At 43.7% G+C, this 120522-nt stretch overlaps 5 protein-coding genes and 2 long non-coding RNA genes across 25 annotated transcripts; 6 read left to right on the forward strand and 1 right to left on the reverse strand.

The window, feature by feature from the left end:
• Positions 1 to 25472: 25472 nt before the first annotated feature.
• Positions 25473 to 28276, forward strand: LOC138925191 (uncharacterized). Its single transcript, XR_011441081.1, has 3 exons — positions 25473 to 25575; positions 27016 to 27075; positions 28112 to 28276. It is a non-coding gene; the product is annotated as an uncharacterized lncRNA (long non-coding RNA).
• Positions 28277 to 28909: 633 nt separating this feature from the next.
• Positions 28910 to 29883, forward strand: OR52W1 (olfactory receptor family 52 subfamily W member 1). Its single transcript, XM_014741775.3, is given in 2 exon segments — positions 28910 to 29768; positions 29771 to 29883. Coding segments are annotated over 2 exon segments (957 nt in total). The 5' UTR covers positions 28910 to 28924.
• Positions 29884 to 34985: 5102 nt separating this feature from the next.
• On the forward strand, positions 34986 to 40326 carry C7H11orf42 (chromosome 7 C11orf42 homolog). Of its 2 annotated transcripts, none has more exons than XM_005612113.4 (3): positions 34986 to 35199; positions 38916 to 39711; positions 40070 to 40326. In XM_005612113.4, exons 1-3 carry the CDS (start codon positions 35128 to 35130, stop codon positions 40285 to 40287), a joined length of 1086 nt encoding a protein of 361 aa, XP_005612170.1. In that variant the 5' UTR covers positions 34986 to 35127; the 3' UTR covers positions 40288 to 40326. The 2 variants fall into 2 exon arrangements, with proteins under 2 accessions (XP_005612170.1, XP_001504632.1); XM_001504582.6 differs by having other exon boundaries at positions 39972 to 40192.
• A 93-nt stretch (positions 40327 to 40419) lies between these two features.
• FHIP1B (FHF complex subunit HOOK interacting protein 1B) lies at positions 40420 to 64357 on the reverse strand. 11 transcript variants are annotated; one of them, XR_011441079.1, is made up of 13 exons: positions 64115 to 64213; positions 59056 to 59111; positions 53535 to 53862; positions 52779 to 53417; positions 52264 to 52422; positions 51984 to 52070; positions 51610 to 51777; positions 47971 to 48050; positions 47590 to 47753; positions 46371 to 47150; positions 43697 to 43898; positions 43397 to 43559; positions 40420 to 40942 (listed from the first exon to the last, which is right to left on the reverse strand). XR_011441079.1 is itself a non-coding variant. In XM_070274576.1 (13 exons), the coding sequence occupies exons 3-13, from the start codon at positions 53670 to 53672 to the stop codon at positions 40581 to 40583; spliced, it is 2337 nt and encodes a 778-aa protein (XP_070130677.1). In that variant the 5' UTR covers positions 53673 to 53816; positions 59056 to 59111; positions 64115 to 64264; the 3' UTR covers positions 40420 to 40580. The 11 variants fall into 11 exon arrangements, 8 of the variants coding, with proteins under 8 accessions (XP_070130677.1, XP_070130674.1, XP_070130675.1 ...); XM_070274576.1 differs by having other exon boundaries at positions 43720 to 43898; positions 46953 to 47150; positions 53535 to 53816; positions 64115 to 64264; XM_070274573.1 differs by having other exon boundaries at positions 43720 to 43898; positions 53535 to 53816; positions 64115 to 64234.
• CNGA4 (cyclic nucleotide gated channel subunit alpha 4) lies at positions 64287 to 73595 on the forward strand. 7 transcript variants are annotated; one of them, XM_070274581.1, is made up of 8 exons: positions 64364 to 64462; positions 65328 to 65504; positions 66009 to 66150; positions 68456 to 68557; positions 68760 to 68866; positions 69170 to 69815; positions 70600 to 70949; positions 72673 to 73595. In XM_070274581.1, the coding sequence occupies exons 4-8, from the start codon at positions 68514 to 68516 to the stop codon at positions 73131 to 73133; spliced, it is 1608 nt and encodes a 535-aa protein (XP_070130682.1). In that variant the 5' UTR covers positions 64364 to 64462; positions 65328 to 65504; positions 66009 to 66150; positions 68456 to 68513; the 3' UTR covers positions 73134 to 73595. The 7 variants fall into 7 exon arrangements, with proteins under 7 accessions (XP_070130678.1, XP_070130680.1, XP_070130682.1 ...); XM_070274578.1 differs by having other exon boundaries at positions 64370 to 64462; positions 64823 to 65504; XM_070274580.1 differs by lacking the exon at positions 64364 to 64462 and adding an exon at positions 64486 to 64672 and having other exon boundaries at positions 65303 to 65504.
• Positions 73596 to 85929: 12334 nt separating this feature from the next.
• On the forward strand, positions 85930 to 98287 carry CCKBR (cholecystokinin B receptor). 2 transcript variants are annotated; one of them, XM_070274583.1, is made up of 6 exons: positions 86211 to 87256; positions 88790 to 88833; positions 95483 to 95734; positions 95916 to 96165; positions 96466 to 96638; positions 96807 to 98287. In XM_070274583.1, the coding sequence occupies exons 2-6, from the start codon at positions 88821 to 88823 to the stop codon at positions 97343 to 97345; spliced, it is 1227 nt and encodes a 408-aa protein (XP_070130684.1). In that variant the 5' UTR covers positions 86211 to 87256; positions 88790 to 88820; the 3' UTR covers positions 97346 to 98287. The 2 variants fall into 2 exon arrangements, with proteins under 2 accessions (XP_005612171.1, XP_070130684.1); XM_005612114.4 differs by lacking the exon at positions 88790 to 88833 and having other exon boundaries at positions 85930 to 87256.
• Positions 98288 to 107557: 9270 nt separating this feature from the next.
• Positions 107558 to 111311, forward strand: LOC138925193 (uncharacterized). The gene is made up of 2 exons (XR_011441083.1): positions 107558 to 108024; positions 108726 to 111311. It is a non-coding gene; the product is annotated as an uncharacterized lncRNA (long non-coding RNA).
• The last annotated feature ends 9211 nt before the right edge of the window (positions 111312 to 120522 follow it).

The raw sequence follows: 120522 nt of genomic DNA on the forward strand, positions 1-120522 counted from the left end.
AACAAAAATTATAACACCATCTGATACTTGACGTAACGCTATCTAAAACTGAGAAGAGTAAAAGGCACTGAACGGAACTAACTTTTCTACACTTTACTAAAAGTGGTAAAATGTTGATACCAGTGGACTATAGGTCATATTTATATATTTTAATAGAACAACCACAAAGAAAACTATACAAATCCATACACTCAAAAACTCTATAAACAAATCAAGAAAGTATCCTAAAAGTGTTCAAATAACCCACAGAAAGGCAAAAAAACAAAAACAGAAGAATGAGATCCAGAAGAAACAAACATAAAACAAATAATAAAATGGTAGACTTAAGCTCTAACATATTATTAATTACCTTAAGTGTAAAGGTCTAAATACACCAATTAAAAAACAGATTGAAATTTTTAAAAAATACAACCCAAATATATGCTGTTTACAAGAAATTCACTTCAAATTCAATGACATAGGTAGGTTGAAAATAAAAGCATGGAAAAAATACACAAATATTCATCAAAAAAAGCAGGAGTAGCTATATTAATATCAGATAAAGTAGATTTCAAAGCAAAAAAAAAATACTAGTAACAAAGAGACATATTACATAGTGACAAAGAGATCAATTCACTAGGAAGATATAATGATCCTGAGTATGTACACACCACACAACAAAGCCTCAAAACACAATGAAGCAAAAATTCAAAGAACTAAAAGGAAAAATAGACACATCACAATTATAATTTATGACCTCAACAGCCCCCTCAGTGTTGAAGTTTTATTTCAGCAACTGATAGAAGTACTAGACAGAATATCAAGGATATAGGAGAACTGAAAAACACAATCAACCAACAGGATCTGGTTGACATTTATAGAAGGGTCCGCCCAACAACAGCAGGATATACATTTTTTTCAAACACCCATGCACATTTGCCAAGATAGCCTTTATCCTGAGCCATAAGACAAACCTCAGCAAATTTTTTAAAGTCAGAGGTTTAATATATCTCATTTAAGATACACATACAATTATGCATATATAGTTAGGACAAATGCTTGAAAAAACAAAGGGTACAATTTGATCTTTTATATATATAGCTAACATATGGTAGAAACATGGAAATATGCATACCAAAATATTAACAATAAGTAGGTTCTCTAAGAAGTGCGATCAGGATTGTTGTTTATTTTTCCTTTTTATTTCTACATTCTAATTTTTCCACAAGAGTACTTTAGTTGTATTATAAAAATCTTGAAGTTTATGTTTTAGAATCACATATGTATTCAAGTGAACTTCATTGTTAATACAGGCTATTTTTTTCCCATCCTCTTTAATGTGTATGGTAAACCATTTGTTAAGTCAAAGGAAGTATGATAGAATAGTAATATTGGCTATTCATTTGTTCACATTATTTGAGTCACTTTCATTACTTTATAATACTATGTGATTGAAATGGGTACCTTTCCCACTTAATATTGTTATTTATTGTGGAAACTAGAAAGTGTTCCCTGGGTCACAAATACAAAAAAATATTAAGTATAAAAATTTAAAGGCATCTTGCATTTTGGAGGACTCAATTTTATTTATTTTTTTATTGAGTTCATAATACTTTACATCAATGTGAGATTTCAGTTGTACATTATTTCTTTTTTTTTAACAACTGTTGCCAATCTTTTTTTTTTCCTGCCTCCCAGCACATAGTTGTATATCTTAGTTGTGGGTCCTTCCAGTTGTGGCATGTGGGATGCCTTCTCAATGCGGCCTGACGAGCAGTGCCATGTCCACGCCGAGGATCCCAACTGGCGAAACCCTGGGCCACCGCAGTGGAGCACACAAACTTAACCACTTGGCCATGGGGCCGGCCCCTGTACATTATTTCTTGACTGTCACACATAGGTGCTCCCCTTCACCCCCTGTGCCCACCCCCACCCCCTTTCCCCTGGTAATCACTGAACTGTTTTCTTTGTCCATGTTCTTGTTTATATTCCACATATGAGTGAAATCATCTGGTATTTGTCTTTCTCAGACTGGCTTATTTTGCTTAGCATAATTCCCTCTAGGTCCTTCCATGTTATTGCAAATAGGATGAATTTGTCTTTTTCTCTGGCTGAGTAGTATTCCATTGTCCATATATACCACATCTTCTTTATCCAATCATCAGTCGATGGGCACTTGGGTTGTTTCCATGTCTTGGCTATTGTGAATAAGGCTGCAATGAACACAGGGGTGTATATGTTACTTTGGATTGTTGATTTCAAATTGTGTGGGTAGATACCCAGTAGTGGGATAGCTGGGTCATGTGGTATTTCTATTTTTATTTTTTGAGGAATCTCCATACTGTTTTCCATAGTGGCTGCACCAGTTTGCATTCCCACCCGCAGTGTATGAGCGTTCCCTTCTCTCCACACCCTCTCCAACATTTGTTATTTTTAGTCTTAGTGATTATAGCCATTTTAACAGGCATAAGGTGGTATCTTAGTGTAGTTTTGATTTGCATTTCCCTGATGATTGGTGATGTTGAACATCTTTTCATGTGTTTATTAGTCATCTGTATATCTTCTTTGGAAAAATGTCTGTTCATCTCTGCCCATTTTTTGATCGGGTTGTTTGTTTTTTTCTTGTTCAGTTGTGTGAGTTCCTTATGTATTACAGAGATTAACCCCTTGTCAGATATGTGATTTGCAAAAATTTTCTCCCAATTGGTGGGTTGTCTCTGTTTTGATTCTAGTTTCTTTTGCCTTGCAGAAGCTCTTTAGTCTGATGAAGTCCGCTTGTTTATTTTTTCTTTTGTTTCCTTTCGTCTGAGAGGACATGGTATTTGAAAAGATCCTTTTTAGTTCGATGTTAAAGAGTGTACTACTGATATTATCTTCCAGGAGTTTTATAGTTTCAGGATGTATCTTCAAGTCTTTGATCCATTTTGAGTTTATTTTTGTGTATGGCGTGAGATAGTGGTCTAACTTCATTCTTTTGCATGTGGCTGTCCAGTTTTCCCAACACCATTTATTGAAGAGACTATCTTTTCTCCACTGCATTTTCTTGGCACCTTTGTCAAAGATTAGCTGTCCATAGATGTGTGGTTTTATTTCTGGCCTTTCAGTTCTGTTCCATTGATCTGTGTGCCTGTTTTTGTACCAGTACAAAGCCGTTTTGATCACTATGGTTTTGTAGTACATTTTGAAGATAGGGATTGTGATACCTCCAGACTTGTTCTTTTTTCTCAGGATTTCCTTAGCAATTCGGGGTCTTTGATTGTCCCATATGAATTTTAGTGTTCTTTGCTCTGTTTCCATGAAGAATGTCATTGGGATTCTGACAGGGATTGCATTGAATCTGTAGATTGCTTTCGGTAGTATGGACATTTTAACTATGTTTATTCTTCCAATCCATGGGCAAGGAATCTCTTTCCATCTCTTTACATCATTATCAATTTCTCTCAGTAATGTCTTACAGTTTTCATTGTATAAGTCCTTCACCTCCTTGGTTAAATTTATTCCTAGTCACTTTATTCTTTTAGTTGCGATTGCAAGTGGAATTGTATTCTTGAGTTCTCTTTCTGTGAGTTTGTTATTGGAGTATAGAAAAGCAACTGATTTTTGTAAGTTGATTCTGTACCCTGCAACTTTACTATAGTTGTTAATTATTTCTATTAATTTTCTGATGGATGTTTTGGAGTTTTATGTATATAAGATCATGTCGTCTGCAAACAGTGAGAGTTTCACTTCTTCCCTCCCTATTTGGATTCCTTTTATTCCTTTCTCTTGCCTAATTGCTCTGGCCAAAACCTCCAGTACTATGTTGAACAAGAGTGGTGATAGTGGGCATCCTTGTCTAGTTCCTGTTCTCAGGGGGGTGGTGCTCAGTTTTTGCCCATTGAGTATGATGTTTGCTGTGGGTTTGTCATATATGGCCTTTATTATGTTGGGGTAATTTCCTTCTATCCCCATTTTGTTCAAAGTTTTTATCATAAATGGCTGTTGGATCTTGTCAAATGCTTTCTCTGCATCTACTGAGATGATCATGTGGTTTTTATTCCTCAATTTGTTGATGTAGTGTATCACGTTGATTGATTTGCAGATGTTGAACCATCCCTGTGTCCCTGGTGTGAATCCCACTTGATCATGATGTATGATCTTTTTGATGTATTGCTGAACTCAGGTTGCCAAAATTTTGGGGGGGGATTTTTGCATCTATATTCATCAGTGATATTGGCCTGTAGTTCTTTTTTGTGATGTCCTTTTCAGGCTTTGGTATCAGAGTGATGTTGGCCTCATAGAATGTGTTAGGAAGTGTTCCATCTTCCCTAATTTTTTGGAATAGCTTGAGAAGAATAGATACTAAATCCTCTCTGAAAGTTTAATAAAATTCCCCAGGAAAGCCATCTGGCCCTGGGGTTTTATTCTTTGGGATGCTTTTGATTGCTGTTTCAATCTCTTTCCTTGTGATTGGTCTATTGAGATTGTCTGTTTCTTCTTGACTTCTCTTTAGGAGGTTGTAAGAGTCTAAGAATTTATCCATTTCCTCTAGGTTATCCATTCTGTTGGCATATAGGTTTTCATAGTATTCTCTTATAATCCATTGTATTTCTGTGGAGTCTGTTGTTATCTCTCCTCTTTCATTTCTGATTTTGTTTATTTGAGCTTTCTCTCTTTTTTTCTTTGTAAGTCTGGCTAGGGGTTTGTCAATTTTATTTATCTTCTTGAAGAACCAGCTCTTTGTTTCATTGATCCTTTCTACTGCCTTTTTTGTTTCAATAGCATTTATTTCTGCTCTGATTTTTATTATTTCTCTCCTTCTGCTGACTTTGGGCTTTGTTTGCTCTTTTTCTAATTCATTTAGGTGTAATTTGAGATTATTTGAGATTTTTCTTGTTTGTTAAGGCATGCCTGTATTGCAATGAATTTCCCTCTTAATACAGCTTTTCCTGCATCCCATATGAGTTGGCATGGTACGTTATCATTTTCATTTGTCTCCAGATACTTTTTTATTTCTACTTTAACTTCTTCAATGATCCATTGCTTGTTCAGTACCATGTTGTTTAGTCTCCACACCTTTGTCCCTTTCTCAGCTTTTTTCTTGTAATTAATTTCTAGCTTTAGAGCATTATGATCAGAAAAAGATGCTTGTTATTATTTCAATTTTTTTTAATTTAGAGAGGCTTGCCTTGTGCTCTATCCTTGAAAATGTTCCATGTGCACTTGAGAAGACTGTGTATTCTGCTGGTTTTGGATGGAGTGTTCTATATATGTCTATTAAGTCCAGCTGGTTTAGCTTTTTGTTTAATTCCACTGTTTCCTTGTTGATTTTCTGTCTGGATGATCTATCCAGTGATGTGAGTGGGGGGTTGAGGTCCCCTACTATTGTTGTGTTATTTTTAATATCCTCTCTAAGGTTTGTTAATAGTTTCTTTATGAACTTTGGTGCTCTTGTGTTTGGGTGCATAGATATTTATAAGCATTATTTCTTCTTGATGAGTGTCCCTTTGATCACTATATACTTCCCCTCTTTGTCTCTCTTTACCTGCCTCATCTTGAAGTCACATTTGTCTGATATAAGTATTGTGACACCTGCTTTCTTTTGTTTGACATTAGCATGGAGTATTGTCTTCCACCCCTTCACGCTGAGCCTGTGTTTGTCATTGGATCTGAGGTGTGTTTCCTGGAGACAGCAAATTGTTGGATCTTGTTCTTTAATCCATCTTACCACTTCATGTATTTTTATTGCAGAATTCAATGCATTTATGTTTAGGGTGATTATTGATGTAAGAGGGCTTAATGCTGTCATTATATCCCTCATTTTCTGATTTTCCTGCATTTCTTGTGTTTCTCATCCTGTGTGTTTTGGTCTACCCATTAAATTATGTAGTTTTTTATGATGTGTTTCTTTGTTTTTTCCTTATGTATTGTGTCTCTGTTTTGCTTTTTAGTTTAGTGGCTACCCTTAAGTTTGTATTCAGAATCTCGTGTATAAGATAGTCCATTTTCTGATGGCCTCTAATTTCCTTAGTCTAAACCAATTCACTTCCTTTCCTCCTCCCCTCCTAAGTTGTTTTTCTCATATCTTATTTCAATTTGTGTTGTGAGTACGTGATTAAAGTGACAAGATTGTCTTTGCTTTTGGTGTTTTCCTTCCCTTTAGCCTAATGCTATAGTTGAATATTTGCTATCATATTCTGATTTTGTCTACCTATATATCTTCTTACTCTGTGTTTTGTGACCCCTTTCTCCCTTTTTTCCTTTTTTCAGATATGAGGGCCTTCTTGAGGATTTCTTGTAGGGGGGCGTCTTATGCCTATGAACTCACTTAGCTTTTGTTTGTCTGGGAAAAATTTAATTTCTCCCTCACATCCTTCACATTTTTGCTGGATAGAGTATTCTTGGCTGAAGATTCTTGTCTTTTAAAGTTTTGAATATGTCATTCTATTCTCTCCTATCTTGTAAGGTTTCTGCAGAGGAATCTGCTGAAAGCCTGATAGGGGATCCTTTGTAAGTTATTTTCTTCTGCGTTGCTGCCCTGAGTATTCTTTCTTTGGCGTTCATTTTTGCCAGTTTTACTACTATATGCCTTGCAGTAGGTCTTTTTACATTGACAAATCTAGGAGATCTGGAAGCTTCTTCCACACATATTTTCCTCTCTTTCCCTAGATTTGGGAAGTTCTCTGCTATTATTTCCTTAAACACACTTTCTGCTCCATTTTCCTTCTCTTCACCTTATGTAATATCTATAATTCTTATGTTGCATTTCCTCATTGAGTCAAATATTTCTCAGAGACTTTCTTCATTTCTTTTTAGTCTTAGTTCTCTCTCCTCCTGTGTCTGGAGCATTTCAACATGTCTATCTTCAATTATGCTGATTTGCTCCTCTATGATGTCCACTTGAGCATTCAGGGAATCCATATTTGAGTTTTGTCTCTTCCATTGTGTCTTTCATCTCTAATATTTCTGATTGGTTCTTCTTTATAGTTTCAATCTCTTTTGTGAAGTAGCTCCTGAACTCATTGAATTGTTTCTCTATATTCTCTTTTACCTTGTTCAGTTTTTTGATGATAGCTATTTTGAATTCATTGCCATTTAGCTTACATATTTCTGTGTCCTCAGGACTGAGTTCTGGGTGCTTGTCATTTTCTCTGTGGTCAAGAGGTTTGATGTAGTGTTTGATGTTAGAAAGTCGGCTCTTTCTCACTCTCATATTATTTGGTTGCAGTTACAGCCTATTGCCACTGGGTGGGGGTTGAGAGCCACATATTCTGAGGCCTCTGCCTTCAGCCAAGATAGCACAAGGCAGGTCGGGGAGAGGGGATTTCTCAATCAGCTCTGGCTATCTGGTCTCCTGGGGTCCTGGCTTGATTAGGTCACCCCACACAAAAGCATTTGCCCCATTCGAGGGCTTCCCTCTAGGCTCTAGGGAGTCCTGGGTAATCTTGTGAACAAGCGACCCCCCCCCCCCCACTTCTTCCCTCACAGATCCACCACAGCAATTGCAGTCTTTAGGAGAGGGAGCGAAGTTCTCTCTTACCCCATTCCAGCTCTTCCAAGGAGGGCTCCAGCCTCTCCACCCTCTGTCATGTGGCTGCGTGTCTCTCCAAGGTTTTTGTGTTGTTAGGATATCTTCTGTTGGAGTATGGTTGCCCCTTTTTGTTGTATGTCAGAGGGGAGAGAGTCCCAGGCAAGTTCACTCCGCCATGATACTGACACCACTCTCAATTTTATTTTTTAAGGAAAATGGACTTGCTGCAATGCCACTAATATATTTTTTTAACTAGCCACCACTTAATAGGAACATTATCATGCTTGAATGCCAAAAAGAACTATTCTGACATCATTGGAATTTATTGGTTTACACAGGAAATGTGAGGGAGATAAAACACTATAAGTTAATAATGATTGGTACTTCTTTTGTTGAGATTATGGTGGTTCTATTTTCATTGTATTCAATTTTTCCTTTATTTCTAAGCATTCCTTTTAAAAGTTAAAATACATGTTTCTAAGATAATTTGAAAAAATTCTTAAAAAGTGTGTTGTTGAACTTTATATGTCAATGTGACTGGGCTAAGAGATGTCCAGATAGCTGGTAAAACATTATTTCTGGGTGTGTCTGGGAGGGTGTCTCCAGAAGAGATAAAAATTTGAATTGGTAGGTGAGTAAAAAAGCTCACCCTCACCAATGTAGGTGGACATCATCCAATCCAGTTAAACGCCTGAATAGAACAAAAAGACAGAGGTAGGGTGAATTATCTTCCTCTGCTTGAACTGAGATATCCATCTTCCTCTGCACTCAGACATCAGCATTCCTGGTTCTCAGGCTTTCCAAAGCAACTCAGGACTTACTTACATCATCAGCCTCTCAATTCTCAGACCTTCAGACTCAGACTGAATTACACAACTGGCTTTCCTGGTTTCCCAGCTTGCAGATGACAGGTTGTGGGACTACTCAGCCTCCATAATCATGTGAGCCAATTCCTATAATAAATATCCTCTTAGATTGATAGATGGTAGATAGATGATAGAGAAAGAGAGAGAGAGATCCTATTAATTCTGTTTCTTAGAAGAATTCTAATATATGACATTTATTTACTCACTCAAACAAACAATTAAACACACACACAACTGCTACCATGAATTACATATGTGGTTGATTATAGAATTTGGATAATGTGTAGTCCTTGTTTTGGAATACCTTACAATACTGGAGCACTATAATTCACAAGCAAAATAGTAAAACTCTGGTAAATATTTAATAAATAAGTGTATAATATTCTATGGGAAAATAGGGTAGAGAACACCCATTACTTCCCAGGGAGTTAGGGAATTATATATCAGAATAAGAGACATCTGAACTGAGTAGTGAAGTGTTTGAAAGGAGAATAGGAGTTCAAGATAAATATCAGACAAAGGAAGAAAAATGTGCAAGGGAGGCATTAAAGAATATGACATACTCCCTGAATAAGGAGATATTCACCTTACACATCGTAAGCATGAGTAGAGGGAGAAAATGAAGTCATATTAAATTAAGACAAACTAGGGCCAAACCTCATCAAAATTAAAAGAATTCAAGTCACAAATATTATGTTCTCTGAGCTTAATGGAATCAAACTGGAAATCAGTAAGAGAGAGAACAGGAAAATCTCTAAACACATTAAAATTAAACACACTTCTAAATAAACCATGAGTCAAAGAGGAAGTCATCAAAAAAACTTTCAAAAAACATAGAATTGAATGGAAATGAAAGTATAAAATATTAAAAATTTGTGGGATGTGGCTAAAGCAGTGCTGAGCAGGACTTCTTATTGAGATATAATCGACATATAATATTATATTAGTTTTGTGTGTGCAATGATTTGATATATGTATATATTATGAAATGATCACCACAATGAGTCCAATTAACATCCATTGTCACACATAGTTACAATTTTTTCTTGTGATGAGAACTTTTAAGATCCCTTATCAACTTTCAAATATACGCACAGTTTTTATTAACTATAGTCATCATGCTGTACCTTACATCCCCAGGACTTAATTTATTTTATAACTGGAAGTTTGTACGTTTTGACCACCTTCACCCATTTTGCCCATCCCCCACCTCCCACCTTTGACAATCATCAGTTTTCTGGATCTATGAGTTCTTTGTTTTTTTAGATTCCACATATCAGTGATATCATATAGTATTTGTCTTTCTCTGTCTGACTTATTTCACTAGCATAATGCTCTAAAGGTTCAACCATATTGTTGAAAATGGCAGGATTTCCTTCTTTTTATGGCTGAATAATATTCCATTGTGTGTGCAATCAGATCTTTATCCATTCTTTCATCAATAAACAAGAGGAACTTTTAAAGCATTAAATGCCTACATTAGAAATAAAGATCTCAAATCAAGAATCTAAGTTTCTACCTTAAGAAACTAGAGGAGGAAAAAAAAATAAACCCAAATCAAGAAGAATGAAGGAAATAACAATGTTTAGAGCAGAAATTAATGAAATTGAAAATGAGAAAAATCAATGAAATAAAAAGCTAGTTCTTCAAAAACATCAATAATATTAATAAACCTCTAACAAGATTAACAAAGATAAAAAAAGAGAAGATGCAAATCACCAATATCAGGAATGAAATGAAGATATATCACTATAAATTCTATTACCACCACAGATAATAAGGAACAACTTTATGCTCATAAATTTGACTATTTCAAGGAAATTGACTAATTCCATTGATAACAATAAAGTACTAAAACTCAAGATGAAATGGATAATTTTAATTATCCTATAATCATTTTAAAATTTGAATATTTAATTAAAAATATTCTGAAAAAGAAATCTCCAAGCTCAGATGGTTTCACTGGAAAATTATACCAACTTTAAAGAAGAATTAACACCAATTTTTACAAATCCCTTCTAGAAAATAAAAATGGAGGGAACATATCCTAACTCACTTTATGAGGCCAGTATTACCCTGAATCAAGACTAGATGAATACAGTACAAAAAAGAAAACTATAGAGCAATATCTGTCAAAATTCCTCAATAAAATATTAGCAAGTCAAATCCAATAATATATTTTAAAAATTATATGCCACAACTAAGTGAGATTTCCTCCAGGTACACAAGGTTGGTTCAGCATTCAGCAGTCAATATGTGTAATTCATCATATCAACGGGCTAATATAATAATAGCAATTGAAGAGGAAAAATTTTTTGGTAAAATCCAATACCCATTTATAATAAAAACTCTTAGCAACTTATGAATAGAGAGAAAGAGCCTCAACTTGATAAGGGGCATCTACAAAAAAACTACAACTAACATCATATCAATGCTGAAAGACTAAATGCGTTTCCTGCAAGGTCAGGAACATAGCAAAGATATCCACTCTCACCAATTTTATTCAACATCATACAGATGTTCCAACCACTTTAATAAATAAGACAGGAGAAAGAAATAATGGGCACACCAATGGGAAAGGAAAAAATAAAACTGTGTCTATTTCAGATGGCATGACTACCTAGATATAAAATCCCAACGAAGCTGAAAAATAATAACAATAGTAATATAGTCCTAAAACTAATAAGTGAATTCAACAAAGTCATAAAATACAAGATCAACAAACAAAAATCAATCACATTTCTATATACTATCAACAAACTTGAAAAACAAAATAAAAAATACAATACTATTGAGTGACATCAACAAGATGGTGGAATAGTAAGTTTAAGCCCTTAAACCCCCACAGAAATACTAATTTTAACAATCATTCACAGACAAAAATTACCCTTATGGGAGCCCAGGAATCAAGCTGAGAGGTTCCAGCACACCATTGGAGCAAAATATGTAAGAATAGATTCATTAAAGATGGTAAGAAGAATAGTCTCAGTTTATCTTCATCATTCCTTCCTCAAAGCAGCACAGCTCAGTGCCAACAGAGACCTCCTCAGCTCACAATTTCTCCCACAGGGAAAATGAGAGTGAAGTGAGTGCTCAGCTTCCCCAGGCTTTTAGGAGACTGCCCAAGAGACCCAACTGTCTTGTCCCACCCAGAACACCCAGACCAGCATGGCCTAATGATCTAGGGACAGCTAGGAGCAAGGAACAGGGAGACGAGCTCTCAATAATCGGCATACAGCCACAAATTCTACTATCTGGCTCACAATCTCTACCAAGAGCCTTTCCATGAAGCCTATAGGACACCTCACCTGTAGACCACCCTAAGTAGCCACTGCATCCCCAGCACTTCATGAGTACTACCACCACCAATAACCAGCACCCTGCACTCCCCTGCAGATGGTGCATGTGAACCTCCACAGATGGTATGTATGAGCTCCTACAGACAGCACACAGATATCAGCAGTTGGCTTGATTCTACTGGTATGAGAGAAGGTGTACAACACTTCACAGTACTGCCCTAAGGAAAATAAATGGCAGACTCTCAGCACCCAGCCTGACTTTACAGTATCAAGAGAAAGCATACAATCCTAAGACTTTCCTCTCAAGAAGGACCAAGAAGAGTGGAGCAGGCATGTCCATAGAAAAGATTTCAGAGACCTCCAGAATCTATAGGTTGGTAAAGGTCTTTCTTTCCCAAAGCCAGTCAGCAAAAACTGGAAGAAGTGACCGCTTCTTCAAATGTGAAGACAGCAATGAAAGTCTTGAAGGAACATGAAAAATCAAGGAAACATGTCCTCACCAAAGTAACAAAATAAATCTCCAGAGTCTGACCCCAAAGAAATGGAGATCTACAAATTGCCTGATAAAGAATTCAAAATAATGGTCTTAAAGAAGCTCAGTGAGTTACATGAGAACACAGATATATGACTAAATGAAACCAGGAAAAAAATACCCGATCAAAATAAGAAGTTCAACAGAAGGAGAGAAATCATGAAAAGGACCAAACAGAAATCCTAGAGCTGAAGAATGCAATGACTGAACTGTAAAATTCAATAAGTAGCTTCAACAGCAGACAAAATCAAGCAGAAGAAAAAATCAAAGAACTCGAAGACAGATACAAGGATGTATGCCTTAAAGAGGAAATTATCTAGTCAGAGGAACAAAAAGAAAAAAGAATGAAAAGGAGGGAAGAAGCCCTACAAGACCTATGGGAGACCATCAAGTGAATCAATATATGTATTATGTGAATCCCAGAAAGAGCAGAGTACAAGAAAGAGGCAAAAAACTTGCTTAAAGAAATAATGACAGAACACTTACCAAATCTGGGGAGGGAAATGGACATCTAGATCCATGAAGCCCAAAAAACTCTAAATAGATAAAACATAAAGAGGTCTTCATTGAGGCACATTATAATCAAATTTTCAGAGGTCAAAGACAAAGGGAGAAATTCAGAAATAGCAAGAGAAAAATGACTCATCATGTACAAGGGAATCCACATAAGGCTATCAGCAGATTTCTCAGAAGATACCTTGCAGGTCAGAAGAGAGTGGGATGATATTCAAAGTGCTGAAGAAAAACACTTGCCAATCAACAATACTATACCAGGCAAAGTGGTCCTTAAGAAATGAAGGAGAGATAAAGACTTTTCCAGACAAATCAAAACTGAGGGAGTTCATCAGCACTAGACTCGCCTTACAAGAAATGCTGAAGTGTGCTCTTCAAGTTGAAACAAAAGGACACTAATTAGCAACATGAGAACATATGAAAGTATAAAACTCATTGGTAAAGGGAAGTAGATAGCCAAATTCATAATACTCTAATATAGTAATGGTGATATATAAATCACTTTTAAATCTGACATAAAAGTTTAAAGACAAATGTTTTAAAAATAACTATAGCTACAATAATTTGTTAATAGACACATAATGTAAAAAGATATAAACTGTAATATCAATTACACAAATAGTAGAGGAGAGAAGTAAAAGTACGGAGTTTTCATACATGATTGAACTTAAGTTGTTATAAGTTTAAAATAGATTGTAATAACGATAAGATATTTTCTGTAAGCCATATGTTAATCACAAAGAAAAACCATGTAGCAGACAAACAAAAGAGAAAGCAATCAAAGCATACTACTACAAAAGATCACCAAATCCCAAAGGAGGGTAGAAAGGAAGGAAGAAAGAAAAGGAACTACAAAATAGAAAACTTCTAATAAAATAACAACAGAAAGTCCTTACCTATCAATAATTACTTTAAATGTAAATGAATTAAATTTTCCAATCAAAAGACAAAGAGTGGCTGAATGGATTTAAAAAAAAAAGCCTACTGTACGCTGCCTACAAGAGACTCACTTTATCTTTAAAGTGCAGGGATGGAAAAAGATATTCCATGCAAATGTAACCAAAAAAGAGCAGTGGTGGCTATATTTATATCAGACGAAATAGACTTTAAGTCAAAAACTGTCAGAAGAGACAAAGAAGGTCATTATACAATGATAAAGGGATCAATTCATGAAAAGGATTTAACAATTGTAAATATATACAAACCCAATATCAGAGCACCTAAATATATAAAGCAAATATTAAGAGAATTGAAGGGAGAAACAGACGATAACACAATAATAGTAGGGGACTTCAATATCCCATTTCTACCAATGGATAGACATTCAGACATAAAATTAACAAGGAAACAGCAGACTTGAAGAACACTGTAGATCAAAAGCACCTAACGGATATAAACAGAACATTCTTCCCAACAGCAGCAGGATACACGTTCTTCTCAAGCACACATGGAACATTTTCCAGGATAGTCATATATTAGGTCACAATCAAGTCTTAACAAATTTAAGAAGATTGAATCATATCAAATACTTTTACTGACCACAATGCTATGAAACTAGAAATCAATAACAGAAGGAAAAAGGAAAAATTCAAAAATATGTAGAAATTAAACAACACACTCCTTAACAATCAATGAGTCAAAGAAGAAATCAAAAGGAAAATCAAAAAATATCTTGAGACAAATGAAAATGAAAACACAACATATCAAAACTTATGGGATGCACAAAAGCAGTTTTAAGAGGGAGGTTTATGGCAATAAACATCCACACTAAGAAAAAAAGAAAAAAGACCTCAAATAAATAACCTAAATTTACATCTAAAAGAACAAGAAAAAGAACTAAGCCCAAATTAATTGAAATAATAATGATTAGAGCAGAAATTAATGAAATAGAGACTAGAAAACTAGGGAAGATCAACAAAACTAAGAGATCATTTTTGAAAAGATAAATTGACAAACCTTTAGCTACACTAAGAAAAAAAGAGAGAATACTCAAATAAATAAAATCAGAAATGAAAGAGGATTCATTACAACTGATGTCAGAGAAATACAAAGAATTATAAGAGAGTACTATGAACAATTTTGACAACAAATTGGATAACCTAGAATGAATTGATAAATTCCTAGAAACACACAACCTACCAAGACTGAATCAGGAAGAAATAGAAAATTTGAACAGACCAATAATGAATAAGGAGATTGAATCAGTAATCAAAAACTTCCCAATGAAGAAAAGCTCAGGACCAGATGGCTTCACTGGTGAATTCTACCAAACATTTAAAAAAGCATTAACACCAAACCTCTCAAACTCTTCCAAAAAATTGAAGAGGAGAGAATACTTCCACACTCACTTTACAAGACTGGCATTACCCCGATACCAAAACCAAACAAGGACACTACAAGAAAAGAAAACTACAGACCAATATCCCTGATGAACATAGATGCAAAAAACCTCAACAAAATGCTAGCATACCGATTTCAAAAGCACATTAAAAGGATCATACATCATGATCAAGTAGGATTTATCTCTGGGATGCAAGGATGGTTCAATATATGCAAATCAATAAATGTGATACACCACATGGGCAAGATAAAGGATAAAAATCATATGACCATCTCAATAGACGCAGAAAAAGCATTTGACAAAATTCAATATCCATTTATGATAAAAAAAAAAAAAAGCAAATCTCTCAACAAATTAAGTATAGAAGGAATGTACCTCAACATAATAAAGGCCATAAATGATGAGGCCACAGCTAACATCATACCCAACAGGGAAAAGTTAAAAGCTTTTCCTTTAAGATCAGGAAAAAAAGTAAGGTGCCCACTCTGACCGCTTCTAATCAACATAGTACTAAAAGTCCTCACCAGAGTAATCAGGCAAGATAAAGAAATAAAAGTCATCCAAATCAGAAAATCAGAAGTAAAATTGCTTCTGTTTGCAGATAACATGATATTATATGTAGAAAATCCTGAAGACTCCACCAAAAAACTGTTACAACTAATATATGAATTCAATAAAGTCGCAGGATACAAAACTACATACAAAAATCAGTTGCATTTCTATACACTAAAAACAAACTATCTGAAAAAGAATTTTTTTTAAAAATCCCATTTACAGCTAAATGAATTAGCTACTTAGTAATAAATTTAACCAAGGAAGTGAAAAATCTATACACTGACAACTATCAAACATTGATGAAAAAAACTTAAGAAGACACAAATATATGGAAAGATATCCCATGGTTATGGATTGGAAGAATTAATATTATTAAAATGTCCATACTACTGAAAACAATCTACAGATACAATGCAATCCCTATCAAAATTTCAATGGCATTTTTCACAGAAATAGAAAAAACAATCCCAAAACTCACATGGAACCATAAGACTCTGAATAGCCAAAGAAATTTTGAGCAAGAAGAACAAAGCTAGAGGCATCACACTTCCTGATTTCAAATTATATTATATAGCTATAGTAATCAAACAGTACAGTATAGTAATCAAACACAAATAACAATGGAATGAATAGATCGTCCAGAAATAAACCCATGCATACAGTGTGATCCATGCAGTCAACTAATATTCAAAAAGGGTGCCGAGAATCCAAATTGAGAAAAAATAGCATCTTCGATAAATGATGTTGGGAAAACTGGATATCCACATGCAAAAGAATGAAGCTGGACAGAAAACAACAAACGTTGGAGAGGATGTGGACAAAAGGGAACACTCATACACTGCTGGTGGGAATGCAAACTGGTGCAGCCACTATGGAGAACAGTATGGAGATTCCTCAAAAAATTAAAAATATAAATGCCATATGATCCAGATATCCTACTACTGGGTATTTATCCAAAGAACCTGAAATCAATGATCCAAAGAGACTTATGCACCCCTATGTTCACTGCAGCACAATTCACAATAGACAGGATGTGGAAACAATCCAAGTGTCCTTCTACAGATGAATGGATAAAGAAGATGTGGTATATATATATAATGGAATACTACTCAGCCATAAAAAGGACAAAATTGTCCCATTTGCAAAAACATGGATGGACCTGGAGGGTGTGATGTTAAGCGAAATAAGCCAGAGAGAGAAAGACAAATACTGCATGATTTCACTCATATGTGGAAGACAACAAATACACGGATAAAGAGAAGAGGTTAGTGGTTACCAGAGGGGAAGGGGATTAGGGGGTTGGCGAAAGGACAAAGGGGTACATATGTACAGTGATGGATAAAAATTAGCCTACTGGGGGTGAGCACAATAAAGTGTATTCAGGAATTGATAAACAATAATGTACACTCAAAATTACACGTTATAAATCATTATAATCCCAATAAAATTACTTAAAAAAATGAAACTGGACCCTTATCTTACACAATACACAAAGTCAATTTAAAGTGGATTAAAAACTTAAATGTAAGGCCTGAAACCACAAACTCTCAGAAGACAACATAGGGGAAAATGTCCTTGACATTGGTCTTGGCAATGATTTTTTGGACATAACACCAAAAGCACAGGCACCAAATGCAAAATTAACAAGTTGAAATATGTCAAACTAAAAAGCTTCTGCACAGCAAAGGAAACATTCAACACAATGAAAAGGGAACCTATGGAATGGGAGAAAATATTTGCAAACCATATACCTGATAAGAGGTTAATATCCAAAATACTTAAGGAACTCATACAACTCAATAGCAAAAAAAAGAATCAAGTTGATTAAAAATGGACAAAGGATCTGAGTAGAGATTGCTCCAAAGAAGCCATACAAATGATACATAAAAGGTGCTCAACACTAATCATCAGGGAAATGCAAATCAAAACCACAATGAGATGGGGCTGGCCCCGTGGCCGAGTGGTTAAGTTCGCGCGCTCCGCTGCAGGCGGCCCAGTGTTTCGTCGGTTCGAATCCTGGGCGCGGACATGGCACTGCTCATCAGACCACGCTGAGGCAGCGTCCCACATGCCACAACTAGAAGAACCCACAACGAAGAATACACAACTATGTACTGGGGGGCTTTGGGGAGAAAAAGGAAAAAATAAAAATCTTTAAAAAAAAAAAAAAAAAAAAAAGAATAGTCAATGAAGCCTGACATTCAATATGGAAAAAAAAAAAAAAAAAAAAAAAAACCACAATGAGATATCACCTTATACTCGTTAAGATGGCTATTATTTTAAAAACGAGTGTTGACAACCATGTGAAAAAAAAGGAACCCTGGTACACTGTTGGTAGTAATGTAAATCGGCACAGCAATTATGAAAAGTGTACGGAGTTTCCTTATAACATTAAAAGTAGAACACCATATGATCCAGCAATCCCACTTCTGGGTATTTACCCAAAGAAATTGAAATCAGGATCTCAAAGAGATATCTGCACTCGTATGTTTATTGCAGCATTATTGATAATAGCCAAGATGTGTAAAAAACCTAAATGCCCATTGAATGGATGAAAAAAATGTGGCATATACACACAATGGAATATTATTGAGCCTTAAAAAAGAAGGAAATCCTACCATTTGCAACAAAATGAATAGACGTTATGCTAAGTGAAATAAGCCAGACACAGAAAGACAAACTGTATGACCTCACTTACAAGTGAAATCTAAAATAGTCAAACTCATAGAAGCAGAGTGTAGAATGGCGGTTGCCAATGGCTGGGAACTGGGGAAAGGGGAGGTGATGGTCAAAGGATACAAAGTTTCAGTTATGCAAGATCAATAATTTCTGGAGATCTACTATACAGTATAGTGCCTATAGCTAACAACACTATCTTGTATACTTGAAATTTGCTAAGAGAATGGATCATATGTTAACTGTCTTACCACACACAAAAATAATGACAACAATAATAATAAAGGGGGAAAGGAAAAATTTTGGTAAGAAATTGACATGTTTACGGCCTTGATAGTGGGGATGGTTTCACAGGCATCTATTTATACCCAAACTCACTGAGTTGTATACATTAAATAAATACAATAATGTATACTTTTTTTATATGTCAATAATACCTCAATAAATACAATACAATTTACAATCGCTACAAAGAAAATGAAATACTTAGGTAAACTTAAAACATGTATAGAATCTATATGCTGAATATTACAAAACACTGGTGAAAGAAATCAAAGTAGACCTAAATAAATGGAAAGACATACCATGGTCAGAGACTGGAAGATACAATACATTAAAGATGACAATTCTCTCAAATTGATCTATAAGTTTAATGCAATTTATACCAAAATTCCAGCAAGAATTTCTTTGTAGACATAAAAAGCTTATTCTAAAATTCACATGGAAAGACACAGAATCTAGAATAGCTAAAACAATCTTGAGAAAAAGGGAAGAAAAACCAGGAAGAATAACTAGCTGATATTAAGGCTTACTATACAGCTAAGTAATCAAAACATTATGCTATTAGCAAAGGGATAGACACAAAGATCAATAGACCAGAATAGAGAACCCAGAAAAAGACCCACACATATATGGCCAACAGATTTTGTGTATGTGTATGAGGAAGATTGGCTCTGAGCTAACATCTGTTGCCAAGCTTCCCCTTTTTGCTTGAGGAAGACTGCCGCGGAGCTAACACCTGTGTCAGTCTTCCTCTATTTCATGTGGGATGCCACCACAGCATGGCTTGACTAGTGGTGCTAGGTCCATGCCCTGGATCCAAACCTGCGAACCCCAGGATGCTGAAACAGAGCACACAAACTTAACCACTACACGGCAGGGTTGGCCCCCTAACTGATTTTTTACAAAGATGCAAAAGCAATTCAATGAAGGATAGCCTTTTCAACAAATGATGCTGGAGTAATTGGACATCCATATGCAAAACAGTGTACCTCAACTTAAACCTTATACTTTATACAAAATTTAAATCAAAATGGATCACAGACAAGGGAAAAACATAAAACTATAGAATTTTTAGGAAAAAAATGGGAGAAAATCTTTGAGATCTAGGTCTAGGCAAAGAGTTCTTAGACTTGACACCAAAAGGTCAGTCGACAAAAAGGGGAAAAAATGGTAAGTTGGACTTGTCAAAATTTAAAACACTCTGCAAAAGATCCTGTGAAAAGGATGAAAAGACAAGGTACAAACTGGGAGAAAATATTTGCAACGACATGTTTGACAAACACTAGTATCTAGAATATATAAAGAACTCTCAAAACTCAACAGTAGAAATAACAATCCAATTACAAATTTACAAAAGACATGAAAAAACATTTCACTGAAAAGGACATACAGATGGCAAATAAGCACCTGAAAGATGTTTAACATGACTAGCCATGAAAGATACAAATTAAGACTATGATGAGATATCAATACCCACCTCTTAGAACAGCCAAAAATAAAAAATAGTGACAACACCAAACACTGACAGGAATGTGAGAAACTGAATCACTTATAAATTGTTGTTAGGAATCTAAGTGGTATATTCTCTCTAGAAAACAGTTTGGCAGTTTCTTATAAAACTAAACATGCAACTACCATATGACCCAGCAATTGTACTCTTGAGCATTTATTGCGGAGAAGTGAAAACGTTCTCACAAAAACTCATACATGATTGTTAATAGAAACTTTATTAGTAATAGCCAAAAACTGGAAACACCCTTGATGTCCTTCAACAGATGAATGGCTCAACAAACTGTGGTACATCCACACCATGAAATATCACTCAACAATAAAAAGGAATGAACTATTAATACACACAACAACTTGGATGAATCTCAAAGGAGGTATGCTGAGTCAAAAAAAATCCCAAAAGGTTATATACTGTTTGATTCAATTTATATAACATTCTTGAGATGACAAAAGCTTAGAAATGGAGAAGTGATTGGTTTCTAGGATTTATGAGCAGGAGTTTCGGAGGGAGGGTAGGAGCAGTGTGTGTCTATAAAAGGACAAAAAGAGGAATCCTTGTGGTGATGGAATTGCTCTGTATCTTGACTGTATCAATGGTAATATCCTGGGTGTGATATTGCACTATCGCTCTGCAATTTGTTAGTACTGAGGGAAACTGCAGGAATGCTACACAGGATTTCTCAGTATAGTTTCTTACAACTGCTTATGAATATATAATTACCTCAAAATCAAAAATGTATGTGTGGTGTATGTGTGTGTGTAAGTGTATAGATAGCAATTTAAACAGAATACATTAGTACTCTATCTATTGACCTGAAGAATATACAATATATTAATGTTAAGCACCTAAGTGTAGTACCTGGTATAAAGTAGATGCTCCATTAAATGTTTGTCAAGTGAATAAAAGAAGATTGCATAAAATATATTTCTATTTGATCTCAAAATTATAAAAATAAAAAACAAAAAGTCTATGTGTTTGAATAAGTGCATATGAGCATGGAGAAAGGTGTAAAGAATGCAGGATGTTAAAAATTATCTGAGGAGTGGAGCAGGGGTTAGAAAGAGGACAAGACGAAGAGAAATTATTAAATTTTTTCTTTATACATCTTTTTAATTTTGGTTACAGTAAACACTTGTGAAATTTGTATTTTTAGAAGAGATAATAATAAAAGATTTTTTAAATATTTTTAGATTTGGGAAAAGGCAAACAACCTAATAAGATGAGAGTCAAAGAATTGAACAGTAGTAATATGACTGTAGGATTCTTTTAGCACAGCAATATTCAAATGGTACAAAGTTTGAAAAATGAGGCAAATGCAGTTTTTATCTGCAAAGAAATTGCTGAAACCCCAAGGAGAGAAGCTGAGAGGTTCAGTGACAACAGACTAAGTACAAAATCAAACATCAGAATGAGGAAAATAATGCTGTGACAACATGTTGTCCAGACTCAAGAGACAGTCCATGCCTAGTCTCTTTAGACTATCAGACAACTCTACGACATTGCTCCCTCCAAACAAAGAGGAAGAAAAATTGGCTAGGAACACATACACAGAAGTGATTGGCCAACACAGAAAGTGGCATTGGCACTGTTCACACTGCAGAGGAGGCAGATTTGAGTAATGTGAAAACTGAGACCAAACCAACATTTGCAGCACATCCTCAGCCTGGGTCAGTGACAAATTTTACAGTGTAGCAACTTCCACAGGGTATTTCAAATTGCTTTCAGTGCACAAGGGGAGGGAGAGGAGAAGAGATGATGGTCAGGGAATTACGGAACACTGTGTGTCTTTAGGGAAGCTGGAAGTCACAGTTGTCGGTGTATGGGAGTGGAGAGTCATGCGATATAAAATTCACAGTAGCAACTACAGAGGAGAGGCAGAAAAGTCCTAGATGCATCATCTACAGAAACTATAATGGAAAAGACAAAGAAGACATTGTTTTGGGCGGATGTAAGAATATTCAAGTAAATTTGGACGTCAGGAGAAAAGCCATCTTATTTGCCTACAGATTCTAGGCAAAGCAATGTGGCTGCTCTTTCAACCCTGAATTGGTGCATTGGCCTAGGGAAGGAAGGGGAAATGCAGGCTAAGAAGAAATGAAATTACTCAGGATAAGATGACGGAAACCATCCTGATTTAGTTGAATGAAGCCAACATAACCCTGATACTATATAGTCATTAAGAGAATCCATTTTGGACTCACACTGATCTAGATTCAAATCCAGACTCATTAGAAGTTTTGTGATCAGAAGTTAGCTATCATGCCCATGGTTTGTTATTTTATCTGTAAAATGGAAGTAATGATAGTACCTACCTCATAGGAATGTAATATTGAATGAGATGATATATGTAGAGTGCTTAGTCCAGCGCCCGACTCACAGTTAAGTGTTCAATAAATCACAACTTGGGACACAATTCTAAGTGTTGACAAGATTGTGGACTAACTAGAAATCTCATACAATGTTGTCGGGAATGCAAAGTGGTACAACTACTTTGGAAAAGCATTTGATAGCTTCTTATAAAGTTAAACATACATTTACCATGTGATACAGCAATCCCATCGCTAGGTATTTACCCAAGAGAAATTTAAAACGTATTTCTACACAAAGCTTTGTATGTGAATGTTCACTACAGCTTTATTCATAATAGTAAAAAAAAATTGAAAACAATCCAAATGTCTATGAAAAGGTTAATGGAGGAAGAGTTGTGAAATAGTCATACAATGGAATACTGTTCAACTGTAACAAGGAATGAACTACTGATACCTACAACAAAATGGATAAATCTCCAAAACATGTTGAAAGAAGCCACACACAAAATAGTACATACTACATGACTTCATTTATAAAAAATCCTAGAAAAAGTAAAACTAAACTATAGGGACAGAAAGTAGATCATTAGCTGCCTGAGGTTGGGGCTGGGCTCAGGAGTACAGGGAATTAACTGCAAAGACTAACAAGGGAACATTTTGGGATAATGAAAATGTTTTATTTCTTTATTGGGATGGTGCTTATACAAGTGTATACATTTGTCTAAACTTATCAGATTATACATTTAATATGGATGCATTTACCTCAATAAAATTGATTTTTAAAACTATAAGGAACCTTGAATTTATTTACAAAAGATGTGCATTATCTTCATGGAGAAATCTTTAAACTTTATTGATAAAAGCTATGAATGGAAAGATTCAATATTGGAAGGATATTAATGCTCCTCAATTAATCTATAAAACTAACTTAATTCCCAGTTAAGAGCCCATAGGATTTTTCATGGAACTTAAAAAAGTGATTCTAATGACCATGTGGAAGAAAAAAGGTACAAATAGAGCCAAGATGTCTCTGGGGAAAAAAAGATGTATATATACATGTAAATGTATATATATACAAAGACAAGAATAAGAAAGGGTTACTTGCCTGCCAGGTATAAAGACAATTACACTAATTAATATTGGTGAGAAATTAGCAAATATGTTAATGCAATAAAGAACAGAGACTAGATCAAATCTATTATATATGGGAACTTAGTGTATAACAATTGCGTATCAGTGGATAAAGGTACTGTGACAACTGAGTTTCCTTAAAAGAAAAATAAATAAATAAAATTAGATATTAGTCTCATGTCATGCACACAAAAATAAATTTCAAATGGATTAAAAGAATTAAAAGTAAAAATGTCTATACACTATAAAATGTATAATAATATCTTTACAATCTCAGGATAGGAAAAGATTTATTAAAAAATACACAAAACCACATGGCCTAGGTGTGTTTTTCAACTAAAATTCAAACTTTCTGGAGGACAAGTGACATCATAAACAAAATTAAAAGATAATTAACAGACTAGAAGATTATATTTCTAACATAAAACAAAGGGTTGGTATCTAGAATATATAGAAAAGGTCTACAAAAAAATACAGGAGGAAAAAAGACAGCTGAATAGAAAAATGGGCAAAGAAAATGATGAGGCAATTTATAAAAGAGGAAATCTAAGTGAACAACAAATATACGAAAAATGTAAATTAAAATGAGCTAATATTTCTTATTAATCAGATTCACAAAAATGTATGAGTCTGATAATATAAAGTGTTGTCAAAGATGTTAAAAAAAAAGGATCTCTCATATACTGCTAGTGGGAATACAAACAACTATTTTGAAGAGCAATTTGATGATATCTGCTCAAGATGTGCATATCCTATGACTCTGCAATTCCACTTCTAGATGCATACTCTATAGAAGCTTTCATACGTGCAAAAATGCAGGCGTGTATAAAGATGTTAATAGCAGTACAAATAGCAAAATAACCAGAAACAATTTTAAGTCCATGAATAAATAAATAAATGATATTTGGCATAATCACATGCTATAAAACTATGTAGCAATTTAAAATTAGGATGATAAAGATCTGTATACCTGCATAAATAAAACACAAAACATAATTTCCTGTAAACAGTAGGAAATAATTCATGTAAATATTTAAAAGTACCAACTAGCAAATGCATTAAAAACTGAATTAGAAAGATACACTAAATTCACAATAATTGTCATCTTCTATAGAATGGAACACTATAGGAGATAAAAGACTTTCCTATTATCTGTAATTTTTATTGCCTTTATTAAAAAGGAATTAAAAGCAAGTGGGACATAATGTTAGTAACTGTCAATTCTGCATGAGTTGATATATGTACATTTGTTCTTATTCTTTGTATTTTTATATATATTAGCCACTACTCAAAAAGTATAACAAAAAAGAAAATACAAAGAAGTATATAAGAGACAAGGGCATCAGTTATGAGGCTGCTGCAATATTCTAAGATAAGGTTGTGTGTTATAAAATAGGATATACTCCAGTGGGGACAGAAGGAGACAGATACATGAGCTCTTAAGAAGATGGGCTCCCACGGCTGCTTGAATGTAATGATAAGAGAAGCTGTTTCCTCATCCATAATACTGTGCTTGGCATGTAATGAGTTCTTAATGTTTGCTGAATCCTGTGGATGACATTAGCACTTTTCCCAGTTATAAGTCATCCATGAAGTGTGAGCTTAGAGGAAGGGAGGTAATGATGGGAAAAGATAAAAGGCACTACCTATTATCTCAGAAAAGAACTTCAAAGAATTAATTTCTTCAAAGGTGGCCCCAACAAAGTAGTTAATTCAGAAGTTTCTTCTAAATGCTAGAAAACCTTTAGAGGGAACTATTCATCTTCTGCAGGGAAAGTCTTTGGCAGACCATCTCAGCAATGCTCTCCTTAGCCAGAGATTCTTAGTCAAAAACTGCCTCTTCCATGTCTTACATTGAAGGAAAAGAATGATTGAATAAGTTAAGGGGGGGTTTCAAGATCCTAACTCAATCTTACTGTCTTACAGTGTTGCCTGGGAGACAAGGATGGGAACTATGACCTCAGCATGCAGAAGACTAGAGTCACTGCCATATGTGGTCAAAAACGAATCAACCCAAAGGACTGAACCAGTTGCAGAGGAAAGGAAAATGGCTAAGGAGAGCAGACATTATGGTAGAGTTCATTAAAAAACTAGATCTGACCAATTCCATATCCCTACTAGAACATGACTTCTATAATAGAGAGGAACAACAGTTCCTCTCCAAATCTACCACCTCAGTGCCAGAACATCCACTGTCCTATGGACTGGGGACTCCTAGTGCCCCAGAGTTTTACTGGGGTTCTACTAGTCACAGAGGGGTCTCATACTGACCTGGGGATTTAGAGTTGACAACGGAGTTTGCCTTAGGAGTGTTCTAGAAGAGGATTCACCCTTGAGTGGCAACACTAGGACCCAAGATTTTCTGATCTGTAATCTAATGTGTAAATGAATAATCTGCTCTTACGTGTTGTTGCTCACTGGTTATTGTAAGCAGAAAACTATAGAACAGGCCCACAAAGACACAAGCTGATCTCTGGGAACCCTATTCTATAGCAGGTATTGGTGGTAGCTGCATTAGTCAAAGAAGTGAGAATATCAGGGTCAATTTCCAGAGTCCTCCTATCCTATTTTCTATGCCAGTCCAGAGGCAACTGAGAGGTCCAATGAGCCTCTCTTCCTCCTCCCACTCTACCCCCACTCCCCACAGAGGGCTGGCATCCACCTCTGGAGAGCAGGTTCTGGCATATAGCCCCACAGGTCGCAGGTTTATTGTCAGATCCCCTCCTCTAATGACCAATGTGACAGGGAAACACCAGCCAGGTGACCCTCCATGTGTTCAGAGAGCTCCTATAATGTTGGACTGGGGCCTGGGAGACGAACAAAGGAACTTTTCTAGAGACAAAATCAATGATATTCCCCTTAGCTCTTTGTCTGTAAAATGGGGGAAATAATTGTGCCTACTGCAAATGCATGTTGTGAGACTGGGCTTAGCACAGTGCCAGCACATAGGAAACCCCATGGGACTGTTAGCCATCACTATCATTCAGAGACTTCCCTGACTCCCCCAGGAAGAGAGAGAGGCCCCTTCCTCTGTGATCCCACCATATCTGGTACTGACCTGAGTCAACGCAGTGACTTTAATAGCCTTCCAAAAAATGTTTGGATCACAGTGTCCACCAGACAGTGAGCTCCTTGATGGCAGCAAGGGTCTTATATTGTCTTTGTAGCCTCACCACAGGGTCAGGTGCAAAGGAGATTTAAATCAGTTCTGCTACAAAGTTGGTTTTCAAATGCAAATTTGTTCCAACCAACATATGTATGAGGGAATGAGCACAATGCGAATTTTGTTTTTGCTCATGTGTGATTCCATCTGCGAGAAACAAGGCGAATGCAGAAAACTGCACTCAGCTGAACTGAGCCTCGTAGGAAAACCCAGCATGAACACATGCACACATGCAAACATCTATCAGCTGCATCAGTTCACCACTTCTATTATGAGCCACACCATCCACATCTGGTGTTACAATATTCCACCCAATTTCAGAGTAATCTTTCCTTCTACTACTTCACAGTAATTCCCAAGCTGCTTCCAACACTCACTTCCACAAGGAAAATTCCAGATCTTTTTCAAGGTAAAGTGTCATTTTTATTGGTGCATCCATATACTTTCTATTTAACATGTGTAAAACTGTGCTACCATTTTTATTAAGTTCCTATCCTTTTTCAAATGTGTCATTGATGAAGTTCTTAATGTTGTGCCCCTACTCCCATTTTTCCCATAGGTCCTCTGGTTTTGTTGTATTATCTTGCATAGTATAGTGATTTTCAGGATATATCTTCTTGTAGCAGAATCATACTCAGTGGACTTGTGGTGGATGGTGACTCTTTCTGATTTCCATGGATACCTAACAGTCCTGAAGCTGTAGGAGACCCTGTTAGTCAGCAAATGCTATTTGGGCCAGCAGTGTCCCACAATTAAAAGCCACAAATATTCATTTATAGACAACTACCTGCCAGACATTGTGATGAGCAGTGGAGATACTGTGGCTAATAAGAAGCACTCCCTGTAACTCTTTCAGTCTAGTTGGGGAGAGAGGGACAAGTAATTACAACAGAGAAGGAATAAAGCTATTAAAGAATAAAGAAAGTGAGGTCTTTTCTCCAGACTTCAGAGTCAGTAAAGACCTCACAGAGGAAGTGTTGCTCTTTCCCAGGTCTCTCCACTCCCATAAGTCAGTCTCTTTCCTTGTTGCCTGCATCTCTGCCTTACTCTACTCCCTGAGTTAATGAGCCTATCATCGCTGAGTAAAGAGGCAGAACAGGGAAGAGTTAATGTGGCACAGGTGGGAGGGGGAAGGGCCCTGAGGGAAGGTAGAACAGCCACATAAAGGGCCCCACAGGCACTGGTCAAGGGAAGAGAAGCTGCATGTTCAACACACAGTGCTCAGGATCTTTCCCCAGCCAAGTCTTCTGCTGGTGCTTTCTTCCTCCTTCATTTATCCATTCAACATTTATTAAGCTTCTGTCATGGGCGAGATTCTGGGAGGCATCGGTCCCATTCTCCCTGCATCCTCCAACATCAGAGATGTTTCTTCCTCATATAGCTGCTACTCTGGGTTAAATGGCATTTCCTCCCCGTCTGTCACCTCCATTCTCTCTGGCACCCAGGAATGAGACTCTAGTGGGACCCCCTTCTGAGTCGTGAAGAAGGAAAAGAGACAGACAAGTTCCTTTTTCTGCTGCCATCTCTCTTTCTCCGATGGTTCCCAGGCCCAACTTTAATTCTTCAGCCAGCGTTCAAGTTCACTACTTCAGCATCAAGTTAAGAATAATGTAAGCATCCCACCCTCAAAGACCCACCAGGTTTTCTCCTGTCACATCAGACTTCCAGCTTCACACTAGGTCCCATGTGCCTCTCCCTCCTGTTTCTCCCTTTCTCTCTACTCTCTTCCTTTCTTCTTGGAGGGTTGGTGCCCCAAATGTTAAAGCTGGGCAACACTTAAGATCATTGTGCCCATCCCCATTGGAGAGCTGAAGCTGAGGCCTGAAGTTGTGCCTAAGGACATGTAGTCAGGAACAGGACCAGCCTGAGGCCTGATCCCACCCAGCACTGGCTTTCTCCCCATCTACTGAGACTGAGACTGGACTCTACTTGGACCTTGAGGAAGAAAAACATTCATCTCAGCACCACTCAGCTGACCTCCAACTGGAGGGCTTCTGGCTGTACCAGCCACTGCAGCATTAAGCCCCCACTTCCTCACTACCACTGTCTCCCCATTTCCCCCCTACAACGGGCTTTCAGGTACAAAGGATTCTGTCATCCTAGCTAGGGTTGTGACCTTAATTATCCATCCAAACCCCAACCAAATCTTATAACCCTGTGATCCTCCCAGCCCTGCACTACCCAAAATCTCTCCCTTTGTTCTTCCCCTATCAGGAGCCATGCCTCCACGAGCCCTAAAGCTTTGCCCCCACCACAGGATGGCAGAAGCTCCACAGCCCAACTCCACCTTCCCACGCCCAAGCTTCTTCATAATGGCTGGCATTCCAGGGCTAGGGGATGCCCAGGCCTGGATGACATTGGTCTTCGGGCCCATGTATCTGCTGGCCTTGCTGGGCAATGGAGCAGTGCTGGCAGTGGTGCAGATAGACTCCACACTACACCAGCCCATGTTTCTACTCCTGGCCACACTGGCAGCCACAGACCTGAGCTTAGCCACATCTATAGCCCCAGGGTTGCTGGCCGTGCTGTGGCTTGGGCCCCAGCCTGTGCCATATGCTGCCTGCCTTGTGCAGATGTTCTTTGTTCATGCGCTGACTGCCGTGGAATCTGGTGTACTGCTGGCCATGGCTTGTGATCGTGCTGTAGCAGTAGGGCGTCCACTGCATTACCCTATTCTAGTCACCAAAGCCCGTGTGGGCTATGCAGTCCTGGTACTGGCACTGAAAGCTGTGGCTATTGTTGTGCCTTTCCCTCTGCTGGTGGCACAATTTGAGCACTTCCGAGCCAAGACCATAGACCACGCCTACTGTGCACACATGGCAGTGGCGGAGCTTGTAGTAGGTAACACATGGGCCAACAACTTGTACGGGCTGGCACTTTCCCTGGCCGTGTCAGGTGTAGATATTCTGGGCATCAGTGGCTCCTATGGGCTCATTGCTCATGCTGTGCTGCGGCTGCCTACCCGAGAGGCCCGTGCCAAGGCATTTGGTACATGTAGTTCCCACATCTGTGTCATTCTGGCCTTCTATGTGCCTGGTCTTTTCTCCTACCTCACACACCGCTTTGGTCGTCACACTGTCCCAAAGCCCGTGCATATCCTTCTAACATCTATTTGCTGCTGCCACCTGCCCTCAACCTTCTCATCTATGGGGCCCGCACCAAGCAGATCAGGGACCGGCTACTGGAAACTTTCACATTCAGAAAAGGCCAGTTCTAACAGGCAGTGAAAACAATGGAGCCTGGGGGTGGAGGTGAGGGGACATTCAAAGGAGAGTCTGGGGTCTAGAGGTATGGATTATGTCATCTTTGTCCCATTATCTGCATATGACTGTGATAACCACTCAATAGATATTTGCTGTGAAGCTTCTACTACGTGTACCACTGGCAGTTGTAGACTTTGGTCTAGCCATGTATCCTGCTTGGGATGAGGCAGGAAGCAGGGGACTACATGCTACCATGCGGGGAAAATAAGAAGAGATCAGGGAATTATCAGGGAATCATGGTACACAAGATTTAACTTAAAGAAACCTGCTCCCTCCCACCATCATTTTAACCTAAGTCTTCCCATGTTCCCATACAAAAGCTCCTCTACAGATCCTGGACCTGGGGGTCTGGGAAGAGTGACACTGCCTCTGGAGGCAAATGCTTAGTTAGGTACTTGCCTGGGATCACAGCCCTCTCTATTCCTGGAGCCAGATTCTGTTTTCAGCCTGTCCTTATGGAAGGAGTTATACAGGCATATCCCCCACCTTCTGAGAATCTGGATAATGTGCCCTGGGTCCCAATTTGGCCAGGGTACTGAACTTTAAGACACTGCCACTTCAGAGAACCCTCTTGGTCTCATATGTAATTGCTATCCTCCAACCCCCACTTTCCTGCCAGTCTTAAGAATTAATGGCTAGAACTTCTTTCCCTGAGCCTGCAGCTTCAGGGGTCAGGCGTCCAACTGAAAGAAATTTTGATATCCCAGAAAATAACCACTTCACGTGCTTGCCTGAGGTCCCAAGTCACTGTGGTCTCTTACCCATCTGCCCTTTTGTGCATCCTCAGCCAAGAATGTAGAATTCCCAAAAATAAAATCCTCATCAGCACCCCTATTTGTCCTGGCCAAAATCACTAAAAGCATATGATGTTGGTGCAATATGATGAAATAGGAATATTTCACACTGCTGTGGCTTCCAGAGAACAAAGATATTAAACAGGAAGTGCCAGGATGTTGCCCAACATGGGATGCACTTTCAGCTAAGACTCCACACAGAAAGGGACATTGCACAAAAGATCTTTCACACCAGTATAGAGTCCAGAAGGAGTATAATCTCAGAGAAAAGGCAGAGAAACACTGTTACGAGGTCAGAGAAAGCTGCATGCTGCACAGGCAGACACAAGTTCTCTGGGAAAATTATCATAACTGCAGATATTAGAGTTAGCCATGAAGACCTGAAGCCAGGTGTAATGCTGACCACTTAGCAGAGATAGCTGGACCAAGCACCATGGGATACCACACAGAAGAGGCTGCAGATCTGAAAAAGCTGGTGATGCCTTCTCCAGAGCCACATGGTCTTCATTAATAAGGAACTGAAGAGATAGCCCAGAAGCTCTACGTGGTTTTCAGAGGTGTTGTCACACTAAAGCCAAGTGGACAAGGAGGAAATCTACAGTTTTCCTTGAGTATGAGCTCAGTCATTCTCAAGACTAATCTTTTTCATGACATTCTGAGTTAAAAAGCCCTCCAGGCAATGATTTTGTGGATAACTGTGACAAAATTCTAATCCTAACAGGTCACAAGTCTTTAAGATGTCCATACCCTTCTCTCAGGGATTCCTCTTCAATAAATCCATCCCAACAAAATAGAGATGTGAACAAAGATGTATGCAGTAAGATATTTATTATAACATTATTATAAAGAAATATATTATAAAGAATTTATATGTGTGACAGTCCTGTGTCCCACATACACGCGCCACCAGTTTTTGCCTTTCCACTGTGGTACATGAAATAAGAAATCATGTGCAGCCAATGTTCATAAGCAATGAATTCTGTCACCCTCCCACCACAGGAAGCCTCTCTTCTAAGGCACCTTCACTACCTGGCTGTGCACAACTCCCCAAGGCAGCTGATTCATACCTATACATTGTTCATTGTAAGAACTTTCTTCCTTCAAGCCAAAGATCCACCCGCTTGGACATTTGTATTTTGCTTTGGAATGAGATTGCATTCATACCTACCATGTGGTGTGTTTAGAAGGCTTTACTGGCACTCTTACTCCTCACAACCACCTGAGAACAATTATAAACCCATAATCCCTTATCTACAATTCCAAAATAAAAAATCTCAGATGAAACAATAGTTTTTTCATAACTATGGCCCAAAACCTGACCTGAACCATCACAATTGTATTTCTTGTATTTATTTATTTCACTTAGTGTGAATATTCATAGAGTTAGCTGCAGAAATATTGATGTTTGATTATAGGCACTGCCCTGAATCTCACTAGGGTATTCCTTTATATATGATAAAGGCACTATTTTCCCTTTCTAAAATCTGAAAAGTTCTGAATTCCAAAATACATCTGTCCCTAAAGGTGTCAAATAAGGGATTAGGGACTTGTACGATTGTCCCTGCAGCCTGAAATAAGTGAAGAGACTTGTTGGGGCTCTTCATTACTTTAAACTCTTTGTTATCAACACTATTCTATATTGCCCTAGAGGTTCTTGCAGAGAACCTCATGTTCTCTGGATAATCAGCCCCCACCTGTTTATTCCCCTCATGCTCTCCACTCTCTTCACCCCTCAGATATGCTGCAGGAAATCTGCACCTCCCTCCCCATGGAGATCCCAGAACATGCCACACTGGAGGCAAACTAACAAGCAGGACATGGCCCAAACAGCCCAGCCCTTGGGCTCATCAACTCCACCCAGAACTCAGTCGTCATCTGTTTTCCTTCAGCAACTTTTAGTCTGACTCTATGAGCCAAAAGGAGAGACAGACTTACTTAATGTCAGGGTAGGGTAGTGTGAAATTTAGGGAGCCCAGAGAATCGTGGTAATCAGACAGCAAAAGAGAGAAAAGAGAAGGTATGGGCTTCTGGCAGAGGAGTTCATCGGTATTCAACTTCCCCTGTGAGCCCCCTCTATGAAAAATCCAAAAGAGATCCTCATCAAGTTTCACCAAAGTCCCATCTCCACACCTACCTCAGCCACCCCTTTTTCATTCTGGAACCCCCTTAGGATATGAACATGCATCATTCTCTGCCTCTGTTTATCAATAACTCTCATTGTCTCTGTACCTCTGCATCTCTGTCTCCTTGCACCATCAGCTTTGCCCTATGTCTGTATCTCTTGTCCTTGTGTATGTCTCTCTCTCTCTACCTTTGCCCTATGTCTGTATCTCTTGTCCTTGTGTATGTCTCTCTCTCTCTACCTTTGCCTACCTCACCCAGAATTCCTTTCTGGAGGGAGAAGAGGTGCTAACTATACTATACCAGGTGACCTCTCCTTGTTAACCATAATAAAAAAATGTGCTAAATGGGCATTAGGAGGAAGAGACTTGGTTTCACTTGTCTTAACAAGCAACTTGGGGTTTCTGATTTGGTCGATTGCAGCTCTCCTCTCATCCTGCCCACTTCTTTCTCATTACAACACTTTGCACTTCCATCTAGCATGCACCCCCTGCACCACACACTCAGGCGAGCAGAAAGAACATATTGGTTTCTCCCTTCATCAGAAGGAACTGCTGTTTAATGTTTAAAGATGGATTCAGGCAGACGTGGATTTGAATCCCAGATCCTCCATTAACTAACTGTATAACTCACATTAATTCATTTAACCTCTCTGAGCTTGTTAATTCACTTGTAAAACGGGGAAATAATAGTACAATCATGTCTTAGTATCCGTGGGGTATTGGATCCAGGAACCCCAGCAGATAGGAAAATACAAGAATGCTTAAGTCCCCTATATAGAATGGTGTAGTACAATGATTACAGTTGGCCCTCCATTTAACTGTGGATACAGAGGGCCGACTATACCTACTTTAGATGTTACTAAAAGGATTAACTAAGATAATGCATTCAAGTGTTTGGCACAGCCCCTAACACATAAGAGTTCAATAAATATTTGATATTATTTCCTCTCCTAGAGCAGAGGTCCATGCCCACTGTCAAAACTTTGCTCAAAGACCTGGCACCCACACCCTTAGCTCTGTCTAAGGAGACCTGCCCTCCCCTGAGCCCAGTGATATCTCCTTTGGGAACTTTTCTTGGCAACACTCTCTCCCACCACTGCAGGACCACTCCCCGTGCCCCATATTCATGCCACCTCAGCCAGCTCAGGCGATGGCCAACTTTGTGGGATACCTCTACATCCTGGGATGGGATGGGGGAAGGTGCGCCCCATACACAAAGAGGTCATTAGGCACACAGGAGACTCTCCAGAGGGACTTGAGAGAGGACTATTTGGACAGATAAGGGTCACAGTGGGAGAGTAGAAAGGCTCTCTAGAGTGGTTCTTCTCCAGGGAAAAACCACTCTTCTTCTCCAGCAAAACATCAGGTTGCGATCCCTTACAGAGACACAAGAAGAAATCACACATAGATCAGGGTTGTAAAAGGAGAGGACCCACTAGACACAGATTTGCCTAGGATAGGGGGTAGAGGATGAAGAAAAATTTCCTCAAATTTACCTGGGTAATTCTAGCTTCCTGAAAGTTCTTTCCAGTTACTAAGGTAACATTATCCCAATTAGACTACTCTCCACATTGTCACTGCTCAGCATGATACCCTCCTACACACACATGTGGTTTTCATTGCAATTGTAACCCACTCATTAATAATGGGTTTCAACCTAGGATGCACATTAGAATTGCCTCAGGAGCTTTTAGAAATTCTGATGCCCAGGCATACTACAGACCAACTGAATCAGAATCTCTGGAAGTAGGATCCAGGCATCAGTAATTTTTGAAGATCCCAGGTAAACCCAAAGTACATCCAAGGTGGAGAACCACCACTTTTTCTTGGTTTAAGTCCTGATCTATACTTCTCCCATGTCCTTCAGGACTCTGATCCAACCTCACAAAGGACTTATCTACAGGTGACAAACAGCAGAGCAAATTGCTTCCAGGAGGCTGCTGAAGGGAGGAGAGGCCTGATCCTGTTTCCTTACAAGAACTCAGACCAAGAACTACACACACACACACATATATATACAAACATACCCTAACAGATACCTGCATTTTCCCCCCCTAAATCAGAATGGATAGGTCACTCAAGAGTATGAACTCAGGCTATGGGTATAGTGAGGCTAGGAAAGTGACTGCCCTCTCCCTGCCCAAGGCCCCATCACCCAGCAGGAGCTTTATGACCTCATGCTATAGTAGGTCAGCGCCTAAGGCCTGGGTCCTCCCCTTCCTGGGCAGCTTGGGGTTCCTCCAGCAGCCACTGCCCTGCCTAACGCCTCCCACACCCCACCATGTTGGTTGGTACCCCCCACCTGCTGACACTGGATGAAGCTGATGCCACCTGGACCCTCATCAAGGATAAGGTAGGTAAAGTAAGAAGGTTAAACAGGAAGTAACAAAGTGTAACCTAGATGGGTCTGAGCAGCTTATCAGTAGGATGGAGTGGAAAGCCTGAAGACAATAATAACTAACATTTACTCAGTGCTTGTTTATGTACCAGGCACTGCACTAAGTGCTTTGCACAAACTGTCCAATTTAATCACAAGTGCAAAAACAGAAAGGTTCCTTGAAAGGCAACATATAAGGACTTACGAGAGCAGAGAGAAGTGCTAAAGTCAGGGGTAGGACTTAGGTCAGGAAGGCTTCCTGGAGAGAGTGACATTCTAGCGAGGCAAGTAGGAGTTATTCACACAGAGGGAAGAGGAATACCTAGCACATAAACAGTGCTTAATAAACACCTAAATGAGTTAATGAGCAGGTGGGTGGGTGAGTGAACAGCATACTAATTAAAGGTAAAGAATATGCAAAAGTCAGGAGAGGAAAAAGAAAAATATGTATTTGTGAACTACAAATAGTCTTCTAGGGCAGGGTTCAAAGTAGTAGTGGTGAAAATGAGGTCAAAGAGGTATAGGGACTGATCATGAAAGGCCTTTTAAGCTTTCTAAAGCTTCAACTTCCACAGAATGAGAAATTTCCGTTTTTAGCCAAATATGTAGATTTCAAGGACCAGGCAGATGTCAGCTTTATCTGAGTTGCTGGTATCTGACAAATCCCACCAAATCTAGATGGCCAAAAATTTCTGAAGTTAGAGAATTCAGGGATCTGAAGGAGAGTGAATTTAAAGCACTTACAGAAGAAGGCAGCCCACCAAGTTTAAAAGAACCATCCTGAAGTAGCGCCTACCAAACTCAAAGCAGCCTTAACGGCACATAGCTCCCATTCAAAACGAAGCGGCTGCTCACCACAAGTCAGCTTCCCAGGGAAGCAAAGACAGAAGAGCTAAGGTTGTCCCAACAATTAGAATAACTAGTTTCAGCATGTAAAAGGCTGGTCCTGTACTAGACCAATCAGAATTAGAGTGAAAGTAAATGGGATCTTCAACTATTAGAAAGCTACACTATCTCTGAGGATCAGAAAAACACCCTATGCTATTTAAATGGAAAATTGTCAGGAAAATCAGCGGAGAGACACACACAAGCTAAATCACTGGCAGTATGTGGCAAATTCAAGGAGTAGGACACCTTTGAGTGACCTGTTTTCCTCTCTCCAGAACTGCTGACAGTTTATTGGGCACTTTGTAGAACATTTGGCTAAATAGAATGTAGCTCAAGAGCTCCCTATTCAGAATTCAAACCAGCCAAGGTAGATCCAAGAAGTTCCACCATCACCTTTCTGGGCTGCCCCTGGGATAGCTAAATTTGCAGGCCTCTAAATTTCACAGAACTTCCACCGGGAAGTAAAAGTGCAGTGGGAACAGGTAGTGGTCTCAAACAGCAACTCTACCAAAAACATAGTCACCCTAGCATAGAACTGAGTACCTTATTTTTCCTATTTTAGGATAATCACTAGGGCCCTCAAGGGTAAGGAAGAGGACGTAATAAACCTCCATGGTAAATTCATATCAATATTCTGGGAAAGACTCTCCAGCTAAATCAGGAATTCACCTTTTAGCAGAAACTTGGACGATAAGAACCAGCTATTTTAAATGTCACACTCCTGTTAGAGGGACCTCTCCTGGAGATACTCCCATTTGTCTTATTTGTATAGGATCCTAGGCACCAAAGGAACAGCTACAGTAGGATTCTGAAGTTATGCTTGGTGACTATGCTTTCATTGTCATGGGGCAGAGCATTCTTTAAAAATAAAAGCCAACCCACCGGTGCTCTGCTCTCACCCCTGGAAACCCAATTGGCCCTTCTTAGAACTCTGTTCCTCAGCCTGATGCCCCACTCAAATGTAAGTGTTCCAAGTCTGAAGGAAGCAAAGGAGAAAGAATGATGGGAAATTCTTCCACACAGATCAAGAAAGAGCACCAGTTATTTCCCTGGCTGAGTGACAAAAGAGAGTAATCTTCAAGCTACCTCCACTTATCCAAAGTGCAGACATAACTCCATCAGTTAGCTACCCTCCTCTTATGGCAGGGGGCAGCACTTCCAAAATAGCTTTACGTAGCAAAAAGCAGATCAGCCTTAAGGCACCACTGGTGAATTCTACCAGAAGGCCAGCAAAGTGAGCAATGCCATCAGTAGGTGCACAGACATGTGGGACTAGGGGGTTGGGGGAGAGCAGAGTACACAGCATTTTAAGAATAGGGCTCTTAACGTGAATGGGGCCCAAAGAGGGAATTTTGTGTGCTACTTAGCAGAATGCAGAGCCAGAAGTCTCAGCCAACAATATCTTGGATGAGTCAGGATCAGGTCTAAGTGGAATTACTAGAGAGGATCTTACAGGGTTTCCCAGCTGATCATGAAATTAAACTTTGCGGAACTAGGTTACCAAGCCCAAAAAGGCCAAGACACAAGAAGGACAAAACCAAGAGGAACTGGAATCCCTAAAAGCATATTGGAACTAGCTTTACAGAGATGCGGCCTCAAGTCCCTTAAGGAACTATCCCCTGAAATTAGGGCTGAAGGTGTATACTAAGGCGTTATAGACAGTGTAAGAAGGGACATTTCAAACCTATTTCTGTGTGCCCAATCTTGGTTAATGACATCACCCATCTAACCAATCACCTAAGAATAATCCTTGGAGATTCCTTTTCCCACACCCCTTAAGTGACCAAGTTCTACTAATTCTATAACCTAAATATCTTCCCCCATTATTTTAGTTCAGAGCCTCACCATGTCTTGCCTGGAGTATTACAATACTCTTAACTGATTTTTCTCTTTCTCCTTATCTTATGCCTTCCTACTCAAAATTAGCTTTCTAAAATGTCTATCAGATCCTGCCCCTCCTAACCAGAGTTGTTCAAATGGCTTCCTGTTGTCCTCAAGATAAAATTCCCATAACTTAACATATATACAAGGCCTTTCATAGTCAAGTTCCTATGTGCCTGTTCCTCTTCACACCCTACATTTGAGAAACACAAAATTACGTGTTCATGAATATGCCCCTCTTAGTTTGTAAAGTTCAGGTTTTTCAGTGGCTGTTCCCTCTGCCTGGACCGACCATTCTCCTACCTGGTTAATTCCTTGAAACCTCAAGTATTACCACCTAGAAACCTTCTTAGATCCTCTTCTATCAAAGACAAAGGCTGTTAAATCACTTCTCATCTCCTCCACAGCTTGCTTTCTATTATTTTACTTGGCTGACTACTGTTTACGTTTTTGTCTCCTCCATTAGACTGAGCTACATAAGGAAAAAGATAAAGGTTCACTCCTTCATGTATTCCCAGTATCTAGCAGACTCTGGGACATAGTAAACATTCAAGATTTTGCTACAGGAGAGAACTGGAAGATAAGTATTAAGTACAGTCATGCGCCACATAATGATATTTCAGTCAACGACAGACTGCATATGTGATGGTGGTCCCATAAGGACTAGTACCATATAGCCTAGATGTGCAGTAGGCTATACCATCTAGGTTTGCGTAAGTATACTCTATGATGTTCACACAACAAAGCTGCCTAATGATGCATTTTGCAGAGTGTATTTCTGTTGTTAAGCGACGCATGACTGTGTAACAGTCTGAGCACATTGTGGAGATGTAATCAAACAGTGGGAGGGTCAATCTAGAGCAGGCTACCAGGTAACTCCTGACCCTAACTCAGTCTCTGACCTATAAATTGGCTACCTGCAGGTTATCGAAGAACGCTTTGGGTCCAATGTAGTGGCAGTACCTTTCCTGTCGGATGCAGCCTGCTATGACCTATTGGGTGTGCTAGTGAAGCAGTCCCGCCCAGCCCACTCCCGCCTGGCTTTGCCAGGTCGGCAGGGACGGCGGGCACTACAACCAGTGGGGCCTCTACCAAATCTCCTGGAGCAGGCAGGGTCTGAGGGTGCCTTTGCCCACTGCACTCGGGAATACTCACCAAACGGTCGAGCAGAGATAGCCTATGAAGAAATGCGACTGTTGGATGGGCAGCCCTGCCGGATCCGCCTACATATGGGCGGCCTGCGCAAGAGGGTGGCCTTCCTGCTGCTGCCACCAGGGCAGGTGAGCCTACAGCAGACTCTTCCCTGGCTCCGAAGCACCCACAGCATCTATGTCATCTACCAGGTCTTCTGCTGTTCCTGGCTGCAGCTAGGGGTGTTGCCTACAGCCCATGAGACCCAGCTACTCCGGTTACAACGGTCACTGCCTGTTGCCTTCTCCTGCCTCAAGTTTTCACTGAAGCCCAAGGGGGTGCTAGGACCACAAAAGCCCCTGACCAAAGACCCACTGCCCCATGGGGCCAAATGGGTCAGACCCAACCTCAGCATCATGCCATCTCTGGCCCCATCAGCCCCTACCGATACCCTCGAAGCTGCTGATGTGCCTCTACCTGTCCCAGCCCCACCTACACCACCTCCCCAGGAAGGGCCAGAGGGCAGACCCACCAGATTCTCCTACAAGGGCCGAAACCCATTCCGAAGGGGACCCCAGATGCTGTCAGGTACTGCTAGGAGAAATGAAGATGACAGGGATGGAACAAGGTGGAGGGAAAGAGCATGGGGAGTATAGCCCAGGAATGCGGGCTATGTGGGGCACCCATAACTCCACACTGGACCCTGGTGAGGAGGATGGAGTTAGCCAGGGGAGGATGAGATGGTCCTGGTGAGGGGGTGGGCAGAGCGTAGAGCACCAGAGGGAGGGACTAGGGAGGCAGAAAGCCCAGGGCATGAGTCAAGCTGTGACTATCCCCAACCCTGGCAGAGAACTGGCTCTTCAGCCCCCGCAGCCCTCCACCAGGAGTCCAGGGTGGGGGCCCCGGGGACCCCGACCGGCACTCCATGTCCCTGCCCCTGCTGCAGGGTCTGTCCTCGGAGTTCGACAGCGACGACTGAAGCTGAAGCGAGAGATGCAGGGGGTGAGACCCCTAAGATCTGGCATAGGGATACTGGTCCCCAATAAACATGAGCTGCTGTTCCCCCAAACTATCCTGGGCCCATGCTGCTTCTTCCTTCTGGGGTCTGGAGTGTCCCTACTTTTTTCCCTAGGCTTCACGTCTCCTCACTCTCTAAGGGGATAAGAAGCACCTTGAAACCTTTGCATCAATGTCTTCACCAGAGAGAAAATACCCCGACCACCTCCCCATCTACATACAACCTTCTTGGGGCCCCAGTCCCATAAAAAAGGGTGGGAAAGAAGAATGAGCACAGAATAGAGATTTCCCTTTTATACATATTGCAACAAGTTCTCCACAAAACATTCATCGGAAATAAATTAAAAAGTCCTCTTGCCACTGCCTCCAAACATAAAAAGGAGCCTGCACCCTGGCCCCAGCCCAGGCCACTCAAGGCTCTGATTGTCCATGGAAGAAAGTTAAGGATTGAGGGGCCCAAAGCCTGAGACGGGAGGGACAGATCCCTCCTCTGCAGTATCCAATAAGAAAGGCGAAGTGACAGCATGGGCCTGGGAGATGGCAGCCAACTCTTTGAGAAACTCAGGGAAAATGACTGCACAGTAGACAGCATTCTTGACTCGTAGAGCCTCACCTTGGCGCTCAGGGGCCCCACCCCGGGGGGGTAGAACCGGAGTTGAAGCCCCAGGGGAGCCCCCACCTAGGCCAAGTCCTGCGCCGTCTCTCCCAGGCTGAAGAACCGACTGTGCCGCCTGCCGGACCCTGGTTGGACTGTGTGCGTGCCGCAGGAGCAACTCCCCCAAGGATGGCCTCCGGCTCTTCACTGGGAACAAACAGGGGTATTATGAAGGGGCTGGGGTCGAGCAAACTCCCTTGTCTGGGAGAGATTTCCCCACCTCCTAGGTTCATGGACTTCTCCACTAGGACTCTAACACCAAAATGCTGCCTGCCCAGCCTTCTTCCCTCTATCCAGTCTCCCCAGCCAGCCAACTATTATCCTCAGTCTTTTCAGTCAGTCAACACTTCAGCCACTTCATTCCCATACAAGATCCCTTCCTTCTCCATGCCCCTTCAGCCTAAGGAATTCTCTCACTACTCCTTCCTCTCCATTCTACCATCACCTAGCTAATTCTCCTCAGTCCAAAACACGCCCTTATTTCTTGCTTTCCATCACCCTCTTGAATTAAGAGTCAATCACTTCTACGTTCCCCCTACCTATCTATAACACCTCACCCACAATACCCATAGGGGCTATATATGCAATCACATTTCAGTGACTTTATCATTTCTCTCATACCCCACTATCCCTCCAAGCTCTGCTCTCCTGTGCTACCACTTCACTTTCCACCAGTCCCCTTTCTATACCCACCGAAGTTACACTCCAACTGGTTGTGGCCAGACAACTTCATGTCAGCTTAGACTCAAATGAACCAGTTAAAATATTGCCCTCTCTCTAATTTTCTTCAAGATTCCTGCCTATAGACCTCAGTCCAATATCTAGGGCCTAGACTCTAGGGATCTAGTCTCTAGATCATGATACGGTTGCCATTCTCTACCTCCAATATTTGCTTCAGAGAGATACTAGACATATCTATTAAATTTGACATTCAGAACGCTTCACAACCAGACTTACCTCCTCTAAACTCTTCTCAAAATTCCCACCACCCTACCCTGCTTTTGCATCCACACCTCTCTGCTCTTCCTGGAACCCTCCAGGCTCTTTCCACACCCATTCTGCCTTAATTTTGCTCTTCCCACTGTTTTCATCCTCGGCCTAATTTCACCATCCCTACCTCTCCGAGAAACTTCTGATTTGCCCTCCACTGACTTCCCATTTTACCACCCTATCACATTGTATTTTAATAACTTGTTTACATGTCTTCTACCTCATATACTAATCTGAGAGCTTAAGGGCTCAGACTCTGATTTTTTACCTTTGTATCCCTGGGCCCTCCATAGTGAACACAGTACTAGGACTGTGGAAGCAAGAAATATTCGCAGTACTGGATCATGAGGAAATCATGCTAAGAACTCCAGGTGGGTCTTCACAGCTGTATAATAACCCTTCCAGTCCTCTCTTCCCAAACCATACACTTTCTCCTTAAGTCCCCATCTCACCTCTGCTGTCTTGCTCTCAGCATATTATTTTGCCTCCTACTTTGATTAGCAAATAAAAGATGACTTCAATTCCCTAACCTTCCCCTCCACACCTCACAACCCCATTGATACATATCATTTCCTCCCTTGATATCTCACTTGCCTCAAAAGGGGAAGAAACAACTCTTCCTGTCCAAAGTTAATCCCTTCCTGGTGTTCTGGATCCCACTACTTCCACCACCTCTGGGACCTTGCACTTTGGTTATAACATTCCTCTAGTCACGCTCTAGACTGCCAGCTCTTTGAAATTTGAGATCCACACATCTGTACTTCCCTGAGTCCCCTATACCAAAGACAATGCCTAGCATATATGGCAAGTGCTCAGATACTGGTTGATGAAAGCTTAAATTTAAAACTTCATGGTCATATTTAACTCTTCCTTCTTCCTTATACTCCACAACCACTTGCCAAATTCTGCCAATACTTCCTTTCCATTTCCACCTTATCATATTCTTCCTATTTCCACTATTCTAATTCAAGCCTTACAGGTCACATCTGCATTAGGGCAGAAGCCTCCTGACTGCTCTTCGTGATTCCATGTTCTCCTAGTTCCAATTCACCTAGCACATGAATTAACACACTAATCTCTCCACTCCCAGATCTAAGAACCACCAATGGTTTCTCACTGCCGAAAAAAAGGCACAACTTCTACTTTGAGAACCTTCTGCTCTGGCCAGACCTTTCCAGCCTTCCTGCCAACTGTTCCACCACCTTCCAAATCCCCTGCTCCAACTAAATAATTAATGCTGGCCCCTAAAAAAAAGAATAAAGCCATCCCACTCCTTTGTCCTACCCAATTCCTACCTATTTCTCAAGGCCCATGCCAAACGCCATGTCCTTAACCAAGCTGTAATAATATCTCAACCTAGAGACTACTCTGTCCCCTTGCCTATCCCCAACTCCTAGAGCAATTTTTGTGGGTACTGCTAATTTGGCTCTTATACATGGACAGAACTATGTTTTATCCTCTGACCAGAAGCCGGAGGACAAACACCAAGACTCAATTTTCTGTACTCCTCAGTTCCCAGCACAAGGCTTCACCCTTAGTAAGAGCTCAATTAACTTGGGTTAACTAGCTGTCTAAGGAGGGTAGGGAGAGGAGTGGTGGGGTAGGCCTCACCTAGGGGATCAGAGCGGCGGGGGGCAGGTCCTGCTGCAGGGCCCTCAGCCCAGTCCAACTTGCCACGGGCAATGAGGTACTTCTTGGCTTTGGATAGCAGTGCTGGGAAGTCCTCCTGGGAGGCCGCAAAGCTCTCAATCTTATTCTTCACAGAGCCCAGCACCTATGAAGCACAACATCATGACATTTCTGGGTGGCTCTAGACTGCCAAAGTCCTTTCTAGTCCCACTGGGCCTGTTCCCAGCACCCTCAAGGGCCGCTCCAACTGCGGGCCTGGCCCACCATGGAGCCTGGACGCACCCATGCATGCATGCATCGCACACCTGCAGCAGGGACTTGACACTGGGCTGGAAGACCATGTTGGTGTTGAGCAGGAAAGAGCGGAGCAGGGGCTGGGGGTGACAGGCCAGCTGGGCCACCAGCCCCGTCAGCAGGAAGTTGACATAGACGGAGTTCTGCAGCATGTTCTCAAGTTTGGCAAAGAGCACAGCCATGAAGGGGCCTGGGGGTTGGGCACAAGGATACAAGGCCTGAACACAATGCACAACGCACGCATTCCTCCCCAAACAAGAGATGCCCTCCCCCACTAGATGACAATTATTTGTATGTCAGTCTCTGAGTATATTTAAATATCTTGTGATCACCTATTCTACAGGAGATAAAATGGCAGACACCACACGGACCCACAAGAGTTCAGATGCCAGTTTCACACATGCTCAAGCTGAAGAGTCAGATTGTAGGCTCTGGAGTCGGACAGACCTAGTTTCATATTTCAACTTTACCCTTTACTAGTTAAGTTACTAGGTAAATCAAAACTCTCAGGCATAATTTCCTACTTGATAAAATAAGAAATATACCTACCTCATGAGGTTATTAAGAGAATCAAAGAGATATTGATATAAAGCATTTAGCCGCAGATCTAGCAAATTATTCAATAACAACTATAAGCTACATAATATTTCTCAGTTTTTTAAAAAGTTTCACCCAAGAGGCACAACAGAAGAAAGAACAAATAAGAAAGTGATTAGGACCAAAAGAAGAATCAGGTTACACCCAAGACAGAGGATAATACTAGACCCAGGTCAGAAAGAAAGCATAGCAAAAGTAAAGAAGGTGACTATATGGGCCAATTTAAGTTAGGAGAGAAATCTTTGGAGAACCAAAGAAGAAATCAGCTCTATTTAGGAGATGGGAACCAGGAAGGAAGAACAGAATCTATTGGAAAAAAAGAGTTTTTAATTCAGGGCCAGAGAAAACTGATTCGGGGCAGATTCTTTGATGAGGGGAGAAGACAACAGAAGGGATTTGAATGGTCTACTGGGAGAATTGGCCTCAACTGAGCCAGATCACCAGCACTAAGACTCTAGAACCATTACAGTCTGTCTAATCAGGGAGATCAGGGATTTGTGGGGGAAAGGGAGTGTACCTAAGATGTGCACTATGAATTGAGACAGGAGAACAACGAAGGGCAAGGGGCAATGAATCCTGAAAAAAATCTTAGAACATTCTCCATTCTAGATGGACATGACTATCCTTAGCTCCAAAACAACTCTAGCTTAACAGGGTCCTAAGATACCCCACAACTTTGTCCTCTGTTCCCTTCATTTTCTGGGACTTTCTTGCAAGAGAAAATTCAAAAAGCTCAGATGAGTTTACAAAGAAGAAAAAGGACAGAGCTTTAATTAATGCTTTAAGCATGTGGTAAAACCTGTACACCACCTTCTAGTGGTACTGAGCAGGAAGGAACATTGCAAAGGCTAAATAAATGGGAAGATATTTTCTGTAGTCTGCAAGAGGGAGTTGTCATGACTCCAGGGCAGAAATCCTGATGCTGTGCAAAACAGGATGGCAGCATATCCCAGGCCCAGTTAGGACATGTACTGATCAAGGCATGATAACTTGACTACAAACAATTGGAAGACGGGTGGTTGCCTTAGTCAACTTATATCTGCCATGTACCCAAGAGATAATAATCCTAGTAAAAAGGTACCACATGCTGAGTTCTCACAAGGTACCAGCAGCATAGTAAGTAATTTACATGCGTCAATGACATAGATGGTAGGCTAACTCAAGGTACGTCTAACTCAAAACACTATACTGCTTCCCAGAAGTGTTTTGTTTTTTGTTTTTTGCCCCCTAGAGCAGGGTATGGAGCAAGAATAAGAGCGAGATGAGGGCTGGGATAGGTAGAGTTGGCTCTCAAACAAAAACAAAGAAGAGTTAAGCCCAGCAGTTCGGGTCAGGTCCAGCTCCAGGGTCTTTTGAAGAGACCAAAAGATCCCAACTGAGGAGCTCAGGACCATGCTTTGTCATTTGCCCTGAAAGAGGTACTTCACTCTGTCTCCAGTCCTTACCACTAACTATAAATCCTTAAGAAAGTCTTACTGGGCAGCCACAGCAACCAACAAGGACAAGGAACAGGAGAAACTCGAAACTGAGTCCTTCTCTGAAGAGGCTAGGAAAAAGGAGGCCAGGGCTGAGTAGGGGAAGAACACCAGAAGAGCTGATCCTGGGCCACAAAAGAGTCGACAGGAGACCCAATACCTAGACAGTTATACTGGTAGAAACAACATAGAACAGCATGGTTTACAGGTGCCTCACGTACAGGATAGCACATATGTCTTCCATGTTTCAGATATATTGCTGTGATTCACCATGGAACACCAAACACAAAATATCTTGATCACAAATCCCAGGAAATGGCCAGACTGGGGAAGAGGAGGAACATGCACATAGGATAAACACACAAGGCTCAGACATAAGTCAATACTCAAACCAGCACAAGCATGAAAGACATAGACGGACAGACACAAGTATGACATTATATGTACCTGGAAGGGACCCAAGCAAAACGGATGAGAAGCTAGGCAAGTACACAGAAATGACATAGCCAAGAAGTCTCAGAAACCAGCACAAACATGTCGAGAACATGCAAAGAGGACACAAAGGAGATGGCCTAGGCTAAGTAGCTTACCAGTGAAGGGTTGGCTTGGCAGCTGGTTGAGAGTCCGCAAAGGGCTGCTGAGGAAGGGGCCAGGGGGCTCAGGGGGACAGGTGAAGCTCTCGTAGGCCTCCTCCTCCTCAAGAGGTAGTGGAGGCTCTAGGGGGGGCCCTGAGCCAGCTCCCCCATTGCTCAGTGCCACCTCCAGCTCCCGGAGCTCCTGCCCAAAGCCCTCTAGTCCTGCCATGCCCTCGGAGGTGCACTCTAGCAGTTCCCCAGCTCCCTCCTGCGGCACCCGACGAACCTTCTTGGCCCCCTCAGGCCATGGTCCTGGTACCCCATTGAGCTGGGGAGGGGACAGGTGGCCAGGGCCCTCCCCTGCACCCCCAGCCAGCCCCTCACTCCCCAGCTCTTCCTCCTCCCCATCCCCCACATTGTCCCTGCCCTCCTCAGACAGTAGACTGCGTTTCTTAGTCCGGGAGCCAATAGGACTGGGCTCAGGAGGGGGCCGCTCGCCATCATAGGGGGCAGACCAGGTACGGCAGGCTCGGACACAGCGGTCCACACCACGGCGCGCCTCACGCAGATACTCCAGGTAATTGTCTTCCAGCTCACCAGGCTCCTCTGCAGGGCTGGGCCGTCGCCCAGGGCTGGAGGCTGGGGATGCAGCAAGCCCTGGTGAGTGAGGGGCTGGGGCTGGCGCCTCGGAGCCACTCATGCTCTGCTGTCGCAGGAAGAGGGCCAGACGAGATGGTGTGGAGGGCCGGGGCACTGTCACCACAGAAGAGGAGTCAACACTTGGGCTTCCGGGGCCTGTAAAGGGGGAAAAAAATAAGAGGAATCAAAGAGACAGAGGTCCAGAAGGAGGGACAAGACATCTCGGGAGACTAAGAGAGAAGACAATGAAGCAGAAGAAACACGGGACCTATTCAGACAGCTGACTCTCCACCCTCCAAATTAAACTTTTCTTCATTCACCACCCTCTCTCACTACCACCGCCATCAAAGAAACAATGGAAACAAGAAGAGTATGGGACTAGAGTGAAGAAGACAGCTTGGCTCAGAAGCCAAATTTCTTTGGTGGAGTAAAGGATCCACCTCATAAGACCCCTCATCAACCTCCCCAAAGAGAGAATGCCATTTACAGCCACCCCCATCCCCTCACCCTAGCCCCACTTTCTTGCTAGGCTCCCTGAAAACCCATGCCATACTCGTGGTGTCCTCCCTTCTCCCTGCCTCTCTGCTAGGCCCACCTCGTGCCCACGAGGCATGCTCTGGATGGGGTGGGCTGGGGGCATGGTGCCGACAACAGCGTGGGATTAAGGAGAGAAATTTGTCAGCTGCTCGTCCATACAGGTCCACATCACGCACAGCTGGCTTCTGGCTCAGCATCACATGGTTACACGGGACAAGATACCTGAGAATGACAGCAGAAAAGGGATACATGATAGATCAGGAAGGAAGGACAGGGCGTGCAAGAACATCAGGCCAATGGAACTATATGGCTAAGCCATGCTCCAAGAGGAAAACACATGAGTAATCCCAACACTACCCATCTCCCCAGCAATGCACAAGGCCCAGAGGGCCCTGATGGTTCAGGATCAGCCATCCCTCAGCCCTGCCCCCACAGGTACCTGAGAACCAGCTGCAGCAGGACATCCTCACAGCTGAGGTTCAGTAGGGTCCTGAAGAGACTCAGAGAGACCATGCAGAGCTGGGGGGTGGGGGAGGAGGGAGGGAGTCACCATAAGAGCTCTCTACCTCCAAGATGTTTACCAAATGGGAACCCCCCAGCCCCAGACCCAACCAACCATTCCTAGAGGAACAATGTGCACAGGACTTGGCACATAATTGTCATTCAAGTATTAAATGAATGATCACATGATCTTTGTGGGCAAGACTTCACTATTCAGACAGGAATGAACCATGTGTCAGATTCAGTGTATTTCTACAGACCATATACATGTCAGAAGACTCTTTGGCTACATATACCTGTTAGCAGAGATTCCAGCAATGCTAAAATGGAATGAATATCCACAAAAAGAGACCCTAGAAAATACTGGGACTGGGTGAATGACTAACAGGAGACAACAGCAATGGGATAACTAAGTGAAAGGCCATCAGCAGAGACTGTAGCAGCACAGTAACTGAATGCCTATCAACAAGAAACCAGAGGGAACCTGGAAGAATCCCAGAGGGGAAATGGGTAGGGCTATGAATATGGCATCTGAGTCACCTCTCCAACATCACTGTATCTCTCAGAAGGCAAGATAAAGAAAAACTCAAGGGCAGCTGACAGGAAAAGGAAAAAGTATGTGGGTCCAGAACAGGGGAAACCTCTTGTTTTAGAAAAGGAAGAAGGGTGGTTTGTCCCTAGCTAAGCCAAGAGAACAGACACACGTAAGCTCTTCCTCATGCCTCTAAATCCCCATGCACTTTCTCTATACTTCCCTTATGGCAAGTATACCCTGAACTCCCTGAAGGCAACTAGTGGGTCTTAGTCTATGGTACTGCCTGCACAGTCCAGGTGCTCATCATTTGCTACATGATTGTGGAAGAATTTCCCATAGTGAGAAAGAGCTGAGACAGCAGTTCACAGTTAAGACAGCATGAATGTTCAGCAGGTTTACCCTAAATGACCATTTTAAATGGCAATGAAAAAATTCAGATTCACTGAAAGGTCGTATGGTAGGTAGAAAAATGGTCCCTGCAAAGATGTCTAGGTCCTGATCTCCAGAACCTATGAACATTTTACCTTATATGGCAGAAAGGACTTTGCAGATATGATTAAGGTTAAGGAATTTGAGATGAGAAAAGTATCCTGAATTATGCAGGTGGGCCCAATCAAATCACACTAGTTCTTAAAAGTGGAGAACCTTTTCCAGCTGGGTCAAAAAGAAGGAAAAGCGACGCGAAGCATGAGAGGGACTCAATCCACCAACAATGGCTTTGAAGACGGAAGAAGGAGGCCACAAGCCAAGGATTTGGTTGGCCTCTAGAAGCTGGGAATGATCCTCAGCCAACAGCCAGCAAGAAAATGGAAATCTCAGTCCTGTAACTGGAACGAAATAAATTCTACCAATAACCCAAAAGCAAGGAAATGTTCTCCTAGCCTTGAGAAAGGAACACAGGCCTGCTGACACTTTGATTTTAGCCTAGTGAGATCTACATCAGACATAAGATGTACAGAACTATAAGATAATAAATTTATGTTGTTTTAAGCCAGTATGTATGTGGTAATTTGTTATGACAGCAACAGGAAACTAATACAGACAGACAGGCAGACAGACTAGCTAGCCAGCATGATTCACTTTAAGCCACAAAAGACAGGCTAAGAAGTTACAAAGTCAGGCCAACAGAATCAAACTTCAAAGGGCCAGACAGTGGAAAGGAAAGTATCTGCAAGTTTAACACGAGCATCCTGGAATCAGAAGAAATCTGGTTTCTCCAAGAACCAGGAACCAAGCAGAAATACCCCAAGAACAAAAGGCTCCTGACACCAGAGGACCAAATGAGACTAATAGAAATAAATGCTAACAACAATGAGGGAGAATCAAAGAAGTTAGGATAAGATTAAGACAAAAGCAAGATGGATAGAGCCCAGCACTGGAAAAAATCAACCTCAAGAAGGAAATCAAGTGTCCCAAAACATTAGCAGGGCATTCCAAGAGGTGAAACAGACATAAGACCATGGTCTAACTTCAGCATAAGGAGAAATAAAACTTTTTTAATATCTTTGTAAAATTAAAGCTTTGACATCTATTACCTATTGGTTTACATCAATAATTCTTAACCCAGGGCATGTATCATAATTACTTTTTAGAACACAGTAAAAATAGACATGCCCTAGGCCTACTCCCAATGATTGTTAACTCAAGAGAGCTAATGCAGAGCTTAGAATCTGTTGTACTTGTTTTCATTTTCAAATTCTCAAGTGTACACCTGGTTCAGAAACACTGGTCTAATCAGAGTCAGTCTGGAATATACCCTAACTTAGCTATTCAGAAAGCTCACCTATACAAAACATAACTATCTAGAATCTCACCTACCTTGAACCCTACCACCAGGCACCTCAATGATCTAGAATAGTTTTCCACAACACTTAGTGATTCAAGAACTTCTATTTTAAACACAAGGACCCAGGGAACTTCACGTATTTGTAATAAAAGAAGGAAACAAAAATGGTTCCAGAGCCAAAATAAATGCCATAAAGTCCATGGCTAAACTAATGCTTTACTCCCCTAGAAAGTCTTCAGGTCTTTATTACTTGGAGACTACTTACTCCTATTTCATTTCTGCTGTTAAAATCCAACCTTCTTACTATGGTCTACAAGGCCATGCATGAGCTGAATCTTACCTACCTCTCTACTTTCATCTCATTCCCTTCTCCCTCTTGCTCACTACACCTTCAGTTACACTGGTCTTTCACCACCTCAAAACACTAAGCTCTTCCCCATCTGATATCCTCTGCATGTTGCTCCCTCTGCCTGGACTGTTCTTTCACTTGCTCTTCAATAGGCTAACCTCAAGACCTTTAGGTCGCAGCTCAATGTCACCTCCTCAGAGAGGTTTCTGCAACCACCCTATTATTGTCTAAGCACTCTGTTTGGGTTTTCATAAAAATAACCAGAATTTTCAATTTTTATTAATGTGTGTGCTTGTCTACCTCCTCTATAAAGGAAGCTCCATGAAGTCAGCAACCATGTCTATCTTGTTTACCAGTATGTACCCAGTTACAAGAAAAAAGTACGGCACAGAGTAAACATTCAATAAAATGTTCAGGAGGAAGGAATGAAAGTAGGCAGATGGGAAAATGGGTGCCCCAAGTTATAGCAGTTCAAATGTGGCAAATCCAAAGGGCAGAAAAGATAAGCACACCCATAGCAGCTGGATCACCTATCAAAGCATACACAAAACCTGAAGAAGTGATCTCGAGTCATCCAGGCAAGGCCACAGAGCGATATACAGTTGAAGAGAACCTCAAGCCTATGCAACATTACGAGTATAGCACAATAGCAAAACCTATAGTCATCATGAACACCCAACGTCATCCAGAAAAGGTAACTATGCTCCAGATTCATATATTACAAAGCAGGGGAATAGATTAAAATGCAAAGTGGTTAAAAATTTAACGCTAGAAAGTAAATGCAACCTAACTTTAAGTGATTGCTGGAGACAAAGACTAAAGGAGGGCAGAAACACCCTCCCAGAACAAAGGTCAGAGAGAGAAGATGGCTCACCCAGGTAAGCCAGGACAGACATAGGGGCCATACCCGGGAGTTGCTGCCAATACGGGCAACGAGGGTGTCAAGGATGGTGTGGGTGTCATGCCGGTGTAACAGCAGGAATCGCAGGAAGGTACGGAGCAAGGCAGGCTCTGAGATACTCCGTAGGAAAAGTTCCAGATAGGCGGTACTGGCGATCATCTCCTCCACAGAGGTCTGGACGAAGGGAAGGGAAAGTTTGGAAATTTAGGGCTTCCCTGTACATACAGTGCATCATTTTCCCTGAGTTCTAAGGAGGAACCAGGAGCAGACAGGGAAGAAGGGAGGAGTACCCAGTCCACTGCCTCCCACATTGGTCCTGGCATTGAGATTAGCACCCCTCAGCCTAGCCCCTAATCTGTCTTGCCACCCATAACTCTCACCTTGTGCAGGGCAGGGCCCATGACAGGCACCAGGAATCCATTATGGATATAATCAACCAGCTGCTTCTGCACCAGAGGGTGCGCCACCTGTAGGGGCATAAGAAAGAGGAAGGTGGATTGTGAGGGGGACCACTGTCTAGAAGGGAATACAATGGTACAACATAAGTAGGCACACTACCCCCAAGATGGCACGATAGCGTAACTCCAGGGAATGCACCCCTTCCCACCCCATGTCCCCGGAATGACCAAGGGCCAGGCCTCCTGGGAACTCCAGTCCCACCTGAATGACTGCATTGCAGAACTCTAGGGAACTCATGAAGAGCGCAAGGGCTGGCACTCCCAGCCAGTCCTCTCGTCGCAGGCAGTGCCAATCATCCCCTGGAACCTCAATCTTTCGGGGCAGTGAGGAGTACAGGGCACTCAGCCCTGTGGCCAGCACCTAGGGGCCATCCCCAAGGATAGGTTACCAAAAGCTCAGACAATATAAAAAGGGGGAACAGGGGAGTTATTAACCCAGAGTTTTGATGGGAGTAGGGGGAAGAGCTATTACCAGAGCAGGCATTTAGTTAGCCAGTGTGATGGTGGAACACTGGCCCATGAAGAGCCTTAGTACCTGCTCTATCCAGCTAAGCCTATGTTTTGTCCCCATACAACTCAAGGTGCCGCTTTCAAACCCAGCACACTACTTCCTGAAGGAGAGGGCCCTATTACACAGCCCTTCCACATCTCTTGGATAGAAAATGTTGTCCAGTACCTACACACCACACCCTACCCCCCACCCCAGGAGGTGCTGACCGGGCAGAAATAAGAGTGATCTGCGATGTAGCGGCCCACAGTGGGGCTCCCCGCTGACAGAGCCATGAGCAGGAGTAGGGCATCACGGGCCTGCTGGCCCAGAGCACCCTCTCGATGGACGAAGGGGACAAGGCGAGAAAAGAGGAGAAGACGGGGGGCAGCTCCAGGCTCAGGAGGTGGCTGCAGGAAGAATTCGAGCAATGAAGGCTCCCGGGCCAGACACACACACAGCTGGCTGAGAAGTAGCACCAGGCCTTCATCCAGTGCTGGGCTACTGGGCACACGGCGGCCACAGGCATCCAGCAAGGTCAGCAGAGCCTCACGAACTGGACCATGCCGCAAGAGTGGCTGACGAGCTTCACTCACTAGCATCTCAAATAGTTTCAGTTGCTCAGCCCGCCTTTCCTCAACCCCATCCCCAAGCTCATCCCACTGAAGCTGCCATGCCAACACACGGGTTAGCAGATCCTCGCGCAGAGCAAACTCCAGCAGAGGCCCAGGGGCTGTGGGGGCTGAGGGGACTGCACGGTCCTCTGCCAGCAATGTCAACATCTGGTAAGTGTGGTTGCGCACAGCACTGAGATCATCGGCACCCCCAGGAGCTGCCCGAGGGCCTTGCCGCTCCAGGATTCGCACAACCTAGGGAAATAAGACAAAAGACAGAAATAATCTAAGATGATAAGGTGACTAAATAGGATGGTGAGAGAACACAGAAAGTTAGGAGGACTTGGGCAGCCAGTAGACTAGGCCTTCTACCTGGGACCAGTGATTCTTGAAGACCATGAGGCAGGTCTCAGGGTCAGCCATGACAGGGGTCTGAGGACTGGCCCCTTGAGGTACACGGTGCCCAGGGCCCCGGGAGGCCAGTCTGCTCAGCCAGTTCATCCTCTCCATGAGGAAGGCTGGGCAGAGCCAGCGGCCAAAGGGCCAAACTCTGAGAATTTGCCAGCTGGAGGCTTTCTCCACTTGTGTCTCTAGTCTGCTTCATCTGGTCTGTAGGAGCCAGTAGCTGGCCATGGAGCCAGAAGATACACCAGGCTGGAATAGCAAGCCCAGAGGTCACTGTTCAGTCCAGATTTGCAATCTAATTCAAAGAGAGAGAATGGAAAAGATCAACAAAAGTTTGCCTCTCTCCACTCCCCAGCAAGAAGAACTCAGAAACACCACTCCACTGAAAACTCCACATACACAAGCACACACAGAGTCAGCATCTTAAACCTAACACGTCTAAAACAGAACTCGTTTCTACCATCAAACGTGTTACTCCCTCAGACTTCTCCATCTCAATAAATGATATAACATTCACCTACGTGCTCAAGCCAAAAACCTGGGCAACATCCTTGTTTCTTCTTTCCTTATTTCTAATATCCAGTTCATTAGCAAACTCTATCACCTCTACCCTCAAAACATGTCTTGCTATCGCAATAGCTTTCAATCTAATCTCCATGTTTCTAGTCTTGCCCCCGAGAGTCTATTCTCCACACAACACCCAGAGTGATATTTTTAAAACCTAAATTATATCACAGCTCTCCTCTGCTGAATACCCTGCAATGATTTCCCATCACAGCAATAATCCAAATCCCTTACTTTGGCCTATATGGCCCATATAATGTAATCTATAAAACCTCCTACCATCCCCCTTCTCATTCACACTTTACTCACACAGGCCTTCTTGAATACTTTCGGTTCCCTCTGCCTATAACGCTCTTCTCCTGATCTTCACATTGCTTGCATCACTCAGTTCTCCTCAAATGCCATCGCCTCAGAGGCCTTACTTAACATTCTATCTAAATAGCACATCTTCCCACCTTCACTCTCTAGCTTCCTAATCCTACTTTCTTCTTAGCAGTCACTACATGAAATTATTTGTCTATCTTCCTCACTAGAATGTAAGCTCATTGAGGGCAGGGTTTGTCTGTTTTATTTACTGTTGTATCCCTAGTACCCAGAACAGTGCCTAGGGACTCAATAAATATTTGCTGAATGTGTGAATGCTTAAGTGAATGAAAGAATGAATGATCAAACAAAAAAACAAATAAGAAACCAAGTCTTGATCTGACTCCAGACCTCCGGGACTATTGAGGAAGAATTTTTTTTCTACCTATCACAGGTCCCTCCCCAGGAGCCCACCCAGTAAGAAATGAGCTAAGAGACTTTTAACTGGATAAACACTCTTAAGAGGTGGAAATCCAGAGCCAACCAAAAAAGCAGATCAATTTTCATTCTAGCAAAGAACACCTAGACGCACTCCCATATAACACACATATACTCCACTCCTATCAGATACATCCAACACTCACCCCCAGGGACATGACATGACACCCTCACTAAAGAAAGGGAAAAAGTACCAAAATAGCTGTTGGCCTAGGTAGGCCATGGCTCACAGTTCCTTCTCCAACACACACACCACCCACTCAGCAGTATTGTCTATCACGAGTGTCAAAATTTCAGAGGAAAGGTGTGGTTCAGTTGTCCTTCCTCTTTATTCTCAACAAGGGCTAAAGGAACCCAGAGACCTGGCAACAGTCCCACACTTTGCCCTCGGGTTATATTAACTACCACCCCCTTCCACCCAGATAATCTCTCTCACCATTACCAGCTCACAGCTAAAGAAAGATAGCAACTATGCTTAAGGAAATCTTCTGTAGAACAGGAGACAATCTTATACAGCATGGGGCCAGTCCTAAAGAGCAGGCAGGGCTCAGTCAATGATTAACTCAATGTACATCCATACTAATAAAGTACTGGGCTAAGTAAGCATTGGAAATATGAAGATGGATAAAAACAGTTGGGAGGGGGGAGCATAAACAAAAACTCCAATAAACATATAAACAGAGGTCTTCACAAAAGTGTCACAGGGGCACAAAGGAAAGTAACTTTCTGCCTGGTAGACTCTAAGAGGATTCCAGAAAGGAGGTGATATCTGACTTAAATCTTTAACAATGAGATATTGGCCACGTAGAGAGCAGAGGGAAAAGCCTTTTTCATATTAAAAACAGTATGTACAAAAATATGGCACTGTGAAAGAGCATGACAAATTTGAAGAAGTTGCAAGTTCAGTGTGGCTTAATCACAGACTATTTAGAGAAGAGGGATATGATACTGAGTTGAAGGGTAAATATGGGTGAAGGTTATAAACATCACTGACTATCACGGTAAGGAGTTTGGATTTTATCCATTGACATACTGGAGACAAAGGAGGTTTTTAAACAAGGAAATGGCAAGATCAAACTTATCTTCAAATATAGGTCAGATAACAGTACAAGGTGGAGCAGAGAGACAGACAACAGTAGACAATTTATAAGAATCTACTTCAACAGTCCATTTTAAAAAAAAAGATGGCGTGAACTAAGGAGGTAAGAGCCGGATTAGAAAAGATCAATCTGAGATTCACCTCTATCTTAGCATGTCCCATGTGATATTGGAATTATTTATACCTGTGATATCTCTGCCAATAACAGCAAGCTCCTTAACAAAAGGGACCATATCATTCAATCTTCTTTGAAATCCCAGTGCCAACATATTGCCCAGCATTAAAGAATGCTTATGGAACTGAATGCTCAATTTAAAATAATTACAACAGCTAACATATCTTGAGCATTTACTATGTGCCCGGGCTCTAAGAACTTCACGTACTAGCTCATTTAAATCTCATAAAAACCCTACCTGTACTATTATCTCCATTTTACACATGAGCAAATCAAAACCTAGAAAGGTTAAATAAACTGCTAAAGTTAGCCAGCTAGTAAGCGGCAGGACTGGATTGCAAACACAGATAATCTATCTCTAGATTTACCTTAATTGCAAAGTAGAAGCAACAAGACCTGGCAAATGAAAGGAGGATAAGAGAAGACCCAGATATGAAGTATAGGAGACTCAGTAAAAGATAATGCCATTAACAGACTGACTAGGAACACAAAACAAAAGGAATGGTGTTTTAGAAAAGAGGATGAGTACAGTTTGGGAAATGTTAAGTCTTCAGACACCTATAGGATATCCATGATGTCCAGAAAGCAAGTAGAAATATTATACTTGAGCTCAAGAGTAAAATCATGACTAGAGATATAAATCCAGGAGTCACCAGTTTATAGGTGGTAGATAAAGCTATGGAAGTAGATGGAATTAACCAAAGAGATCAGCAGATCATGAAAGGAGCCAAGGGTGACATCCTGAGGAAAACCAGGATGTAGAAAAGCAAAGGAGGAGGCGTCTTTAAAGACTGTGAAGGTAGCCAGAAATGGAAGAAGAAATCCAATGAATAATGATAATCAAGAAACCAAGGAAAGTTAGTTTCAAGAAACTGGACGTTGCTCATAGTGTGTAGTCTACAGAGAGATTAAGTAGAATGAAGACTGAAAATGATCAGTCAGTTTTAGCAATTAAGTTTTAGATAAACTTAGGAAGTCGCTTGTTAAAGAATGACTAGAAACCAAAGAAGTCTAAGACTTTCAAGAAATTCAGTAATAAGGGGAAGGATGAAAATAGGGCAATAGCTTTAAGAACTAGGGGGACAGCGTAGTCAAGAGAAAGTTTTTATTGTTTGGGTTAGTTTTAAGATGCGGAGCTTCAAGGGTGTTTGTCAAGTGATGAAAAGAAGTCTAAAGAAAGTAATATTACGGATAAAAAGATGGGGACAACTGACAGAAAAATCAGGTATAAGATCAGTCTCAGAAAAAGAGGTATACCATTTTCTCTGAGAAAGGAGGAAAACAGTAATAGATAAAGGATGGGTGCCTCTTCAGGTAAATCTGAAAGAGGGAAGTTCATATCTACCACCCCATTCCCACTCAACCTTCCCTCCCTCACTCGCCCAAGAGAGTAGGTGTGGAGATGACAAGGTGCTAGAGCCACAGAATGGATGCTGAGTCTTTCATACACAGTTTCCTATAAACCATCAAACACAGTCACACAAACTAATAGCTATCAGCAGCAAGGATGCATTGGAAAAGCTACTTACCTGTCTGCCCAAGTACTTATGGTCCCAAGTAGGCATGGGCTCAGGAAGACAAAGCCAACAGCTGAGAATACTGGTAAGAAGTCTTCCCTGTTACTAGCCCCTCCCACTGTTATTAGCCCTGGGATACTGCATCATCCCTTGCTGGTTTCCTTAAACTCTGCCCATACCTTTGTGCATGCAGTCCCTTTATTAAATTCTTCCCAAACCTAATTTGTGCCATCTGCTACCTGCAAGGACCCTGAATGATACAAGAGTCTTACTGATTATAGACACATTCTCAATCATATCTTATTTGAGGACTGAAAACAAACAGAGGCCCAAGGTCAAGCAAGAGTAACACAAAGCAGTTGGTAAAGCATGAGCTCTGCAGTCCCTCAAACAAAGGTTTGAATCTCAGTCCACCATTTTCTTCCAGCTATCTGACCTTAAAAAAATCACTTCACACGTCAGAGCCTCAGTTTCCTCATCTAGAAATTCCTGACAAAATAACTACTGTTACTGTTTTAAGAACTAAATAAGATAACCTATGTAGCACTCCAAGCATAAAGCAGGTGCTCTGTAAATGACATTTTCCTTTCCCCCTTCCCTCTCCTGATCCTGTTTGACCAAGGTGCCCTAACCCCTTGCTGAGGAGACATCTAACCTGCTCTGACATGTCCATTTTTACCAACTCACATACACACCCCGGTGAGCTGAAGGGCCAAACATACAGTCTCAGCAAAGCAAAGCCTTAACATATCCAAAACTAAACTGCCTCCAGCTTCTAAAACTCAATTCCAAAGATTAACAAACAGCTCTTACCTTGCAATATACCTGGAGTGCCCACTTCTGCTCCACTGCTTGACCAACAACCAGCCCTGCTCACAGACCCAAGAGGGGACTGGCCTCCAGGGCCTTTCTTCACACCCAACCCATCTCTTTTCAAAGACCTCAAAGACAAGGGCCACATTGGAATCAGTGTCTCAGAACTCAAAAGCCAAGACTTAACCTGGAACCTCTTCAGATACTGCAAAAACATAAAAGGTGGCTATAATTTGGTGTTCCTTTCACCTTAGACTCCCCCATTTCCTGTTAACCCTGCAGAGGTCAGAACAAGACAAAGAGAATGGAATCACCACACTATTACTCTGCCCTTTCCTCCCATAGCAAAGTCTAGAAAAAAGCAGACTCCTCTTCCCAGATTTAACTTCAGGCTCAGCTACAGGGCAAAATGGGGAAGAAGGAGCTGATCTTTCAGACCCTCTAAAGCCCAAGCTCAGGCACTCACCTTAGGGCCCAAAATACACCTTACAGGTACACTCAGCAAGGGTGTCCACTAACCTCAGAACAGCAGGCACAGGGCAGGAAGTGGCTCAGCCTCCTTACGAACCTTTGCCCTAGGAGAGGCAAAGATAGGGAGGGAGCTGGGGGCAGGGATACACCTGCAAGACCTACAGCAGACAGGGAGACAGCAAAATGACCTTCCAAGAACTGGTTAGTAAAGTCCTGAGGCTTCTCTCTCCCTACAATGGCTCTACCTAGACAAGATGCCTGATTACTAACATGTATGGGTGGACTGTTATCCTAAATACTGAAAGTAAAAAGATCTGATTAAAACCTCAAAGGAATACAAAAGGGAAAAAAAAGAAAAACCACCTCATAGGAGCCTACGAATCTAGAGTTCAGCTTACGCATATCCTCCCCGCTTATCTATTCCTCAGCCTCTAAGTATAAGATAAATGGGATATCAGTGTATGGTCTCAACTCACTCCCTCCTCTCCCCCCAGCGCCACCTCTGTTTCTTCCAGAGAGCTCCTCACTTAACTCCAGCAGAGCCCTTATAATTCACAACATGAACCTCAATCACATGGTGACTCCCCTTTACAACAGTGAATCCCCCGTCACACAGGGTTATCTCAACCCGTTGGGTGAAGGTGACAAAGAAAATGTCAAAGAAAAAGTGAGACTGAACTAGATTCTAAAGGATGAGGAAAGTTCACAGGACAGAGAACAAAAGGCATTCCTGGAAGAGGAAGCAGCTACTACAAAGATTTCAAGGCTCAAAAAAGTAACATGTTTGTTAGGGAACTGACCAATTTATCCAAGCTAGAATACAGAATAGGGAGTGGCAGGGCAGGAGATGAGGTTGGAGAGGTGAGTTGAGGCCAAACGATGCTATGTTAAGGAATTTGGATGTTGTCCTACGGAACACAAAGAGCCAAAAGCATTTAAGCAGAGGAGTTCCATGATCAGATTTGTATTTTTAGAAAAATCATTCTAGGGACAGACTAGAAAAGAGTAAGTTTGAAGGCAGAAGACTGTCGGGGAAAAATAAATCCAGATGAGATGAGGAGGAAGTAAACTAAAGCTTTAACAGAGAAGATGTAGCAGTAGAGATGAAGAGAAGAGAGACAATAGAGAGGGAAATGTATTAAGATTTTAGTGACTGGTTAAAAGCAGGAGGTGAAGAAATGAAAAGAATGGAAGATGAAACTGAAATCCTTGCCTGGATTAAGATACAGCATATGGTGCAAAAGCAGGCTTTCAGAGCAAGGACAATGAGTTCCGTTTTGGACATGTTAATTTTGAGATTTGTTGTTAGTGCAATGAGTTGGAACCATATACAGAAGAGCTGAACCCTAAGCAGTCTTTTTTCACCATCCTCTCACTGTCCGGTGCTATATCACACAATGCTCCGCTGCTATTCACAGGGTCTCCATTGCCAGTTTTTTCAGAAGTGGGGGACCAGGTCCTTCTTCCTAGCGTCTAGTCTGGAAGCTGTGTGAAACCTGCCAACCATGGGTGTCCCTACTGGTATTTGAAATACAGGTGGCATAGCTTTCAGCATCATGGCAACATGTAGCTACCACAGTATAACAACCGACAGATGGGTGGTATGGTTCCCTGACCAGGAAACAAACCCGGGCTGCAGTAGTGACAGCACGAAACCTTAACCACTAGACCACCAGGACTGGCTAATTTTGAGATACTGCTAGTGATATATAGTAGATCACTGAACACTATACATGATTGGAACATAGGAAGAGAGTGAGACCAGAAAAGTAATCACCTCTTATGATATATTTTTATATTTTATATTATTTCACTAAATTAAAATTATCTTTTCATGTGTGTCTCTCTCTCCCAATCAGACTGAGAATTCCTTGAGACCTCAGAGGACCATGTCTTATTTATCTTGTTATCTCATAAAATGTGAGCATCACAAGCACAGACTATATGCTAAAGAAGTATTTGCTGAATAAATAAATTAATTAATAAATGAATGAATGAATTTGTTCTCCCAGCTCTTAGCAGAGCGCCTGGCGCATGGCAGATATGGAAAAAATAAACACACAGCAACCCAAACATGTTTCCACCTCTACATCATCATCCTCATCTATGTTTCATCTTCTCAGATCTACCACTCAGCTATAAGTCCTAAGTCAAAATCCATTACGTTTATGTACTACTATTTCAACAAAGTGTTCAATATAGCACCATGAAGCTTACCAAACCCAGTGCTTTCTCCAGAATAACCAAGAACTGGACAGTCCCTAAGAATCCTCTGATGACTTGACTCATCCTATCACTAACACAATGTGACCCAGGTATTACGTATACCTGTTCCTATGTCATTGCCACATTATTAAACAGAACCCGTATCCCTGTCACTCTGAAAGTCTCTTTTTTTTTTTTTAGCAACTGTTGCAAATCATTTTTTTTCTTTTCTTTCTGCTTTTTCTTCCCAAATCCCCCCAGTACGTAGTTGTATATACTTTTTTTAGTTGTGGGTCCTTCTAGTTGTGGCACATGGGATGCCGCCTCAATGTGGCCTGATGAGTGGTGCCATGTCTGCGCCCAGGATCCAAACCAGCAAGACCCTGGGCCGCCACAGCGGAGCACGCGAACTTAACCACTCAGCCACGGGGCAGGCCCCTGAAAGTCTCTTTATTCTCTTTTGGAAATATAACAATTACAAATCGTAAAAGATGCTTTTTGCCAGTATGATGTCCTCCATGTCATCACAACCCTTCCCACACATCATATGCTTTTTACTCTACATCACCTTCACTCTCTATTACAAACTTTCTTTTCCCAAGTCACTCTCACTCTCAGGAGACCAAATTTTGGGTCCAGTTTTGCCATGTTATCATGTGACCCCTGGCTTCTGAATTTGATTCTTCAACTATAAAATAAGAATTCTTGCTCTTGCCTACTTCACAAGGTATCCGTGTAAATCCAGTAGAATTTGAAATTGCTATGTAATGCATGAATGCTGTTCAGATGTCAGAAATTATATAGAATTACTGTACAAATGCATGCTTTCTCAAGATAATACAGCAGCCACACCACCATCACTCTAAATTTCAGGATTTCATGAACCAGTACAAATAATTTCTTAAAAATTAAAAAAAAGGATTGTTACTTTTTATTTTGGCAAATAAACCGTTTTTTTAAAACCCATCATCTACCATCACCATTATTTCATCGCTGAGAGAGCACTGTAACACCAAAAGAATAGGAATGATGGGGCCTGCCCCATAGCATAGTGGTTGGGTTTAACGCACTCCCCTTCAGTGTCCCACGTTCACGGGTTCAGATCTCGGGCACAGACCTACACCACTCATCAGCCATGCTGTGGGGGCAACCCACATGTAAAATAAAGGAAGACTGGCACAGATGTTAGCTCAGGGTGAACCTTCCTCAGCCAAAAAAACAAAAAAATGAATAGGAATGATGATCTTAGAATAAATTTATCTTTATGAAAACTCTTGTTTCATATGTTGTCTTTCTCTCCTTCCACCTTGGATGAATGAAAACTATCATGCACTGACACGGTCCTCACCCCAGTGTTTAGGAATCACTCCTCTAAACTGTGTTATTATACATGTAGGTTCTATGGGGTTCTGATAATCTGGGCAGGTTGCCAAGGGTTCCATCAGGATGGAAACCTATTTGGCCCCCAGAGAGAAGCAAAGAGAAAATACCATGGGATAGAATAGTTGATTCTAAGGCTTAGACTCTGGAACAGAATGGGGACTTGAGCTGCCCCTAATTCTCAGAGAATGGTCCAGATAGGAAAGGCCTAACTTTTCCTGAGGTTGGGGAAGTTATCTGGGCTCTGTGGCAGACTGTTAGTACAGAGGAAAATTTAGTGGTGTGAAAGTGGCCATTATCACTGAGTGCCAACCCAGCTTTCCAGAACTTTCAAAATTTTCATGTGCATATGGGTTGGCAGGCAAAAGGGCACCTCCATAATGCTGATAAAGTGAACCCAACAATATGTCACAGAGAAAGGAATAAATTACAAAGGGATGGGTAAAACTTTTGAGGGAGGTAGAAATGTTCAGTATCTTGGAAGTGGTGATGGTTTCAGAGATGTAAACAGGGCAAAATTAATCAAATGTACATTTTAAATATGAGTTTATTGTACACAAATTTACGTCAATAAAGTAGTTTTTGAAAAGGCTTAACTGTAAGAAAATGAGAGCAAACCCATCCTGTTTGGGAGCCTAAATATAGCGTTGTATGTAACAAACCATGTGACTTCCATGAAAGTAGAATTAGCAACTAGGTGACAACCATCAAAGGCCCACAGCTCAGCACAGGTGAGGAGCAGCAGCAGAGAAAGGTTACCCAGAAGCTGGCAGAGAGAAAACAAGCAAAGGCAATCATAGCCAGAAAACCTCCAGGAGAGAGACTACCTTCGAGTTTGCGGTCCCAAGGAGGAACTTGAGGGAACAGAGGTCCCAGTGACTATTCTGTTAAAGACTAAGCCTCGAAAATAATTTTCATTATCATAGTTACTATTTCTCATGACGCCTTCATTTTTCTGTCTTCCAAAATATGTAGAGCCCAAGGGAGCAGAAGAGCCAAGTGCACGACATTCCCACTCAAGCTGTCCTACTCAGCCTATTGCTCTCACTGGGCAGGACAGTCCACTGAAAGAGGCTTCAGGAGCAACTCTCACTCTTACCCCAGTCTCACAACCCTCATCCCTTCCTCCCCTGCTCTGCCCTCAACTCCCTCACCAATTCACCACCGGCCCGCAGGCTCCCGCCTTCGCCCTTCACTCTCCCCCTCCCCGCACAGGCCTTCCCCCCTCAGTCTGGTCCCAGGGCTGCTCCTCAGCCCTGCCCTCAGGAGCCCCAGCCCCTCAGTAAATCGCGTTCACAAGTCCCTTCCACCTGGCCCCTCATACAACCCAGCTCCTTACTTGCTCACTCACCCCAGGCTCTCACTCCGCTCCGCTACCTGAGACACTCACACTCGGCCCCTCACCACACGCCAGCCCCTCACCCTGTCCCCTCACATCCAGTACAGTCACCAAAACCGGTGCCGTCATTCCCCTGTCCTCATCCCCTCACGCGCCTTTCCGGGCCCTCCGACCCAAGCTTACTGTTCACTCCCAGGACCCCGACCCTGACGAGGCCTGAACACTGCTGCGGGGCTAGGTGAGTTCAGGCCGCCGCCATCGCTCCTCAGGCGCACCAGCCGCGCCCCGCCCCGCGCCACACGCAACCCGCGCCCCCGCGCACCACACGTAACCGCCCAGCGACGCACGACTGGGCACTAGCGTGCCAGCTCATTGGCTGGGCCCGGCCAAAGACGGAGCGTCGATGCTTGTTTCCTGGCAACGGCCGGGCGCAGGGGCGGTGTCACCGACGGTATTCGGAACAAGGAGTACCGCCTCTTCCCCAGGTTCCGCCCCTTCGTGCTGTAAACCCCGCCCCCCAGAAGAACTCAGGCGAGTCATAGGGGAAGACCTCTGGGGAGGCGGAGGCCCGCGGGGCGGGGGGCGGAGCCTGGAGAGGAAAGGTCGAACCAGAGGGCAGAAGGAGGGCTCTAAGGAGGGATGCGATATTAAGATACAGGGAAAGACTAGAGGGCGGGGCTTAGGGAAAGATGGGCCTGCAAGAGACAAGAGGGGAAGAGACGAGACCACGGACCCTGGGAGGTGCTTAGAGTGGAAGACTGGGCGTGGAAGGGGCGTGGCTAGTACCAAACTGTAGGCCTGAGGGCGGAGTCAGTAGGTGGGCGGGGCCTGGGGAAAAGCGCTCTAGCGAGGGATGATTGACAACAGTCTAATTCATTTTTGCCTTCTCAGCCCGCACAGCTTGCATAGTACCCGGGCGATGATTGCCCCCTTTCCTTCCCCCAACACCTGCTGCCCCGTGATCTCTTGGATACTGTCTTATTCAGTCACTCAATGATCACGGAATAAATGCCTCCTTGTCAGGCGGGATTCCAGGTGAATTAGAACCGGTCTCTGCCCTCCAGGACCATTAAGGAGCAGGATTTAACATACGTGTGTTCAGAGGGTGAGGGGAAAGAGAGGGAAGGGGCTTAGGGAAGCATTCCAGGAGGAGATGATGTCTGAGCAGAGTCTTAAGAAACAAACAAGAGTAAGATACACTAAGAGAAATGGAAGTTTCAGATAAGGTCTGTAGTTTAGTTGGAAGTGTTGTACCAATGTTAATCCCCTGGTTTTGATCATTGTACTCTGGTTCTATAAGATGATAACAGGGGAACATGGGTAAGGAATTTACAAGAACTTTCTGTACTATTTTTGCCACTTTTCTGTAAGCCTAAAATTAGTTCAAAACAAAAAGTATTTAGAAAGAAAAAGAAATAGAAGTTTCGGCCCAAAGGATCAGCACATACCAAGGCAAGGAAGAATGGACAACTCCTAGGGGGTGCGCTGGGAACAACAATCAGTACAGCATGTCTGGACCCTAGGGAACATGCAGAGGAAACATTCTGAGATAAGGCTGAAGACAAGGACAGAGGTGAGACACTAGAGAGCTTTGTAGGTCAAGTTAAAGAGTTTAGATTTTATCCTTGGGATAATAGGGAACTATAAAGAATTTTATACATGGCCAGATTGATAGGGCCAAAATTAGAGTAGTACGGATGCAGAGAAATAGCTATGTGAACATTAGAAGGTAGGTCACTGGGCTTGATGACTGGATGAATATAAGAGGGAAAAAAGAGGAAGGACTAAAAACTGATGCTTAGCTTATATAAGTTCAAACACAGGCAAAACTAAACTATGCTATTAGAAGTCAGGAGAGTGATTACCATTGGAAAAGCATTGACTGGAAGCAGGCAAAGTGGGGTTCTCTACATGAGTGCTGGTTACATAGGTGTGTTCACTCTGTGAAATTTATCAAGCTGTATACTAAGAAAATGTGCACTTTTCTATATGTATGTTTGTTCTGGTTATTATGCTGTGTAACAAACCATCCCAAACTTAGTGGTATAAAACAATGGCCATTTTATTATGCTCACAGATTCTGCAAATTCAAGCAAGACACTCATCTGGGAAGCTCGAACACCTGGGGGTGACTTGAGGCTGATGACTGGAATCATCTGAAAGCTTCTTCACTCACATGTCTGATGCCTGAGCTGGGACAACTCAAAGGCTCAGCTCAGGTGGGGCTGTCAAACAGAGTACAGACACACGACTGCTGCTTGTGGCTTGGGCTTCTCACAATGTGGCAGCTAGGTTCCAAGAGGGAGCATCCTGAGAGGGAGCTTCCAAACAACTGGCATTCCAAGAGAACCAGAAGGAAGCTGCATGGCCTTCTATGATCTAGCCTCAGAAGTCACACAACATCACTCCTGCTGTACTCTATTAGTTGAAATAGTCATAAGGGAGGAACGTCAAAGAATTTGTGACCATTTTTAAAAACCGCCAAAATGTCATACAATAATAATAATGATAGCGATAATAATAAATACTGGTGTTGGGTATTTTGGCTGAAATGCCAAAGATAGATATTATAAAAGAAAGAGCAGATGGGGGAAGATAATGAGCTCAGTTATAGACCCAATGGGCTGAAGGTGACTGTGGGGTATCCAAGTGGGGACATCCAGTGAGAAATTAGTGGTATACAAAGGTCTGCAGCTCAGAAAGAGTTCTTGGGAGTCATTAGATGGGAAAGGAAATCCTGTGGGTGACTGAGATTGGCCAGAGAGAGTTGGGAGGATGGAAAGAAAAGGCCTAGGACAGAGTCCTAAAAAACATCAGCACGGAAGGGATGGGCAGAGGAGCTTATGAAAGACACTAAGAAAAAATAAACAGAAAACCAAGAAATTATGGTATCACAGAAACCATGGCAAAAGGGGATTTCGATAAAATGTTGGGGACTATAGACGTTTCTTCCAAGAAACTCTCCAAAAACACAAATCTGACCATATCACTTAACGGTGCAAAACGCTTCACAAGGTGTCCATTGCCTTTAGATAAAATCCAAGATTTATAACATGGCTGACAAAACTCTCCCTGAGCTGGTGTCTGTCCAACATTCAGCTTCATCTCTCACCACTGGCCCCTCAGGTTCTCTACAAAAACCACTTAATGTTCCCCCTGTCACCCATGCTTTTGGAAATCTTTATTCCTTTGCACATTCTATGCATGTTGCCTCTAGTGCTCTTCACCATCTCATCTCTATACCTGACTAACTCCTATTCTTCCTACAGAATCCAGGCTCACTTGGGACCCTTCCTTTCCCTTCCTGTGTACTGTCATAGCCCTCTGTGTATCCACCTAAAGGAGTACCCACCAGTCTGGCGTGTAATTGCCTGCACACCTGACTATTTCCCCTACAGGACTGTGAGTTTCTGGAGGGCAGGGAATGTTTTTCTTCTTCTTTTATCCCCAGTGCTTAGCACAATATTGACCTGGCACATAGCAGGTGTTCTGATTATGACTTGTTGACTGAGAAAGACGATAGTAGTTAAAGGGACATCAAGCTGAGGGAGAATTTTTAGATTTTTTGTTTGTTTTAGTATGGGAGAGATTTAAGCATGTTCACAGAAAGGGAAATTGAAAGAGGTTGAGGATCTAGGAAACATGTGGGATAGCTGGTGGGATCAGGCCCTAGAGGTAACAGGAAGGAATAGGGGCAAAACCCCACAGGATGGCCCCTGTCACACTCATCCAGCAGGAAAGAGGCAAGGTTAATGTGGATGTAGATAAGGGTGCATATAATAAAAGCAGAGTTCACATCTGATGTGACAGGCATTCTTCGTCCCCAGAGACTAGTTCAGCACCTGACACAAAAGACCCATTCAGTAAATAGTTGTTAAGTGAATAAAGAATAAGGCCCAAGCAGGGAACTTGCACAATGTAAAACTGAATGAATGACTGAGCCTACAATGGCACCCAGATCTCCTGACCTAGTGGGCCCCCATGTACTACACCTTGTTGGCAGGGAAGGTGACACACTGCCCAGGCTTACCCCTGAGGCATGCACCCTCACCTTCTCCAGGGACCTCATTAGTGATGTTTAGCTGGGCAGGTGTAAGCCTAGGCCCTGGGAGACAGGGCAGGGAGCTGGAGCCACACTGCCTCCGCCCCCTCAGTACCAGCTGGCCCTGGTTGTGTTGCTAAGAGCTTCAGACACCAAAGACAGAGAAGTCGCAGCTGGAGACCAAAGGCAGCCTCCTCCAGGCAGGCAGACGCTAGCCCCCACCTTCTGAAGCCACCTACAGGCAGAGGCCCTGGATATCTCACACCCAGGCACCAGGTCACAGAACCATGAACCAGGACAGCAAAGTGAAGACAACAGAGTCCAGGCCCCCTGCTCTGTCCAAGGCCAGGTGAGAGATCCTGGTCCCTGGTGTCAGATCTGTCCACTGCACTAGATAAAGGCTAATTCCTCTTGGTGCCCCCAGACCCTCAACATTGAATGTCTGGTGAATAAATGAAACAGACTTCCTCTGTTGCCCCCAGGAAGTCGCTGCCTGTCCTGGACCCATCTGGGGATTACTACTACTGGTGGCTGAACACAATGGTCTTCCCAGTAATGTATAACCTCCTCATCATCGTCAGCAGGTTTGGTGGGACCACGGGAGGGCCTTAAGCAGAGACAAAAGCTAAAAACTGAGACCCAGGAGAAGGGCGGGCCTTTGGGTGGGACCCCGGGGAGGGGCAGGGCCTATGCGAGGGCCCAGGGCAGAGTGCTGTGTGGCTTGGGCAGATGACCTCACACACGGAGAGTGCCCTTAAACAAATCCGTTCTCTCCCCACCACGCAGAGCCTGCTTTCCTGACTTGCAGCATGGTTATCTGGTAGCCTGGTTAGTGCTGGACTACATAAGTGACCTGCTGTACCTACTGGACATCGTGGTGCGCTTCCACACAGGTCAGTGAGTCCCAGGACTGACCCTTTGTTCTGTCTTCCCTTCCTCTTAGTAACAAGAAAGTGACCCCCTCCCTGACGGCACTTTCACATGCCTCTATGCTTGTCAACACCCTTATGCTCACCACAGAAACCCTAGAACAGGTTATGCCCACCACTACCCTGTCCCCGTGACTGTCCCTCTGTCCTAGCCTGGCCTGCCCACCCTCACCCTTATTACAGGAGTAGGCAGGCGCCCTGACTGAGCCACATACCTGACTCCATCTTACAGCTGACCCCAGCCTGACCTCCCCTCTTCCTCCCCAGGCTTCTTGGAACAGGGCATCCTTGTGGTGGACAAGAGTAGGATCGCCAGTCGCTATGCTCGCACCTGGAGCTTCCTCGTGGACCTGGCTTCCCTGGTGCCCACAGACGTGGCCTACTTGCAGCTGGGCCCGCACACACCCACACTGAGGCTGAACCGCTTTCTGAGGGCACCCCGCCTCTTTGAGGCCTTTGACCGCACAGAGACCCGCACAGCTTACCCAAACGCCTTTCGCATTGCCAAGCTGATGCTTTACATTTTTGTTGTCATCCATTGGAACAGCTGCCTGTACTTTGCCCTGTCCAGGTACCTGGGCTTCGGGCGTGACTCCTGGGTGTACCCTGATCCCGCACAGCCTGGCTTTGAGCGCCTGCGGCGCCAGTACCTCTACAGCTTTTACTTCTCCACACTGATCCTAACCACCGTGGGCGATACGCCGCTGCCAGCCCGGGAGGAGGAGTACCTCTTCATGGTGGGAGACTTCCTGCTGGCCGTCATGGGTTTTGCCACCATCATGGGTAGCATGAGCTCTGTCATCTACAACATGAACACTGCAGATGCAGCTTTCTACCCAGACCATGCACTTGTGAAGAAGTACATGAAGCTGCAGCATGTCAACCGCCGGTTGGAGCGGCGAGTTATTGACTGGTGAGGATGCTGGGGATCCAGCCCAGGACAGGGAGAGGTGTATGTGATAGAATCTGAGGAAGATGGCTGGTTTCTTATTGTCTGAGGGGCCAGGCAGGGCAGTCAGGATGTTGCATTCATTGGGGGGTTCACTGGGTGAGGCTTGAAAAAGAATGTCCTCCACTAATTGGATCTGGCCTTAGAGGGAGGGGTTGGGTAAGAGACTGACAGGAAGAGGAACTCATGCATGAGAAAGGATAACCTGGAGACCAGGGAATGGGAACTGGCACTGCCTGTAGGGCTCAGAGGGCCTGGAAGCAGTAAACAGGGAAGGGCAATCCCTCCCCACCCTGGGGATGGCCAACAACAAAATGGTTGACTATGTCATGGTAGTCCATACTGTAGGCTGAACAATAGGAAGCGACACCAAGTTGGGGACTAGAGCAGAGGGCCTCTAGAGAAGACAGGGCTTGGTGATTGAAGTAGGTGTCAGTGGGATGGCACAAAACATCACTCACTGGTGGGTGGGGAGAGCCTGACAGGAGGTAAAGAGTATCTTATTCATTGTCAGCTGGTAGAGGCTTCCAGGCCCTGGCTGAGGAAGAAAAGGTCAAAACCTATCTGTGACCAGCAAAGGAAATTGCGGACTGAAAGTATTCATCAGCCAACTGTCAAGTATTCTCATGCCCCTGTGAGATCTCAGTGTGGTTGGGCTCTTGGCTGAAACTAACTTGAGCACTGATGGAAGGTGTGGAGGCAGGCATGTAGGGGGCTGGTGAGGAACTGGTGCTGCCCTTGCCCCCAGGTACCAGCACCTGCAGATCAACAAGAAGATGACCAATGAGGTAGCTATCTTACAGCACTTGCCCGAGCGGTTGCGGGCAGAAGTGGCCGTGTCTGTACACCTGTCTACTCTGAGGCGGGTGCAGCTCTTCCAGAACTGTGAGGCCAGCCTGTTAGAGGAGCTGGTGCTGAAGCTGCAGCCCCAGACCTACTCACCAGGTGAATATGTCTGCCGCAAGGGGGACATTGGCCGAGAGATGTACATCATCCGCGAAGGTCAACTTGCCGTGGTGGCAGATGATGGAATCACACAGTACGCTGTGCTTGGTGCAGGGCTCTACTTTGGGGAGATCAGCATCATCAACATCAAAGGTGGGTACCCCAGCGTTTGTTCTGGGAACAGGGCCAGGGGAGGTGTATGGGGACAGCAGACCCCAGTACTGAGACCAGATGGTACATCAGGGCCTACAGATTAAGGAAACTTGGCACTTGCCTGAGTCACCAGAGGGCTCAGGAGAGAGGCAGGACATGGAGGGTCTTTTCCCTGAGAAGAAGCTGATCCAAGGTCAGTGAGGAGGGTGGGTCCTTGGAAGAGAGAGGACGCATGCTCTGCAGGTGTCAACCTGAAGCACCAACAGACCGGTGGAAGGTAGCAGAGATAATAATAATAATAATAATAATAGCAGCTAATATTTATTGTGTGCTTAGTACCTGCCCTGTTCAAAGTGCTTCACATGTACCAAATCATTAAATTCCCACAGCAACTCTATAAGGTATGTACTATTATCTGCACTTTAAAGGTAAGGAAATTGGAGCACAGAGAAGTTTGGGAACTTGTCCACAGGTAATTAGGTCATATGGGTAATAAGTACACACACTTGGGGTCAGTACAAGGAACAACTTTCTCACAGCCAAGTGGAAAGGAAGGAATCCCCAGGTACTCCATCAACTCCAGGCTGGGTCAGGCCAGGTACCCTACACTGGCTCATTTTTTCCTCTCATCAGCCCTGTGCAGTAGGAGTTGTTCAACCGATGCTACAGGAGATGAAAGGGGGTGAGTGCACTGTCACTGACTGAGGCTGGATACACACTCAGCCTGGGAATCCCACTGTCTAGTTGTTCTAAAGGCCTCACATCTGTCCCCTAAGGACTCCTCAGGCTCCACATCCTATATGGAGTTGGCCACTGTCTACCTGACTTCAGACAAGTCACTTCCCTTTTTTAGGCCTCCATTTCCTCACCTATCCAATGGGGCTGATATTAAAAGCCCAAAGAGTTATTTGTGAGGATTAAATAAGCTGTATGGGTGAGGCACCCAGCACAGTGCCTGGTGCACAGCAAGCGTTCAACAAACAGTGGCTCCCTTGCTCCTTCTTAGGTCCTTCTAGCTATGAGACTTTGCAGCATTTGGCCTAACCTCTCTTCCCATCCGCCCCCCACTAGTATCTTTCTAAAATGCAAATGATACCATACAGCTCCCCTGCTTAAAATATTTCAGTAGTTTCTCACTGCCCTCAGCATAAGGTCTGAACTCTTTACCATGCCTTATGAGACTCGGCTGATTTGGTTCTCTCCTCCTCTTTCCACTCTCCTCACACCCTGCACTTCAGCCACTCTGGACTACTTACTATTATCTGCATCCACCTAACTTTCCTACCTCCATCCCTCTGCTCATGCTCCTCCCTCTGCCTAGATACCTCCCTCCCTCCCTCTATTCCCCTAGTTACCTCCTACTCAGTCAGGCATCACTTCCTCCAGGCTTCCCTAAATTCTCTACCTTGCAGCTTGTTAGGGGCTCTTTGCCTATCTTCCCACAGTACCGGATGCATATGTCTATACTGCACCAGCTATATTGTTATGTAACTATCCGATTAAATGTCTACCTCCTCTAGACTGTGAATTCTTAGAGGCAAGTCAGATATCCACCCAGCACATGGCCTAGTCCCCAGTTCTTTACTGAATGAAAGAGTTAATGAAGCAGAAAAAGAGGCTCAGAAGGGCAAATATGATGGTGGGGGTCCTGGTTCAGGAGTGAAATGCCCCCTCACACCCAACCTGACTAATTATTCTTCTCACGTCTGCCTATATGCCACAGGGAACATGTCTGGGAACCGCCGCACAGCCAACATCAAGAGTCTAGGTTATTCAGACCTGTTTTGCCTGAGCAAGGAGGACCTGCGGGAAGTACTGAGCGAGTATCCACAGGCCCAGACCGTCATGGAGGAAAAGGGCCGTGAGATCCTGCTCAAAATGAACAAGTTGGACGTAAATGCCGAAGCAGCTGAAATTGCCCTACAGGAGGCCACAGAGTCCCGTCTGCAAGGCCTCGACCAGCAACTGGATGATCTGCAGACCAAGTTTGCCCGCCTCCTGGCTGAGCTGGAGTCCAGCGCACTCAAGATTGCTTATCGCATTGAACGGCTGGAGTGGCAGACTCGAGAGTGGCCAATGCCTGAGGAACTGGCCGAGGCTGATGACGAGGGTGACCCTGAGGAGGGAACGTCCAAGAGTAGAGAGGGCAGGGCTGGCCAGGAGGGTCCCCCAGGCCCAGAGTGACCCCATCTCTATCCTCAGGCCCCCCACCTACAAGTAAATCCAGAGTTAGAGGAAATCCTGCCTGCAGAAACTCTGCCATCGTGTCTGCTGTAGGGGTGTAGGAGGATAGCACACATTCATTCCCCACTCACCAGCATACACACTCTGGCCCCAGGACTGTGCATTCCATATAAAATGCTGTGGAGTTCTCCTCAGAGCACACTTGCTTTCTCACACACATAGATATGTGTTATACCCTCGTAACATATACACATTCAGTCGTGCACCTCATAAATACACACATTCTGAGCATCATACACCAATAGACACACAGATGCCCTCCACAGGTTTGCACACACTTGTGAACACACAAAACCACACCCAGAGCCCTCTTCTTCCAAGACAATCTTTAAATGCCCCTCGTATGGGAGGTCCACAAGTATACCCTGCAAGTTGCACTTCAATAAAGTATTTGCCTCCTCACTAAGCATTTATTGGCCTGATGGGAAAAGGCAAAGCCCGTGGTGGTCCGGGATGAATTCTGTCTGAATTCTGGGTCACACGGGCAAGGGGCATGGGCTGTGTAGTAGCTGGTGGGTAGGATTCAAAGAGGATGGGGTACGTACGTGATGAATCGAGGACCAGTACTTAGCAAAGGCAAAACAGGCTTATGCATCATACTGCTGTAATTGGGCACCTGCTTTTATAGACTTATTTACGTACACACACTGACCACTGCATCTCATACCAAAGTGTGTGTCCCCAACTTCGAGAGCTCTGAGGGGTTTGATCTAGCTTAGTGAGCCAGAGCAGATACCTCTGCTCCTTTTTCCTTCCTCTGGCCCAGCCCTGGAGCCTGGGACCAGGGCTATGCCACATTCAGTACTGATTCCAAGGGGAGAATAGTTCCCAGAACCACTGACCTGATCCTGTCCTACCATGCCAGTTGTTTAAGCTGGCCTTGATGCTAGCAGAAATCCAGCCCTCCTTCTCTATATGGTATTCCAAAGAATAGAGATTGGGTGGAGTGGAATATCATGGTTAAAGAGAACTGAAGATTAGTATTTGGGGAGTTTTGGAGTAACTTTGGCATACTTGGAAAGAGGTCTGCAGGTCTGGGGCAGGGAAGGTGTTGTGGGGTCTGTGGGGAGGAGTCTGATGTCATCTCTGAATCATATTCACCTTGATCACAATGTTAGCTCCTCCAGGGCCTAGCCAGTCTTGGGTCTGAGCTGTGCCAGGTGGTGTTTTAAAATGTACCTGGGATTTCCTTTATCAATAGGACTGAGTGAAGACACAGGTCAATGCCACTGAAAGAATAATTTATTACTTATAGTCCCCAAGAGGAGGGGCATACTGTGCCACACAGGGCCACATGGGAACGCACCAGGGTTAATCAGGAGGCAGAAGACGCAAGGGGAAAACATGGACAAAAAGCCTTTATTACTATAGTGGTGGGAAGTTTTTAGGTGGGGATGTCCCCTATTGGGCAGGAAGTGAAACCATTTAGGAGCTTATGGTTAGAAGGTACATAATATCATTTTCAAGCACCTTCAAAAGATGTAAACAACTCTGGTCATCAGCTTGGCCCATAAATTCAGGATGCCAAATCAGCAATTGCAGAATATCAAAAATGACTATTATAGGTGGTATGAGAGAATGTAGGGTAGGGCCCTCAGTGCTGTGAGGGCGGGATGTGTGGGAGCATCGGCTGATGTGTGGTCATGGAGACATTCCCCTAGAACTGTTGGTTCCTCAAAGCTGACCAACCTTTTGCGTATGGTAGGTGCAGGAGACATAGATGCATTCAGACATTAAGGACTTGGAACAAAAGTTTCTTTAAGAGAAACTAAGGCTGTGGCTGGAGTCAAGGTGTCAGGAGAGACTATCAGAGTCATTGCATGTTAAATCACTTAAAAGTATGTGATTATTTTGTGATTATCTTTCTTACAAAATACGGGATCCATAGGGCTGGCCCAAAGTCTGTCTTGTTCATCACTGTATCCTCAGGGCCAAAACTTTACCTGGCACATAGCAGGTACTCAAATATATATTTGGCAACCAAAGAGATGAGAGTTGAAGCAGATAGAGGCCTAAACTTGGAGGAAGATATGTTCAGCTTCTCAAGAGGTTTTCCTACCATATCTGCCCTCAAATCAGGTTGAGCTAGAATGGGTGGGTATGTTATGAAGGTCATCTTAGTAGTACCTGATGGATTTAGAGAGGTGAGAATATGCTTTTCATTGACACAATACAGTATGCACACCTGTCCCAAGAGAAAGGTCTCTTAGAACAGGTGATCCCTGCCACTCCATAGAATCCTGGTCTACAGCACAAGGAGGGTGATAAGTGGCCATCTGGCTCATCTTGGATGCAGAAACAAAACTCTTCTGGGGACAGCTGTGCATCTTGCTCAGCTTCTGATGTTCCAGGATGACGAGATCAAATTCCTTATGGTGGAGCCACCACACCTGAAGTCACCTTGAAGATCAGCAATTCCACATGCTGGGGTCCTTTAGTTGTGGAGTGCTTTTCATCATGGCACAGAAGATAATGTTTTAATAATTTTGGGTAAAACTGGATAGAGTTAGGTCAGGATAGGCAGAAGGCAACCCAAATTTTAAATTCCTGGAACAACAAAAATCCAAACTTTTTTAATTCCAAAGCATATTAGTTACTGTATGTTAAGTACTAGGCTGGGTACTTATATACGTGTCAGGAACTTTTATTGAGATGTTCATTTCCAATTTGTTCATTTTGTCCCTCCTCCCATCATAAGAAACTACATAAATCTTTGTATCCCCTAGACTTAAACCTTTTTAAATCGCAGCATCAAAAATAGAAATTTTCAGAAACTCTCTGCCCTAGGTTTTGTTTGTGAAAAGCAAGGCTCCTAGACTTTTACAAACACTTCACCTAGGGGGTGAATTGTGCCCAACCGTCTGTGAGGGCTTAGAGTTGAAGAAACAGAATCTTCAGGACCTGAGGAGAGGAGAGTCCCCAAGACTAAGAAAAGGAATGGGATTCTTGAGCACTGTATTAGTGTTCTTTTGCTGCTGTAACATATTACCACAAATTTAACAGCTTAAAACAGTACCCCATTATTATCTTACAGTTCTGTGAGTCAGAAATCCAGGCACAGTGTGGCTCAACTGGGCCCTCTGTTCAGGGCCTCCCAAGGCCAAAATCAAGGTGTCAACTGGGCTCTTTTCTGGAAGCTCTGGGGAAGAATCTGATTCCAAGATCATTCAGGTTATTGAAAGAATTCCATTCCTTTTGGTTGTAGGACTGAGGTCCTTATTTCCTTGACATATGGGCCCTTCATCTTCGAGCCAACAAAGTCAAGTTAAATCTTCCTCATTCCTCAAATCTCTTACTTTCCCTTCTATTACAAGGCTAAGGAAGATCTCTGTTTTTTAAGCTCATATGATTAGATTAGGTCCATTGAGATAATCCAGGATAATCTATTTTAAGGTCAGATGATTATTAATCTTAATTAAATCTGCAGCCCCTTTTGCCAAAATCCCAGGAATAACACCAGAGGACAAAGGCAATGGGAGCCAAAATTCTACCTATCACAATGTTTCTGGGGAGAAAAGTAGCCTGGACCCCACTTTCACAGGGGGCCCAGAATAGAGAACATTAAGAATTGAATGGAAACAGGAAAGATCACCATGTCCAAGCTGGCACTGAAGCCTCAAAGCAGCACCCTCAAGGGGGAGGGCAGGCCTGAACAAGGTGCACACCAGCATAACAGGCATGGTCTGAAGGCCGAGGCCCTCCCCACCTCCAGTTATTCTGTCCAACATAAAACCCCCAGAGACTTTTGCAAGATGCTCAACTAGGGGAAAAGAGATTGGAAAGAAAGCCACAAAACACAAGTGAGATTAAATGTTCCATAAGGTAGGTGGTTAAAAGGTTAGCTGAGAATTGTCTGATTTAGAGAATCAAGGAAATATCCAGTTTTTTACACTGTTATGGAATCATTCATAACTGCTCTATATCCATTATCTCATTGGGTTCTTAGAAAAACGTTAAGAAGTTTAAATTATTATTATTATGCTCATTTTTCCAGATCAGGAAACTGAAGCCCATAAACAATTAAAAGTATTAGATACAATTTATTAAGAAGCTGTTTCATGCCAGGCCTTGAGCTAAGTGCATTCTCTCAATTAACCCTTACAACCAAATGTGAAAGTTCTATTATTACCCCATTTTGAAATGAGAAAACCCAGGCTCTGGGAGGTTAGATAACTTGACCAATATCACAGGGCTTCTCAGTCAGATGGCATAAAACCTAGGTCTGTCTTACTGCTTCTCTTAGAGAGATAAGGAAAGAGATTACCTCAGCTTGAGGCTGAGGCCAGGCAAGTTCCTTCCTTTCTTGAGAATGACTGTTGCAAGCAGTAACACTGGTAATCAGGGGAGAAGGAGCCAGTCACCAGCAAGCCTGCCCAACGTGCTGAAGTGTGATCTCAAGGCTGCACCCACTGCTCTGGAGAAGAGCTGCCAATTCCAGCTCTCCCTTCTGCACACATACAGTGGGAGGAGGGCAGGAGTTTTGGAGTCACTGCTAGATTCCTACACGGGTGTCAAGAATGTCAAAGGGACCTCCTGCTGAGAGCCCAGCTGCTCTGGCTTAGCTCTTTTCCCTCCCACAGGACCTAGGGCCTCACCCACTTCCCACCTTGGGTCACTAACCTCAGGACACCTCGCCCGGCTAACACTTGGGATGTACACTCTTCCTCAGTGTTCACAGCTTGTTTGGTCCTCCACACTTCACCCTTTTCTTTCTGAGGATTTGGCTGCTAGCCCTGAAGACAGATGGAAATAAAGTATCAAGCTTGGAAGGAAATCAAATTGGTAGGGAGAAGGGCCATCCAACCCCAGGGAAGATCTAGTGCAAACACTGGAAGCCAGGAATCAAGAGCCAGGAGCAGGAGGCAAGGTGGGTGGATTCTAGTTTGAGGCTGAAGCGAGGATTTGGCTTGAGGCTCAGATCAAAAGTGGATAATCTAGCTGGGTTAGAGCCAGGGTCAGAGTCACAGCCCAGTCAGGGCAAGTATTAGGCTGACTTATAAGCACAAGAGATGGGAAAGAGCTTGGAGCCAGTCAGATGCTTGGAGCCAATCGGAGTAGGATTTTAGTTCCGAAACATCACTTACTAACTGGGGGACTCAGCCTCTTACAAAATCTTTCAGGGTTGTTGAAAGAAATGCTTGGAGAATTAAAATGTAAATGAGATAATGAGTGCAAACTGCCTACTAGAGCCTGACAGACAGTACCTGCTTAATAATGAATGGCAGCTATGACCATTGTTCCTATTTCTCTAGGAGCAGTTGTGCCTTTGAGGGCCCTGGAGCACAGGTTGTGGTGCTCTGCTTGGCCCTGGGCCTCCGGGCTGTGCTGGCAATACCAGGTCTGGCCAGCAGAGGGCCTAGGGCACTCCTTCCCTCCCCTTGTCTGGCTCCCTCCCAGGCCTCAGGATGGCATTGCCTTTTAAAGCTGGGAGATTCATCCAGGGAGAAATGGAATCTCAGGGACAGAATTTTGGTCTCTACTGATTTGTGAAAACCTTTCTTCAGATTTTTTAACAAAGACTAAAATGCAGCAGTGATGATGCTGAGAGACATTACAGAGGAAGTTGTGCCAAATCAGAGACAGCACTGTTGGGGGGCAGTGCCATCAAATGGCTGGAAACATTCAGGAGTGTCTCCCCCAACACCTTGAAAAATCCTTGTGCTTTTCACCCCAGAACGCATGGGCCCTCTTAAGGTCTGTCATTGCCTTTCCAGTTTCAGTACCTTGGCCTGTTGTCCGCACCCTTGCCCTTCACCAGCAGGTCCCACAGGTCCCCAGAGACTGATAACTTGGATGTGTTCATGGAAGCCTTCTCTCTGGGTGACTTCCCTCGTGAGCCTTCCTGCGGCTTTGTTAGACCTCAAGTCATGCCCTGACCTGGGGGATCCAGGCCCCTGTTGACCTACCTCTCAGACATGAGAGCCCACATCTGAAGTCATGTGTAACCACCCATTGGGAGCTAGCCTGAAGATTTGTGCCTCTGCTCTCCCCAGCACAAGCTCCAGGATCTGGAAAGCTAGTCCTTTCCTTGGTTTCTTTCCTCTGCGCAACATCTCTGGTGCTCCAGCTCCAGCCTTTCTGTCTTCTCAGTGCCCTCCCTCTTTGTTTAATTGTCCCAAGAGAAGGGCCTCCTACGTGGGCAGGGAGTGTGTGGGCAGGAGCTCAGCACAGAAGCATATCTGCACATCACAGAAATGCAGAGAAGAGAAGGCCTTGAAAGATGTGGGGAGATGTGGGAAGAAGGCAGCCTAATCAGACACAGAGGGAGGGGCTGAGCCAATGGGCAAGTGGGCACCCCAAAGACTAAACTGTGACTAGTTTCTCCCCTAGACTGGATTCCAGCTGCATGTGTGTGTCAGAGCCAGGGATGCTGGAGGCAGAGCCTATTCCACAACCCTCATACCACTGTGTGTGTGAACACTGTGTGTCCTGAGTAAAGTGCTGACGTGGTGTGGCCCTGCAACCTACCTAGAATAAGTGTTACCTTATACAGCAGGTCGTCTGGCTATGCATTAGGCACTACATTCTCCTCCCTTAGTTGTTTCCCCTGAACATTTACTGAAGTGTTGTTTAAACTTTCCCCTCTTATCTCAACTCTGATATAGAATATTGAAAGAAGGATCATGTGCCCACACTTGGGCCTGTGGGGCAGTAGCTGGGTGATTGAGACTTCTCTAAGGGAAAATTTTTAGAGCTACAAGAGTCAAGTTAGGTGGGCCTGCATCCTCCTTCAAAACACACACACACACACACACACACAAATACACACACACAAACAACAAAAACCTGACAACCTTTTTGAATCAGAAAGGCAGCTGCCCTCAGGACTGAGCTTGGCCCTACTTTGGGACACCTTACCCTTGCTTCCTTGACCTCTTAGGTTTCTGGTTTATTCTGGGACAAGGGTCCAGGTCTCTTTCCTCTTGCTACCCACACTGACTTTCCAGTTCCTCCTTGCTCTGATCTAAAGTCCCCCTGTTTCCTGGCTCTGAGCAATCCCATTCCTCCCAAATGCTGGCTTACTCCCTGGCATAGATGGAATTTCCTGATTTTGAGAAATAAGCTTCGACCGTCTTAGCACCACATTTTCATCCCCTTCTCTGCTCATGGTACACACCCCCTTATCCACTGCACCTATCACTTGGTGTTTTCCTCTTTACAAACCATCTCCTTGAAACAATCTATGCCCACAATCTATGCCCACAATCTCCTGGCCCTCACCTCCCATCACCCATCTATATTTAGTCAGAGGAGAAAATATGAGCAAGGGACAAGGGTGATGAGTAATGTGGAATGCACCCTGAAGCTATAAGCAATTCAAGGTTCTCTGGGCAAAAAGAAAAGCTAAAAAATAAGTAATAAAAGGAGTGTGAAGAGTGGTTTGAGAAACTGTTGAGGAAAAGGGCAGGAGCCAGACCCTTGAAATATAGACAAAGGGCAATTGCAAGACATGTAACTGTAAGAACTGCTATGAGAAGTACAAGGAGTTAAAGAAGTCCACAGGAGAGGCACCTAACCCAGACTTGTGGAGTTAAGGAAAGCTTCTCAGAGGAGTTTTGTCCTCTGTAACTCCTTTCCAACATCTGCAAACTCTTAAATCCTCAACTTCTTTGAACACTCTCCTAACTCCTGTGTTAACTAAAATCAGCACTCCCATAAGGATGGTACATCGTCTGCAGAAAAGGGTGACTTCTCATTCTCTCACAACCCCCATACTTGATTTGGGGTCCTCTGCATTCATCAATGCTTCTTCCCCATTCTCAATAAACCCCTGCTCCTTGTCACTCATACATTCATTGTGCTACTGTCTTCCTTTTTTCATTGCTGACAACTCCCAATCTTCTGGAGCCTACTTTACTCACTTTAGACTTTGTCACCTACCTCATGGTTCTGTCGTCTCCAGCTGAGATTCCCTGGCCCATTATTTCACCCTTGACCCTTTGTTTTTCCATCCCAGCCATCTGATAAAATCTTAACTTTGAATGAACTAAAGTATCTACATTCTCCCTGCTTGCATCCAACTACCTGAGTTCTGCTGGAGAAACTGATACCAGTAGAAATTCTTGATTACTAACTCTTAAATGAGTCCTCAATTCTTTTGTAACTATCTTACTACATTCCTTTTGTCTCCACTTTCCCTTTCGTAATTTATACAGTTTTCTTGAACAATCTTGACTCCTAAAATTTCAATCCTATCCACTCACACACACACACTCAGACACACACACACACTCACACCACTTACTGTGACCAGATCCCCAAATTCATAGAGAAAGTAGGAACTATCAGCCAGCAGCTCCCCATTAAAGCTACACATCTACTGTCTTCAGTAAGATACAGATCAAGTTGCTGTGACAAGTGAGAGAAAAAACTGTAGAGCCTTAAGATTGCAGTTTCTTTCTTTTTCATACAGGAGAACCAGAGGGGGCAAAATGGCTTTAGAGTATAGGAGACCCATGCTCCTTCCATCTTGTCACTCTGCCATCCCTAGTGTATTACCCTCACTGTATAAATGAAGGTGACTTACCTTTACATCCATATTCAACCTGCAGGAAAGGATAATGAGGAAAAGGGAGTCCACTCCTCTCTTTCAAGGGCTTGATCTGGGAGCTGCACTTATCACTTCTACCCATAACCACTGTCAGAATGTAGTCATAAAGCCTCATTTGGCTGCAAAAGAGTCTGTGAAATATAGTTGTTATCTGGTGGGCCATGACTTATTTTCACCTATAATTATTCTCTTCTAATAACTTCCTCATACAATTGAGTCTCTACTATCAAAAGCTAGAACACTCCACACGTGCTGTGTGTTCCATACCTCCCTTCCTGCTCAGGAATCTTGCATTAGTAATTAACTGACGTGTGTGTGTGTGTGTGTGTGTGTGTGTGTGTGTGTGTGTGTGTCTCTCTCTCTCTGTCTTTCTCTCTCTCTCTCACCCCCTCTCCCTGCCTCTCTTTTTCTTTGCATTAACAATTAACTTTGCTGCCCCTCCCCATCTTCAGTCTTTTCTATATGTTGGGGTAATTCCATCAGCAAAAATGTATTCTTCTAGTTCTTCCATCTTAAAAAACATCTTTTATTCCACAGCCCCCTCTTGTTACTACCCACTTTCCTTTCCTTAATAACTATTCTTCTAAAAGCCTTGCCTAAAGTTACTCGCTGCTCTTTCTCCCATCACATTCAGTTTTCCGCACACCCGATCTGTCTTCTGCCTCTACGACCTCACCAAAACGGCTCTTTCCAAGCATGCTGAGGCTCTCCAGGTCACTGAATTCAAAGCACAGTTTTCAGTCCTCATTTTTTTTTTTTTTTTTTTGATCCAGGAGGAGCATTTGGCTCAGTTCAGCACCTTTTGCAGGCTGGTCTTTCTCTACCCAGCCTTTAAATAATGGTCTTTTCCAGATTTCTGACCTGGTTCCTCATTTCTTCTTATTCAACACACTCTCATTAATTCTATGGTTTATAGTACTTCCTATGCAACCTGTATATTCAGCTTCCTACTGGAATTCCTACTTAGGTGTTTAATAGGCATCTGAAACTTAATACGTCCAAAATGGAACAGACTCACTGGTGGAAGTTGCTGTCTGATAGTTTCCATTTTCTCTATCATGTGTGAGGCTGGCTTATTTATTGTGAGTGAAGGATGGTGTGTGTGTGTGTGTGTGTGATGAAATTAGAGATTTTATGAGTCAACAAAGTTTGAAAAAATATTATGTAAAATGAAAGAAAGAAAGTGATCAGAGAAATTCAGTAAAACATACACATTCTGGGAAACAGTGTAGTATGAGCACATGAATTCTGATTTCCAAAATCCCTGGCTTTGAATTGTGGCCTTTTCAGCTTTGTGGCTTTGGGAAAGTTACTAAAACTCTCTCTGAGCTAGTTTTTTTCATCTAAAATAGTCATCAATAATCTTGGACCTAAATCTGTAGTTCTTTGCGAGGATTTGCTTGGAACATAGGAGGTGATTGTTCAATAGTTCCTATCCTAAGTTACCAGAAACCTAGTTCATTTTAATCTCATCCTTCTCCCTCACCTTCCACATGCAAATGGTCTCTAAATTCTGTCTCTCTACCTCCTAAATAGCTCTTGGGTCCATCTTCTCTGCTACCCCCACGACTATAGTTCATGCCACTATTATCTGTCACCTGAATAACTGTCATGGACTCTCAGTTGGTCCCACCCCTCAAGTTGCTCTCCACACCAGCTGCCACTGCAGTCTCTCCAAATCTTTCTAAATCTTAACAAATATTCAATGCTCCCACTTCTTTGCATGGCTTGTAAGGGTCTGCGTTTGCTATCACCTGAGATGAGAGATGTGTTATTTTCTACTGCTACTGTAACAAATTATCACGAATTTGGTGGCTTAAAACAACATCCATTTATTAGCTCACAGACATGTCAGCTAGAAGTCTGGTACAGTATGGCTGGGTTCTCTGCTCAGGGTATCACCAGGCTGAAGTCAGAGTGTCAGACAAACTAAATTCTCTTCTGGAGGTTCTGGGGAAGAATCTGCTTCCAAGCTCATTCCTGTCATTAGCAGGATCCAGTTACTCACAGTGGTAGGACTGAAGTCCCTATTGTCTTGCTGGCTATCAGCCAGAGACTGCTGTCAACTAGAGGCCACTCTCAGGTACTTGCTCTGTGCCCTCCTCCATCCTCAAGCCAACCACAGCCACCTGCATTCCTTGCCTGAGGGCCCCCTCCATCTTCAAGCCTGCAACAGTACCAGCAACAGCGTGTTGAATCCTTCTCCTTCAAATCTCTCTGACTTCCTCTTCCGCTGCCAACCAGAAAAAACTTTCAGCTTTGAAAGGACTCATGTGATTTGGTTAGGGCTAGTTGGATAATCTCTCTATCTTGAGGTCAACTGATTAGTAACATTAATTACATCTGCAAAATCCCTTTTGCCATATAATATAACGATAGAAGTAGTATTTCATCATATTTACGGTTTCCACCCACACTAAAGGGAAGGAGATTATACTAGAGTGAGAGTCATGGGGGGTCCTCTTATAACTCTACTTATTGCAAGAGAGGAAGTCAGGAAAAATATCTGCGAGAAATGCTGAGATCTTGAGCTGAGATAAGACAGACGAGTAGGAGCTAATTAGATAAGGAAGGAAAGCTTCCAGAGAGCATGTGAAAAGCCATATAACTGGAGAACTTATATGCAAAAAATGCACTAAATAAAGGCCAATGTGTCTATAGTGGAGAGAACAAGAAACAGAGTGACTTAAAATAAGGTGGTTAGAGAGGTCAGTAGAACCCAAGCCTTACAGGCTTCATAGACTCTGTTAAAAGGTTTTCTCTATCCAAAAGCAAAGGTCAGAAGAGTAGCATAATCAGATCTGTATGCTGAACATATCACTCTGGCTTTGAGGTAGAAGATGAATGAAAAGAGGCATCAGTAAAATGTGGTGGACGATTTAGGAGGCTAGAAGAGTAGTACAAGAAACAGCAGGGCAATGGCAGTTTAGATGCAAGCAGACCAATTCAAGGAACACTGAGTAGCTAAAATCAACAGGACTTCATGATTAATTGAATACGAGACTGAGGCAGCTATGTTCCCCAGGAAGCAGACTCTAAGACAGGATTATTGTGGGGGATGTTTACTAAGGCGTGCTCTTGGAGTCAACACCTGTGTAAGAGAGAGGATGAAAGTAGGTTTGAGTGAAGGGAGAAGCTGAGCAGTAATTCAGTCCCAACAAAGGCCTCGGTCAACCCCATGAGGAGCTGTGAACGTCTTTCAAAATCGTCCTCAGTTGTGGCAGGGGGCTGAACCTTTGTGCCTCTATGTGGATCAGTCATTGGATGCAGGATGCCCCAGAAAAGGACCATGACCTTGGATAAGCCAGCTTTCTTCAGCTCAGGCAACAGCCAAAGGTGCTGACAGTTGAGGGCTGTCTTCCAACAGCACTCTCAGCAGCTGGAGAATAAATCCTTCATTTTTGAAGCGTTAGTCTGGGCTTTTTGTCATAGTCTCCGCTACAGGGATGAAGGAGCATAAGGGAGTAAGGCATCCAGGATGATTCCTAAATTTCTGATTTGTGCATCTTGGTGTAATCATTGGCTGACCTGTCATTTTCTCCCACTAGAGTGGGAGCTACTTGGGCTCAAACTGTATGGGACAGCTAGTGCACAGCCCTATATTTGGCTACCTGGCACATACTTTGCTGAACAAGTGGATGCCCGTCTACTTCTCCTCTTTCCACTCCTCTCTCCTCTACATTTCCTTTGCTCCCCGGTGCCCACATCCTACGGTTATCCAATGTGGGAAAAGTCCAGCAGGTTATCTGAGGCCCCACCTGTGCTGGAGCTGAACAAACAGCAAATGAGGCTACTCTGGTCCAGGGCTTTCTGAAGGGGAAGGCAGGCAATGCCAGGAGGCAGGTGAGGGGAAGCAGGCGACAACATCCCCACATAGCTCAGGCTTAAATCTTCCTTCAATGCCCCAGTGCCTATAAACTCAGTGCTGGTTGGACCAGATCATCTCCAAAAGACTGATTGGATAGGGCTCTCAGTTCCCCATCAACTCAGACCTCATCCCAGTCTAATCTGCTCTTTGACTAATGCTCCCGTCTTTGACAGCTACTGCTGGGGGCCAGAGAAGAATTTCAGGTCATACTGGAGTTTCTTTGGAATGGAGGAGAATGGATAGTGAGCAGGTCTGATAGAGGACTCAAGGCCTGCCCAGGGAGCTGAACCCACCTCGGTCCTGCGCATGCCCTTTTCAGATTTGTTCCCGCTGCACCCCAGTGATGCAGCCCCCTTCCGGCTCCTGGCCCCCTCCCGTGGGAACCTGACGCCCTGTAGAGGCTGCTCGACCTGCGCTGAGAGCAAACAGGGAGCGTCAGTGTGTTGGATGAGAGTGGGCGCTGCCTGGAGACCACGGAGAAAGCCGGCTGCCTCCTCCCTCATACGCCTGCGCTGGGCCAGGATTGGAACCATACCCCACCCTCCCCTCCCCACTCCCTTTATCTTAGGCAGTTCTCCCCACCACCGCGGCCCACCTCAACAAGAAGCAGACTCTTCCTTCAGGCAGGCAGCCCTTTCCCGTGCCAGGGCTCCCCAGGGACAAATGCTGACTCCCCCCCCCCCACCCCCCGATCCTCGTCCGCTGCGGGAGGTTCCTTGGGAGCTTTGGATGGAAGCCTGGGTGTTGGGCCTGAAGTAGGAGATGGAGAGTGCGGAGGCAGATACATGGGCTACTCCGGCCCCGGGACGAGGAGCTGCAGGGAACTACGGGAGCGATAGTGTTGCGGTCGCTGTGGCCGCTGCCGCACAGTACAGTAACCGCGGCGCTCGGCGCGCGCTAAAGCATCTGTGCCGCAGCTAGGGACCCCCATGCCGCCCCTGTCTCAGTTGCCACCTCCACGTCCTCTGACCCACCAGGGAAAGATGTTAGACCCCACCGCAGCCGCGCCCTACCATAACCACTCTTACCTTCCCTCCCCCGCAACCTCCTTCCTCGCAACCTCTCCATCCGCCCCTAACCCCCAGCCCCCACCCCAGCCAACACACACATACACACACACACACACACACACACACACGCTCGAGAATCCCCGGAACCCGTGGTGAAGGAGAGTGGGCGGGAAGAAAATCTCCAAGAGAAGACCGGAGAGATCTAGGGAGGGGCGAGCCTGGAGGACAGTAACACAGGGGGGCGAGTAAGCCCTGAGCAGGAGAGGGGGCGGAGAGTCACCTGGTGGGACAGAGCGGACCCGAGCCTGGGAAGGACGCGAGCCTAGGCGAGGCGAGGGGAGGAGGAGTGGCGGGGCAGGGGCCAAGGTTGGGGGCGGGGACCAGGCGGGGCAGGAGTCTCAGCCGGAATCGCAGCGTGAGCAGGTGGAGCCGCAGCGGGAGCCCGCCCGGCGAGCGGAGGGAGGCGGCGGCTGGGCCAGGGCCATGGAGCTGCTAAAGCTGAACCAGAGCGTGCAGGGATCCGGACCCGGGCCGGGGGCTTCCTTGTGCCGCCCAGGGGGCCCCCTCCTCAACAGCAGCGGTACTGGCAACCTCAGCTGCGAGCCCCCTCGCATCCGCGGAGCCGGGACACGAGGTGGGTGCCTCCCTAAGCCCCCTCCACAAGCTCCTTCTCACTGCACCAAACAGCACAAAAGAGGGCCCCCCACAGCCTCAACACTGCCTCCTCGGATGCCCACACCACCCTTCATAGAACTCCTTCAGTCCCCAAACAGCTCCTCCTGACACATTTGTCCCCCACAGCTCATAAAACTCCATCACAGCTTTACACTATCCAGTCAGAGCCCCTTCACACCCTGGTCCCCTGATCACACCCAGAGCTCCTGGTCACCCCCAAAACACAGCATCCTCCCCAACACACAGCCCCCTCCTAGATGCAGATGGTGGGGAGGCAAGGACCTCCTCTTGCCAAATTTCCAGGTCTCTCTTTTCCTTTTACACCCAGTTTACAAAGCCATAACGGGGAAGGAAAGAAAGGAAGGCAAGACTGGGAAAAAGAAGGGTGCTGGTTGGGGGAGGGAGTGCTCTGGAAGGCCTGAATGGGAAGTTAGAGTTAGAATCTCCTGTGCTCCCCCAGCTTAACCCGCCAGGCTTCCTAAAAGAGATCTTCTAACCTGAATTAGGCTGGGTATTGGGGGCTGCTCCCTAGAGCTGCCTGTCTCCATTTCACTCATCCTCTAATCCCCATGCCTCCCAAGTCGGAGTTCTTCTGAAGGCTCTGTACCCTCTCCCTTTCTCTGTCTCTGAGTAATGTCTCCAAGTCCCTTCCAAGTCCCTCCAAGCTGCCCTTCCTTAGGTTTCACCCTCCTGGAGCCTGACTGCCCCATTCATCACCCCATCCCTTTGTGCCACCAACTTTTCCTCACACTCCCAGACTGCTTCCATTCATCCAGTCCCCAAAATGACTTTCACTCCTCCCATCTGCCAGTATCCACATTTTCTTGATGACCCAGCTCAAAATATATTTTTCCCCTTCCTGCATCATTTCTTTCCTTAAATGTTTACTGGATACCTGCTATTGTAGTCCCTGGGCGAGGTGCTGGGGACACAGGGATATACTAGACGCAATCTGGACCCTTATCCATAGTTAGTACAGAGGTCAGAGAAAACCAATGGAGAAGTCACAGTCAGCACGGGAAGTCCCACGAGAGGGTCTGAATTGTGGGCACCCAAAGGAGATGAGGTCTGAGAACTTCACAGAGGGAGCCTGGGAGCTGAGTCTTGAAGTTGAAGTTCAGTAGGCAGAAAAGGAAGAAGCAGGATTCTAGGAGAAGGAACAGTGTTAAGCAGAAGGAAATTATTCCAAGCTCAAGAAGGGAAAGTGGGAATAAATTGTAATTCAAGTATTAATTTACCCCGCAAAACAATGCATGCTTTCTCAGACCAGTTGTTAAACGCTCTCACTTAGATCTGTCGACGAAAATAATCCATAACCAATCTATTAATGAAAATTTGGGAGAGTTTATTCTGAGCTAAAATGTGAGGACCGTGGCCCAGGGCCTTTCCTCCTGAAAGAAGAAAGGGCACTGAAGAAGTGGGGTGCACAGAGTGGTTCTATACCCCCAAACAGGATGTTTCACATATGATTGAAATGTCCCTTTTACAATAGTCGCAAGACTGCTCTGTCGGCACAGCCATCGATGGACACAGCAGGTAGGTCAGCTGTCTCGGTGGACACAGCAGGGTGGCAGGTCTGTTGTCTCGAGTTGGATGGTCATAGGGGAGCTGGGTGGTCAAAGGTGAGTGCAGCAATCAGTTCCCAGCCTAAGGAAAGATGCTTATCCTTAAGGAAAGGCCAATATGGGCTGGGGGAGTTGCACCTTTATCTTAAGGGCATTTGTTCTTGCCACAGGAAATGTTTAAGGCAGATATACAAGGCATGCTTGATGGCCATGGCAGGCCCTTTTGGAAAAAACAAAGTCAGGCCAAATTAGGCTTACCCCAAATGGCTTCCTCATATACTCCAATATATCCTATTGCTTGCCATTTCTATTTGTCATATCCTTTCCTTCAACAAATATTTATCGAACCAAAGATTGTGCTAGGCACCAGAGATGTGAGAAGAACAAAACTGACAGAGCTCCTGTTTCATGGAGCTCACAGGTTAGTGGGGGAGACAGACAAGTCAGCAGGGAATTGTAGCAGAGTGGAAAGTGCCCTGAGAGGGCTGTAGGGACACAGAAGAGGAGCACCTCTAGCCTAGCCTAGCCTTGGGAATCAAAGTTGGCCTCCTGGGGAGGTGAAGTATGAATTGAATGAAAATAAAAACCTGAAGGAGAGCCAGCCAAGTGAAGGGGCAGAAAGGGCAAAAAACAACCCAAGGAGAGGAACAATATGTATAAACGCCCAAAGTTTAAATCCATGGCACTTTTGTTCAGTGTGTTGTAGTTTCTGAGTGCCTGAGACATGTACCATAAGAGAGGCACAATGAACCCCCAGGATGAAGACCAGCCCAGAGGTTTTACAGAGAGCCTTATAGACTTGGCTGAGTAATGTCGATTTTATCTTGAAAGCACTGAGAACTACTGAAAGGTTCAGTAGTACAGTCAGGATTAGTTCTGTAGTGTACAGCATGGATTGGAGGACAAGACATGAAAGACGGGAGGCAGGGGGATACTTCCAAAGGCTATTATATTAGACTGCTCTCTGTGAAAAATGACGCAGGCTTAGACTAAGGTACTAGCAGTGGGAATGGAGAGAAGTGGATGGATTTGAGAGGCACTTCAGGAAGTGGAATCAACAGAACTTGGCGATTTATTAGAAATGGAGAGGAGGAAGAGGTCAAGGGATGACATCTAGGTTTCTGGCTTGGACAATTGGATGGATGTTAGTGCCATATAATGAGAAGGATAACAAAGGGACAGAGACAGGTTTGAAAGAGGAGATTATAAATTCAGTTTGGAACCCACTGAGTTTACATACTGGTGAGCTATCCAGGTGGGGTTGCCCAGTAAGCTGTTAAATCCAGGGGGCTGGAACATTGGGGAGAGGTATAAGCTGGAAATACAGACTTGAAAGGTCTTCCTAGGGGAGGTAACAGAAGCCATAGGAATAGATAAAATCATACAAAGATTGTGTAGGATGAAAAGAAAAGAGGTCCTGGGACAAGACCCTGAAGAAAACCAATATTTAAAAGCCAGGCAAGGGAAGGAAAGTCCATGAATGAGATCCAGACGAAACCATCAGAGAGACATGAAGGCAAGGAAAAAGAAAATTTCAAGCAGGGTGGGATAAGTGATATCAAATGCTGCTGATTTAAGTTGGATAAGAACAGAACAGCATCCTTTGGATTCAATAACAAGAAAGTACTTAGGAGGAGTTGTGGGTCTTCAGGCCTGACTACAGCAGGTTGTAGTTTGGGCCAGTGGGGAAGGGAGTTATGAGAAGTGAACCAGGGTGTGTAGACAAAACTTTCAAGACGTTTGGCAGGGAGGGAGACAAAAGAAAAAACAAGATAGTGCTAGAAATAGCATGGGGTTGAGGAAGGGTATGTGTGTGCATGTTTAGTTTCGTCTTGTGGGTATGTGTGTGTAGTTAAGACAAGAGCATCTTTTAAATGTTGATGGGCAATGATCCAAGAGAGAGGAAGGTTGAAGGTGCAGAAGATAGCAGGGATAGTCAATAAAGCAAGGGACGCTGAGAAAGCAGAATGTGAAGTGAATCAGGTGTAAGAATTGGCCTCACCCATTTGGATGTTGTTACCCACACACAGTCGGATGTTACACAGGCAGTCAGAAGTTACCCACAGACTCTGTTAGCCACACTCACTCAGATATTACTTCCACAGAGGCATATTACCCAGGCTCACTCCAGTGTCACCAGTAGGAATTTGGATGTTACCTACATTATTCTGATATAATCCACACAGACTAGAGTGTTACCCATGTTCACTCAGATGCTAACCACAGAAAAGTAGGTGTCACCCATAGTCGTTTTAATATTGCCCACAGTCATTTAGATGTTACTCATCCATCAAACAGACTCACTTTCATTTTATTAACCACACACAATCAGATATTACCCATACTCATTTAAGTAACTCTTCTCCAGATATTACCCATAAAATCACAGATATTCCTCTCACACATTAAGCTATTACCCACAAAAACTCAAAGAGTACCTATGTTCACTCAGGTGCTCAGTTATTTTAATCAATCAGATTAACATATCACTCTACATCTTAAAATGTTAACATCTCACATCCATACTCACTTAAATATTGTCCACACATACTTGGATATTACTTCTACTCACTTAGCTATTACCATCATCACTGGATAATCCTCCATTCACATTCAGACCTCCGAATGCAACCTGTGCTTCCTGAAGATGTTACCTACAAATGAGATGCTATCTACAGATATTACCCCTGCTCATTCAAATGTTACAACAACTGCTCCCTCAATAGCACATATACTAAAGTTGGAACAAATTTTACAATACTTACTCAGATATTACCTAAACCTACATGTAAACCACACTCAATCAGATATTACCCATAGACGTGTAGCTGTTACCCTTCTCCAGATATTGCCCACAAAAATATGTGTTACTTTCACCCACCCAGATATGATCTCACAGACTAAAGTATTACCCAATGCTTACTCTGATATTACCTACACACCCTTGCATATTACTTTTGCTCCCTCAGTTAGTACTCATTGACATTTGGATGTCCCCATTTGTCCAGCTGTTACTCACAATCAGGTGGATGCTATCCATAGTCACCACAGAGACATGGGTGTTACTTTGATGTCTGTGTACATGAGTGACCAGATGCAACACACCAGTGGAAGGCAGGATTTGAGGCATCAGCAGCTTCAGTATTCTGTGTACTCATTTCTTAGAAAAGCCTGGTTTTTGTTTTGTGTCACATTATCTGGATTTTTGTGCTCATACTTCTCTGCCGTCATCTGGACAGAACAAACGCAGATCCTCTAGACCCCAGAAACAGAATTGAACTGTCCCAGTTTTCTGAGTGCCACGATCTGATTTCTGCTCTCCTCTCATCCCCAGCAGAATGATGCCCACAGGTAGACTGTCAAGGCACTAGTGGCTGTCCCCTTAGAGGTGCCATCTCCCATTCTTCCACTATGCTTTAGGTTCCTAGTCACTGTGAAGCCACTGTAGTCACTCATATTCCACCACACAAACACACATGGATTCATACAAACATGTATGTACGCACACACACACAGACGTCTTCATTCTGATTGCTTCTTTTATGACTTTTTTAAAAATTAAGAGACTATTTTTACAGCAGTTTTAGGTTTACAGAAAAATTGAACAGGCATACAGGGAGTTTCCATTCACACACACACACACCACACAGTTTCCCCTATTCTTAACATCTTGCATTAGTGTGGTACATTTGTTACAGTTGATAGCCAATACCGATACATTATTAACTAAATTCCATAGTTTACATTAGGATTCACTCTTTGTGTTGTATGTTCTATGGGTTTTGACAAATGTATAATGACATCTGCCCACCCGTTATAGTACCATGCAGAACAGTTTCACTGCCTTAAAAGTCCTCTTTGCTCCACCTATTCATCCCTCCCTCTGCCCAGACTCCTAGCTCTAAGATTGCTTTTAATTAGTCTTTTTCACATCTCCGAACTGTTTAATAGCAAAGACTTGGAGAGAGAGTGGTGGCTAGAAATAAGGTAATAGCTGAGAATGCCCAGTAAAACAGCAAAGTGCTGTACAATTGCTGGTCATTTTTACTGGGACTTTGTCCTCTAGTTTTTAGGAGTCCCATGCAGATTGGGAAATTCATAAGGGTGGGCATATTCTCATCTTTCTGACACACACGAGACACGTGAACTGGATGAATGAATGAGAAATGTGCTTCTCATACTTAAGAGTGCTGAACCAAAGTGAGGTGTGATTATTGAATCAAGAACTACTTGAAGAGAAGCATCCAGAGGAGGATCTGAGAGAGATGATAGGACTAGAGAGATTAAGGGGTGATATGGAGAGGGGGGAAGGGCAGTGGACTGGGAGGAGACACAAAGAGTGCAAGATAGATCACCAGCTCTATTTTTCTGGGTCCAAGGACCTCTCTGACAGAGATCTCTCTCCCAAAGTTTCCTTTTTGCCCCCTGTACACTCACACACACACCCTCAAATTCACCACACATAAGCCTTCCATAGCCTTCCCTGCCTATGGAAGAGAGGCGCCCAGCTTCTAAATGAGACACAGATGGTTTGCATATAATAGTAAAAGTAACGTATACAAAATCACAGCCTGTGAATGACACGCCCCCCCCCCCAAGAAACCTCCAAGTGTGTCTCCAAAGAGACAAAGGCAGAGAGGAGAGGGTATGTTGGAATCTAGAGGCACAGAGGTGAAGGATGGGTGAGGGAGGACAAAGCAGATGCATTTGTGTGGAGAGTGACAGAGGTTCAGTCAAGATTCATTAACAAGCACGTGTTAAAACCTCCTACATGCAGGACATTATGCCAAGTGTTAGGGATATGCTGAAGACCAAGATGGACATTGCCCCTGTCCTCAAGAAGCTCATAGTCTATTGGTGGAGATAGAGAATTAAACATAATAATACAGTGAGAAACACCATGAGAGAGTGCAGAGGGAGAATGAGGCACGGAGACTGAGATTTGATTGGGAGAAGGAGGCAGCATGATGAATGACAGAGAAGCTAGGGAGTAGTAGGAGGCAGCATTTTAGGGATCTGGAGACTTGACTTCTATTCTGATTTGGCCCCTTACTTGCTATGTACTCTGAGCAAGTAATGTTGGGGCTTTCTTGTAAATATTACTGACGATGCCTACAATAGCTTCTGAATAAGTTGGTTATTGTTATGAGAAAATAGTTTATTAATTCGCAGGCTATGGCAAAAGGCAGCCAAAGTATGGGGCTGCAGAAGAGGGAGCTGCAGCTCTAGGCCCTTCCCTCTTCCCAACCCGGAAGGCTCTGCCCCTGCCCTCTCTCCCTTCAAGCTCCAGTCTCTCTCGTGCTGAGGCCATGGGCATGGGTGACTGGGTCCAGTTTAATTCAATTCAATTTTGTCTGGGTCTGCTTGGCTGTGACATGGAGGCCCAAAGATGAATCCATCTCCCAATAGACAATAACACAAATGAATGGGGTCAGCCCTCTGTCTAGCCCAGCAACACTGGTGTCCCTCCTCTGAGCTCCCACAGCACTTTGTATCTTCCTCAACCTCACTCTTTATTACACTGTGTGGCAATTATCTGTTTGTATGTCTGAGTTTCCCTCTAGACTGTGAGATCTCAAGTGGCAGGGAATTTGTCATGTTCACCTCTTTGTCCCCAGTGCCTGGCATAAAGGGAGTCCTCTGTAAATGTTTGTTGAGTGAGAATGAATGTTTGGAGATAATTAAAATACAAGGAAGAAAGTAAAAAGGGTTCTAACAGATGTGTAAGAAACATGCATGGGTCAGAGGAAGGAGAGATTAACTCCAAATGAGGTGTCCAGAAAGGCCTTACAGAAGAGGGGACAGTGGACCTGAGTCTTGAAGGATGATGGTGAATAGGAACTCACCAGATACAGAAAATAAGTTTGTGATGGAGGGGTATTAGTGGGGGGTTGGTAGAAGAGCATTGCAAGCTGAGAAACCAATGTGAGCCTGGAGGGAGGGAGTCATGGGTGTGCATGATGCCTTCAAGAAACTGAGTCATCCAGTGGCTTAAGTGGGTGCATTGCAGGCAGGAGGTGGGGGGAGGGAGAGGGCAGTTCTCAGAGAATCTGGATGACATGCTCAAGTGTTGCAGACAGTAGAGAGTAGGTAAAGGGTTGTTTTTAGGCAATATAAGGACATGATCTGACCTGTATTTCAAAAGGTAGTGCATGGTCAACAGTGTCAAATGCTACGGGGAGGTCAAGCAGAACAGATTGCGAAGAGACCTTTAACTAAGGCAGTTAAAGCTTAGTGACCTTGGGAAGAAGTGTCCAAACAGTGATGCGGGGACAGGGCACTGGATTGTAATGGACTGAAGAGTGAATGAGGGGATGCAAATAATCCTTTCAAGAAGTTTGTCTGCAAAAAGAAGGAAGAATTTGGAGCAAAGCTTGAGAAGAGATGGGCTTTCTTAAGGAAGGGTAGAGTTAGGCCAACTTAACTAAGCCTCAAGGAGTTAGAAGGGTAAAGGATTCAAGTTCACCATTTACTGAGTGGGTCCAATCGGGTAGTGGGTAGGGTGTCTTGGGATGCAGAGGGGTCTGGCTGTGTACTGGGGTTTGGGGATAAGTCAGATTGGAGGGTTTCGCTGAGTGGGGGCCAGACCCCTACTGCCATCTCTACCTTTTCCTACCCAGAATTGGAGCTGGCCATTAGGGTCACCCTTTACGCAGTGATTTTTCTGATGAGTGTTGGAGGAAATGTGCTTATCATCGTCGTCCTGGGACTGAGCCGCCGCCTGAGGACAGTCACCAACGCCTTCCTGCTATCATTGGCAGTCAGCGACCTCTTGCTGGCTGTGGCCTGCATGCCCTTCACCCTCCTGCCGAATCTCATGGGTAGATTCATCTTTGGCACAGTCGTCTGCAAGGCAGTTTCCTATCTCATGGGTAAGTGAGAGAACTAACCTGCTCGACACCCCCCCCCACCCCCACCCCCCACCCTGTTGCCTCTCTCCTCTCCTAAAGTCCTTGCTGGATGTCAGGATGTTTCCAGTGCAGGTTGGGGAAGTCCCACTGGTGAATATGTAGTGCAAGCTTCCTAGAGACTACTTCCTCTTCCCTTCCTTAGGGGTATCTGTGAGTGTGTCCACGCTAAGCCTCGTGGCCATCGCCCTGGAGCGGTACAGCGCCATCTGCCGACCACTGCAGGCGCGCGTGTGGCAGACGCGCTCCCACGCAGCTCGTGTGATTGTAGCCACGTGGATGCTGTCCGGACTGCTCATGGTGCCCTACCCCGTGTACACTACCTTGCAGCCAGCGGGACCCCTTGTGCTGCAGTGTGTGCATCGCTGGCCCAGTGCGCGAGTTCGCCAAACCTGGTGAGAGAGCCCATTAACCTATTTCTGGGAATTCCCTTCTCCATCTCCATTAGATGTTTACAACCTTTCCCCAGAATCTTCCTCCAGCTGCTCCCAGAATTACCGCTTCAGTTCCCTTTCTGCACTCACCACTCTGGGATTCCCATTTGAGGCCCCTCCCAGTTCTCTAACCCTTCGCAGGAGCACTCCCAAATCTACCTCTGGGGCTTGGCCGCCAGCCCTGGAAAATCCTTTGCTCTTCCTCCATCTGTTATCGTAGCTAGACAGAGACCAGCGTTATAGTCTGTGCTCTGCCTCCAGGTCTGTGCTGCTGCTCCTACTCTTGTTCTTCGTCCCGGGTGTGGTTATGGCGGTGGCCTACGGGCTTATCTCCCGCGAGCTCTACTTAGGGCTCCGCTTTGATGGTGACAGTGACAACGAGAACCAGAACCGACTCCGAAGCCAAGGAGGGCCGTCGGGTGGGGCGGGACCAGGTGGGTGAAATCCAGGATGGGCAGGGCTTTAGAAAGGGGCGGGGCCTAGAGGGGGTGGGGCAGAAAGGAGTGTGTCGGCAGCCAGGCTGTAAATGGGGGGTCAGGTGAAGGTTAGGCTGAAGATTGACACTCAGCCTACTACTCTGACAACCCACGGTCTGTGCTCAGGCGCTGCCCACCAGAACGGACGTTGCCGGCCAGAGCTCGGGCTGGCTGGTGAGGACGGCGATGGCTGTTACGTGCAGCTTCCGCGCTCCCGGCCTGCACTGGAGCTGTCCGCGCTGACTGCGCCCACTCCTGGGCCAGGATCCGGCCCCCGGCCCGCCCAGGCCAAACTGCTAGCGAAGAAGCGCGTGGTGCGGATGTTGCTGGTGATTGTCGTCCTTTTTTTCCTGTGTTGGCTGCCAGTGTACAGCGCCAACACGTGGCGCGCCTTCGACGGCCCTGGTGCACACCGCGCACTTTCGGGTGCACCCATCTCTTTCATCCACTTGCTGAGCTATACCTCGGCCTGTGTTAACCCCCTGGTCTACTGCTTCATGCACCGTCGCTTTCGCCAGGCCTGCCTCGACACGTGCGCCCGCTGCTGCCCCCGGCCTCCAAGAGCACGCCCCAGGCCTCTTCCAGATGAGGACCCTCCCACCCCCTCCATTGCTTCGCTGTCTAGGCTGAGCTACACCACCATCAGCACGCTGGGGCCTGGCTGAGGGGTGGAGGGGGAGTGGGGGCTAAGGCAGGACAGACTGATTCCTACAAGCACAGCCCCATCCAGACACACAAGAGACACAGACTAACTGACATAGGAGACTGACGCACAACAGCATGGACTAACCCCAATGCACAGGAAAAGATGGCTTACCTGACACAAAGGAAACAAACCAGATCCCCACACAGGAAATGAGGCACATTGTTAATATGGGACTGAGCTGGGCACATAGTAACATGGCACTGATCTTGGACGTACACAGAAACAGGGTCCCTAGCAGTGGACTATCCCTACACAGCAGGAAGTCTGACAGAGGCTGACCTGCCTCTCACACACACATATGGTAATGGCATTGATTCTTCTAGGGCTCTGGAGCCTGGCATAGGACTGACTCCTGAGATGCTCCAGGCTACCCCCAGTTTGACCTCACAGTGCCCTTCCCCAATCAGTGTTGGAAACACCAGCTGGCCTATTCTCACACTTCCCTAAGCAACAGACTGTTTTGCACTAAAAAGTCCTGTCATTCCTTTCAAGTTAAATACTGTGACTTTGCCCCCTCCTCCCTCACCCAGTCTCTTCGAAAGATAATAAATGACTTGGCTTCCTCCTAAACTTCCTTTCTGGACTTTTTGGGGGCAGGTGATGAGACATCAGATTTTGTGGAGTCCTTCCTGTCAGGTCCCTCCCCCTGCTTCTCACTCCTGTGCATGACCCCCTGCCACAAAGCCCGTGGTCTGAGGCTAGATGAGGCTGTGTGTATTCTCTCTGGTTGTCATCCTGGACTCACCCACACTCCAGTGTTATATGTAATAGCTGGGAATGGGGGTGGGAGGTGGGATATCCATGACACGTCATGATTCTTGAGCACATTCTCCTAAAGTTGTGTCATTGTTAAGGTACTATATTAATAGATGCTTATTAAAATTTTAATGAAAAGATAAAAGAGGAAGCACTGTATAGTAAGACTCATTTTATTCAATGTGTGTTTGAAACACCACGAGTCAGACCATAACAGGTGCACAGAAATTAAAGAGTAGGGCCTTTTTAATGCACCCTTCTCCGGTGTCAGAACCTGGCCAAGCTTCTGCCCGTTGGAGGCACCCTTACTGGCCAGCAATAATGAGGCAGGGCGAGGGGACTGGACCTGAATAGGACTTCTGGAGCAGCCTCCCTTTTGGTTATAAGACTGATCTGGTGCCAGAGAAAGGCAGGGACAGCAAGTACACCCCTCCACACACACAATGACAAAGAGGGAAGAATAGATGACCTCACCAAGGAGACATACATGGATGATCAGAGGCATGGTATGTTGGGAGAGGGCTTCCTTGACACTTCATCTTGTAACAGTTGGGGAAACTGAGACCCAGAGCAAGAAAAAAGCTGCTCAAGGTCATACAATAAATTAAAGCAAGATAGAAATAATCCTGTTGAAGTAGACACTGAGCTGAAGATGGGAAAGAAACCATACCCATCAGAGGGCGGACCCAAGTTTTGTGGGGCCTAGAGATTATAAAATTGGGTGCCCTTTGTTAAGAAAAAAAAATTAAAGGTACAAAATTACTAGGACACAAACAAGTGTCCTAGCCTCGGAAGAAGCTTGTGCCAGTGAGGAGTCCTAAAATTTAAGCCTCATTAGCTTCACAGCCAATAATACCTCTAAAATTCACCCACTAACTGGCTGGACCAAGGCTAGATGGAGTGGAGGACAGTGAAAAAGGAGAATGATCTTCTGTTTACCAGCACCAAGGCTGCTCCCATCCATCCTTTCTACAAGGCTCTGGGCTGCAAGAGGCAAGAAGAAGGAAGAAAAGGAGGGAGAAGGCGTTCCAAGCTGTCAACTATGACAGTGCTGGTTAAAAATAGAATCCCAGCTGGTCTGAGTTGCTGAAGGCAAGATATTGGACCTTTCTTTCTCGTGCCAACTTCTCCAGGGGGTGGAAATAGGGTCGCCCATAGGCTTCACAGCACTTCCCTCAACCATCCCCACTGTCCCTTGTGAAGGAGTTACAGCCTTGATGAGGTTGCCCCACTGTCAGCCCCTCCGGCTGGGGCCTGGGCTCCTGATGACCACCAGATGGCAGTGGGGAGCTCAGAGGGGGAGGGCTGGTCCAGCCTCTCAGCCTGGATTTTGAGCTTAAGTACTGTGGCGGAGGGCTAGCCTAGAACCTGGCACAAGGCTTGGCCTTAATAATGCCATTTTGCACACTGTGAGCCCTTTAGTCTACAGAATATTTACACATCCACCACCCCTATCTATGCACTATCTAGTTACCAGATGTGGAATCCAGGGATCCTCCCGTCTATTTTCCATCTCTTGAAATCCAACAAAACATTTCAGGTCCAGATTCAATATCACTGTCTCCATGAAGTCCTGCTTGGTCATCCTAGCAAAGCTTGTCTGCTCTTACAGTACTTACTGCTTTCTATCTTATATCATAGGTATTTGTGTTCCTGCCTGATTTCCCATGTTGGACTGAGAACAGTACGATTTAGTGGAAAGACAAGTGAGCCTGGGCTGAGAAGGCGGGGTGGTGGCGGAGGTGGTAGTGAAATCTAATGCTTCTCGGTGCTAGGTGACAGGAGTTTTATATACACCAATTCATTTCATTCTCAGAACTCTTCTACAGAACATTTCTCTTCATTTGACAGAAGAGGAAAGTGAAGCTGAGAAAGCATAGGGAGTTACACGAGGTCCTGCAGCTAGAATGGAGGCAAGAACAGAATGGAGCTCAGGTCTCTGCCTCCAAAGTTTTTCCTCTTTCTATTATGCTGTGTTGGCTTCTTTCGAGCCTTGAAGACCTGGGTTCCAGTGGTCCTGCCTTTTTAAATCGTGTGATTTCGTGCAAGTTATCTCAGTGAGTCTCAGTCTCAGCTATAAAACGGGAATAATTACATTAACTTCTATGATATTATGATTTATAATAAGAAATATATTTTCAGTCTTTGTCCCCATTCCTGGCACAGAGCTCCTAAAACCTTCGGAATTTCCTAAGTGACGAGAGACCTTAGGTGTCTTTTGTTATGTTAATGAGGTGACTTTTGGGATGCCCCTAGGTCACCTAAGGATGAGGGCTGGTTGCCACAGGAACCAACCCTGTGATTATAGGATTAGAACTTTCAGTCCTACCCCTGACCTCCAAGGAGGGGAGAGGAGCCAGAGATTGAGTCCAATCACCAATCTCAATGATTTAATCAATTTGCCTATAAAATGAAGTCTCCATAAGAACCCCAAAGGACAAGATTTGGAGAGCCGCCAGGTTGATGAACAAGCAGAGATTTGGGGGAGAATGGTGTGCCTGGAGACAGCATGGGATCTCCGAGCTGTTTCCCCACACCTTGCCCTATGCATCTTTTCTATCCAGCTGTTCTTGAGTTACATTGTTTTACAGTAAACTGGAAATCTAGTAAGTAAACTGCTTCTCAGAGTTCTGTGAGCCACTGTAGCAAATGGATCGAACCCAAGGAAGGGGTCATTGGAACCTCTGATTTATAGCCAGTCAGTCAGAAGCACAAGCCACAACTTGGACTTGAAATTGGCATCTGAAGGGGAGCGAGAGATAGTCTTGTAGGACTGAGATCTTAAGCTGTCAGATCTGATACTATCTCCAGGTAGATAGTGTCAGAATTGAGTTGAATTGCAGAACACCCAGCTGGTGTCGGAGCACTGCTTGGTGGTGTGGAAAAAACACACACTGTAATTGGTGTCAGAACCATAATTCACATTGCCATTTTGAAAATTAAGTAAAACAATGCTCAACATGGCTTATCATTGTACCAAGGACATAGCATAAGAAAGGTCAGACTTGAGATTGCTTCAAGACTTACATAAAGGAATAGTACCAGGAAACAAGGCCCTCTGCAAACAGAAAGCCACCCCTAACTGAGGAGGGCAGAGCTCTGGGTCCAAGGGGAAACTTGGACCCTGCTAGGAGATGGTGTTAGAAAGTGGTGGAGGGGCTGGCCCTGCGGCCGAGTGGTTAAGTTCGTGAACTCCGCTGCGGCAGCCCAGTGTTTTGTCAATTCGAATCCTGGGCACGGACATGGCACCACTCATCAAGCCACGCTGAGGCGGCATCCCACATGCCACAACTAGAAGGACCCACAACTAAGAATATACAACTATGTACCAGGGGGCTTTGGAGAGAAAAAGGAAAAAAATAAAATCTTTAAAAAAGAAAAAGTGGTGGAGTCAGAATTTGAACCCAGGTCTTCCTGACTCAAGCCCATGCTCTTTTCACTACACATCCAGACTATGATCTCCCAGAGAGGTCATTCAGGGCTGAGGAGTTGAAAGCAATTTGGAACCACTCAGGACTCTTTTCAGGGCTTGAAGTAGAAAAACAGGTAAGTCTACAGCTCTGCAGACCTGGATCCTGCAGCAAGCCCCATATCTAGCATCCCCATCCCTGGAGGGAAGGCCCCTGGAGAGTCATCTCCACAAAACAAGAGAAGGGCAGGTATCATGGAAATCTCACTGCCTCAAACCTTCCAGGAAATCAGGTTTCCTGGCTAAGTCTCAGATACAGGGACAAACTAGAGAATAGGAGGTATCACAAAGAGCATGCAAAGATGAGGACCTTAGGCCAGAAGTGGCCTCTCTCACAGACAACTCAAGCCAGAGTCTTGGATGCCCATACACTCTAATTAGTCAGGTCTAGTGGGAAGCAAGGGATGTTGATGGAAACACTTAATTCCTTTGAGTTATCTCTGGGAGAGGAGAGGTATGAGGGAAGGAAAGCAGGCCCCATCTCAGGTCACAGATTTGATGCTGGGATATAATGCCTGGAAATGGCAGCCCTTCTTGCAGATTCTAGCCATGGTCCTTTGGCTGTTTTCTTGTTCTCTGAGACTTATTCACTCTCACCCAACTTTAAGGGTACTTGATCAGCCAGAAACTTGGTCCACCACTGGCACCATGCACACAGATCAGCACCTCTCTCTTGGTAGGGTCCAGTCTTTTGGAAACAGAATTCTAGCCCAACCATGTAGCCTCTTCTTGAGGAAAGGAAATAGTTAACCAAGTAGGCCCATTGAAGTAGCACTTTGTCTTAATCAAACACTTTCGGGTCCCAAAGATCTAACTAGGCATATACGTACTGAGAGATAAGACATGGAAGAGTTCTTGAGGAATGTACGTTTGAACGATAAGGCTGGTTTGAGGGCTAAGGCTGTCCAATTTCCCAGGGCCAAATAAGTGGGCTTTGAGCAACATGAGAAAGGCAGAAACCCAAGATATTTCCAGCCAGGATACACGATCCCATGGATGTTTCAAGAAACAGGGCTACAACACTGCCTGTGGTCCTGGAGGGGCAGGTGCAAAGGCCCCACTCAGACAGGGGCAGAGCCTTCCAGGCGGAACTCAGTTTGTGGGCAGAGGGAAAAATCCCTTTCTTGCCTCCAACCAGGCATAACTCCTTTATCCTTCTAAATTTATCAGTATTAGCCCTCCCTGAAGTAATAGACAGCATTTCAGGGCACTTGAAGGCCAGCCCCCAGGCTGCCTAGATGTGCGGACCTGCAGCTCAGCCTAGAAAAGGCAAGAGCAAGAGCAATGGCTGTTTGAGGCAGGAAAAGTCTGGCTTTAAGCACAGAATTTTTAGTAACTGCAGCTAGAGAGATAGAGGGCCCTCACATATGTCAGGGAACAGCTGCACGCACCATTTAGAATGGTGATGCAGGTCAAACAGAACTAGACAGCAAAAGTGGGGATCTGACTAGAGGAGACGAATATGCAGCGACAGTGGAGGGAGCTAAAACCAGTTGCTGATACGAATACTGGTCTCACTGGAAGGATCTGATACCCAGTCTACCCCAATGCCATTTACTAACTATGGAGTGACTAGCTCTGACTGGTTACTTTCCCTTTCTGAGTCTCAGTTTCCCTCATCTGTCAATATCCCTCACCTGGGAATATCTCATGCCTTGCTATCTAGTTACGAGGGTTCCATAAAATGGAGCATCTCTCTCCCCTGGAAAATGTACAAGCTCAGGAAGATTGTTAGATGCCCTACCACTGAGACAATTCTAGCACCCACCTCCATATGTAACTCAAAGTAAAAATAATACTGAATCATAACATTCATATAATGAAGTCCAATAAACTTCTGACTTTCCCAAGATGAGTACTTCAGAAACTTTTATTTGAAATGTCAAACATTGATTTACTTATTTTAATTTTTTTATTAGTCATATATGCACATAAAGAGTCAACTAGTGCTATACATTAAGACAAATAGCAGTCCTCAGCCCCCTGCCTTGTTCTTCTTCATTTCTCTTTTCCCAGAAGAAATCACTTTCAAATTTTTTATCTTTTTTCTTTAGTATTTATCCCCATATCTTTTAATAGCATGTTGTTATTACTTCTCGGTCCTTCTGTTTGGCAGTATTATCTATTGACTACCCACCATGGAAGACAAGGGTACAACTCTCATTTCCCCCACCAGCCCACCAGACACATACACTCCTACACCCTCTTTCTGCCCAACAAAATCATAACATAACATTTGTTATTTGATAACCAGGCTCCAAAGTGATGCCCAATGATACTCACCTTTTTGTATTCATCACCCTATGACCGACTTTAAGTAGGGCTGACATGTATGACCAACAAACTCACAAAATATTTAATGAAGAGGAGCTCCAACCCTGTGCTTGCATATTTGGCCTCATTCACCTCCCCTTAATCCCAGCCCTCTTGGGTCTTGTTTTCATTTAACATTTTGATTTTTTGTACATCATAGACTTTTTTTGCATTAATTTTTATCTTTTGAAATAGTCCATTAAAATACTTTTTTATCTTGATCACTAAATTTTTTGATGCCCGTTTAAATTTTGCACCCAAGGCAAAAAAGCACTCGCTTACTTTACCTTAGTCCTGGTCCTAACATATTCTAATAGCTTCTTGAGAAAGGGTACTTGGGAGGTCAGTTTTTGATACCTTGCACACCTATATATGTCTAGTTGCACCTTCACACTGGATTAATAGTTTGGCTAAGTATGGAATTCTAGGTTAGGAATTTTTTTACCAATCTTTTGAAGATGTTGTTCTTATGAAGTCCAGTCATTTTGATGAGGATTTTCAGGCTGGTTAATTTTAAAACGGTTTATGATGAGGATTTTGAGCCTGGTTAATTTTAAAGCTACGGATGAGAAGCAGGCTCTGAGGAGTGGAATTTGCTTGTCCCTTTGTTGGGAAACATTTACATTTCTAAGGGAAACCTCTATCTGTGAAGATGCCTCTCCCTCTGTGCCAGGAAGAAGGGGGATGGCCCTATCTCTAGAAACTCTTAATCAATGCCAGAGACAAGGACTTAAGTCATTTACTCTCTGGCAACCTCATGTAACTGACCCCCCCCCCCCCCCCCCCCCCCGCCAAATTCTCCTTTGTCTTTAGCTGAGGATAATATTCAAGTGGTGACTTCTGCCATTTACTCAATCCGGTTTGATTCTTATCTAAAAGTTGTGGGACCTCCAAAAGGCCGGACCCTATGGGCACTGATACCATTTTAACTTTTTTACATATTCTTTGTCTTGTAAAGAGATAACTCACATACCTATGCCTTAAATTTAACTCTAACCCTCAACTTGGAGCAGCAGCTCTGCCTCCCCATGGGTCCCATCCCCATGCCAGCGGCGGCGGCAGCAGCAGCTCCCCATGCCAGCAGCATCTCTGAATGCCCGTGGGTCCTGTCCCCACGCAGCAGAAGCTCTGACTGCCCATGGGTCCTGTCCCCATGCTATTCTATTCTCTAAATAAAAGAGCACTACTGCCAGATCTTAAGAGTCTAAGAAATCTTTCTTTCGACTCCTCGGCTCACCGACCCCACATCAATTTGACTTCTGATCCTTTGCTTTACATAGTGGCTTTCGATTTTGGAATTTTGTTGGTCTGTCCTATTTACAGTAGGACAGGACTTAGTTTAACAGTGGAGGACTAGAAGCTGACCAGAAGTTCTGAGCAGTGGATGGAGCTCATCACCCTGGAGCTTCATTGTAGGGCAATCTGGTTGGCTGTTTGTTGGGGAACTCCAGAGGTCAAGACCTTCAAGGCTTTCCTCTTGGGCTGATCGGATCTCCTAGAGAAAGCTTTTCCAATCTCCTGAACAGATAATTAATGCCTAGGTACCAGCATTTGGGGAGCCAGTGGGAGAAGAAGACTGCAAGATGGTGTGGTCTGGGCTGACATTTAGTGTGCATATGTGCAGTTAAGCTTCCGGTTGTTTTATGGTATCCCTGCCTTCAATTGTGCCTGAAGGACCCTCAGCTTTACCTTCTCCAGACAGGTCTCCTGCTTCTGCCTGGTGAGAAGAGCAGCAGAGAGTTAGGGAAAGGATCTGGAAATCTCCCTTCTCAACAACTTTAAACCAATCTTCTTTTATTTTCCCTCTATTCCATTTTCAAAGATACTTAGAACCACCAATTCCTAGGCCTTTGGAGGGTTCTATCATTTAGTTGTGGGGGTTCTTTGCTTATCCTGTAGTGTTAGGTTTCTGCCTACTTGGATCTACTAAGTCATCAGACACCTGTCCATCTATTTTTCAGTTTCCAGAATGTTGTCATCTCCTCTTTTCCTCACCATCTCTGAGAATTTAAGCCTTAAAAAAAAAAAAAAAAAAAAAAACCAACCCTTTAAACTCAGTTAAGGGATCAGGGCAACCCTCAGCACAGTACCAGTGGGGTAACAGAGCATAGGATGATGAGGATTTTAGGCTGGTTAATTTTAAAACTGCAGATGAGAAGCAGGCTCCGAGGAGTGGAATTTGCTCACCCTTTGATGAGAGACAGTTGCATTTGTGAAGGAAATCTCCATGCCTCCCTCTCTGCGCCAGGAGGAAGGGGGGATGGCCTTATGTATGAAAACTCTTAATGGGGAAGGCAAGAACTGAAGTTGTTTACTGTCTGGCAACCTCATGCAACTGACCTCACCCCACCCCCACCCCCACCCCCCCACCCCCCGCCACCAAAATCCTCTTTTGTCTTTAGCTGAGGATAATATTTAAGTGGTGACTTCTGCCATTTACTCAATCCGGTTTGATTCTTATCTAAAAGTTGTGGGACTGCCCAATGGCCCGACCCTACCAGCACTGGTACCATTTTAACTTTTTTTTTGTCTTGTAAAGAGATAACTCACATACCTATGCCTTAAATTTAGCCTTACTCTCCACCAAACTTTGCAGCAGAAGCGGCAGCAGCACCATGCCGGCAGCAGCTCTGCCTGCCCATGGGTTCTGTCCCCATGCCAGAGGCGGCAACAGCAGCTCCCCATGCCAGCAGCATCTCTGACTGCCCATGGGTCCCCATGCTATTCTATTCTCTAAGTAAAAGAGCACTACTGCCAGATTTTAAGAGTCTAAGAAATCTTTGTTTCGACTCCTCGGCTCACCGACCCCGCATCATAGGAGATGGGGACACGTTGTACATTTTAGCCTAGAATAAATGAGGAACTCCTATTCCCTAACTTCCTCTCACTCTCACTCATATTGCAAATAATGCATTAGGGAAAAAAAATCCTTTTACTGTAGTCTTAGTGGGATTTTAAAAAAGAAAAAAATTTTATGCCTGTGTTCACAGTGTAATCTTTACTGGGAAGCGCTCTAGGCCTCGGCTTAGTTTTCTGTTGAATTATCCAGCTCCAGATGGGCTGCTCTAGGAGAGAAATTTGGGCCTTTAAGGGAGCAAATACTGCTGGTGTTTGTGGAGGTACAATTTCACTATCAGCATATTCAGTGCATTCCTCAAATAATCACTTTAATTATAGCAATTATAGTTTAACAATCATAAAAACAATTATAAAATCAGTTATTTCATATAGAGAGCATGGGCAAGGAGGACCCTTCCATTGATGGGTACTGGGTCCCTCTTGTCCGGTGTCTGCCTTGTCAGATCGCCTCCCAGTAAATTGTCTGGAGCACAGGGCCTGAAGGAGAGAGACCTAAGTCATTCAGGAGATGCAAAGATGCAAGGGGTGCCCAAAGGAAGTGGTTCAACGCCAGGCCCTGCCACATAGGACACGGGAAAGTTTGGGTTCCCTTGGTACCGACCTGTGGATCACCTTTCCTGGTGAGCCCCAGGGAAATCACGTCTTGGTGTTTCTCAGGCGCGGGGGCGCCACCCTCACCTCACGCCTCCCTCACCTCGCCCCTCCCCCTGGGTCCCTACCCTTGGGAGCAGGCGAAGCCCGTGGGCTCCTGGGAGCTTTGAACTTCCAACGTCTGATGGTGAGAACCCCGAGCACGCGCCAGAAACGGCTGAGGCCAGGAACGGCTGAGATGAGAGGAGGAAAAGAGGCTAACACCCAGAGATGTGGAGGGCTGAAATGGGCTTTCCGGATAGGGAAGCGACAGAGAGGGGAGGAGGAAGTGCAAAGATGAGGGGCTGGGCCGGGAGGAGGATGAGCGCGCCGCACAGGGGAGCCTGGGGGGACCAGAATGGGACCTAAGCAGCCAGTAATGAGAGGAAGGGGCCAGAATGAGGGGGAGGCGTGGTTTGAGTGAGCGATTGACAGGGAGGAGAAACAAATGGACAAGGAAAGAAAGGAGAATGTGAAATAGAGGATAGAAGCTTGTCTTGGGGAAAGAAGGGACTTAGGAGGAGAGCCAGTGTGCTCACTTACTCCAGCAAGTAGGGGTCCTGGCAGGGATGGAACACTTGCTGCTGTGGAGCCCATAAGTGGCTGCCTAGGTAAGTCTTGATTCTAATATGTTGTGATGACTGGCAGGCCTCTCAGCAGGACTTGGAAGACCCCACTGTAACTATTGGGTTGGGTTCTATTTGTTGTGATCTGGCAAAATGCAAACAACTAATAATCCTACCCCCTAGTCATATAATGCTTAGTCAACCCTTTCAAAGTACTTCTCTTGTCCTAATCTGCTCCCTGCAACAACACTGGTAATGTCTTGAGATGGTTGCATTATCTCCATTTTATAGGCAAAGAAGTTAAAACTCAGGTGAAGTGACTTATCCAGGGTCATAGGTCAAGTAAATGACTGAGGAGAAACAACAGGTTGGTTATGATTTTACTGAAGCCAGTATTCACCAGTCTGGAATAAAGATAATTATAGCAGGATGTGACTCAGTGACAAGAGGTAACAGAAAGCTGATGACTTTCTGAGCCCACAAAAAAATGTCCCCAGACTCAAAAATCATTTTCTCCTCATCTGTAAAGTCCAGGAAGGCAGATGCTTCTCACCCTGCACTCAGGTCTCCAGGTCCCTCTACAGCTTCTCTGAGAGTCCTCAGTGTGGAGCCCTCTGTCAGGCATATCTTTATTCAGAGAAATAATCAGTTCAGCAATTGGGAGCCTGTCTTAATCTGTTGGGGCTGCTATAACAGAATATCACAGACTGGGTGGTTTATAAACAATCGAAATTTATTTCTTACAGTTCTGGAGGCTGGGAAGTCCAAGACCAAGATGCTGGCAGGTTTGGTGTCTGGTGGGAGCCTGCTTCCTAGATGGCCATCTTGTTGCTGTAACCTCACATGGTGGAAGGGAGAAGGGAGTTTCCTTGGGCTTCTTTTATAAGGACACTAATCTCACGCATGAGAGCTTTACCCAGATGATCTAATCACCTCCTAATACCGTTGCCTTGGGGGTTAGGTTTCAGCATATGAATTTTGGAGGAACGCAAACGTTCAGACCATAACAGAACCATAAAGGACTCACTGCTTAGGTCATGTCAAATGCGTGCAGGTGAAGTGATCACCCCTTTATTCTTCAGGACTGAAGCAGACCACAGCCTTCTATCTTGTCTCTTAGACTGGCTTGCCTGCCCTCCCTTATTGTTTTAAACTGTGTTTAACCATTCTTCTGATTGGTGTGCAGGATCCCTATAACTTAGATGTTCATTTAATCTATACATGATGCGGAAGCCAAGGGAGAATTCAGAGAATTTGAAAGGGTGAGTAGGAGCCAGCTGCCAGAAGGCACAGGGGAAGAGCTTTCCAGGCAGATGGAATAAGGAGGGAAAGGCTCTAAGGCAGTGACCTTGGTGAGTTCAGGAAACAGAGGTCCCTTGAGGCTGGAGCACATAACCAGGGGGGAAGTGGCTTGAAATGAAGTCAGAGAGGAAATCAGGGGTCCAACTACAGTTGCGGATAGTGGGGCTTGCAGCCTAGGGTATGAAATCTGGGCAGGGGTGGCTGCTGGAAAAGACAGGAATGTCCCCTTAAGGGCCCCAATTTAAAATTGCGGAACAGCAGAGGAGATGAACCTAGCTAAACCTCCTAAATGAAGATGACGTGGGGTATACAGGAGGAAACACAAAGACCTCTACTTTGCACCAGAGTGCCATGTCCTAAAGAACATTATTAAGAGCCATACCAACTTCTCAAACCCAGAAAATGAAGGGCATTTGAGAGGATGTTTAGACCACAAACCCAATTCAAAGCTGCAGACTGCCTTAAGTGACTTCCTCTGGAGGACTCCGTGGGGCATCCACCTCTGAGGATGGAGATACACCTTGCCATTGTCTTCTCTGTAGAAAAGTGGGCAATCTTTTATATTGTTGATGGCAGTACATGGAAGTTTAATACTCACTAGCTCAGGGCTTGTCCTCTAAAAGTTTATAACTAGACTATATACATAAGGTTTTAACCCATTATCTGATGGTGGGTATAGTTGCAGTGGAGGATAAAGTTCAGAAGGGTAAAAAATACTGGAACGTCATATCACCCTGTAGATTTCAGAGTCCTAATGAGTTTCTATGCAACCCTCGCCTTAACTATTCCACTTGAGAGAAAATGATCATATAAAGCCCTTAAATGTTTGTTTTTAAAGGGCTTATTTTTAAGTTATTTACCCCTTCTGTCTGGGGTTTCTACACTGTTGTCCCCTTGTACTAAGCCACCATAATCTCTCATCAGTACTATCGCAATAATTAATTTATCTTTCTGCTTCCACACCTACATCCTTACAGGCTGTTTCTCAAACAGCAGTCTGAGTGAATCTTCTAAACACTAAATCAGGACTTTTTTTTCCCTGTAATGGTGGGCTAGGTTGTCTGGGTCAACCCTCTGGCTGAAAACAATTTGAAAAGAAAAACGGACAAAATATAAGAAACATTTTCTTAAGATTAGTGACGAGATGACAAAACAATAAAGAATTATAAGGGAAGACTTAAGAAGGGTAAGAAGTCATGGGAGCCACCCTGACCTTGAAGATACTTGTATATTCCCCAGACAAGAATGTTTTGACAGCATCGTGATTCCCAGAGTAGAGAAGTCGAAGCCGGGGGCTGGCAAAGTAGAGAGTCTAATGGGAGACTGTGGTGAACAGGCTCTAAGGTATCCACCCACCCCCACCAAATGTAGGGGAAGGGACCTGTGACTTTAATCTAACCAAGAGAATATGGCAAAGTGATGGGACGTCACTCCCGTGATATGTTATAAAAGTCTCAGTCTTGTTAGTAGACACAAGGCAAGGAGCTTAAGACAGCTTCTAGCTAGAAATTAAAACCACAGATTCAAGAAATCCTATGAATCCCAACAAATACAAAGGAAATCAATACCTAGAGTCATAATGAGACTGTAGAAAACAGAATAAGAGAAAAGCTTAAAAGCTGCTAGAGAAAAGGATAAGTTATCTTTAAGAAAGGTGCATGGTACATGGGAGATGCTTAATAAATATTTTTAAGTGAATAAACAACTACACTATATCTGGGAGATTTTCAGCTTACTAGCACTATAACTTGTGTCACTTGACCTCTTTGAAACTCAATCTCCTAATGTGAAAACGTGGATAACAAAATCTACTTTATAAGGACAGGTGTCAGGATTAAATTTGTATTGAGTTACACACAGAACATCCAACAGCTCCTAGTATATGTTAAGTGCTCCTGTTCTACTCAGATTCTCTCCCAAATTTGAGTTTCTTGTCTGTTCTATGCAAATTTACTCTCTAATCTAGATCTCCAGTCCAGGCTTTCTTCCCAGTTCCAAACATCCATCTTGAAATACTTCTATATCTAAAATATATTTGCTTCCTTCCCTTTTAAAGAGCTGGAGGCTTCAGAAAAACAAGTCCTACTGCAATTAACACCTGTTCAGGGACAGGAAAAAAAAAAAAGGTGAATTAACAAACATCTAGCTTAGAGTGGACCTGACAATTCCCTGACCTAAATTATACTGAGTAGTGTTTCCCAAATTTCTGTCTTGATAAGAATTACCCGGGGCAGTTGTTAGTTTTCGGTTCCTTCTCAGGAATGATATGATTCTCTAGGTTTAGGGTAAAACCCAGGAACCTGACTTTTTAACAAGTACCCAGGTGACTCTCACCTTCATAGAACAGTGAGAAGATGGCTAGGAGGTGAGGATTATAAAATTGGCCAAGCCACTAATTAATTAGAGTGAACAGATATTTTCTGCTATGGGGAAGGAGAGAAGAAACTACAAATAAGAGGCTGGATCTGTGGAGGTGAATATATCATGGCCCCTGTCTGCACAGATTCACTAACTTTTGGAAGACATCTGTGTACATAACATATTTGAAAGCAAGCAGACTATGCTCCCATTAGCTGGGCAGTAATGGACAAAATAGGGGTTTTGATTGTGGGGACCTGGGAAAATTTTGTGACGAAAGTGTGCTCTGAGCTAGACTATTCTTTAGACTTCTAGATTTTTTTTCAGGTGACTAAAAAAGAAACGGAATTCCAGGAAAGAAAAATCATTTTAAGCAAAGAAAGATAGGTAGAAGATGCTCACATTGGTTGTAATAAAAGCAAGAAAACTGAGTTAATCCCATCCACACCTCCAGGGCATGCCCACTAAGAGGGGGGAGGTAGAAAAGGCCTGGTGGAAACGAGTGGACTGTGCAGAATCTCTGACCAGATTAGTGGAGAGAATGGGTGAGAAGAGAGAACAGAAACCTGAAAAATCTGCTATGACTCTAGGAGCCCCTGAGACTGAGAAAGCCCAAGGTTAGTTCCTGCCTCAGGACCCCGGATCCCCATACTTTCAGGGCTCACCTTCTGACTCCATAACTGACCAGCAAATTTAGCCCCAACGTGCGAAAACCCTCCCTAATCCACCTTGATAAAGGGTAGAGACCTTGAGTTCCCCTCCTGAGACTTTAAACACTTCCTGCCTGCTCTGGTCCCTGCCTACCTATGGAGCATCTTTTCTTCGTTCAAACAGCCTGTTTGTTTCTGCATCTGGAACGCTTTCTTTTTTCCATCAGCAGTTTCCTCTGCCCAAAATGTTTCCTCTCCTTTTCATTTGATTAACTTATTACATTCGTCAGGTCTCTGTTTAAACATTTTTTACTCAGAGAAGCCATTCCTGCTCCCTTAGTCTAAATTGTCCTCTACCTATTATGTCTCAGACACTCTGAATTTTTCTTCATAGCACATACAGATATTTAAGATGACATACTTATTTGTGTTGGCTCTCTCCCTTCACACGTTAGCTCTGAGACCCTCACCACTCTTTACTCAGTACCTAGCCCAGAGCACTCTTTCACCACTAATATTTGTTTAAAAAAGAGGAGGAGGAGGGGATTGTGACCTTAATCACCATTAGCCTGAGGCCTTGGCATAACCCCCTTCTCCAAGGTCCTCTGCATTCTCAAGACCCTAATGCCTATCCTGTTTCCTCCTCCAGAACTTGTACCTGAGTTCAAATCCTGGTGTCAGTATTCACTAGCTGTGGTACATTGGATAAATCGTCTACACTGCTTAAATCTCACTTTCCTTTCCCTACAAATCAAGATGATAACAGTTCCTACCTCATAGGGTTGTGAGGAGGATTATGAAAGAATCCATGTAAAACATATAAAAGAGTTCCTGGAAAGTGGTGATGGATGAAGGTTAGCTGCCATTATTACTGTTGCTAATAACTAATAACCTGTAAGATTCAAGCTATTGGGCTTTTTTCCACAAGAAAGTCTTCATTTTATTAATATATAAAAAGAGATGTTATAAAATAAATAAACTTGCATTTTGTTAATAAGTATAAGGAGATCTTTTAAATCAATAGGAAAATGAAATTTAAAAATGGGCAAAGATTATAAACATGTAAATTCACAGAAAAAATGTTTAAAAAGTTTTGAATATAAATTATCAGAGTAGAAAGAAGGAGAGAAAGGGGCAAAGTCTGGCTCTCAGATGCTCCCACATCTTCACTCTTAAAGTTCTTCCCTTTAGTGTTTGGGAAGAAGGAAAAGCAAAAAAGCCAGGGCCTCCTTCCTTGGCGGGGTGATGCTGTGCTCCCTTCTGTCTGAAGGTTACTGCTTCTCTGCTGCCCATGCAGCTGCCATGATGCCCTCCATGAGTGCTGGCTCTTACGGAGCACACACATGGGGTTCTTTGGAGGTCACATATTTCTCTACCTCTTATCATGCCCGTGAAAACCCTCCTCACCAGTAATTTAGTTCTGGGACTCACCAGTGATGTCTCATGCATGCTCTTCATGCACTCCCATGTGGCTCTTGCCATTGTTTTCTCCATTCCATTCCTTGGACACTTCCACTGTCCTAGGACACTGCTGTCACTTCTGCTACCTAGGAACCATGACATTTTCCTCCAGATGTGCGGAGGACGCCCTACTTCTGACTCTGTGCCACGCATATTCTAGATATGTAAGGTGGTACCATTCCTGAAAGGGGGTTCTGCAATGGACTTCTCTAAGGAGATTCAGTTGCTAAAGAATCTAAAGAGCCCACCCGGAAGTGGTCCCAGAGCATGAGCTGGGGAGAGTATTGGGCTTACGATCCTCCATTCCACCTTCATTCCTTTTTTCCCTCTTTTCTTCAGTTTATTCCCTTCTTAAGGTGTGATTCAGCAGGGTCAGCATCCTCTAGGAGGTTGTTAGAAGTGAAGAATCTCAGGCCCATCCCCAGCCCTTCTAAGTCAGAGCCTGCATTTTAACAAGATCCCGAATTAATTACTATACCCATTAAAGTTTGAGAAATTCTGATATATAGGACAGAATTTTTGAATTCTCCCACTCCAGTTCTTCATATCCAAGCTCACTTTACCTCCCAGAACTTCATTCCCCCTTTTGCATCATATGCTCTTCATCGTATGGGTATTTCTTGGCTGCTGAGCTGATTGGCCCATAGTGTCTGCCACAGTAGTTCCTCAGGGATTCCATTTAAGCAGCCTCACATCTGTTCCCTGTACACTCCCTAATAATTAAAAAAATAACCCAACCCAGCATGATAGGTTATCATATACAGATAAATGGTGGATTTTGATGGAATGTTGAAATCGCCTGCACCTATAACTCCATAATAATCTTCACATAAGTTTTATGATATTTCAGTATGTTATGGAGGGGAAAATGATTATACTGCACCTACTTTATTAACAAATGCACACATTCACTATGCTCAGAAACAAACAGCACAACTCACATTGAAATTATACACGCATGTGGTCCTTGAAGATAATAGTCTCCTCGGCCCATAACTTGTATCAGGCGTTGGTTTGGCGACCTTATTGCTCTCTGCAGAGAGGTTGTAAAGGGCTCTAGCTGGTGTCCATCTGCCACTCCAAAGTGCAGAGTCTCTAGAACTCACCCACAGTTTCTTTGGTATGCTTCCTGGGACATAATTCTCACAAAACACAAGGGACTGCCTTGTGAGTTTTTAGAATTCACTGCATCTTCTGTACGACTTGATTTCTCTGTGGTTTTGACAAGCTGGATGAACCAGCACTGATTTTTCTTTTCCTCCTCTGATAAACAAGCTTTTAGCTCTACAATGTTCAGTCTGATGAATCGCATGGAATAAAGTAAGAAACTAGAAGACCCTCAAAAAGACGTGAAAACTTGGTATTTTCCTGCCTGGCTGCTGTGCCCTTTGTGGTTGACAAGTTTCTTAGAGCCTTCAGGGCCTTTTTCTGGGTGGGCTGTCTATCCTGGGGATGGAAATTTCTGAAGTCCTGTTGAACCACTTTTGGGGGACAGTGGTTGGCTTACCGGAGGTTGGGAAAGAGGCCGTCTTCTTGGAGTGAATTTGTACAGTTGCTACGTTAAAAGGGTACATTTGATAGGGTGTGATCATAAAGCAACTTTACTTTTTTTTTCTGCCCCCTCTGCTCAGGGGCTAGTTCCTTCCTTTCTCCTGGATGAAATCTCAGGTGGATTCCTGTAGCTTTTCCAGACACTCTTAGAAAAATTTAAAAGTCCTCCAGTCAATTTTAGTCATAAAATAGTCTCATTTCAGTCACTGAAACGTCCAGTCCCATGTAATAGTTAAAAGTCTGAACTCTATTTAAGGCAAATATTTCTCCTTTCTCTACTCCCCCATCCCAGGCTGAGTCAGGCTGGAAGCCTGCAGTGAAGTGAGGGAGGTCGGGGCTAGGAGGGTGGGGGTGGCACAGCTGGCTTCTTTGTTTTCCCACCTAGGCTTCTACTCCTCTCCCACTCCCTCTAGGGTGTGGATCCTGCAAGACTTGGGGTGGAGGTGGGAGAAGGGAAGACGGAGAGGAGGATGGGCCTGCATTTAGAGAAACTGTAGCGCTTGGTGGTGTGTTCCAGGATCTTGGTGGATGTTCCCTAGGGACTCCTCCTCTGATGGGCACTTGTGTGGGGCCCTTGGAGATGACTCCACTGAAAACACTGGACTGTGAGCCCTCCTATGCTGGCCACTTGTTACACTGGGTTCTGCTTTTGATTTCAACCCGGTGTTGCCTAGCAGCCTCTAGCAGAAAGCCCACTGAGGTGGGGGCTCCTTGAAAACAACCCTGATGCTCACTTTCTCTCTTCCCGCCTCTGGTCGACAAGGAATGTGCTCTTCTGCTCTGCGTTTAGTGGTTTATGCATTCCTCTTCATCCTGCCACCTGACTCCAGCCACAGCCTTTTGCCTTTAATCTTCTCCGGTATGGGTCAAATACCAGTCGCTTTGGCCCTGTCAGTTCTAAGGGACGCCTTTTTCCAATTGATCTTTCAAAGCTCCCTCTCACAAGCCTTGAGGTGAGCAGGAGCTCAGCCTCCGCAAGGGGGAGGAGGTGGGCGGGAAAACGCTGCAGTGCCTCCAGCTCTTGTTTCCAAAGTCTCTCTTTTCAAGTTCTTCAACCTCCAACCTTGAGGGGTTGAGGGGTGGGTGTCAATCTGAGGTTCATAAAACTGTCTCCAACTAGCTCCTTTGCCCGTCCTTGCACTAGTCTTGCAACCCACTTTGAAGTAAGAGGATTTGCCACCTACTGTTTTTTTCTTTGCTTCTGAGCCTCAGCTGCATCTAAGACAGAGAGCCCGTTTTAACATCAGGTCCCGCTGTAGCTGCACTAACACCCATGAAGTTTAATTTGAAAGCCCTCAGAGGACAAGGAAGCAACTCTTCCTTTTTCAAGCACTGTTTTAGGTGTATGAGTGACAGACTATCTTTTTTTTCTTTCTGTTCTTATTAACAATATATTTGTAATACTTATTACGGTATAGCTTTGTGAGGATTTCTTTTTTCTTTTTTTTTTTTTTTTGGTTTCAACTCGCAGGGAATGAAATTGGGAAATGAGATTGGAGAATTCACCACGGCTCTCAAATCAAAAAGAATTTTTACATAGGAGTTTCAGAGAAGTTGGAAACACCTGTTATTTTTCTTGCTGAAAGCAGTTCAAGGCAAATGCTTTCAGATTTATGTTTTCTTTTTACGTTGGAAACTGAAGTCAGAGAGACTTAAACAACTTTAAGTTAAAAATTTTTTTGTTTTGTTTTTCGCTTTTCACATCAGGGTTCAGAAACAGGGGGAAAAGGTTGAAACATGGGAGGAAGGTTGATTTTTCTTTTCCATTGCGTGTGGCCAGGCTGCTGATCTCGTGGGTACTGGCTGAGAGTGCCTGGCCAGACTGGATGAAAGCTGTGGGGCTGATGGGGCTGGGGAAGCGTTGTTAACGTAGTCCCAGAGTAATGAGGCCAGGCCTGGGAGTGACTGAATTATAGGGAGGTCTGGTAGGACCATATCTTGCTTGCATAAGGAGTGGCATCAGCATTTCAACCTTAATGGTAACCTCATGTAGGGAAAAATTTGAGCTTCAATAACATTATGCGTTATCTATAGTACGCCTTTCCCATTATCTGATTCTGATTCTATTGGAGCTATTTTACAACTCAGAGTTAATGCCAAACACCAGCCCTCCCCCCCCAAAAAAATAATTTGACTCCATTTGCAAATGCATTTTTCAATATTCCTAATCTATAAATGTGTCTGTTCTTTGGATTCTCCTTTGGACTGGTTATAACACCTCGTCAGTTTCCTCATTAGTGAGTTAAACAAAATCTTTAATATATATATATTTTGAGCCCAAATCAATTAAGAGAATAGCTCTTTGATACCAGGACTGATGAGATTTGGAGTTTCTGTATTTACTCTTGATTCATGACTGAAATTACAGAATTGAAGCTCTCTTCATCTATCTCTGAATGTCTATGTGTCTGTAGTTTAGAAAGGCCTTATCTCTCATTGTGTGAGTGTGTAATATTTTCCTACCTCCAGAGGGCGTTTAATAAATTTGATTACAAAGTCTCATGTTAAAGGAGTTCTTTTCTGATTGGCTGATAGAGATAAATTAGTGCTTATATAAATTGCGTATTCTTAAAATTCCCAGAAGGTAGTGAAATTAAGTTTCTAATATTTTTAATGTGCTACATTAAAAAATATTCTTACAGAAACCAATTCAATAACATTTTAAGTAGACCTTTGGAAAGTGAGACTAGTTTAATATTTGGGATTTAATAAAAACAGCTGTAGGGGCCAGGCATAGTGGTTGAGTTCATGCACTCTGCTTTGGCTGCCTCAGGATCACAGGTTCGGATCCCAGGCACAGGCCTAGCATGGCTCGTCAAGCCACGCTGTAGCAGCATCCCACATACAACACAGAGGAAGAGTGACATGAATGTTAGCTCATCAACAATCTTCCTCAAGCAAAAAGAGGAAGATTGGCAACAGATGTTAGCTCGCCGGGACAATCTTCCTCACCAAAAACAAAAACAAAAAAAACCTGTATTTTCTCTGATTTATTAGCGTTAAGTATAATTCCTAACAATATTCTCCTTGGATACGTTTTTTCTAAACTTACGCATGTTTACTGATGAAATAAGTTAACATTACTCATAATGTTTAAGATTATGAAAAACGCAAATTTGTGGTTAATTGAATGATTATTCAGAAAAACTTTTTACCTTTTTTATTTCAACAGCAATTTTGTTTTGTAGTATGTCAGCTTGAAAGTAATTTCCAAGAGCTTTAGGTAACTTAAAACCTTGGACTGATATTAAAGTTGAGTTAATTAATGGATAATCTTTGGATGACACGATCATTCTTAAAACAGAATACTGAACGTTGATCACTAAGCATAATTTTAAGTTCATATGCTTTTGCTTTGTATATTTACATGCTACAAAAAAGCTATATCTTTGGGTGTCTTAATGAATGTGTTCATTTTTGCCACTTTGGTAAGTTGTACTATAAATGTGTGTGGCTATGGAAAGTTATGTTTTATGTATTTGAGCCCTGCTGGTCTGTTAAAAAGCTGATATGAGACATAGAGTTCACAGTTATCCATTTCCTCACTGCCCCTCAACCTCCACCCCACTCCAGTTTTCTCTGTGAAATAGAATTTACTTTGGTTAAAACTTAATTTATGTTAAGTTGAAACTGTATTAATGAGCAGTAGAGAAATACAACTTGTGTACATGCTTGTGTTTTTCAAGAAAAAAGAGTAGTTTTGTCCTAAAGCAATGCTGCTCAAGGTTTTGTGTATTTTCTTTGTTTTGTCTCCAAAGCCCCCTTTGCACTCTTCAAATATCTTGAGGACCTTATAGAGTATTTGTGTGTGTGTGTGTGTGTGTGTGTGTGCGTGTGTGTGCGCGCGCGCGCACGCGCTGGCGGCGGGGGGGGGGGGGGGGGGTGGGTTGTTTAACTATCAACATTTACCATATTGGAAATTGAATTGAGAAATGTTTCTAATTCTTATTTATTGAATACTTTGAAGATAGCAACAATGAGTGCATTGCATACTCATAACGTCTTGACAATATTATGAAATTAGTTCTGACATTGCAGATGCCCTGAGATGGGTCCTAAAATAATTTGGCAGTTTGTTCCAGAATATAAAAGACCACAAGGAAGGACAAAACTTGAAAGTAATTTACCATTTGAACCATTTTGAAGTGTGCAGTTCAGTAGCATTAAGTATGTTCACATTATTATGCAACCATCACCACCATCCATCCCCAGAAATTTTTTATCTTCCCAAACTGAACCTTAACTCCCCATTCGCCCCTCCCCCCAACCCTGGACAACCACCATTCTATCTCCTGTCTGTAAATAAAATTTTATTTGCATTGGTTTATGATACCTAAGTCTGGAAAGCTACGAGATGTTAAAATGTTAGCAAAGTTTGTTCAATTTTGATGGTCTTGTTCCTTGGTTTATTGTTTACTGCCTTCATCTACAAGATGGAAAGTTCTTTATTTGTGTGTAATCTGCCTAGATAGCAAAAGATTCTGTCTGATCAGACTAATTTTCTATGCTTTATGTTAAATTTATTAAGTTCTTAGTTTTAAAAAGCAAGCAAACATTCCTCACTTAGGAAATAACTAAGGTTCTTTACAATTGTGTTACATTCTCTGCTTATTTTTAGATGTTTTATTGTCACTTTCCAATGGAGCCAAGAGTTGTTTTTTAGGCACCCATGATGCTATCTTAAGGGTTCAAATCTCCTGACAACTTTTGATTTTTGCCTCCCTAAAACTATCTTTTAGATTACCCGACGTTCCTCCAAAGAACTGAAAGATTTCGGTTTTTTTACCTTATAAAAGAGGGGTGTTAGAAATAATCAGGTTTTATTTGTTATGTTGCTATTGAGTTTCATGAAATGAGTTGTCAAACCAGAAAAGGTGCTCAGCCTTCCCTAGGCTAAATCTGTATAGGTAAAATGTTATTAATGTAAATATTTAAGAACTTGAGTGCTTCATGGGAAGCCCCGGGAGATTTGTCAGTGTTTCTATTGATCAGCATCCTGATGCTGCTTTGCCTGATGTGGGGCAACAACAATATAGTGTTCCAGTCATAGTTTTAGTTGTTACTGAAAATGTTTCCTCAGCTAGAATCATCTTTAATGTGAATCTAGCAACTTCTAGGCCAGAGGTTTTCATTTGGGGGTAAACATCAGACTTATCTGTAGAGTTTTATTAAAATACAGATGTTTAGGCCCTACTCCGAATCTCTTTCCTTGATATTCTTG

Source organism: Equus caballus, chromosome 7, assembly GCF_041296265.1.
Source record: "Equus caballus isolate H_3958 breed thoroughbred chromosome 7, TB-T2T, whole genome shotgun sequence".
Taxonomy (NCBI): Eukaryota; Metazoa; Chordata; class Mammalia; order Perissodactyla; family Equidae; genus Equus; species Equus caballus.

Bases quoted from the DNA above. Each gene is read 5' to 3' on its own strand.
- C7H11orf42 (XM_005612113.4), top strand. From the start codon at position 35,128: ATGTTGGTTGGTACCCCCCACCTGCTGACACTGGATGAAGCTGATGCC. The intron at 35,200-38,915 runs GTAGGTAAAGTA...GGCTACCTGCAG, and splicing joins GGACCCTCATCAAGGATAAG to GTTATCGAAGAACGCTTTGG. The intron at 39,712-40,069 runs GTACTGCTAGGA...CCCCTGCTGCAG, and splicing joins GGGACCCCAGATGCTGTCAG to GGTCTGTCCTCGGAGTTCGA.
- CNGA4 (XM_070274577.1), top strand. From the start codon at position 68,261: ATGAACCAGGACAGCAAAGTGAAGACAACAGAGTCCAGGCCCCCTGCT. The intron at 68,558-68,759 runs GTTTGGTGGGAC...CCCACCACGCAG, and splicing joins CTCCTCATCATCGTCAGCAG to AGCCTGCTTTCCTGACTTGC. The intron at 68,867-69,169 runs GTCAGTGAGTCC...CTTCCTCCCCAG, and splicing joins CGTGGTGCGCTTCCACACAG to GCTTCTTGGAACAGGGCATC.
- FHIP1B (XM_023645891.2), bottom strand. From the start codon at position 53,672: ATGGAGAGGATGAACTGGCTGAGCAGACTGGCCTCCCGGGGCCCTGGG. The intron at 52,423-52,778 runs GTCAGCACCTCC...GATGGCCCCTAG, and splicing joins ATCACTCTTATTTCTGCCCG to GTGCTGGCCACAGGGCTGAG. The intron at 51,778-51,983 runs GTGAGAGTTATG...CCCTTCGTCCAG, and splicing joins TGGGCCCTGCCCTGCACAAG to ACCTCTGTGGAGGAGATGAT.
- CCKBR (XM_005612114.4), top strand. From the start codon at position 87,106: ATGGAGCTGCTAAAGCTGAACCAGAGCGTGCAGGGATCCGGACCCGGG. The intron at 87,257-95,482 runs GTGGGTGCCTCC...TTTCCTACCCAG, and splicing joins CCGCGGAGCCGGGACACGAG to AATTGGAGCTGGCCATTAGG. The intron at 96,639-96,806 runs GTGGGTGAAATC...GTCTGTGCTCAG, and splicing joins GTCGGGTGGGGCGGGACCAG to GCGCTGCCCACCAGAACGGA.